General features: G+C 40.4%; 1 protein-coding gene across 1 annotated transcript; it reads left to right on the forward strand.

Annotated features, from left to right (window-relative positions):
- Window positions 1-569: 569 nt before the first annotated feature.
- On the forward strand, window positions 570-115448 carry LOC134537259 (homeobox protein unc-4 homolog). Its single transcript, XM_063377529.1, has 3 exons — window positions 570-1212; window positions 86728-86909; window positions 111318-115448. Exons 1-3 carry the CDS (start codon window positions 570-572, stop codon window positions 111885-111887), a joined length of 1395 nt encoding a protein of 464 aa, XP_063233599.1. The 3' UTR covers window positions 111888-115448.
- Window positions 115449-144179: the final 28731 nt, after the last annotated feature.

Raw genomic sequence — 144179 nt, forward strand, 5'->3', positions numbered from 1 at the left:
AATCAATAAAATATAATGTATTTCGAATGGTTCACTAAAATTAAAACAGCGTGTTTCAAATGGCAGTTTTTTTAAACTGTCATTAGCCTACCTAAGTTGAGAAAATATACGCTTTGGTAACATAAGGTAGGCTAATTCGTGCATCATGAAAGCCTCTTGCACCATAACCAAAGAAATTATGCATGAAATATTTTCCCTGAGTGTATTAAAAAAAAAAAAAAAGATTGTTTGAAAGAGGTCGGGGGATCAGGTAGAAGGGAGGAGGGAGGAGGGAGGAGGGGAAAGGGAGAGAAGGGGGAGGGGAGACCGCGATCATTATGCGACCCGTGTCGCTCACCCGTTTGCGACGGCACCTCGGCAACTTGTCGCGACAGCCGCCGCTTGCGGGCTCTCGGAACTACCCACTTGGTTCTCGTTAGCAAATGAAGTAATCACCTCCCCTCCCGCGCCATTACACCTCCTCCGACACTCATCCCCCCTCCACACCTTCCCGGCGCTGTCATCGTTTTAATTTCCCTCCCCCTCGCCGTGCGTCGGTCACTTCCCTGGCCCGCCGTCCGCCTAATTGAATGAGCGTTTCGAAACAACAAAAACCTCAAGCGCGAACACTGCAGGAGGGGCGGGTGGTGGGGGAAGGAGTAGGGGAAGAGAGGCCGACAAATCGCGGCGCGCGGTGGGCGGGGCCTGCGGCGGCCGCGGTGGGCGTGGCCTCAGGGGGAGGAAGAGGGGAGAGGGGCGGGCCAATCCCTGCGTGGAGGGGGGAACGGAAGGGAGGTGGAGAGGTAACTTCCCCTCCTCTCCCGGGGCGCGCGCGGGAGAGCAGCTCCAAGTCTGGCGGCGGCCGCACGCGCGACGAAGCCGCTCGCTGCCGCCCCCGAGGACAGCTCCTCGCCGCCGCCGCGCGCCGCGTGTCGCGTCCCCCACCGCCCCCGGCCCGGCAGGTGCACAGTGCGCGAGAGGGAGGGGGATGGTGCCGGAGAGCCGCCCCCGGCGGGAGGCGGCGCCCGCGCCGCGCTGAGGGCATGGTGCTGGAGGCGGGAGCGCTGCCGCCCCCGCTGCAGCTGTACGCCGCCGCCTTCTCGCGGCCGCCGGTGCTGCCCGCCTTCTTCCCGCTGGGGTTCGCGCCGCCCCCAGCCTTCTACCAGCCGGCGCCGCCGCCCCCTGCCAGGCGGGACGACGCCGAGTCCGGAGGCGGCGCATCGCCTGGTGGAGGTGAGCCGCTGAGGGGGCAGGGATTTTTCGCGAGAAACAAAAACTCTCAATAACCATTAGATGCAATCTGGTATGCCCGTGCTACCTGTTTCTTCCTTGTGACTGGCGGCCGTCTGCAAGAGAAGCCATTGCCTTATTTGACCGGGCCATTCATGACGCGTTTACTTCCGCACTGAACTATAGCGATTGGTGTGCCGACAGTATACATTTACCTGAAATAAACTCGACTAATTACGAAACACAGATGATGTTACAGTGTTTTAACTTTCAACTAGTCTCGCAATATTTTTGCGAAATTACATGCCCCTACTAATGAGCACACGTGGGTTGCATACAGAATGAGTGGTAATAGATCAAAAAAATTCACCACAAAATAAGTTGAAAACAGTTATCCAACTAATGGTATAAAGTGCTTCTTAAAACTGGTGTACGTTGGAGTTGGAGTTGAGCCATTTTTTTAATAATAAATAATAGATAAAGTGTCTAAGATAGCTGTATTTTTAACATTTTTATGACTATCTACTATCTCCAATTATTTCAATAGAACTAATTGTGTTGCAGCTCAAAGAAATAAATGTATTTTTGCATGAGTCTTGACCAGTTTCTGAATATTTTTTTTTCTTTCTTATATAGGTACCAAGATTATTCTTGAGGATTCATTTTCAAAGTAGGTAAGCAGTGGTGGATCCAGGATTTTGGTTTGGGGGGGGGGGGGGGCCTTGACCCAGCTGAGGCTAGGCTTTATCAAGGCAAACACTAAATAGTGGACCCAGATGCTTTTGGAGGGGGCTTGAGCCCCTTAGCCCCCCCTCTGGATCCGCTACTGTAGGTAAGTAAACTTCGTATCCGCAAATTTAAGTTCTTCGTAAATTTAAGGTAAAAATTTTTAACATAACAATGTAGCCGCATACCAGCCTTGGGAAACACATTAGACCATAAGTCGCGAAGAACCTGCGATCACAGTTGGTCCTTAAAATTCAGACTCGCCTTTATAACTTGTATTCGCAAATAACTTATTACTAACTCATTCCATACGTAATCAAGACGATAGTGTGTATTCATCGGCTGCTGTGACACTAAGTTCCTCTCCAGGATCGTTTGTGATTCTGTCCGATGTTTTCCCTGGGTGTTTACATTGGCTTCTAATATTTATGGGTGTGACAAACAACGCCGTCATCAAATGACCAAGGATGCTATAGGGTACAGATATTTTGTATTCTAACAGTCATTAATAAAACCACTAATTTTTTCTGATCCGTGCGGTTTTAAATGCCTCTTAACCATGCAGTTTACTGCAACGTTGAATAATTTTGTAACATCATAATTAATTTCTTAAAAATTTGTGCTCTCGACAATTATGACATTTGACAAATCAGAGTTAGAAAATTTATTTTATAGGTATAGGCTACCTATGCTTCTCAACAACGCATTAGAAAATGTACAAGATTTTAATTGTAACGTTACAAAAACAGTTTAGGACCTACTTTGGCCTAGCCTATATTCTGACCACTGGGTTTTCCAAAGAGTTTCATTGTAAAATTTGGAAAAAAAAAAATGTTGTAACTAAGTTATAGGCATAATCTTTGATATTCTTGCCACAGTAAGAAAACCGCGTATTTTTACTAATTCAGGATATTTCTAATGATTACCACCTTACAATCCGATAATTTTTACAACAAATACAAATGACAGTGTGAATGAAGTGTTACCAGTTTAATCGTATACATTCCCACGAATTTAGCCAAAACATTTTAAGGTGTAGTAAACTATGTTAAGTTTACTGGTTTTGACGCGATATTATTGCAGTCAGTAACTTTTTTTTTTAAAAGCCAAATGAAATGACTTGTGAGAGGGTTAAACCTAACACGAAATTAGTCGTGGAAGAGATCTACTTGTGAAATATGTTTTGTTAATAATAAAGTTTGTGTTGTGGATCTATAATAATTATAACGTCAATTCACGTAATATAAATCATACCATACCACTTAATATAAGCGAAATAAGGCCATCAACATAGTATATATATTTTAAAAGTAGATTACAGACTTTAAATTTTTCGAGGGAAAAATTTTTTTAAACGGACTTGAGTAAATCTTTCTATGATCGAAAGTAGCTTCATTTCTACTACAGCGGCCTGAAAACCTCGCGTTATAATTTGGCAGTAGTATTGGTACTTAAATTACTTTTTTCGTTCGATGAAAAAGGACTAGAAGCCCTAAAAACAGACGATCGATCATTTGCAACTGGAAGAGAAGGTAAATGTGATAGAAGCCACGTGGAATCGTGACATCTACTTGATTATGCAAACTTTTGTGGAGTCTAAACTGAAACCAGAAATTAATGTGAATTTCACGACTATCTTTAAGTATAGGGCCTACATAAGGTTAAGTTGATCATTAATTGTTTTTCGGGGTCAAAACGAACTTAAGACTTGGCAGAATGTTGCAAATTGAAACATGTTTTCAATTGACCAGTAACATATACTCTTACTCTCACATAACCTGTCCTAGACATGCCTATTTATAAGCCCTGGGTGTGTTTATATACCTATAGGTATATATAGGTATATTCTAAATCTGCTCAAACTAGAATTATGTTGAAAAAAGGTCATGTGACTCACTATTACATACAAAATGATGACACAGCCTGTGTTTGGCAATATATATATATATATTTTTTTTTTCATATTAAGTAAGACATTTATCGCTATACCTACATACACAATCAAAACGTATGCGTCGGATTGACTCAGTTTTGTGTTATTTGTCACAAAAAATTTATGAATAAAATAAAAATAAAATATTATTTTATAAAAAATATTAAAAGTAAATTTAGGGCACCTAGTTTGTAAAATTATATAGAACAATTTTTTTAGAGTAACTTAGATTTTAACAGTAAATATTTTTTGAAAGTAAACGTGGAGAGTTAAGTAGCCTACCTAGGCCTAGTCTATAGCTACCTATATAGTTTCTGATTTATAGCATACAAGAATTTAATAGTCAAAGTCCTAAACCCACTGATTATATTATATGATGTAAATCAGAAACGATGCATTAATTGATAATTGACTTTATACTCATTGTAAAAAAACATAGTTGCGTTTTTACAAGCATAGTCCTTGGAAACTCAGTTGCCAGTATTATCGTATTTAAAATTGGAAGGCATAGCTTTGTGCCATTTGCAATTTTACAAATATAAAACTTGCAGAGTTACAAGTACCTAATATCGTTGGCAACTGAGTTTCCATGGAAATTCCAAAGGAAAAAGTACGAAAAATGTGCATTGTACACTGAAAATACAGTTTACTACATATATTTTACAAACGGCATACTTACAAAGCATGAACATGCTCTATATACAATTCATTCTCAATATAAACATGTGCTATTATTTGTTTTTCATAATCTGCGAGTACAGTCAGTGTGTGAGTGCAGTGTACACGTTTGTGGCATGATGTTGGTCCTCGTAGAGTAGATGTGTGCATGGTTTGTCCTCGTAGAGTAGTTGTGTGCATGGTGTTTTCTATTTACTGAAATCGGGAGGGGGTGTGGGCGATATTTTGACTCTTATTACATCCTTTATTAGCGGTAGGTATAGCTACTAGAATTTATTTTGTCAATGATCCTTACCACAAAACAGAAATTATTAACCTAGAATTTATATAATACGTACACAATACTGTACATTTCCTATTAATTAAACTTTTTCCCAAACACATAGGGTGTGTTTTCTAGTTATATTTATATTTTAGTGTGTTACATTGTCGAATAACTTCTTACAGTTTATAGTGCCATGTTAATTATTTTTATTTTTATGACGTTTCTTATTTAAATGGTTGTTTATGTAAATTTTTCACTATTTGCTATTTGGTCGCAAATTCGACACAAAAAAATAGTAAATGATATTTGCGATATGTAAAATATCAAACAGTGATCGTAATTTTGAACTTTTGCGTGATTTTTACCATTAGGTATATTTGATAACACTTAACAAGTTCCCTAACATCTGGTTATCAAATTTTATATCGAAACATAAATTGCAAGAGCGCTATCAGAGACCGGAAAAATTCGTGTATTAATTTCGCGACAGGCTAGAAGCCAAATACGTTTACCTTTTTCCTGCTTCTATGATTGCACCACAGTTGACTAGGACTCTGAGCCAATGAAAAAAAAAAACTTCAGCGTCAGCTTTATTGAATCAAAAGTAACACAGACAACTGGTCTCACAGTTTAGTAGCCAATGATCAGGCGATATTTTCCTGCGCATGCTACGTAGAGGAGTGTGGAGTCTATCCTAGATGTCAATGAAACCGCGAAACTGTCCAGTTCCTAGTAATAACCCCTGCATAATGGAAACAAGAAAATAACATAACCAAGACGAAAAAAAAATCAACATGGCGTGTGATACGGGGTCATAAAATAAATGTATGCCTAATTTTCTTTACTTTACAATCATAGAGATGGCGCAAGAATTCCAGTAGCGATCTGCAATATTTTTACAGTGTTTCGTGATGTGTACAAAAACTCAGAACACTTGGCCTGTAACTAAAAATATTATTATATTTTTTTTTTAACACGGCGCAAGACTACGAAGTGTTTAAGGGAGTATCCTAAATTATTTTACTTCCTTAATTTCGTGGTTTTGCTCATTATTTTAAAATAATTCGAACTATGGATGAATATCGTTGATTAGGCTACCTACCTAATGCAATATTTAATTAATATTTAAAAGTTAATTAAATGTTTTTTGTGAACTTTAAGGTCTATTCTGGTTTCAACTTCAACAACAAATAATTATGTGGACATACAGTTTTGAATTTACCACCCGTATGTGACCTAAGTTGTAAAACTCTTCATTTTTAGGATATCGTTAATAAATCAGTAAAATTTTGTTTTACTGAAATCCCCTTTCTCCCCAAATCTAAGTGTTTCAGTTTTTATTTTGAAAAAAAAAAAGCTTAAATAATATTGATTTATAATTTATTTTCTGAAAATTAATTGTTTCATTACAAAATGTTACATACGAACGGCTACTTCAAAACCTTACAGGCCTAGATATCACACGATGAAATGTTCTCAATTCATGCTAGGGTTAAAAAAATAACTGGGCATTTAAAGGTTCCCAAAAGCACTTACTGAATCGATAAAACTTTTATTAACATTCAAAAAAGCTTTTCAAATAATTAATTTTAAATAATGAGAGAAATAAATCAAATCAAAGAAGTAACATAATAATTTAAGCTACTACCACACCCTTAGCAACGCATAGGCTGAGTAGCCTAAGTAAAGATTAATTAAACCACGAGATAACTTGATAGGTACAGACTACAGGCCTTACAAATAAAACCTCCGCTTGAATAATTGTAGTTGTAAGTTAATTTTCAGAAACAGTGAATATGAGCAAGTCTAAATAGTTACCTATAGCCTATCATCAGCGTAGCCTACCTCGGGCCTTGTTATTTCCTTACAAACTGCAATCGCCAATGCAAACTTGCTGAACTTATTAAATTTAAAGCACATAGCTACTAGCCTACATGCTAAATAAACTTCCATAATTATTACAAAACAAAATATTTAATCTGTAGACTAGTAGGCCTGTCTATGCATATCAAGGTGTCTAAATTCTGGAAAGTCAGGGTAAGTATTTGGAATTGGTCAGGGAAAATCAGAGAATTTAGTTGAAATCCTGGAAAAGTCATGGAAATTCCCGTGTAGCAGTAATTGGCGTGAGGGGGGGGGGGGGGGGGGGTAAAAATACATTATCCATTCTGCCATCACCCATACAGTGAAATAATTTTTTTTTTCAGTAAATGTTTTAATGCATAGTCCATACACTGTATAAAATTGCATAGCTTATGCAAGTTTCTGTTTGAATTTTTATTTTATTACCAATTAAATTCCAGCTATGGGAATGTTGGAAACTGAATTTTTCGTTATTTCTTTCAGAAAATCACAAAATAAGCAAATTATTTTTAGAAATACTCAAGGGAACTTGAACATTTGATCATGGAAAACCAGGAGAAAGTCAGAGAAATTGTATTGCAAATTTGTGTGAATAAAGGCCTAAGAGAAGAGTTTATGAATATAATTTTCTCCTTGAAAATTAACTACATATAAATAAAACGTTACTTTCAGGGAACACAATAAACTCTCAATAAAATAACGAATAGGCCTAGGTAATTTAGTTAGAATTTAGACTGTTGCAAGGGCGTTTCCAACGTTTATTAATACGAAAATAATTTTAATTAGAATTGAGTAGGTCATAAAACTGTATATTATTTTGTGAAAAAGAAAATATTTTTAATACACCTCAGTTAAAAAAATTATTAGAATCAAATTAAAAAATATATATGCTTTAATGAATTTAAATATTTAATCTGATTCCAAATAGTCCATTTAAATATTTCAAATAAAATAAATTAATGTGTCTACTAAACCAAACATTAAATCCTTTCCCAAAATTATGACTGTTACAATCGCCCAGTAAACATCCACAGAGTCTACAGAGATATTTGAGTCATAAAATCAAAATTTTAAAATATAAATATAGAACTATAGGATGGCCAAAACGTTAAGGCACTGATTATGCGAGATGATTACACATGAGAAATTGTTTAATAAATAAATAAAATTAGTCAGACAAATACCAATGGTTTTTCCCTAAAAAATAAAACTAGAATCCCAATTTAATTGTATACACCTATTGGTATACGCATGCATAAATATATACGTACACATATGCATACGTTCAGATATGCATACATACACATTTGAGACTGAGAAAAAATATTTATTCGTGTTTTAAAAATATTTAAAATTTGAATTAATGTGATTTATTTTTGTGCACTGAAAGTTGTATTACCTAGTTTCTTATTATTTTAACCAAACAAACATGTTTACATACATACATACATACATACATACATACATACATACATACATACATACATACATACATACATACACTCGATGTGTGATAAAAAAAATAAGGTGAATGAATTTTGATAGCAGCAACTGCTGACGCTACTCTATTTGAAGTAATAAGCCTGATAGCCTGATCCATTGAGAGAGTCCGTGTCAAGTTCGAACAAGTTGTGACCTGTCAGTCGGCTTCCAGAGCCGGAAGAGTGAGGTCTTGTTTACCGTGTCTGTCGCGCATCATGGGTAGACACCCGGGAATTATGTGGATTCGTCCGGCCTCAGATGTGCTCAACCCACGTTTGCCTTCACGTTGGTTGATTTCCTAGAGAGAACCATTTTTATCCTTGTTAATTGGCACTAACTGATTAGCTTACTTCTCTCCTAGCTGGGAATCATTGGCTCAGGGTCGTAGAGGGGCGTGTCCAGACAACTACGGTCCAATCATGGACACAGTGTGAGAGTGTGAAGGTTTTTGCATTCTAGTCTGCGACTTCAGGGATGCGCGATATTAAGGGGCAGGCATTTTTTCGCGAATAAATTCGAACGCCTATTAGACTGCAACAAGATATACCCTCAGCAGCGGTTTCTTCCTTGTGATTGGCGGCCGTCTGCGAGAGAAGTCGTTGCCTTGTCTGACCGAGCCACTCAGGACGCGTTTGCTTCCGCAATTAATTACTGTGATTGGTGTTGTAACAGTCTACATGTAGGCCTACCTGAAAGAAATTTACCAAATCACAAAACACAGGTGATTCTACAGTGTTTTAACTCATAACTATTCTCGGAATCTTTTCGCGAAATATGCATGGCCCTAGCCAATATTTCCTAAACCTCTAATCATGGATTTCGAAAAACGCGTTAACGCTAAGTTTTGCTTGCAAAACGGAGACCGAAAAAAATGGGTCGTGATAAAAGGAAAACCTTTTTGTCACCATTCCCGAAATTTAGAGGACCAAGTTGGAGCAGCTGAAGGTCCCCGTCTAGGAATGCTTCCAGTCATGAAATCAACTTGGAAGGGGAAGGGGGGGTTTGTGAGTACACATCGATAGCCAATGAGAGTATCAGATTTGATGTAGGTACTTAAGCTTATTACATTGTTCGTATTACAATTATTTACGGAATTTTTATCACACCTCGTACATACATGCATGCATTGGAAAATGGCTTACCTGCTGACCTTCTGAGCGAGTTCTAACACAACCATTCTTGTTAAATTCCACACTGTAGTTCTTTTTGAAAATGGAAGACAATTCTTTTTTTGTTAAATTACAGATAAGTATTTGTAAATTGCAGTAATACTAAGTTCGTATTATTACCCGGTCATTATGCTTCGTCTTGTTCCAGTACTAACTGGGAACATTAGGTAATAAAACAAAGTGAAGTCAAATTACTAAAAATTCGATTATATTTTTCATGTTTTAAAAAAAGAATTATGCTTGAATGAAACCACAATTAATATATAAAATTATGCGCCAATTTTCGTAAGAAATTGTCTGTATCATCTCAAAAAAAGGTAGGCCTACTTCATGTATGCAAAAAAAAAAAACCATAACCATGTGTTTTACAAAGATAATTTTTTTTAAATATATTCACAAACTATATCTTGGCAACTGGTTTCCAAAGGAATATTTTGTAAAAGTGCAGACAGTTTTACAAAGTTGAAACAAATTATTGATTACAGCACAGTTTTTGAAGTGAAACGTCTTTACAGCCGGTACGGTGTAACTAAAAGTACGACGCTCAGGAGCGGGGAGATCGATAGCGGAGAGGAGGAAGGGAAACATCTAGCTCCCCACTCCTCACTCTCGGATAAACGAAGGTGAAGAAACGCTTCGGTGCTGCATTTTACGTTATGCTGGAAACGACAAAGAGTCTTCTGTTGAAATATTCGATTTAATTCCTTTGGAATTTGTAAACACATTTCTAATACTTAGTGTGCGTGGTTTTTTTATAAGTATTATATATTTTTTTCCTTTTTGAATTAAAATACGTGTCACATAAGTATAGATGGATAAACACAATTATAAATGATAATTAACTATTGGGACAGCTTCATTATCATCATAGACAGGACAAATTAGCGGATTCATTTCGCGGTAAGCTAGAATCCGTTGTCACGAATCTGTAGCCAATGAGTAGAGACCCGGAAAATTCGCGGGTTCATTTTGTGTTATGCTAAAATTCAAATAATTATACCTTAGTGCTGCTTCTGTCATTGGTTCACTGTTAATCTGGAGGACTGAGGGCCAATTAGAGACCCTCACTCATAGAAGTGCCGAATCACAGGCCACCCAGTCGAGACGACTCACAAGTCAGCAGTCAATGAACAGTTGGCATTTGCCCGAGTGTGTAGAGGATATTGGAGTCTATCCTGGAGGTCATTGAACCCGCGAATTTTCCGGGTCTCTACCAATGAGTAGGTACAATCTTTTTTCGCAAAAAAAATAATAAATACATTTCTGAGCGCCTATTAGGTTATACCCGCACCAACGGTTTCTTCCTTGTTATTGGCGGCCGTTGGCGAGAAGTCGTTGCCTTGTTTTGACCGAGCCACGCAGGACGCGTTTGCTTCCGCACTGGATTAGACTACTGTGATGGGCGTTGTGACAGTCGACACGTACCTGAGAGGAACTCACCCGAACACGAAGCACAGACGATGGTACAGTGTTTTAACTTCCAGTTAGTCCAGGCATTTTTTTTCTCTCTCACGAAATACGCACAACCCTACCAATGAGCAGGTGACATTTGGCCGAGTAGGTACATATTTGATCGTGGAGTCTATCCTGGAGGTCACTGAACCTGCAGATTTCTCCAGTCCCTAAGTTATCTCATGTCAGGCTTAAGCGACAATACGTGTAGCCTATGCTTGTAAAACTCGTGGGCATAGCCCGCTGTAGGCTAGACACAGCGACAACCCAGAAGAGCAACCGGTGATCTACATCAAAACACAAAAAAATTGGTTGTCTGTAAAGTCGGTTTACGGACGATAGTTTAACGTGACAACGTCATAACAAAACATTGATGAATTGGTTGCATACTGTTATGAATAAAATTGAATCATTTTTATTGAATTATCACTATTTTGTATGGATACAAAGAAGGAGTGAAATGAAATCTACAATTTAATTTATAAATTTACTTTTATGTGCACTCATTAATTCAAATATGTTTATTACTTTAACGAACAGATTATTTTAACTATAAATTTTATACATGTTTGCTATTTAACTTCTTCCAATCTGTGTTATTCTGTTAAGGATAGGACGATGATAGGAAAAGTAGGAAACGAATGGGAGTGTTTCAAGTTTAATGTGCCTCGAAAAAGTCAAATCGATGGTTGTTCCAATCGAGTGGAAGAGAGATAGATGAGGCGCAAGCGTACAATGAACGTAACGGGACAATGATAGTAACGGTACAATGATTCATCCTTTTTTTGTGCGTGCAGTCGGCGTTCATCGATTTATTAGACGTTGTCACGTCAAAAAAAATTTTTTTTTGCTGTACTTACATACAAGACAGAACTTGAACCGAAGACTCTAGGTTCATTAGGATGACGGACTTCCCACGAATCACACCGGTGACCGGTAGCTCGACGTGCAAATCACCCGAGAACTGTAACAAAAATGATTACATGCTTCAGCGAACACTGAAAATACTTCTCTGAATTTTAATACTAATTTAGCAGTCAGGCTGTTATGATAAATAAGTACAGAAACATCGAAATCACGAGTGTAAACGAATGAACGAGTAATGGTATAACAATGTCGGCTGCAAGATCCGAGACTATTCGACACAGCGTTTTGTGGACCTTTATTCAGATCTACTCGAATCGCGAATTTGTGGACCGTATTTCAGCTATCACGAACACATTTATTTATTTCTTACATTCCACTGAACACGTGGACAACAATGAACAAAGTTCTATTTACAACGTTCATGAACAGAGAAAAAGGTTCGTTTGATACAAACAAATATTTTTGTTTGAAATGGCGAAGTAAATATTTGCTTGCTTAAACAAAATATTTTGAGCCTGAAAATTTTTTACGTCCAATAGAATTGATTATGAAGAACTAACAAAAAATGTAGTTAAGTTGACGGAACCATTTTGTTGGGTCGACAATTTTTTTTTTTTTGCTTAAATCAACTTTATATATTTGCTTTGCCATATACAAACAAATATATTATTCAGGTAAACAAACCTTTCTCTCTGTGTGTGTTTAAAATATCCTGACAAATTTTCTATACCTCTAACAGTGAAGTTAATAAAAGGCATCATCTTCAATTTAAGTCCTGTGCAGTGAAGAAGGAATGACATTAGTAACCAAAAATTCACAGAATAATATTCATTCTTTCTAAACAATACTTCTTTTAAATTTTTTAACTATTATACTAGTAATAGCTTACACCACCCATAGTACTTACTTGAAAAATTATAAATACCTATATTATATATTTCACGTGTCCTGCCTAGCATGGTTGTAGACCCACGTACAGTTTATACTTAAATAGGCTATTTAGGCATAAATGAATACGAAATGACTTAAATTGATCTGAATAATAAAATAAAATTATGCTGTTATTGCCACTTACATATATTTAGTAAAGAGCTAACAGACCATTTAGCCGACATAGTTATCCGTTCTTTCTAGCTCTGCTGCAGGGCTCTCTGGAAGATAAACTTTAATTTTTTTTCAAGAATTTTACACGGTTATCATTATTTAAAAAGTGTGGATGTATGACCCCGAATTTAATATCATAATTCAGCTTATGATTTTGAATTTCTGATTGTAACATCTTAGCTCTCGTTGTACGGCATTTGGTAGCAGTAATTTCGTGAATGGACTCAGAAGTTGCACGGAACGGAAATGTGTAACCACCACGGTGCTGCCATCTGTGACGGATGGCGCGAACCAAAGTTCACATAAACAAAGGGACACTTTATAGTATTAACTTTTTAATGTATTTTAACAAGATAGGCGGTATTTTAATAAAACACATTGTCGAAAATCAGGGCCAAAGTCAGGATTTCTATTTTTAAAAGTTTTTTTTTTTTTTTTGCTTTTATCGGAGCCTTTTCATTATGTAGTTTAACCTTTAGTTTTGCAAATTGAATGACTCGATAGTACGTAGCTGCTCCGGCAGCGAATTATAGCGGTCGGTGAGGAAACTACGTGTGATTCGCGTCACGAAATTTAGTTGAAAGCACCAATTATCACGCTCGGCATTATTTAAAAAAAAATTTTTTCGTTAAATTTTTATGTCCAAGTTTCGTATTATAAGTGTATTTGCAACATGAGAACACATTAATTTGCCCATTACTATTGCGAGTACTGAAAGAGTAGCTCACATTTTTTTAAAAAGTAAGTTTGTAAAGTTTTAAATACAGTAGGCCTACAGTGCATCGTGAAATTGATCCGAAATTTTTTCCCATGTTTTTTTTTTTATCTTGCTAGGTCATAATATCAAAATTCTGTATGTGTTAACATGGGGAAGCCGACGAAACATTAGGAATTTTGTGGTCAAATTTCTGAATACGCAATCTCCCAAGACTGTTGTTAGGTTGTGTATATAAATCTTTTAGACTGTAAGTAATCATTCAGTGGTTACTGCAAGTAGTATAGCCGCAATGAATCACAGAGTGCATTGACATTGCTACCGAAAATATATAGTTATTATTTCTTTTTTTATGTTAACACACACTCATACACACCCAGTAGCCAATAATTGTTGCAAGTTGCAAGCGCAAGGAAAACTAGAGAACATGCTATTACTATTTGTATGTACGTATGCGCTAAATAAAAAAAAGTCGAAATAAAGTGTACAGATATAAATATTTTTTAAAATTATATATTATTAACACTTTGCAGGTAAATCATTTACTCTCATTTACTTCTAGTTTCTCCTAAGTAGAGAGTTGTGGTATTTGAAACTCACTGGAAGTAATTTAATCACTGTTGATGAAATGAGCCACAGTAGGGATCGCATGAGTGCAGACCTGTTGCGTATAAACAAAATTGATATTGTCACAAACCACTGAGAAGGTCCTTCCAAAACACATAATCATTAAAGTTCTTCCACTGCAGCATCTGTTCCTGATCTCAGTTATACTGTAAGGAATGAAATACTGCCTTGTCGAAAAGTCTGTAGCTCATGTGACATATTGAATGGGAGATTAATTGAGGTAATTGCCACATTGTTGAACAGTGTTCATTATTTCATAGTTCATGTAGATTTTTGTGGCCATAGAAAATAAGAAAAGAACCTTCAGGTCTGTGGAGTCCGAAATGGCGCAGTCGCCGAAAAAAAAGTTTGAGTTGACATGGAAACTTTTGTGATCATGCTTTAATATGACCCTTAAGGTAAATCATTGTTTTATTTGAGGAAATCGTCCAAACCTGTCACACTAGCTAAGATGATAATCACCACAATCTCTCCATTATTGTGGCCAATGAGGTGTAATCTACATCTACCTAGTTTTGGAATCACTTTTGGTTATTTTTTTGGTCATATTGAACACCATGCGCAAGCTACCTACCCACTTCACTAACGTGCGGGAATATACTATGTTCTGCATTTGCATGAAATTATTCAAGAACCCTGAAACTATGTATCAAGTTTACTTGACAGCAACATCATCAAATTTCGAATTAAAATTGAGGGACATGCAGTCTTGTTCAATTAACGCAAGTGATGGTGTCACCATTATTCAGATGTATGGTATTAATATCAAGAACTGGTCATTAGACCGTATTGGTTCGTAGGCCATATAGATAATACATACTCTTACCATATTTTAAAAAACTATGGAGAATGTTTTTAGTATTTAATATGTTTTTTTTTGTTTTTTCCGTAAAGAATGAAAAGTTTTAAACTGTTGTAATGCACGAATTTTTTAAATTAATAATTTTAAGGATTTGATAACATATTTTCAGAATTGTGTAAATGGATAAAATACTAGATGAAAAACTTCTAAGTAACTACGTAATCACTTAAAAGTTAATTTTGTATAAGACTGGAAATATAGAGGTTTTGGTTGCAAAACGTTTTTGGATGTGATAGCTAGGTATATTTTGGGAGATTTTGCATAGGTATCATGTAATGTGAGGGACTAAGTAAAGTGATAGTGTTTGTAAATCATCTTACACCTAAATTATTCTATCATAAACGTATTTTAAAACGACTCAATATAAAATGTCATTAAAATTGATTAGGAAAACAAATTATAATGAAAATAAAATTAAAAAAAAAAACTGCTAAGTGCTCGCAGAATTGTTAAAGGTTTTTGATAAAAAATCGGGATTACAAACGTTTTTGCGTATTAACGTTTTTACAGTATGCATATTTTAAACAACTATCGAAACAGGGACTAATGAGCTGGTAGTGCTTGGAAGCCAATTTATACTCAAAAACGTAGGCGGGCATTCATAACGACAAGTACAGTAAGTCATTTTCTGTCTCTAAAAATATTTACTGAAGTAAATTTTTAACAAAAAAATTGCGAAGGGCCAAAAAAATTAATAACATAATGAAACAATGTTAGATGCCACAGATATTAACAATTGTAGGGAATTAAATCAGCAGCAAACGTGTACAGGTTGAAATAAAAGCTACTAACGAACAGGTAGGTATAGACCAAAAATTTGCTTACATAGTAAGAAGAATTTTAAAAAAAATGGAGAAAAGTTTTAAATTACCTTAAAATAATTCATGGACGTAAAAACATTAAAAAAAATCTTTGAAAACTTGTACCTTTAACAAAATAGACGTAGTCCAGAACGCAACAGATATCATAAAAGCTTTTTATTCAGATTATGTAGTCTTCGTTTAAATTATTACGAGATTGCAAACCATAACAACTTATAAAAAAATACCAAAAGAAAGGTGTTGCATGCTATGTAAATCACTGCAGATATAATCTAAAAAAAATGAAAACTCTGAATTATTCGTAGCGCAAGAAAACACGCTAACCTGTAGTTTTAAAACTTCCGTGAACCCAACAGCGTCATATCCTGCCATAATTGACCAATTTTTAACTATGGATAAACCATACTGAAATATCTTGACGTTTACGTCAAGGCATTCTTGGAGACAGTATTTTGATCCTTGTTCTCACGCTGTATATTACTTTCAGACAAGAAACGAGGTAATTATTTAAAATTGAAATTAAAACATTTTGCGAAGCGATATCCACTGGATGCTTACGAGAACAGAGTGGAATACTTTTTTTTCCAGCTAATTTTGACACTTATTATACAGTCTGTTCACAAACTAATGTCCCAGGTACAAATTTCAATAGTATCAACTGATAAGAGTGTTGGCTCAAGTTTATAATTAAAGAGTAACTCAACCATGCATGCGCGAGTACTGCTTTGTTGTTTTATCGCTTGCAGCGCCACCTCTGTTGAAAGAATGGCTCTTTACCCATTTAGTAGAGAGTGAACCTGTAAACTTCCCCTTGGAATCTTTTTGTACGAGAGTGGTTGAACGTCTGAGACCCTGACCGTTGGATTGGTCGTAACAGTCGAGACGACAGAGCCCTTTTTCACTGGCCTCCGCGTTCTCCTGACATAACGCCACACGATTTTTTTTTCCTTTGGGCCTTTATAAATGATTGTGTCTACGTTCCGTCGCTGCCTAATGATTTGCTTGAGTTGAGACAAAGAATTGAAGAGGCTATTGCTTCTATTACTCTGGACTTAAACAAATTTGGAGAATAATTTGACTTAATGTTGGATGTTTGCCGTCTAACTAAAGGTGCACATATTGAACATTTGTAAGAAAAACTAGGTTAGTTTATCTTCAATTCGATGTATGATTTGTTGTAAATAGTCTAAATTAAACTGTTATAATATAGGCCTACCATTGAAACTGTGACATTCTTTTATGGACATTCTATGACGTTTGAAAATATTATTATATATCCTGTACATCATTGTTCAATTATACAGCTGAGACAAAAAAACTTTTTAAACATTTGATATGCAAAATATTTTTATTTAAATAGCCTTTACCTTATTGTTTATTGCTATACTTTCTGAATGTACACTTGTGATAAGTTCTTGTAAAGTCTGTGAAAAGCACAGAAAATGTTTTTAACGTCGCAACTGTTTTGTTTTAGGAATCTATACGCATATTAGCGCACAGGGCTTGCCTTTGTATTATTATTATTATTGATTTTATTTTTGGGTGAAGTTATTTATTTAAAAATATTTATCTGTGAAGAAATATGTTTCCTCTTTGGTACATAGTTAATCTGGTCGAGACTAAGGTTGGCAACAGTTGTTTGTTAGGTTCATAGTTCTCCTAATTTTTTTATGTTTGTTTGAAAACATTGTTAATATGGAAATTTTTTGGTGTGACTGATAAAAAATTTTTTTTAAAGGTTGGTGTGTTTCTTTTAGGCCGTGTATTCATTGATGTTTTCATTGCAGGCTTTGGATGTGATTTATGTAGCCCGCCATTTTCAAACATATTGAATTGTGAAAATGTAATTATTAAACATAACTATATAAAATTGGAAATTTTAAGGAAATTCCTGTTTTAACAAAAATTGGGACTGTTACTGGGCTGACGGAAGGCCAATGGGTTTTGTTTTTTATGCTGTTGAAGATTCAGTAATTAACTTTAGCTACAGTCTGGGTTATATCACTTGGCTATACGTTTAGTATAGTTGGGATATAGACAGTATCCCACGATACTTGGACATTACGGTTTATTTCAAGCTCAGAAGCAGTGTTAAAACGCTTGATTTTTGTGTGAGTAGGCCATGTTGGAATTTGGTAAGTAAAACTGCAGTTGTCTAAAGCGAAGCCATCGCAATTTTGTTAAGTTCCACCGTGATTTCTGTGTCAAAAATATTTTCAAAAGAAGGCAATAAAATTAAGCTAAATGTTGAAACTGATTTTACATTGCCAAATATTGTTACTGAGAGTCCATTTGTGCATTGCCTCGAAACTCAGTGGTCTTAGTGAAAGGTTTGGTTTTAACCCTGTCATTCAAGCATAATTTGTATAAAACATTTAAATAAACATAACTCTGAGAGTTTTATTTAGCTTTTATTGAGAAAACGATTTTTAAGAAGTAATAACAATCGGTAACCGTGCTCAATCTCAAATTTAGATTCGGTATTATTTTACATTATTTTTGAACGTTATTGGAGGTGGTTCTGCTCTTATAAAAAAATTAATCAGAGTGTTGTATGTTACATATCTAAAGGTTTGTGTGTATGGTGTATGTACTCATGAAATTTTAAATTGTATGTATTTTGTTTATTGTCATGTGTGTTTGTTGTTTTTGCATAATTTTAATAATTGTTTTCCTTCTTTATACCTACTATTATTTGTTTTCTCTATTAACACCCAAAGGTGTTATCATAACACTGAAATATCTACCTATCACAACCGAACAAAAATAAAAAATAAATATTTTTCAGAAATTTCAACATAAAATATAAATAACCTCCTATAGGTATTTTCAGACTAGCGTCCAAAGTGGGACGTACTGCGTTCATCTGTGCCGTTTTGTCGTTGTGGTGTCCAAAACATCTGTTTAGTATCAAATTGAGTTCGTCTGTTTGTCGCTATATTGTCCTAGGTCGGTTTTGTGTCTTAATGTAGCCTACTGTTATTTTTGCACCTGTCTTTCCGCGGAATTCTCTGCGCGATGTAGCTTTTATCTTTTGACATCGACTGATTTTGGGTTGTTTACTGTTTGTTTGCGTATCCATGTCTTTTTTTTGTCCGTTAATGGGGTTTATCTATGACATAAAGAGTATGTAAAAAAAATTTGTGAACGAGTCTTTCAGTACTCGCTTAACGATGTGCAAAATATTACCTCAGTAACGAGAAAAATTCCTGTGTTCTCATGTTTTAAATACCTACACTTATAATACGAAACTAGTATACGAAATTCTTAAAAACAAAGTCGAGCGTGATGAACATACGCCGATTGTTTTTTCGACTACATTTCTTGACGCGAATCACACGCAGTGTCGATTTTGCAGAGCGAAAATTTAATAAATACATATAGAAACGAAAAATGCGGAAAAAAAAAGAAAAAAAAAAGACTTGGTGTTTGGACCTGATTTTCGACAAGGAATTTTTTTACTAAAACACTTCCCATCTTGCTAAAAACCCATTAAACGGTTAATACAAAAAAAATCCCTTTGTCTCTGTGAACTTTGGTTCGTGCCATCATCCACAGATGGCAGCACTGTCCGTTCCATGCTACTTCCGTGACATGAAACTACTTCTACCGTACACCGAGAGCTGAGATGTAACACACCTAAAAAAGAAAATAATATTAGGTCCCACTGCTGCGTGGATAATTTTACAAGTAATGCTCCGGCTGCATCTGGCTTGTAACGGGAAAACTGCATAAAGAAGGAGGGCCGCTGTCGCATTGCACGCTACTGCAGCTCGGCGGACGAACACGCGAGATCTCAGCTCGCTGTACAAGTCACAGCATGTACCTGCTTCGTCACGGAAGACAACCTCGAGTGTTGTCGCTCTCCTGACACACATACGCTATTGGAAATAGCCACTGTTACAATCTAAACCCCCCCCCCCCACATCACCATCTTCATAAACGCCTCGCCGTCCAGTAGCGTAGGTAAGAATTATGTACCCACACAAGTACCTACTCCGCAATTATGTACCCACACAAGTACCTACTCTGCAATTATGTACCCACACAAGTACCTACTCTGCAATTATTATTATTATTATTATAAATTGAACAGAAATATTCATGTAAAATTACAGATGTGTGTAAATTTGTACATTAACACGAAAACAACTGTTATCACTACGAAATAGTGTTCGCAGTAGAACTGGGTTCGGATTCTTACACGGGTGCAGTGGTTTCTGATACACGAGAAACCTCAGTTAACTCTCCAGAATGCTAAATGGTCCCGTGCATGTGATAAAGAGAAAAAGAAGCGGAGAGAGAGGGGAGAAGATCGATAGAGAGAGAGATAGTGTGTGTGTGTGTGTTCGGCCTTAACCACCATGTTTAGATGTTGCAAACATCCAGCTATAGAAGCTTAGTTATATAATTATCCAGCTGTGGAAATGCTGAAAATTTAACCTCTTGTAAGTTTCCATCGAGCATCTGATCGGTCAAAAATACTTTGCCTAATTATATAAAGGCTACAAGCCTGTCTTCTTACAAACAGGTAGGTATAATATAACGTGCAAAATATGTCTGGATACAATATATTTTTCAACAAAACATGCGTAATGTACGATGCATGTAGGATAAAAGGTTATCTATAAATAGCCATAAGACCAACATAATTTCATGAAAAAAGTAAAATCTCTACATGGACGATGCAGCCTTGCCTAAAGCCCAGCATTTTCCATAAACACAGTGGGTCTCGCGTCCTTATCAAAGCGGCGTAGAGCACAATACAGGTTGTCAGGAGATTACCATTCAATGATAGGAACGGCGCCTCAAGCATTCTGTAAGAAAATGAAAGACAGGAAAAAAAAATGAAAGTTAAAATTTTTTTTTTACCTCCATTAGAGTTTGAGGAAAAGTTACTCCAAATTCGTGTTAGGCGTACTGCTGTGCATTTACTTGGGACTGTGTGCTATCGTTTAACATATAGGGGAAAGGCACCTAAGAGTGCGCATCCCCTAAGAGTACGCAGTGCTATTTTCTTACTGTTGGCAACATTGAAAATAAAAGTGTATAGACTCAGTTGGTTCGTTACTGTGTGACAAACGTGTGTGGCGTGAAACTTGCAGCTGCGCAAGAATATTTGTAGATTTGAAAGGGGCCTTAAGTTACGCGATTAGAATATTACATGAAAACAACAAAAAAAAAAGAAGGGGCCCGCCTACCTGGTCACACATACGGTGTGCAGAGCTTCAGGAAAAACAACGCGATTTCAAAACTACTCAAGACATCCGAGTGGGGTATGTTTACGAAAAGCATTTAACAGTTCGCTGAGGCCCGAAAAGTACTTTTAATTTTGGATCATGTTTTTAAACTGTATTTCTAGAAGAGTTAAAATGGCTGAAACGCATGTTTTCAGAGTAATTTTTAGGTGTAAAAGAAGTGGTACAGATTCTGGAAAGCACTTAAGGGACTTGCATTACACCTTTATCTTCATTTCCCCGTAATATAAAAATACGGTCACCGCTCAAATTTCACAGTTATCCATTGACGAGAAGGCTGCGCGCCAGTTCAGACCCTTGTGCTTAGAGGCGATACCGCGCTAGAAATACCATCGAGCGTCGCGCTTATCATCCCGCCTCACTCACACACATACACACCTGACGAGGCGGGCCCCTTAAGGGGCCCGCCTACCTGGGCACACATACGGTGTGCAGAGCTTCAGGAAAAACAACGCGATTTCAAAACTACTCAAGATATCCGAGTGGGGCCTATTTACGAATAGCATTTAAGAGTTCGCTGAGGACCGAAAAGTACTTTTAATTTCGGATTAAGTTTTTAAACTGTATTTTTAGAAGCGTTAAAATGCCTAAAACGCGTGTTTTCAGAGTAATTTTTAGGCATAAAACAATCAGTACAGATTCTTGAAAGCACTTAAGGGGCTTGCATAACACCTTTATCTTCATTTCTCCGCCATATAATGTTACGGTCACCGCTCAAATTTCACAGTTATCCTGTGACGACGAGACGAATGCGCGCCAGTTCAGAGACTTGCGCTTAGAGGCTATACCGCGCTGGAAGCACCAGCGAGCGTCGCGCTTATCATCCCGCCTCACTAACACACATAAACCCCAGACGAGGCGGGCCCCTTAAGCTCTAGCAAGTAGGAAAACAGAGACGCATTCATTATCTGTATACTACGTAACATACTAAGTTGAATTACCACTATTGCAATGTTAAACCACTTTCCTTTATTCAAATAAATCAATCTAAACCAATTTTTTTCTTTAATTAAAAAAATAAATATTATGTATTTAACCTTTGATAATAGTAAAATATGATATTTTATTTATTAATTTTTTTCTTTTTTAAGTTTGCTTAAATGATTTATAGGGACATTAAAAGTTAGTTGAGGTTACAACAATTTAGATTGTTACACAAACTTTTCTTTGCAGCATTAGTAGCTAATTTAGTCATTAACTAAAATTTCATTTTTTTTTTTATGTCAATGCAAGCTTGCTTCGAGTGTAAGTACGTATACTTACATGTAAGATTCTCTGCAGATTGGTTGTTGCAAAGAAAGTTGTTTTATAGTGTAACTACACTTTCCTTTCCATAGGCTTGTTTTGACACAGGCGTCTTGAATGAATGAATTGATTAGGGTTTAAATTCCAGTACTCGTCAATATCATTAAATACCTACGCACGTGAAATTATGATATGTAGCAGTGAGGGAATGTGACCGTGGGGGAAAATTCGCCGGCTAAAGGCAACGTCCGACACATTTCCCTCTAGCAATTATTTCGGGGTTCAGATATTTCTGTTCTTTTGAAAACATCACGTGATGTAGTGCGTTTGTTTTGTAGGGCGAAGTGAAAACCGGTTGCTCGGGTACATTTTAGAGCAAATAGCTACTTTTATTTACGGTTTTTTATTTGTAAGCCTGCTATCATTCAGGTTTTCGTGAGCAACCAAAAAAAAATTAATTATTTAAAGAAACCTGTAACAAAATAATTAACCCGTGTAGACGCAAAAAAAAACTTTATTCGACGCAGGTAGCGTGCAGTCATAAAAGAAAACGGTCAAAAATTTATGAACCTAGAAAGCTTGAGCATTTACGACATAGCTGATTAGAACCACTTAACAAGAATTCAGCAAATTTTAATCAAGACGGCAACTGTCAAAGAGGTAATTTTGGTATTCAAGTGAATTTATTGCACAACACCTGTTTAAGTCAGAAGGAAAATAAAATCGCGTATAGTATGAAAACACACTGCTTTTCTTTTTGCTAATCAGGTTTATAACCAAAGCAGATCATTTTCAAGGGAAAATAGCCCTTGTAACATAAATTTAAAATAAGTGGCGTTTATCGCTTGTGCGACCACCGTAACAGCAGTCATTTGACTTTTCGAACAGGGATAAAATACATAAGAATGCATGTTAGTAAAGAAAATTTTTAAAGTGTTTTCTGATGATAAAATATTGTTACAATAAATAACTAACAAAATAAAATAAAATCATATTTTTTAGTTCACCGTAGCCCTAGATAATGATTTTTTTTATACTCCTGAAACCACGTAATAAAGGTCGTGTTCGAATAGCAAGTGTACAAGATATCCGGAAGAATGAGAGGAGATTAAAATTTTTAATTTAGTTTTATTTAGTTCGTGCAATACTTTATATGCGATAGCCTAAATGAGATAATGTTCCATGAGCATTATTGCGTTACTGAGAAGTCCAAATGTAGGTGCGTTCTCAGCACCATGCGCCATATTAATTTCTTTTTTTCGAATACTTCTGATTTTTTTTAAGAAATAATTTAAAATGAGACTACGGAAGCTTTTTGTTTGTGCAAATTTTTTTTACAGAACTCTGGATTCATCTACTGTAATAGCGACGACGAGAAAGAAAAAGGAAAACAAAAGCATGGTGTGTGAGGTGCGCCACGTTAAGGGGTATTAGGCCCTGCCATCGTGGATATTCCATCTTGCTGCTATAATTCTAATTTGGAACTATTTATCCCAATTTTCAGGACATCAAGGCATAAATCATACCTCCCAGATCTTCTATACCTTGTTGCAATCACGTATTTACCAAGAGGCTCTAGTCTGTAAGCGCCGCGAGGAAACAACTTGCTATTTCATGAAGGCGACCACAACTGTCATGATAATCGCACCAGTTCACAAGTGTTGACTTCAACAAGTAGCCAAAGCTATGTCATATGCCATGTCAAACCACAAAAAAAAAAAAATAGCACGGAAGCTTTATTGGAACCGGTATCTAAATATTTGAAATCACAAGATGGAGAGGCCTGATCCCCCTTAATCGGCCGAAACGACGGGGCGACGACTTTCGTGCTGCACGGTGCGCGTTGACGGCGGTTAACGGAACACGCGCCCTCTCGCGCACGTCGGCGCCTCGCGCCGCGACCCGTTCCTGGTGCGTGGTCACGTGACGGCAGGCGCTCCTTCCCCCGTCTGGCCGTACTGAGCAGTCGGAAGCGCTGACGTAAATGCTCGACAGGTGGAATGGGGGAATTAGCCCCCCCCCCCCCCCCTTTTTTTCCCCCTCTTTTTCCTCTCGGCGATGACAGACGCGCGACTCGGGAACAAAGACTCGGTGACAGTTCCCCGACGGGGTTAACTTCTGGCAACTGACGGGGACGTTAAACATCTCGTGAGCGAGTATTTCATTACTCACCGCAGAGATGTGTAACATCTAACCTCGGTAACGAGCAAATTCGCGTGTTTTCATTTTGTGGGAATTCATGTACAAAACGAAACTAGGGCACGAAATTTAACGTAAAATTCTTCGGAAAAAAAAAAACACTATGGAATTACTAAAATATTGACCTGAAACGTCCTGTAACACTAAGTTTGTGTTCGTGTCCTATTTGTTTTCGTTTAAACGACTCAAAAAAGTCTGTAAATACTTCCCACAAATCAAACTCCAACCTTCTCGAGCTGATTCAAAATCTAAGATTTAACAGTAAAAGTTTCGTTACAATATTTTATTATTTTTAATGGCGTCGAAAAATACCTAATAAGTGGAATTTCACTGATTAGCAGTAGCTTTCGCGCTTTCATATTTCGATTAGACGATTTGTTATATTTTTTTCTGTAGGTGATTGTTAAAAAAAAAATGTAAGGTACAGCCAGCCGACGATTTACAATAATCAAAAAAGGTTTTTTTTTTAATCATCCTGTGCTTATGAAAAAAATAATGGAAACATCCTGTACGATCGTACGAATGAATATTTTATTCCCCCTTCAAAATCTATGATAATGCCTACTGATTACAATTAATAAGCTACAAACCTGGAAGTAGCCCTACAAGTTTGTAAAATCAAGACTCGAATATTTGTTTTTTTACTTTTCATGTATGTTACCGTAATTCATCGCCTGTTTTAACGGTGTGAAAGAATATACTTAACTTTAACTGGTTTCGCAATATCCCATATAGATCACAACCCTTTATACACGTCCGTAAATATGACAGTGTTAGCCTACGTGTAATAAACCGTGTAATAAATATTCGAGATGTTATCACATAACTTATAAATTTTTTAGTCACTCGTTTCGGTTGGTTTTTTAATCGAAGCAGCAGGAATACAAAATCAAGTTATTAATTTTTCGTTGATTAATTTTGTATTTTTTTAACTTAACTACTTTACAATTCGAATCAGCATCCAGTGTTCGGTAAGAACAAAAAAAAAGTTTTTATTAGACTACGTAGTTGCCGGTTTCGCGTGAAATGCCATAATCAACAACAAAAAAAGTTGTAAAAACGCATTTTTTTTTCAAAATTACCATATAAAGCTGATAGTCACGAGAACACGTACCTGATCCGGTGTTATTACCGTCAGGCCAGAATCAATTACTCGCTTGTCCGGAATTTTTCGCGCGATTAAGCTGTTGGAGAACCGAAGTAATGTCGGGGCGACGACTCGTGCATAATGGAGTACGCTGTAATTTTTTTTTTTTTTAGATTGGGCAGAAATAATCATTACAAAATTTCAAATTAATTGGTTAGTTTGTACAATTACAAGAAAGCAACTCTATCGCCTCAGAATAAAATTTCGTGCACAATGCTCTGTGGTGCTCCATTACCTAAATTATTTAAAGTTATTTGTAACTCGTTCCCTGGATAGTTTTCCAGTATTAACTGTGCACGTTAATAAGCATAATTAAAATAAATTCAATTCAATTGTTGAATATAGCATATGTGATTTAAAAATTTTGCGCCAATTTCCGTAGCTCTACAGAAATATGCAATATTTTTTTTTTTCGAAAACTTATTTCATATGTGAAAGAAAAGTAGAAATTTGTTGTAAATGTTTACAATGTATTTTTCTTCTAGTATTAAAATATTTATTGGCATCTGTTTTCCAAAATAATCTTTTGTAATATATAGTTTTTTTTGCTGTGTAGGGGTAGTATTTTTTTAAGTATTTATTCATCGAAATTATTTTATGTAGCAAAGTTAAGGCGTGCCACTTTGTCTAACACTTAACCACAGACATTTTATACAATTAAATGTAAAGGTACAACAAAAAAAATACATAACTATGCAAACATTAATAAAAGACAATAAACAAGAACACGATAAAAACTTACAAAATACAATACAAACTAAATAAATAAACCAATTACTAGCAAATAATAAAACATGATTCACGCATATTAAGCCTAATGTTACTGATATCACAATTCATATATTTTTTTAAAATAGTTATACAGGACCGAAATATATTTAACACAAATATTTTTAAGAAAAACTCATGGCAAAAACATTGGAAGTTAAAAAAAAAAAAAACTAACCATCGTTAAACGGACAGGAGAAGGAAACATTGGTGCTCATGGTATCCTATAGCTAACTTAGGTCGATATTCCAAGAGACAAAAATAAGGGTTTAGGTGTTGAATATGCTACACCTGTACCCCAACCGTATTCCTAGAGCACGATAGGACACGGCCAGGCCCTTAATTGTAGGCAACCGGTTTTGGTGTCCTATCTGTTGCCGATCTGTTGCCCGAATTCCGCGCATGCACAGAGCTCAAGTTTCCGTTGATCTCATCCAGATGGCGGACCCGCGTATGGCGCCATTAACTCGTATATAGTCACATTTATTATCATTGGAAGACGTACCAAGCGTGTCGGTGTGCCAAATGAAACTTTGTGACAGCGAAACTATTCTGGATACTTTAATGATGGTCATAACAAGAAATAATCTCAACTTTAAATGTACTCGAGAAAATGAAAACTACGCAATTTAATTCGTGCGATAGTGCTGCTACCTGTAGGATATTTTGGCGCGGCGAATGTATCGATGGTGGCCAAACTTCCGATAGATTGCATTGAAATCAGTTTCTAGCCTCGCGCAGGGCACAGTTTATTGAAACGGTTGCTTTTTCGTTACCTATAGCATGGGATTGGGTTTGGACACGTTCTGGAATACGGTCTGCGAGTTAGGTTACAGTTGTATCCCAACAAGGTTGTGCTTATTCATAGGGACCGGAAAACTTCGCGTTTTCAATGACCTCTAGGATAGACTCCATGATCCTCTAAGTACTTGTGCAGATTACACCTACTGATTGGCTACTAACTCGTGACACGTGTTAACTGGGAAGCTTGTGATTCGATACTTCTTCTGTCGAACGTTTTTCAATGGTCCAGAGTCCTTCAGTTAAACTGTGGCCCAATCACTGAATCAGCAAGAAAGGAAAATGTATTTGGATTCTAGCCTATCGCGAAATGAACCCGCGAATTTTTCAGGTCTCTACTTATTCACCCCCTCGCCCTAATGTCTTAACAGCATCATCGCTGGACGGCTCAGGGCTACAGGGGGGAGGGGGAAGGTTGGTTGTCGAGTCTCGGAACGCACGTGTCGGCACAGTGGGTCAGGAGGGGGGGGGGAGTCCAATCAATTGGCGCGGTACTGGACTATTGATCGGCTCTCCAGCTTTGGCTATAGATAGGAGAGGTGTAATGGCGTCGACGTGCCATTGTGCCAGCTTCCATTTACCTCCCCCACCCCACCCCTTTTTTTTACACCACCCCCTTAATCATTTCGCGCAGGCGCAAATTGCGAATCAATTGCGTTCGTCGCGCGTGTTGCGATACAACCACGCTTTCCCAAACACGAACGAGAACACCGCTCCAGACAATAAGCGTAATAACATTTTTTTTGTAAGGATCGGAGTGTTTTTTTCTCGCGGAAATTGCGCCATGTTGATAATTTTTTTTTTTTCGTTTTTCCGTCATTATTTTCATTTAAGGTCTAATTATAAAATTTTTCAAATCAATACCTCCCTAAAATCTGTGGTTCTACCACAAATTTATTCGACAGATAATCACTTAGCATAAAATCTTGGGCATAAAAATGCTTCGCAATTATCGAAGTGATATTACAGTTGGTGAAAATATATTGCGATGGTGGTGTATCGAGTTAAAATTTTCGAAATAGCCCTTAAATAAAAAGTAATGACAAAAAAAGCGAAAAAAAAAATATATAACATGGTGTGTGAGACCATGCCTTAAGAAGGAAGGGTTTCACCAACGCTTCGTTCGACATTGCAGTCACCATATTCATAGGTTAGCAATTCTCATACTCTGAAGATGGTGACTGTGATGCCGACCGAAACGTCGGTGAACCACATCGCTCTTCGATGCGGTGCAGGGCCTTTAATTGCATCGACCTTGTATACAAACGGTTAAATTTTTTCGGCCTTCGAAAAATACTTTTTATGTCCAGAATACACAACCAATATGTATTCCTGCTATAGTAAACTGGCAACAATATAAAAGTTTTATATAAAATAAATATCTTTTTCTAACTTTTTTATTAATAGTTTTTAGAGCATTGATATTAGATTATCATCGCGATTAAGATACAACTAGCAGTCGTTCTGGCAGTCTTGACCTTCCAAGTTAACTTAAAATTCCTTAAATCTAATTAGAATTTCCCAATTTCGAAGGATCAATTTTCGTTTTGTCATAAAATTTTACATCAAAAGATAATCCAAACTCATAACACTGGTGTTTATTAATAGGAATCACCAACTAGAGGTAGAACGATACGTGAGACCTTTGGACTGCAACCTTTAGTTTGACAAATGAAGAAATAGCTCAGTTTTCCTTATTATTTTTAGAGAAACTACAAAAATAGTAAATGCCATCGACGCTCTACAGGTATACCAATTTACTAACACATTTTTCTTGGCTAGTAAAATAGAAGTAGGCCTGAAGAAACCATGTTTCAGAAACGGTGCGCGCTTGTTTCAGCACAAAAGAAAATTTCTGAGTTTACCTGTTTGTTTATTTGTTTGATACATTAATTATTTTTCATTCGTTTGTAAACAGACCACTTTCTACGTCGTATGTATTAAGTTTGAACACAACTGGAAGAAACTCGAATGCGAATTCGACTTCATTCTGTTAAATTTGCATTGCAAGTAGAGCGTATATTTCATCAATTACTTAGCATTTCAACCTGAACGCGCCTGAACAAGAATAACTTTACACCGTTAAAAATGTTCACCTTAATTTTACGAAGTACGCTGGTTACAAAATATCGAGGGATCTTCGTAAAATTTATCGTTACCTCCGTAGATTCACTGATACCAAGTCCACTTACTTCGAAAACTTATCCACAAGAATTTTCTTAGTATACAAGCAACACACTCAAAAACTGGTTAAAACTACTGCAAAAATCCAATTATTCAACGTTTGCGTTTACCCTGACTATACCGACAAACAGAACTTGGAATTCGAAGTACGGAACAGTTCCTAAGGAAGACCCAAGTTTTCTGAAATTACGAAGAACTTCTTTATTTCAGGTGATTTCTTCGTCGGAAAGTCCGTAAATTTACTGTAATCTATAGCTAGAGACCTGTAAAATTCGCGATTTCAAATCCCTAGAGGATAGACTCCACGATCCTCTATGCACTCGTGCAAATTACATCTGTTGATTGGTTACCGACTCGTAACACCTGTTGACTGCGGAATGATTGTGATTCGCTAATTCTTCTGTTTAAAGATTTTTTAATTGGCCCATAGAATCCTTCAGATAAACTGCTGTGGCCCAATCACTGAAGCAAAATAATGTCAAAAGTAGCTATTTGGACTCTGTCCTATCGCGAAATGAATCCGCGAATTTTACAGGTCTCTATCTATAAAGCAATGTAAAACTTGTAAACATCTATGGCTGTCGTACGCGCGGTGTGTGTTCAAAGTAAGAAACTACGCGTAAAAACACCGCCGTGTTCACAGTCGCACGGGTCGCGAAAGTGCCCCACGCAGGCCGCACGGCCGGTGGAAACCTCCCCGTGCCCATGTGTGGCTGCGCCCGATCACATCGGGGCCGCCGGAGTTAATTGTTTGACACATCGTTTAAGTCCGACCGAGCCCCAAGCCGCACCGCTCGCCCGCCCGCCCGCCTTCCAAAAGAACCTCCGGGGAAAAAAAAAACACAACCTCAATCCACGATAATAACGTTTGACAAGCTTCAATTTTACCTTTCGGCCGGGGAAACGCGAAACTAACTCTCCACCCCCCCACTGCTATTGACTCTTCCATCGGAGCGGGTAATAACGATGATCGGGGATGAAGAGCGACCACCTCCCAGTAATAACAAAGCAACTCCACTTGGTCTTTAAAGCACCCTCCCCCCTCCCTTTCCCCCTTCTCCAATCCCACGAAACTGGACTCTCTCCCGGCATGCTTCACGGCAACGATCTCTCTCTTTGGGTAAATAATAATTTGGTAACCACACGATGCGCGGGTCGGTTGCGCATTAGGGCTTGGCGGGTTGTGTGCGAGGGGGGAGGGAGGGGGGGCGCGGTCCGGGACAATGCGCCCCGGAAGACTCACGGAGGTAATGACTGTCATCGTCGGAGCTCGGCCCTCCCCCCCCCCCCAACTCGCGGGGGAGTAGCGGGGGCAGCGGGGGTTGTCGGACTGTCGGCCCCGCGCGGCACGAACCAGGGCGCCCCTCGCCCGTCGACGCTTCCATCCGCGAGTTATAGCGGGCCAAAATAAAAAAAAGCTTTCAGCGAAGGTTAAACCTCCCATTGAGACCCCTGCCCTACGGGAGGGAACTTCATTACGACGATACATCTCTACAGAATGTCCAGCATTAAAAAAAAAAAAAAAAAAAAAACCACGTAAACCTAGTCTTTCAGTACTCTCCAGAAATGTGTAACATCTAACCTCGGTAACGAACAAATTCACGTGTTCTCGTGTTGCAAATACACTTACAATACAAAACTTGGACACGAAATTTAACGCAGAATTCTTTTAAAAAAATAGGGGGGGGGGGATAGTGTGTACCTATATTTAGTAACACACTTCAATGGAATTACTAAAAAAAATTAATCTGAAACAGTTTTAAACACTATTATAACACTAAGTACATGTTTGTATATTTGTTTTTGCTGTAGCGACTTGAAATCAGCCTGTAAATACCTTACTGAGCTGATTCAACATTTAAGATTAACAGTAAAATTTTCATCACTAAATTAATTTTTTTTTCGTGGCTTCGAAATTAAGTTTTGTCTCTACAGTATGATGAACACTGCGCTATCTCTTCATTTTAATTTTAACTAAGGGTTGTCAAAATTGTAATTCCAGGATTTGAACTAATTTTTTCAAGTTGTCTTTATTCCTATTTATGACTATAAATTAGGTATAACCAAAAGTAGTAAAGGATAGTTGTACTAATATAGGTTTTATTTTGTAATACCTTTATGCTGTGTAAATTCGGCGATGTTCACGAAAGCAATATATAAGGATGAATCATTTGGGTCCGCCATCTTTTCGAAATTTCGGAGACTTCCAACAGATGGCTGCACCGTGTTTACACAGTTCCGTTCCAATCGACCTCCGTCCCATTCACGAAATTACTCCCACCAAATGCTGTACACCGAGAGCTAAGATGTTACGCGTCAAAAACTGAACTTCTCAGGCAATTTCCAACATCTGTAAAAAAAAAAAAAAAAATAGAGCTAGGGAACAGTTATAGTAGAGAATTAGCTCGTCCTGTACCGCCAACCCATCTACTGTGCCACATGTGGTGTAGTCAGTTAGGATTCAGACTTTGTTCGTTGAAATGCTGACGTGCCAAATATTTTTGAGCGGAGTTGTATTGTTTGGCGCGTAAGGCTGGATTCAGTCTGAAATTTTGCCTCGGAGTGTGATAATCGAACGTCACTTTGTGCGTATTTCCAAGCTTTTTGTTACTATGGAAACAGTTTTGTTTCGACATGGAAGAATGTGTTTAGTATGTCGTGACTACGGCAGCGTTAGAAAAAAAATCGCGCAAAAATTTCATTAGGTTGTTTTCTGTAAAACAACAAGCTGAAGTACCCAGGTTTTACGCTTCGTAAGAGGCTTCTTTTAGTGCGGTTGGGATAGTTTTTTTTTTACGAAATCTCACGTAGACTGCAGATTTTTATTTAGACTTGAAACAAACTAACAAACATTCTTTTTTATTCAATATGGAACCTTTTATTGCAAAGCTTGAGGGTACGCAGTGCTTTCGTTTGTCCATCCGGAGTGCAAACAGCGAACAATCTGGCGTGCGGACTCTTGAGTAAGCCACGCATAGCTGCCTAACGCGAAAGAAAAAAATGGCGTTTCTAAGTTAATACCTGCCACACAAAGTGTCCGCTCCCGTGCCTTGATGGTAGGCCTACTCACAGCGAATAAAGTGCACCAGCTTTGGCATCGTAGGACGTATTTCTAACCTCTGGGTATCAACGGGATACGAGCATTAACAATGTAATAGCCGTTGCCAAAAAGATTAAGAAAGTATAAATAGGTAATGCAATAGCAAAATAGCCATCTATAACTATCGAAATTATGTTTTTAAAAAAAGGGGGGAGGGGTGAAGTAAAAGGTGGTTTCCCTAAATCTCATGTGGAGAGTGATCATCTCTCTTGTTTTCGAAGTTTAAGTGTGCAAAATGTCATTAAGATTGAAGTAAAATTGTGTAAGAAGCAAGTAAACAAACAAGCAAGCGGCAACTCCTGGCACTGGCTATTGCATTGTTAACGCTTTATTCACTTTCAGATCTTAATCCAGTATTCCTGAAGTTATTATATTTACCATTACATTGACACGGTATTTATGTTGGTTGAATAAATGCGAATTTGAAGACGCTTCGAAAACTGTTGAAGCCAAGATGGCGTCTGTGGTATATATTACTTCCCGGTCATAATAGTTGAAACTATTATTTCTTGTTTCATGAGTAGATTTTAAAAATTCAATTGAGTTTATTTTTTGTTCTATTCGCTGCAGTGGCGTACGCACGATGAAGGGCCTGTAGACCGCCGTAGCGAAGCGAGGGTGCGCCAATTAGTTTTTTTTAATAATTTAAGTTATGCCTTTTTAGGTGCGTTTTGAAAAAAAAATAAGAGTGAAATTCTAATATACGCGCGCATCATGCAACGAAATTTTCACAGGATAAAAAAAAAGCCTACATACAGTATGAATAAAAATTATATGTGCTTTTAAATCGTATACTTAAGTGATTGATATTGAATGCGTGTCCATATAATTAAAAAAAACATTAAGTTATTTGGATATTAATGAAATAAATTGTGTATATGAAATTATTCACGTGTATTTTCAAGAGTATTTATGAAAGTGAGGTTATGTTCCCGTATGCGTAATTTATTTGCATTATAAATGATACATTATAATATTATAATTTAATTAAAATAATCAAAATTAATAAATCACAATGAACATTCAACAAATTTATTGATTTTCATTATTAATTAAAATCAAGCTTGATTAATTCACCAAATTAAATAATTAATTTTATACACGTGTTAATTTTAAATTTTAATATTTAGTTCTTATTTTAATTTTAAAATTTTAGTCAATTTACATTTTAACAAACCGAATTTATAATAGGCTATCACAGCAATTTTTTAATGATGATATTTATATTTAATTATTGGCATGCAAAAATTAAAGTTGATTACGCCACGTAAGCATTACTTCTAACGCGCGTACGAAAAGTACACGCACCCATGTTGTTTTGTTTTCGATGAATAAATATATGTATGTTACGCGGGCTCCTGGCATGCACCACGCATCAATGACATCACGTGCGCGCATCTCGCGGGGGCCGGACGGGGCCGGACGGGGACAGAAGGGTCGCTGGTTCGGGGCCGGCGCGTGTCCCTCGGGGCCGAGGCGTCACACTTACTGCACGATAACGAGCGGAGGGACAGACCAGGGCGAGAGCGGTGGTCGGAGGGACGAAGGGGGTCACGGGCGTAGCAGCGTATAAGGTGGCTTTAGAGTTTATTTTTATTTTAGTAACGAACGCTCCTAGAGACCATGATTAAAACACAGGCTGTACCTAAACAGAATCCGGAAGGGAGGTGGGTCATAGATACATTCCCCCCCCCCCCCTCAACCCCCTGAACACTGAATAAATTTCATTCAGGTTTTCTTACCAAACAACCTAAAGTATTATTTTACCACAGTGCTACAAAGCCACATAAAACGTACTAAATATTTTAAGTTCTAAATATACTGAAATTGTATTAGCAAAATTTTACTTTGGCCCTTCCCTGACCGTTAGGTATTCGGACCCGCTCTTGAGTCGAAAATGTGACGTGTAGAGGCGGGAATGTCAGTGAACGTATTGTTAAGAGTAGGGAGAAAACAGGTTCGAAACGGATAGCCCAATTAACTAAATACGGTCTTTATTTATTTTTTTGGTTTATTTACAGTTGTATCCTGCTCACCTACGGCAAGATGCCATGGATGTTAGGCAAGCTTTTTATTAGATTATATTTACAACTATCAAAACAATTTTCAACTATTTCAATGTCTGATCAAAAATTAATCACTCAAAAAATATTACTCTCCTCCATTGGAGCTCGGGTCGACAGTGCTTGTCTCTGTCCCTGCACACTGCCTCGTCCGCCGCACACACAACACAACACCGTCCCGGAATGCCTCGGTCCCCGACGGCCGCCGCTCGTCGCCCGCTATCGCTCGCCAAGGGGTCGCTCGCCCTCGCCGGCCGAGCCTCCACTCCACCCTTCTGCGGCCCACCAGCATCCCGTCACTCACCGCTGGCAAGTCCCGCCCTGGGACCGGCGACAAATCTGCTTGTTTGTACGTCTTCGGACTTACTGTCGTTGGAAAAAAAAAAAAAAAAAAGTAAACGGGAGGTCAGGTTGTACGTGTTAAACGAATACAATTCTCGTTAGTGATTTCTTCTACACTTATAAAGTAGGTTTAGCTCGACTAGGTTTTCGTAACTGAAATAAAAAAGGGTGGTTACGTTAGGTCATCGGCGTTAAAAAATGTCTGAAATCTCGAAGAAGGTTGTTCTCTTCGCTCTAGCTTGAAGTGGCAGGTTTGGTGGAGGGCGGACCTCGGGTGTGTTTCGGGGACTGATCGCAAGGAGAGGGAGCTACTGACGCCGCGCCGGTGACGTCATAGTCACCTTCTCGAGGGGGGAGACCCTCATTGCAGCCCTCGGTCCTCACATGCGAGGGGGGGGACCGCTCTCCCCATTGCCCGCCGTCACCCAGGAGGGTCGCTCATCGCTCACCTCGCGCCGAGCCGGAAGGCCACGCCCACCGCGAGCCTTTCCCGGCGCCTCGCACGCACGCGCACACACACACACACACACACACACACACACACCAGGAACTATACAGAGCGAGTCTGAATCAGGCCGGCAAACTCTGGCTGCAAGGGGTTCATCACGGCGAGTAAGTTGAAAACGGAACACCACTGACTAGGGGCAGGCATTTTTCGCGAAAAGATCTGTACACTTATTAGTAGAGACATGCAAAATTCGCGGATTCATTTCGCGATAGGCTAGCATCAAAACAACTACACCTTCGTACCGCTTCTGCGATTGGCCCACATTGTATCCGGGGAACTGAGCCAATGGTAAACACTAAACCAAGAAAGTGCCGAATTACGAACAGCCTAGTTGAGACGTCTCACGCGTCAGTAGCCAATGAACAGGTGTCATTTCCGCGAGTATTTAAAGGACTGTGGAGTCTATCCTAGAGGTCAATGAATCCGCGAATTTTGCAGGTCTCTACTTATTAGATTGCAACTAGGTAAACACGCACCTTTGGTTTCTTCTTTGTGATTGGCGGCCTTATTTGAACGAGCAACTCAGGACGCTTTTAATTCCGCACTGAATTACTGTGATTGGTGTTGTTACAATCGATATGTACCTGGGTAGAAAACTCACCCGATCACGAAACACAGACGGCGCTGGAGTGTTTTAACTTTCATCTAGTCTCGGAATCTTTTCGCGAAATCTTCATGCCCCTACCACTGACGGTCTAAATGTGCTCCCCAAGGCTGGCGTAGGTACGTCTTTGAAGTTGGGAGCTGAACCACATTTTTACTGTGGACTAGCTGAAGGAACCTGGCGTTGCCCGGGCTGAACACATGACGATATAAGGGGTTTTCAAGTCTGTAGGACATACCTACACTTGAAAATCGGGAAATTTTGATTTTGGAAGTCCCGTTGATTGCGCAATCTCGGTGCGCCAGGGCTACGCATCAGCAAAACCGGGACGCCAATCTTCAGCTTCATTTTTTGTGGGATGGTGGCAAGTTAACTCAAGGTCAAGACGTGACGGACGCACCGAGCGATAGCGCGTCACAAATTAAAGGCAACGCCATCTATTGACGAAGTTCTGAACTAAAACTGTTATCAGCGCCTTGAGTTCGCTAGCAGCCGCGAGCTTCACTAAGCTGATGGGTTTCGCCAAGGAGAAGGATAGGAAGTTGCCAGACCTTACCATATGACCGCGTGGCGGTTATACAGAAATGACACAAACTCACTGTTTGTGCGTCTATGACCTACCTCACATAATTTTCTATTATCAAATTGAACTTACTCATTTTTCAATCCCTTAGGAATGGAATCTCATAATTTTATGTAGTCTATGTCACTCTCCAGCTCATAACTTATCTAGATGCAAGAAGTCATGTCGATCCATTTCTCCGTTGCTGCGTGAAAGATCCCGATTATTTCAATGAAATAATTATTTTGCGACAGTGACAAAATTCGCGGTGGTTTTAGAACTGCATTCAGTTAAACATAATCCAGACGATCAGCGTTATATCTTAAATCCTTTCTTTACTATTTACAATAAAAATTATGTCCAGCAACAACTTAAAAAGGTGTACACCAGCCTTGGGAAACACTTTTCACCATAAGACTTATAGTTGTTTTCAACTTGCGAGTATTTGGTCGTGATGAACCTGCAAATGAAGCTTGCCGGTCGAAGTTAGAGGCGATGCCGCGCTGGAAGCACCAGCGAGAGTCGCTCTTAAGGGGGTGCCTCCCATTTAGGGACAAGATTTTATATTTACTGTAATTACTGATAAACTTTTAGACTTTTCCAATTGTATATTTTTAACGAAATGAAAAAATATATATACAGCGCATACTTTTTGCATAATTAGCTGCCAAAGTTACATTTTCTAACGTTTTTGGGTTGTACAAATAAAGAGAATTTAATTTATTGCAGACCTGAAACCTTTTAGGTTTAACTGCAAAGCCACTCGCTACTTCAAGAAAAGGTTTGAATTTCTTTCAGAAAATATTAATTAACTTTACCTGGAATTTCAAAATTCTCAAATTTTGTTACGATTTTGACAGCCGAGAAACATGGAATGAGTTTTTGTGATGTAAATACAAACCATATCATGGAGTAGCCAGTGGCATTGCAGTTAAACCTAAAAAGTTTCAGGTGTGCAATAAATTAAATTCTTCTTATTTGTACAACCCAAAAAAAAAACGTAAAAAAAATTGTAACTTTGGTAGCTAATTATGCAAAAGGTATGCGCTGTATATATATTTTTTTTCATTTCGAGAAAGTTAAACAATTGGAAAAAAAATCTAAAAGTTGATCAGTGATTAATAGGGGCAGGCATTTTTCGCGAATAAATTCGAACGCCTATTACACTGCAACAAGGTATACCCTCAGCAGCGGTTTCTTCCTTGTGACTGGCGGTCGTCTGCGAGAGAAGTCGTTGCCTTGTTTGACCGAGCCACCCAGGACGTTTTTGCTTCCGTAATTAATTACTGTGATTGGTGTTGTAACAGTCGACATGTACCTGGAAGAAATTCACCGAATCACGAAACACAGACGATGCTACAGTGTTTTAACTTATAACTAGAGACCCGGAAAATTCGCGGGTTCATTTAGTGTTATGCTAAAATTCAAATAAATATACCTTAGTGCTGCTTCTGTCATTGGTTCACTGTTAATCTGGAGGACTGAGGGCCAATTAGAGACCCTCACTCATAGAAGTGTCGAATCACAGGCCACGCAGTCGAGACGACTCACAAGTCAGCAGCCAATGAACAGTTGGCATTTGCCCGAGTGTGTGTAGAGGATATTGGAGTCTATCCTGGAGGTCATTGAACCCGCGAATTTCCCGGGTCTCTACTTATAACTATTCTCGGAATCTTTTTTACGCGAAATATGCACGGCCCTACTGATTAATACAAGTATAAGATCATGACCTTGAAATGGGAGGCACCCCTCGCCTCGCCAGCGCAAGCACACCCCTTGAACAGGTCCCGAGGCAGCTGGCGCTGGGGTCGCCGGGTTGTCCGGCTCTTGTCCTCGCGGCTGACCCCAGGGGCAGGGGGCAGGAGGGGGGAGGCACTCCCGGCCACCGCGCTCCAGTGACGGCGAACAGAACCCGGCTCCTCGAATCACGCGCTCCGCTGACCCCCGCCGGCCAATTCCGCTCGGACGGTCGCACCCGGTCGAACAGTCCACCCACCACCCTCAATTACAATTCCACCAAGTGTTAACCTCTGGTTGCGAATCACCCAGCGGGATGTATACGCGACGCTCGCCGGTTCCTCTGAGCGCATAGCCGTAGGGCCATCATGCATATTTCGCGGAAAAAGAGTCCGAGAAAGCTATGGTAAATATTAAATTATAAGACCTTGTGGTTCGGAGATGCTTGGTCAATATGCTTTACATTGGTTTTTTTACTTGTGTTTAATGGATACTTTAGTGTCGGAAAAGAAACCTCGTGATTCGGTGACTCTTGGTGTCTATACATGTCATTGTTTTTAACCTTGACGTAATTGCATACTTATTATTGTGAATCGCATACTTATTATTTGGTGAATTTCTTCCAGGTACCTAGGTTACATGTCGACTGTTACAACACAAATCACAGTAATTAATAGGGACATGCAAAATTCGCGGATTCATTTCACGATATGATAGCATCAAAACAACTATACCTTCGTACCGCTTCTTCGATTGGCCCACATTTTATTCGGGGAACTGTGAGCCAATGGGAAACACTAAACCAAGAAAGTGCCGAATTACGCACAGCCTAGTTGAGACGTCTCACGCGTCAGTAGCCAATGAACAGGTGTCATTTCCGCGAGTATTTAAAGGACTGTGGAGTCTATCCTAGAGGTCAATGAATCCGCGAATTTTGCAGGTCTCTAGTAATTAATTACGGAAGCAAAATACGTCCTGAGTATGGCTCGGTCAGACAAGGCAACGACTTCTCTCGCAGACGGCGGCCAATCACAAGAAAGAAACCGCTTCTGAGAGGGCATACCTTGTTGCAGTCTAATAGGCGTTCGAATTTATTCGCGAAAAATGCCTGCCCCTGCGGCATAGGGCAACTAGGCCTATTTGAGATCTGATCGGATAAAGGTGCTGGAGTGCTTTCTAGAATCTGTACCAGGCATTTCGTGTCCAAATATTATTCTAAAAAAAACACGCGTTTTTTTGCCATTAAAAAACGTAACACGGTGTTGTGGTCGTGTTGTCCACAATGTCTGTTTGTCTTCATCGTTGTGTTCGTGCATTTGCTGTGTTGTCCAGTTTTCGTTGTCTGTCTGCATTTCGCTGTTAATTTTGAAAGTGTCTCGTCCTAGTTGGCCCACTGTGTTCGTCTTTGCTGTTATTATTATTTTTTGATGATAAGATTCCTTCCACGGAATTCTCGTGCTGTCTGACATTTAAATTTGAATGTGTTCGTCTGTTCTGTCGTCGTTGTATTGTCAATAATACTTGCTTAGGTTCATCGTGTGTCCATTTGTTTGACATAAGCTGATTTAGGCTTGTTTTTCTGTGGGTTTGTTTTTTTCCTCGCATTTTTTAATCTCTTATGTTGCATTTATGAGAATTTTTTGGGGACGCACCACAACGCCGAAATACCACAACGCCGAACGTACAATAACGCCGAAAACCATAACGCCGAATGCCAAATTGACTACAACGCCGACAGCTAGAAAACTGCTGTGTACCACAACGCCGAAAAACATTAACGCCGAAAAATGTCATTGCAGGACTGCCACAAAGGTTAGGTAAGGTAAGGTTAGCACACAAATTCATTCAGTTGTTTTTTCATTTTGCTCCTGTGGCCCCCCCCTCCCCGCAGCAACATTTTTCGGCGTTACTGTATTTCGGCGTTGTGGTACACAGCAGTTTTCTAGCTGTTGGCGTTGCGGTCAATTTGGCATTCGGCGATATGGTATTCGGCGTTATTGTACGTTCAGCGTTGTGGTATTTCGGCGTTGTGGTAACGACCCGAATTTTTTCATGACAAACAGTGCAAAACTGCAATGGTGTACATCCAAGAAATTGTATTAGGTAAAACATTATTAAACGCTTATTGAAAACAGACACCACGCGGATATCTTGAGTAGGTTTCGGATCGCGTGATATCTTAAGCTTTGACCTCCGTATGTGTATTCAGGTAGGTGGAGTCAAAAAAACAAACTTCAAGGGCATATGCTATTGTTGTCCATTCTCGAGGGGTTTTCCATGACATCGAGTGTATACCAGCAATAGCGAGCGACAGTGAATTCTGGTTTTTAATCACTTATCCAGGGATCACATTTGTGAATTTACTGTCGTGTTCTCAAATGTACGGTCACTGATTTAACTTGATTTGATCACGTTACTACGAAAATCACCTCGAAGTAAAAGTAAACACTAAAAAAAAAACCTCGTTTAAAGTTTTCCAGCAGGAAAAATTCGTTTTTCTTCCACGCGTGTATTTACCTCGTTTGTAACGGGACAGAGAATTCTGAAAATAGAATCAGTGTAGTTTCTACAACAGGTCCAGTTACCTGTGGCTACGAATAGTAGGCCTACTTCGTTTATTCGATTGCTCTTTTACGTAATTTTTTTTTTATAATTTCCCATATACGATAATTAGGGGCATGCTGATTTCGCGAAAAGATTTCGGGACTAGATGAAAGTAAAAACACTGTAGCATCGTCTGTGTTTTGTGATTGGGTGAGTTTCTTCCAGGTAAATATCGATTGTAACAACACCAATCACAGTGATTCAGTGCGGAAGTAAACGCGTCCTGAGTGGCTCGGTCAAATAAGGCAACTACTTCTCTCACAGACGGCCGCCAATCACAAGGAAGAAACCAGATTTGCGGGTATACCTTGTTGCAGTCTAATAAGTGTTCAGATCTTTTCGCGAAATCTGCATGCCCCTAATGATGTAGAGACTGCATTCTTGTAATGTATATTTTAATGATTTAATAATAAATGTTTATTTTGATAAAAAATAAATGTATGTCTTTTTCAAGGAATACCAAAAAATTAGTCCGCAAACCACCAACAGAATCCTGCAGAGGACTATAAACTTAATGCTGCCAAGCAGATGTTTAGGTATGTTGTCCTCTTAGCAGGCAACACCAAGCCAAGATCTACCTGTAAAGTTAAAGTCCCATGGATAGAGACCGGAAAATTCCGCTGGTTCATTTCGTGATATGCTAAAATTCAAATATTTATACCGTTGTGTTGTTTCTGCTATTGGTTCACTGTTAATATGTAGGACTCTTGGCCAATTAGAGACAATCAATAAAAAAAAAAGTATCCAATCACAAGTTACCCACTTGAGACGCCTCAAAATTCAGCACCCAATGAACAGGCTCCGTTTGTCCAAGTAGGCAGAGGATCATGGAGTCTATCCTGGAGGTCATTAAACTCGCGAATTTTTCCAGTCTCTACCCATGGATGAGTTTTTAATGAGTTACGCAACGCGCCAAATGATAATGAGCAGGGGTGTTTATATTTCGCGAAAAAAAAAATTCTGAGAGCTGATTAGACTGCAATAAAGCATGCCTGCGCTAGCGACTGTTCCCTTGTAATTGGCGGTCGTCTGCGAGAGAAGCCATTGGTAGAGACCTGCAAAATTCGCGGGTTCAATGACCTCCAGGATAGACTCTACTACACTCTACACACTCGGGCAAATGCCACCTGTTCATTGGCTGCTGACTTGTGAGTCGTCTCGACTGAGTGTCTGTGATTCGGCACTTCTATGAGTGAGGGTCTCTAATTGGCCCTCATTACTCCAGATTAACAGTGAACCAATTGCAGAAGCAGCGCTAAGGTATAATTATTTGAATTGTAGCATATCACGAAATGAATCCGCGAATTTTGCAGGTCTCTAGCCATTGGGCTATCGCCCTATTTGGCCGGGCCATTCAGAACGCGTTTGCTATGATTGGTGTGCTGACAGTTGAAGTGTACCTGAAATAAAAAACCAGACAACCACGAAACACAGTTTTAACGCACATTTCGTCTGAAAATCTTTACGCGAAAAGTGCATGAACCTAATAACGAGGTACTGTTAGAAGCGGATTAATTTTTTTTTATTTTCGTTTCCAACCTCCCTTAGTGTAATTTTAGTGAAATTTTTTACTTTGTGTATATAAACATGTAGTTTGGACAGACGATAGCCTGCCCCGTCATGATTGGATATTGTATCTTCATTTGTTGGTTTTTGGGGCCAGCTTCCACATATGTTCCACCATAAAAGCATCGCATATTATGTTAAAGGTTAATCTGGCTTGGGGTTTTTTTTCACTGTTAAAAAAGTTCACCCTAACATTACGAAGAACGCTAGTAACAAATTATCCAGGGGTTTTCATAAATTTACAATTATCTTCGTAAATTTACTGGTAGCTACTACATAAGTTTATTGACTTTGAATATAAATACATGAAACTAATTTGGTATACCAGAAAAAAACATTCAATAACTTGTTAAGAATCCTGCAAAAAAATACATTTATTTCTTCTACGAGTGTGTTTACGTACAAAAACAGACCTCAGAGGTCGAAATACGGCGTAGTTTTCTACTAAGATTCATTTATTAAAAAAAAATTACGATGTTTGTTTATTTGAGGTGAAATCTTCGTTGAAAAGACCGTAAATTTTGCTGCAGTTCCTAAGAGTGCAGCCACGTCAAAAGTGAGAAGCTAACCAACTTTACGCTCGACAATGCAGCCGTCAGGGCAACAGTCTGCTGTGGTAAATTACCGTTGTTGACTCCACTTTCGACGCGTTTCAAACCCCCGAGCCAAGAAACGTCAGACAATACCTGAGAAATTCCGAAATGCTTATAGAACGCCGAGTTTCCGATTGCTAGGGCCATGCATATTTCGCAAAAAAGGTCTCGAGACTAGTTATAAGTTAAAATACTGTATAATCGTCTATGTTTCGTGACTGGGTGAATTTCTATCGGGTACATGTTGACTGTTACAACACCAATCACAGTAATTAATTGCGGAAGCAAACGCGTCCTGAGTGGCTCGGTCAAACAAGGCAACGACTTCTCTCGCAGACGGCCGCCAATCACAAGGAAGAAATCGCTGCTGAGGGTATAGGTACTTGTTGCAGTCTAATAGTCGTTCAGATTTACTCGCGAAAAATGCCTACCCCTACCGATTGCGTCGTCAGCGACGTGTTTTTTTCATTGCGTATGCGAAAATCACGATACGTAGCGCGTTAACGCGTTGCGTCGCAAGCCAGCGTTACGAGTTCCACACCCCATGAAAAATCAAACCTCTAGCGTGTGCTCGATTTGCAGACACGATTTCAAGACATCGTCAAGTCACTTAACTTGACATGAACCAATGGTCAAGTTCGTATCTCCTCAAAGTGAAATAATAAAACCGCCAAATATGAGCGAGGACATTTTTTTTTAAGCCTGTCACGTTTAATAAAGCAATTTGCAATGTTTTATCTGATGTTCGAAGTAGTTTGTCTTTCTCCTCCAGAAGGTGTTTGATTACAACGCACAAAAAAAAAGACATGCAAAAAAAACCTGCATCACGCAAGGTGTAAATGTAGCCCTTTATCTATCCCCAGTCAATTTCTGCTTTATTCGTCTTTTTAAATCAAGTCGATACTACATTATTGCAGACTTTAGCGTAATTCTATAACACCTGGGTCGCAAGTACCAAAATAAAATAATAGACACGATATTAGACTTCTGATACCGAAATTATACTTCTCTCGCTACCTTATGAACATTTTACGATAGACTTTTGTTAAATTTTTCTGCTCATTTTTTTTCTCTCTGTGCACTGTCGATTTCCGTTGCTAGCTGCATTAAACATATTTACAAACAGAAACTGTAACCGGTTTAAATAAGTATATCATAACTATCCTACACTGCAAAGACATAAAATTAATTTTCCTGTTCCTCTACTTCATATAGGCTATCTACTTCAGTGATCTTTAGAATTTTCGCCTCCAAAAATTGTAGCTATTCTTCCTGGAATTTTTTTAAAAATAATTTGGAAGTAAAAGAAATATGTAGGTATCAAGCTTTGACAGGATAATTAAAATGATGAGATATTTATAACATTTATGTAGGTTTTTCTTTTCTAGGACAGCATGTATACATTTATTTTAATCATTTAATCAAGTTTTTAAATTTAATATATTTATAAATAAAGTAGTTAATTGAAAATAGTTGAAAAGATTGGTTTTAAGTTTTTTCAAATATTTTGTAATTTTGTCATTATTTGTAATGCTTGTAAATATTATACGGAAAAAATAGTTAAAATATTGAACGTAGCATAGCACCCATAGACAAGCTGGCGTTTACGAGTTTTAAATTTCCTGGGGGGAAAAAAATACTTAGTGTGGTTGTGTAAATATGTACAAAGAAGGTAAGAAATAAGAAAAAAATGATAATATTTACAGATTGAAAGAAGGGGGGGGGGGGGGGGGTGGCGGCGATAGCGTGTGGCGCAGCATGTTCTTGGTAATTTTCGAGATGGAAACAAGTCCCGATGTGTGCTCAGCGGTCCCGTGAGGCAAAGCTGCCTTTCACCGCCCGCTTTTAACCGCAGTGACGGGAAAATAGCCTAGCCGGTGCTTTGGCGATGGCCTTTGGCGAAGCAGCGGATTCTCGGATCGTCAAGAGCGACGGTCCCGTTTAGGAAACTTGCTCCCCCCCCCCCCCCCAAGAGTCCGTGTTTATTTCTGCGGCGGGTAATCGCGGTCATTATCTTGCGAGTCGTCGTGATTTTCCTAAATTAAATTAGACTTCCGCAGCACATGTTGTTGACGTTCCCCTGCAGGCGCCGTCGTATTACGACAACCTCAGGAGTCGGCTCAGAACGACATCCTCTTGATTTTGCTTTCAAGACGTCCAGTGTATATAACGTCGGAGATCACTCTTCAATTTTCTCGAAGTACGACGATCGGAGATAAACGATACTCTCGCCCATTATCTTCAAGATCCTGATGTGAAACAAAAGGCGAGCACTTAGCTAATCTTCGTGATCTCTTTATGTTCCTCTGAACTGCAATCTTGGATAATATCTTAAGTAAACGTAATATATTTTTTGTTGCAAAAAGGGTAGGTACTTAAATCAACTGCAGAAGTTAAACGTAGGTTGAAATTTTATTTTCATCAGAAATCCATCAGATAACCTATTTTATAAATGTGTTCAAATGAACGCTATTGGATGTTAATTCTTACGTGTGTTGATGCATTCTGAAAATGACGCTGTTTCGAGTTAGTTACAATCATTTCGGAATTCCGAGAATTAAGAATATGTATTACAGCGTAGTTTAACTTTCATAGTGCCTAAAAAAACTGTAGACTGTGAATATTATTTTTCAGAGGGATCTGTCTTTACTTTACGTGTTATAAAACATGTGTGCAAGAGGGAACAGCAGACTATGAATTTTCAGAATAACTGTACTGTGTGGAATGTTTTCTTTATAATCATTTTTCCTTTTCGGCATTGCTCTACTCCAATTTTAAGACAAACGTGACTCATAAATATTAATGATAGTTTTATAAATATATCATTTTAAAAGCAAAAACTAGCTTGGATGACCTGTTGTCTCCTTTCCTCGATCAATTGTTTCAATAGTTATAGCGTGTAAGCGTATAGGTATATAGCCTTTATGAAAAATCCTACTTAAACTACGTAGTCCGTTGCTCCTGTGTTGATATTTGCATGAAAGAAGTGTTCGAAATTTAATACAAACAATAAAGTTCATGAGATTTATGTTATAAATAAAATCCAGTCACATAATTTAAGTCCGAATAGTTTCATTTTCGTGATTCGTTCAGTTCTTCTTGTGAACTGATCTCCAAAATGATAAAATCTGGACTTTGGCAAATATTAAATAATGCACCGGGTGTTATTTCATCAAGTTTCACGATTACTACGTCACTTTAAATGTCCTTCATATCTTTACTTGCTGATGTTACGACGATAGAATGCGAGTGTGTTAGTTCGTCAGGAGAAAACTCGAAAAATACTGGACCGATTAAAATATTTCTTCACTGTTATAAAGCTACATTATTTAATAATGAACATAGACTATGTTCTATTAAAAAAAGATTCCGTAATACATGTAAACATTTGTAACTAAAACCGGAATGTAACTAACCAAACTGATAAGTTTTCCTGGCTTGCGTTGAGTAAACCGTTACAGATACAGTATATAACCAACTATGCTTTTATGTCGTGACTAGAGCCACAACAGCGATATTATTTTTAAAATTTTCTTAAACATTTCTATTGCACAATTATCTAGCCGAAATTTTATAATGAAAAATAAATAAATCTAGTATAGTTTAATTTTTTTCTCTACTTAAACGCATAAGGTGATGAGATTGTCGATATCGGTTATTTTCTTCGCGATATAAAGGTAGCAAATACGGAGCGAAACGGAATTCGACGGGTATCGCTGGTATTAAACAATGAACTGTTAGATGCCAATAACCCTGAAGTGCTTCTGCACGTTAACTTTGCTATGCAGAACTGCCTCCTTTCTTTCTCTCTCTAGATCTCTGTCTACGCAGAAAAAAAAATATTTCTGTACTTCTGCAAAGATTCCGTTGGAAACTAGTTGCCAAGAAATAGTTTGTAATACGACGTTGCACAACACATGGCTATGGTATTTTTTCATATACAAAACACTTTTTCGATATAACACGATAGTTTGTTACGTAATTTTGTTACGAAAATTTGTGCATTGTTTTATATTCTTATTTCTGTTTCAGTCAAGCCTATTTTTTTTTTTTAACCATGAGAAACATATTCAAATATTCAATAATAGGACTTCAATTTGTTTTACCGTGCTTATTAGAGTGAACAGTTTATACTGGAAAGCTATTCTGGGAACGGTTAACACATAAATTTAACTACTGGAGGTACAGGGACAACACAAGGTATATAAACGCTCGGGTAAGAATCAGAACCCAGTATTACTGTGAAAACTGCGATATAGTAGTTTTCACGAGAATTCAAAAATTTAGGAAGATCTTTAATTTATAATGAATATTCCTGTTTCATTTCCAAGTTTGCGTGATCTCTTCGCCCAGATAGTTCAGATGCGAGTGTCGTGCCCGTAAGAGATACGCTACAATTACTGACACTACGCTAATCACTCGTAAGCAGCCCTTAAGAAAATCATTACAGCTGGATTAAGCGAAGTAAGAGGTTGAGCGGGAGATAGATGGGATGGTGTTTGAGTGTTAATTAGCTGCTCTTGGCTGCCGCCATGCGATGGGTGATTGGGGGCAGGGAGGGAGTGAGTAGGGTATAAGGCTGATTGTCGCGTGCCGTCCACTGCTTATCTGAGAGCCAGAGAGGGCGTGTCTCTCCCGTGATGTGCCGTATCAACACCGCGAACTCAAGCGCGCTGCACCGAGCAGTGTTTTTTTTTTTTTTTTTTTTAATTTTTTTAGCTACACCCTGTTTCAAGCGAGGTTGCATTAAAGGCTACAGTTCTGTTCACGCGAGTTTTATTTTTATTTATAACGCCTTTTTCATGGTCTTAAGTAGTGAAACACTGTTGACTGTGAAAATTGAGATAGACCCTTTACCATCGTTTATTTATTTATTTATTTATTTATTAAGTTATATTTCTTTAGGGGGTTGTTGGAAGTGAAATTTAAGCTTTCTGCTTCTCACGCGCATGCGCGAATGGAAGTTCTTGCGAACGGAATTTATACTTCCGTAAGAGCAGAAATCTCTTAAAAAGATGGTGGAGTAGCGTGATTCATCAGTTCGTGAACATCACAGGAATACACAACCTATGGGTAGGGGCATGCATATTTCGCGAAAAAGTTCCTAGACTAACTGAAAGTTAAAACACTGTACCAACGTCTGTGTTTCGTGATTGGGTGAGTTTCCTTCATGTGCGTGTCGACTGTTACAACACCAATCACAGTAATCCAGAGAGGAAGTATACAATAACAAGTAGTCTCCCAAAATAATTCCAGGAAAATAAATACCGAGTTGGTTTTTAACTGAACACAGGCCGATTACTTTCCTTACTATTTATCTTAAATGAGTTGTAAGAGTTTTTTTTTTTTACTTTTATGATGAGAAATAACACCAAACATGTATCAAATTCCTAGAAATATCGTCAAAACTTCGCAGGTGAGTCGTAACACACTTATTTTGCTACAGTAATTTAAAAACAAAAAATATGTTTCAAGCCTGCCAACACAATAGCGTACACACGTCCTAACATTTCATAAAACTTACCTCGCCAGCGAGTTTTCAACCGGGTCGTATGTATAGGTACACAAAAGGGGGGGGGGGGGGGAACACGATAATTTATTTTATTTAAACTTTTATACAAAGCTTTTTGGTCCACTAATTTTCTCTTAATCGCCAGGATTATTGAAATACACAACAAGAGCAGGAACCTGTTTTTTTTTAAATTATTATTAGCGGGTACGAACCTGTTTTGTATATTTATTTGATTATTTCTTTCTCTTCCGGGAGCTTCAAATATTTCCCCAGAAACCCTCCCCCCCCCCCCCCCCCCCGGCTAAACCCAGTACGCGCCATTGATGAAGATACCGGCTCTGTTGTTGTCGACGAGGTCGCCGGACGGGACATGGGTCGTTGTTGCGCGCGCGCGCAGTTAATAACATAATACGTTGTGGCCCCCGGAGATCAGCTCCGGAGGGGCAAGGGAGGGAGGGGGGGTGGAGGTTAGGAACGGAACCTCGAAACTTGCCTCGCGCATGCACGCATTCTCACACGGTGGGGTGGAGGGAGGTTCCTCCCCCGCAACTAGAACCCCTCCTCCTCCCCCCCTCCTCTTCCCCAACACACACACATTTCCCCCCGCCCCCACCCCCCCCCGGCCAACCCTCCCGCTCCACAACGTCTCAGTTACCTGTAATTATCAGTAAATCAAAATAATGGGGCACCGTCGGGTCGCGACACTGCCTTTTGGACCTGGCCGCGTCCCTCGACGTCCCCTTACGGTCGCGACGACGTTCACTTGGTTTAAGCCCCGTTCCGCAATGAAGCGGGGGAAGTAAAAAACCGTGTTAGCACTCGCCTGGGATGTGTAACATCTAACCTTGGTGCTACAAATACACTTCTAATAGGAAACTTGGACACGAAATTTTAAGTAGAATTCTTGAATGTAGGTACGTAAATTGTGTTTCAAAATACATTTACGGACCCGAATCACGCGTCGTTTCCGCACCCGCCGCTAAGTTAACGTCGCCTGCCGATTTATTTGATTAGCGGGCCGAAAATGTATGCTAGGTATATAATGAAACGGTCTTGAAAAGTCTTGGAAAAAAAAGTCCCAGTTTTGGAGCTGATTTTTGACAAGTAGACTAATTTTATTAAAATATCGCTCGTCTCGTTAAAATCCATAAAACAGTTAATACCTTAACGTTTCCCTTTGGCTTTGTTAACTTTGGTTGGCGCCATCCACCACAGATGGCGTAGTTGTTTAATATTACCATTTCTTGACTTGTGTCGCACTCACGAAATTACTCCCATAAAATGCCGTATACCAGGAGCTAAGATGTTACACATGAAAAAAACAGAAACGCCTCACGGACCTGCAAACATATTACTTTTCAGATCCACACATAGCTTAGAAACATACAACTCTTATAATTAGACACTATGTTTATGCCGGAGGACGGGAACACATCTCAGATCCTGAAACGTTGCAACTCCTTTCTTAGGTAGCCTTATGTGTTTGTCTGTGCTGTCGTCGTTGTGGTATCCACAGAATATATTTGTTTTTGTTTCATGGTTGGATTTGCCTGTGTCTTTGTTTCGTCGTTCTGTTGACAGTTTTATCTGTTTAGTATCATCGTCGAGTTGTTCTGTTTGTCGCTGAGCTGTCCAAGGTCGTATTTGTCTTTATTTACTGTTGCTTCTGTCTCGTCGTTGTAAGCCAACTGTTTCCATCTGTGCAGTAATCATTTTTGACTAATTTCTTCCATGGAATTTTCTAAACTGTCTATGTTTTTTTTTAAATTTATTTGACGTCGCTACAATTTTATTACTGCTGTGTTGTAGTGATACAACTGTATCATTACAAAATAGTGTTCGCAGTAATATACTGTGTTTGGATTCTCACCCAGGGATTTATGTTTTGTGTTGTACCAGTACCTCCAGTAATTAAAATTATACGTAAACCGTTTCCTGAATATATTTCCAGTATTAACTGCGCACATTAATTAGTACAGTAAAATAAAATAAAGCGTAAAATTGTAATATTATATTATCTTTTACAAGGTTTAAAATAAATTATGCTTAAATGAAACGTCAATTAAAGTATGAATGAAATTTGCGCCGATATTCGAAAGAAATACTAGTATTATCTTGAAAAACGTATTTCATGTACACAAAAATAACCATAGCCACGTGTTGCACAAAGTTACAATATTTTTCTTGTAGTTTTAGGAAAAATTTTTTGGCAACTTTTTTCCAAAGGGATCTTTTGTAAAAGTTTAGCAACTAGAAAAATTCATGGGTTCCGTGATCTGAAGGGAAGAACTCTACGATCCTCTACAATTGCACATAGGCTACTCGGGCAAATGTCATCTTTTCATTGGGTGCTGACTTGTGAGGCGTTTCAAAAGGGTGACTTGAGATTCGTCACTTCTCTGGTTGAGGGTGTCCACCTTACTGACCCACGGTCTTTCAAATCAACCGTGATCCGAATACAGAAAGCCGCGCAAAGGTATACGTAAGCACAGGCAGGGGCAGTGATTTGTCGCGAAACAAAATCTGTTCCCAAACTAGAACTAACTGCTTTACCATTCCTGCTTTGTGATTGTCGGCCGTCTGCAAGCGGAGAGGAGGCCACTGCCTCACCCAGCCAGTCCGTTCATAATGCGTTTTAATCGCGCGCACAATCGCCGACACGCAAGTGTCGAGACAGTGGGGGCGCATGGACCTGAAAGAAAACTCGGTCCGATCACGAAACAATGCTACAAAGTTTTAACGCACAGTTAGCTTGGTCTCGGAATATTTTCGCATGCCAATTTTTTCTCGGTCCCTACACAAAAAAAATTTGATTTATTGACAGTAACTTCTTTCTTAAAGATCTTTTTTTTTTCCGTTGTGGGCGTGTTTTTTTTTCCCTTTACTCTCCAGAGTGAGGGACATATATTTTTAAAAGAGTCCTAAGGCGTCGCCAATAGACACGAATGACATAGGAGTGTAGGTTGGTCACGTGTACCGGGTGTACCTCCCGCCCCTCCCCTTCCCAGAAGAACAAGCTTGCAGTCGAGCGAATGAACTCGCCACAACCCCTACTGTTGTAGGTAACTCCCGCGCGCGAGGGGTTGTTACGACGGCGCTCGAGTTTATATCACCGCCGCCGTCGCGGGAGAGGGCGCGCTAATGTCCCCGCGCGATTACCGCGGCCCGAGACACGTCTTTGATTCACCGCCGGAACCGCGGATTATTCCCCTCGAGCACAGCGCATTAGACTCCAAGCAAGTGCGATTGTGCTCCGCTCTCTCGGCGAGCCCTTGAGCCGGTAGCAAGCCAAGTAGAATAAACGGTCACCGGGGAAGAAAAAAAAATCCCGGATTAATTTCGCGATGGGATGAAATTCATACGTGTTACACCTCCAAGCTTCTTCCGCTCAGATTGTTAAGGAATGCTCTCGGCCAGCGAGAAACTGTCAACTAAGGAATTATTACCGAATCACAGGATTCAAAGTTGAGACTACTCACCATTTGGTGGCCTAAGGATGGTGTAGGGGGCGGGCATTTTTCGCGAATAAATTCGAACGCCTATTAGACTGCAACAAGGTATACCCTCAGCAGCGGTTTCTCCTTTGTGATTGGCGGCCGTCAGCCACTCAGTACGCATTTGCTTCCGAAATGAATTACTGTGATTGTTGTTGTAACAGTCAACATGTACCTGGAAGAAATTCTCCTAATCACGAAACACAGACGTTTCTACAATGTTTTAACTTATAACTATTCTCGGAATCTTTTCGCGAAATATGCATGGTCCTAGATAGGTGACATTTGCCCGAGTGTACAGAGGACTATGGAGTCTATCATGGAGGAAATTAGAAACGCGGTTTTTTTTCGCTCCATAGCAATCCCGTGTAATTCGTCAAAGCACGTGTCCTTCCACACTGTCTGACCAATCGCCATGAAAATTGGCATATTGAAGTGTTTTTTTTTCATGGAAAAGGTTTTTATGCTATCCATTTTTTTGTAACTCGCCACAAGATGGCGCTGCAGTTCATCAACTTCTATACAGTTCAACCGATCGCAATGAAAATTGGTATACATAGATATTTGAACACGGAGAATATTTTCGCAATATTAATTTCGTTATAATTATTCAATAAATGGGGCTGCAGCGCATCCAATTTCATTCCGTTCAGCCGATTGTGATAAAAATTGGTATATTGTGATTTTTACTGTCCTTAATCCTAAATTATAACAAATAGTGATTGTGGCTGTGATTATTAATTGGTGAGCGAGTTTAAAATGGAATACCATTTCAAAAACTATATAAATTGTATATTACATACAAACCATCCATTAGGCAGTAGCCTACTGCTAGTAAGACCTATTTGAAGTTAACTGGACATTTGCTTACACATGTGCCCATCCTATAGCTTAATCGAGCTAGTATTTAGTTTGTTGATTTTATCCTGATTAATTGGAATATTATCAGAATCAATTAAGGCAGAATTCATTTTTATCTGTAATGATTAATGTAATGTTGTATATTATGTGTATGTTTATTGTTTTATACGGTACAATTTCTTAGAATCGTATATTAAAAGGTCAAATTAAATGTCTAAAGTAAATTTTTCATATTTTGTTTGTGGTAACATCAATGATAATAATATTTTAATTAATAATCACTCAATATTATACGCAGAATAACGACACTGTAGAAGCAAGTTCTAGAACCGATCTACCTAGCTATTGAATACACATAGATTGGCATATACTGACGAAAAATCATTTATTACTAATACACGCTCATCACAATAAGTAGTAACACAAAATGATTATTAGAGATCTGCAAAATTCACGTTAATTCCTAGTATTAAGCTATAGGCTCCACAAACCTGTGGGCAATCAGGTTAATGTCTGTTGTCAAACTGGCTGTTGCATCGTTTCACTTCCTATACGGGTTGTACGTGATTGGATCAGATGTCTTCTTGCGTTTTTGGTTGATTTTTGTCATTAGGGGCATGTAAAATAACCTGTTATCTAATGACATTAGTCATTCAAGTGTACAACCATTTGAAGCCTAGGCTGTGGTCACATAATTACGCGAATTTTGCTTGTCCTTGTGAACAATGTCATCGAAAACTTTTATGCGCCGAGACAATTTGTGAAACGAGGTAACGTCTACTCACACTTACAGAAGGAACATATATTTTTATGGTGTCGTGTCGTCTTCAAAATATCACACAAAAATGCGGGCCTTCTCTGTATTTCACCATAAATACGCTGTATACTTTACAGAATTTTATTTTACTTTTACAAAAAACGTTTCTTGGGAACTTGTATCCAAAAATAATATATTTTTTATAACTTAACAATTATTTTTACTGTGTAAGCTAGCTAGTTCCTTGCAAGCAGCGAACCAGCTGTTAAGGTAAAATAAAATGATTGGTCAGTTACGTACCTTTTCCCCGCGATTGATGTGGAATGATACTTAGAACTATAAGTATGTTTGACAAACAACTTTATCTTCTTTATTGAAGCTTGAATATAGGTACATTTTTTCGAGTTAAATTAAGTAATATTCCAAATGAAAAACTGTAAAACAGTTTGGAACGTAGCCTATTAAGGTGTGTCCATTAGAAGAAAATTATCATTATTTTTTAAGTTTGTGAATGTGAGCAAAATTGACGGTATGCATGAATACAGTTTGGGATTTCCTTCGTAATTGTCATCCAGGTCCCATGATTTAGGCTCTGCTTCAACCGCATTATGGGTATTACGCGAAGGCCCATTTCCTCGGAACACTGCGCCTCTCAGACCACACAGATAGAACGTTAATTTGTGTGCCGGCGCGGCTTAATTGCCGGACTTTAAGCAAGTAAATTAAGGCGGGGAGTAGTCGGCGAGAAGAGTGAGCCGTGCAGCGGGAGAAGCGACGAAGGAGGGCAGGAAGGAAGAGAAGATTGGAAGAAATTAATAAGCCGTAAAACAGCGGGTAATGACGGTGGTGCGTGGAGCGACTCCTGGCTGCAGTACCGGTACATTCGCGGGAATTTGAACACTCTGAACACCGTGTTTAGGAAATAATAACGGCGCGTTTTTTTTTTGTTTTTTTTTTTTTTGGTCACGTTCATCTGCGAGATAAGTAAAAAAAAAATGTTCCACGTCTTATCGTCGTATTAAAATGGAAATGTTTAAATTGGTAGCCACCGAAGTTTGTGGCTTTTTCCGTGAAGATACGGTAAACACAGCCTCAAAAAAAAAACGGCCGTATGCGTACGAACACACACGATGCACCGCCTATAGTCCGTCTCATTTAACTTGTCTCTGAATTTGACAGCTCTCAAAAGTCGAACCAAAGGTCTACGTTCTTCCACAGAGATATTCATGCTGTAAACTTGTACATTTACATGAAATCAACGGTATCGCTACAAAATATTTTTCGCAGTCATACTGGATTCAGATTATTACCCGGGCATTTATGCTTTGTGTTTGTCCCAGTACGTACCTCCAATAGTTAAAGGTATTTGGAAACTGTTTCCTGAATAGCTTTCCAGTATTAACTGCGCGCATTAATAAGCACGATGAAACAAAACAAAGTCAATTTGTAGAATACTTAGTTATATTTCCCATAGTTTAAAAATAGTTATGCTTGAATGAAAAATTAATTCAAATATAAAATTACGCGGCAAATTGCACCCGCTCATTGGCTACCGACTCGTGACACGTGTTAACCGGGATGCGTGTGACTAGATACTTCTTTTGTTGAGGTTTTTTTTATTGGCTCGGAGTGCTTCAGGTAAACTACAGTCCAATCACTGAAGCAGCATGAAGGTGAAATGAATCCGCGAATTTTTCCGAGCTCTACAGACTACACCAACGACCTTTCGCCATTCATCGACCTATCATGGTACCCCAGACTTGATTCAAAATTGATTCCACTTGCATTAGATTCACCTGTCCATTCAAATCACATAAACACTCACAGTAAAATTTGTGAGAAGTCTTTTTGGTGAAATTAAAATGATGTTTCTCTAACATAACCTTTTACACAGCAACGCGCAAGAACAGAAATCTACCAGTTAATTTAAACTTTCCACAATCCAGCTGTTCAATATTAAACTATCGACAAAGATAATTATTTAACTAAAAATATATAATTGCAAAAAAAGGCTCATTAAACTATTATGTATGACAAAAAAAAAAGAAATACTAAACACGCAAGTTGAAACAGACCAACAACACATAATTATTCACTTTGCAGTCATTGCTACGTCATATAACCTGTTATTTAATGACATGAGTCATTAAAGTGAGCAAACTATTTGAAGTTTACCGGATCAAACGTCAGCTGGTATCGAGACTGCTCATCTCAACCGTCGTCCAATGAGTGTGTTGCGGACCCTATCTACTTGAGCATGTGTGTACCTCTGTTAGAGAATCACCGCCAGCATCAATTTAACAACAATAAAGTATTTACCCGTTGATAATTTTGTTGCAGTACGTAAAACATTACACGAACTTGTGCCAGGGACATTTTCCATCTTGCATTTTTTTTTTGCGAAGAACTGGTTTCTACTCTCAATATTAAACAGCCAATCAGAGGCTCGTGTAGGAGAGATGTCGTTCTGAACTACTTAGCCTATACATACCTGTTTAGGGTCGAACGAAACGTGTCCAGACCTTCGCGTGAACGCACGCAAAAGTTGAAGGGGGACGCACCACAACGCCGAAATACCACAACGCCGAACGTACAATAACGCCGAAAACCATAACGCCGAATGCCAAACTGACTACAACGCCGACAGCTAGAAAACTGCTGTGTACCACAACGCCGAAATACATTAACGCCGAAAAATGTCATTGCAGGACTGCCACAAAGTTTAGGTTAGGTTAGGTAAGGTAAGGTAAGGTTAGGTTAGGTTAGGTTAGGTAAGGTTAGGTTAGGTTAGGCTAGGTTAGGCTACCCTAGGTTAGGTTAGGTTGTGGTATTTCGGCGTTAAGATACATTTAAGAAACACACACATTCATTTAATTGTTTTTTCATTTTGCTCCTGTGCCCCCCCCCCCCCCCTTCGCAGCAACATTTTTCGGCGTAACTGTATTTCGGCGTTGTGGTACACTGCAGTTTTCTAGCTGTCGGCGTTGCGGTCAATTTGGCATTCGGCGTTATTGTACGTTCGGCGTTGTGGTAACGCACGCAGAAGTTGAAGTGGTTCAAGTACAGGGTGTCACAGCGTCTCGTCGGAGGAGCGCCGTTGCAAGCGGACCTGGGAAGGAAAGAAGGGGGGAGGTTGCCTCCGGTGACGTCGCGCGGATCGATGACGCAGAGAGACGCCCGCCCCTCCTCCGCACTTGCGCGTCGCGGCGAGGATTCAGGCGCCGGGACGCCGTGGAGGAAGAAGTGTGCGCCCGCGCGCCTGGAAGGACCGATGGACGTCTCTGACCGACTCTATTGTCTCTCGCTCGTGGGCCCATTGCAACCGCCGGCGTCCTAAATGATTTTTCACACTCAGAATACACACAAAATAATGTACCAGATATAAATTTTTAATAGTTTCATCTGTAAGCATTGCAGAGTGGCACGATTGAAGAGTAACTCAAAAAAAAGTGTTTTGGATAGGCGCATACGCGAGTACTGATGCTTTTGTTGTTATCACGCTTCCAGCGCCAACCTACGCAAAATGGCGACTCCTGAGAGTAAAGCATTTTGAGCTCTGCAATTTTCTAAGAGCGAATCTGTAATTTCAACCCCCTCCCCTTTGGAATCTCTATTTTTTTTACGAGAGTGGTTGTACGTCGAAGTCCCTGGCCGTTTGGGGTTTGGTCGTAATGGTCGAGTCGACAGAGCTCTTTCCTTCGCTGGCCTTCGCGTTCACCTGACATAACGCCAATGCAATTTTTTTTTCCTTTGGGGCTTTATGAAAGATCGTGTCTACGTTCCGCTGCTGCCGAATGATTTGTCAGAGCTGGAAAACAGAATTTAAGAGGCCATTGCCTCTATTACTCCGGACTTGTTAACCACAGTGTTGGAATAACTGGACTATATGTTGGATGTTTGCCGTATAACTAAAGGTGCACATATTGAACATTCTTAAGAAAAACTAGGTTAGTTAACCTTCAATTTTATGTAGGAATTGTTGTGAATAGTCTAAATTAAACCGTTATAATGTACCATTGTTACTGGGACATTCTTTTATGGACAATGTGAATTATAAAACTGTAGTTTGTCTGTTTGTTTGATTGTTAGAGGTTGACGCAAAAACTACTGGACCGATTTTGATCAAACTATTTGTGTTTAAAAGCTCATAATTAGACATAAAAACTGGTGATGGGAGCCGGAGATATATAAAAATAAAACCACATTTTTTTTTACAACAAATCGCAACAAATATAAGGTGAGGTCACGTTTCAAGTTCATTAATATTAAAAAGGGGGGGGGGGCAGTTTTGAGTGGACCTTGCACTGGATGCCGCGTGGTTGGAGCTGTAATGTACCATAAGAGATTAGCAAGATTTGATTAAATTTCACCATTTCATTGATGAGGCTTTCTTCGTTTCCATGGCTAAGGGCTTTTGCATTGTTGATGCATTCTGAATATCTATGACAACTGTCGATTAAATTTTTTTATCGCAGTGATGAAATTTTTGGAATGAAAAAAAAATTGAGTACGATTTTCAGTTAAATGGGAAATAAATATTATAAATATTTGGATATAAAAGCACGACAGATTAAACTATATTTCGTAAACAAAACCATGACCAAAACGGGTATTGTTAGGGTTTGAAAAAAAAAATCGTAGATCCAGTGACGTTTAGGAAACATTCCTCTATCCATTATGTACTTGGGCAAATTGGCTACTAACTGGTGACACATCTTAACTGGAATTATTGGTGTACTGTATTTATTTTGTTGATGGTTTTCCAATGGCTCAGAGTCCTTCAGGTAAACTGTAGCTCAGTCTCTAGAAAAGCTTGAAAGTAAAGGAGTTTGGATTCTAGCCTATCGCGAAATGAATCTGCCAATTTTCCCGGTCTCTATAGAGTACCTACGGTTACAGCATTTAATTTTTTTTTAATTGTTACAGATATATTAATGAGGATTTTCGTGGCAATTTTCTGAACATCTTCGGCTTTTGGGTTGTAGCCGCGTCGAAGGCGAAGATTCCACCGACGTTTCGGTCGGACTTGCAGTTGCCATCTTCAGGTTCTTTTAAATTTTCCCCGCCTTTAAATACCGTCTTCTGAGAGAGGAGCGATTCCTGATCGCCCTGAAGACGGCGACTGCGAGCTCGACCGAAACGTCGAGTGAAATGTTCGCCTTCGAGAGGCGGCTGGAGGAACGTCGTCCGCGCTCGCTCGGTGCTCGAGACCTCCCGACCTTGAACCGGCGCGCACGAAGCGCGCTGCTCACGCCGACCGACGTCTTCCTAGCCGCGTCGCCCATTGCGACCGGGCACTTCCCCATCGCGTTAGCCTCGTGATTAATTAGCGCGGCCGCCTCGTCCGGCCACGCCCCTTCCAATTAGAGGCGCCGCCGCAGGGCGTCTTCGTGGCCGTCGACGAGTTGGGGCTCGGACACTGCTGCTCACCGGCAGTGTGTCCCATGTGAGACCACTTCCGCAGGAGGTCTCCAAATAATAATTATTAAAAAAATTATTAATTTACCAGTTAGTTGAAAACCACCTAAAGGCGTCCGTCTAAATATAATGAATATAACCAGGGGCGTAGGAACCTGGGGGGGACAGGGGGAACGTGACCCCTGAACTTTTTGGGTGGAGGGGACTGTCCCCCCCCCCAACTTTCTAGACCACGATATTTTTATTCTATAATATTATTCTGCCCAACTTTATTTGTAATTTCTTCACTCATCAAATTTTATCTTAAGGAAACAAAAAAAATTTAACATCGATGTATCCAATGGTCAAATACAAAAAAACTGCTTGAAAAGCGCTATTTGGCACTTTTAAAATCAAAATCTTCCGGTGGAGGACCCCCCCCCCCCCCCCCGGACCGCCCGTCTTAGTAAGAGGGTAATGGGTTTACATGACATCAAAATCATTATTTGTCCCCCCCAACTTTATGAACACAGTTACGCCAATGATATATAACCAAACTTTAATTTAATATACAAAGAATATTTATTAAAAATGCAATTTCTTTTAATATTGTGGAAACGAAAATTATTTCTGGTTATATATATGAAATTAAAAAAATATATTTGACAAAAAAATTGTTTTTAATGAAAAACATCTTCAAAACCTACACTGCGCGTGAATTGCGCGACCGCTCCGTTGTGCAAGAACCACCCACGTGGCTTGGCAGTGGGGGAGGGGAGGTGGTTTAGGTTTGGGAGAGAGGGAGGGAGGGAGGGATGCGCAAGATGGCGGACCTCCGGGCGATCTGCAATTGAAATGGTTGTCGTCGTCGTCAGGGGAGATACCTAGGGGGCCCCGGACCGCCGCATGAATATGGTGATGGCGCGCCCCGTGTTTACTCCCGCCAACAACGGTCGAAGGCACCGGGAGATTGGCCCCTTGCGATAAAGCCCTCTTCGGCCCCTTTGGGCAGCGTGGAAAAGGAAAAAAAAGGAGGGGGGGTTTACCAGTGCACAAGCGACCCCCTTTGGGCAAGGTCACAATAACCCCCACCCCCTTCCCATCACCTCACGCTTACCTATACAGCGGAGAGCCCATCTTCTCGGTATAATGTTCCTGAACATTAATTCACGTCATTATTTGTGCATACAATCGAATCGCGTATTCATAGATATTGGAAAAATAAAACTTCCGGATTAATTTCGTGATATGCTACAATTCAAATAGTTATACTTACCTTTTTGCTTCTTCTGCTATTTGTAGGGCCATGCATATTTCGCGAAAAGATTCCGAGAATAGTTATAAGTTAAAACACTGTAGAATCGTCTGTGTTTCGCGATTCGGTGAATTTCTTCCAGGTACATGTCGACTGTTACAACACCAGTCACAGTAATCTAGTGAAGAAGCAAACGCGTCCTGAGTGGCTCGGTCAGACAAGGCAACGACTTCTCTCGCAGACGGCCGCCAATCACAAGGAAGAAACCGCTGCTGAGAGGGTATATACCTTGTTGCAGTCCAATGGGCGTTCAAATTATTAATACATTATTTTTCTTTACTTTCCAACTTGTTAAACAGCTGAGTGGTTAAAGGTGTATGGTATCAAACCTCGATATATTTATGTATTCTGGTTCGGGGTTCGGTTGCTTAATTCAGATTTTTGTACAAACAAGTTAATCTGTAGAGACCTGCGAAATTCGCGGATTCATTCGGTGATAGGCTAGAATTCAAACACACATACCTCTTAGATAATTTTGCTATTGGCTTACTGTTCATCTGGACGAATCTCAACCAGTTATAAACCCTCAACCAAAGAAGGATCGAATCACAGACAAACCAGCTGAGACGACTTACAAGTCGGCAGCCAATGAACTTGCGTTATTTGCCCGAGTGTACAGGGGCATGTGCAGTCTATCCTGAAGGCCATCGAAACCGCGAATTTTGCAGGTCTCTATTAACCTGCAACACTAGCAACACCAGCCTCCAAGCTACGGAACCAAGATGGCCACCGCCAGCGGCACACTGCAGAGGACGCCTGGGGAGAAGTGATTCTGACTGCATCAAATTATGTGGGATGCCTAGGAGCAGTGCAGGGGTTAATTCATCCATTTGTTTCGTTTCTTAATTGATCCAGAACCCTTGCGCTCGCTATATTTTTAAAATGATAAAAAAATTCATTGCATTTTCATTAAATTTAAACTCCAAATAATTTTTAATCAAATATTTTTAAGGATAACTTTACTTTTTAGACTATTTATTTTAAATATGTATAAATCCTCTTCAATAATTTTAAATATAATTATAACGCTAAGTACCGAAACATATGCATTCAAATAAATTTTATTTCTAAAATGTGTTCATAGCAAAGTTATATTCACACAAAATAAAAATAAATGTATTGAAGACACAACAAATATATTATTGTAAGAAAACACTCAGCGAAATGGTTTATTGAAACAACATAATAATTTGCAAACTTGTGATTTCACTAACATACATTCTTACGGCCGCGTGCGACTACAGAAACATTTGGGTGGGAGTGAACTCCAACAGAATTTTTTTTTTGTTATCTTCAAACTGTTTTGTTCGTTGCACGCGTGTAGAAGTTGGGGAAGGAGGGTTGGGGGAAGGAACAAAGAGTTAACGAGACCGCGGCGAAGTTGAAGGTTTTGTGCGGCGAACATCCGTAACACTTAAGCTGTCGAATGAGGGGTACACACGGGTTTGGGGGGGAAGATTACAGGGGATGGGAGGCGGCCATTAAGGTGTCCTACCTCCATCACGACCGCGGCTGTAGGAAACGTTCTTATTAAGTTATTTCATCTCCGAGGAGGGCGACTCCCTGGTCGAAGGAGCCGTATCTCACCTCCGAACACACACCGGGACTCACCCTGAATGTTCGCTGGTTCGGAGAACTATTTCTCCTTCTGTGGGGCCCCTGCTTCGAGCGGACTTCGCGATGAGTAGAGACTGGAAAAATTCCCGATTTTAATGACCAATAGGTACTAGGTAGGGACACCTGTATTTCGCGAATACATTTCGTGTCAAGGTATTTCACAAAATACTATAGCTTTTCTCCTGTGGTTATTGGCTGAGGTCGGTGAGAGGTGTCGTCCCGCTCTTGACGGGGCCAATGAGAATGTGGTCACCGTACTGCTGCACCCTCACAATTTTCCATGACTAGAGACCTGCAAAATTCGCGGATTCATTTCGTGATATGCTACAATTAAAATAATTATACCTTAGCGCTGCTTCTGCAATTGGTTCACTGTTAATCTGGAGTAATGAGGGCCAATTAGAGACCCTCACTCATAGAAGTGTCGAATCACAGGCCACCCAGTCGAGACGACTCACAAGTCAGCAGCCAATGAACAGGTGGCATTTGCCCGAGTGTGTAGAATGTAGTAGAGTCTATCCTGGAGGTCATTGAATCCGAAAATTTTGCAGGTCTCTAACCATGACTCTTAGAAAAAGCTACAGTGTTTTGTGAAATACCTTGACATGAAATGAATTCGCGAAATACAGGTGTCCCTACCAATACTACTAATGTCCCTACTCAATGATTCTCTATGCACGCGGGAAAATAGCATTTGCTCATTGGCTACTGACTCGTGACACCTGTTAACTGGGACGCTAATAATTCGATACTTCTTTTGTTAAAGGTTTTTTATTGGCCGAGTGTCATTCAGAAAAAAACTGTGGCCCAATAACTTATGCAGTAAAAAGGCAAACGTTTTTTTTTTGGATTCTAGGCTATCACGAAATGAATCCGCGAATTTTTCAGGTCTCTAGTGACGAGTCACAACTGGGACTGGGGAAATTCGCGGTTTCAATGACCTCCAGGATAGACTCCACCCGGGGGGTGGAACTGAACAGACGGAATGTGGCCACTTAAAGAACCGTGCGGTTGATAAATGCCAACATCAAAAATTAAGTTTTAAATATAAGGAAAACATAGAAATATTCTTAAACATGATGACTTAAGTAAAAAAAAAGTAATTTTAACATTCTTAGTCCAGAATTTATGGAATGGTATATAAACGGAGTGACATATTGAGTAAAATAGAAAAGAAAAAAAAACACTATTCTTTGGGAGATTTTTTGACAATGTTGAATTATTTTGGTGGCAATGAAATAAACATGGCTGCCATGTGCATATCTGCAGACGTGTTCACATGTTACGATTTGAACACTCATAGGTACTTTGTGGCTATGTAGTGTTTAAGTTTTGAAATAAAATATAAAGCCCTTTAACATAGTGTTTTAGGAAAAAAATGTAGATAATATAAAACATTTAAGGTGAATATTGCCAACAATGAAAGACAAAAAAATTAAGGGAACCAATATTTTCTTTCGAAAAGTTAAGACTTTTAGGTTGGTTAGCTTGCCTATAAATACCGCACAGTTCGCTGATTTCCAAAGAAAAAGAAGATAGCATTGGATTGAAACTCTCTATCTTCCTTGCTTTGTAGACTCCGCGATTCTGTATGTACTCGGGAAAATGACACCTGCTCATTGGCTAGTGACTCGTGTTAACTGGGATACTTGTGATTAGATACTCCCTATTGTTAGAGACATGCAAAATTCACGGATTCGTTTCGCGATCCGGGGAACTGTGAGCCAATGGGAAACACTAAACCAAGAAAGTGCCGAATTACGGACAGCCTAGTTGAGACGTCTCACGCGTCAGTAGCCAATGAACAAGTGTCATTTCCGCGAGTATTTAAAGGACTGTGGAGTCTATCCTAGAGGTCAATGAATCCGCGAATTTTGCAGGTCTCTACATTGTTGATGGTTTTACATTGACTCAGAGTCATTCAGATAAACTGTGGTCCAACAGAAGCAACATGAAGGTAAATGAGTTTGGATTCTAGCCTATCGCCAAATGAATCCGCGAATTTTTCACTGGTTTAATTTCACTCCCCATGCCTTCTTCATATCATGTGCTGATGTTTTCATCTTTGCGTAACTTCTGTGTAAAAAAAATTGCCAATGTCCAAACGTGTACTGAGATCGTGTACTTATGCATTGTGTGGGAAATTTATCAACCAAACTTCGTAAACTTTCAATGAATTTAACCCGTTCCACTAAATAAAAACTCTACACCGTGGAATAATGGAAAATATCAATTTATAAACTATTTATTACAATTTATCTGTATCCTTTGTCTTGTTATAACCTGATCCATAAATACTTTCCTCTGTGCATTTCTCAAATCCTATCTTCTAATTTACTTTCTATTATCTACTGATTTCACCAAAAACATTGACATCTTAACATACGGTTAAGTATTCTACTTTATTTACATCATCCATTTGCGTTTGTATCACCACTGCATCACCATACAAAAGAAAACAATAGCTGTAACTTAAAAAAATATATATTTTTAAATATTAATTAAGACACTCTGTAACTAAACACGTATATTTAATAACACAAATAAAATTCATGTACCGTTCTTGTCGTGATGAAGTAGGTTGTTTATACGTTATACCTAGTATTTACGTAGCCTCGAGACGTAATTATTTAGGAACAGTTTTAAAAGTAATTTGCGGGCGAATCGTTGCGGTTGTAATAACTCGTACACCCGTTACCAGGATCCTGTCTTCACGGCGTTATGCAAACGATGGTAGCAGGTGGTCGCTGTTTGGTTCTACAAGTTTTGTCCCGTGTTCTTGTGTGCAGGTGGACAGGACAAACAACCACCGTGTTCACCGTGTCACCAACGATAAATTCTGAAGGGAAAAAAATAATAAAAACAATTTCAATTTTAAGCTGTCTTGTAATCCGTAAATTGGTTGTTAAACAAACTTGTTAGACGCTGGACGTAAGGCGAGAGATGAAAGGAACAGTTATGAATACCAATGATTTTTGACTAATGTATTAAAATTTTACAAAATATTGTGGGCTTCAAAAATCTCGGCAAATTTTTTTTTATCCATTCATTCTGTTTGTTACATTTTTTATTTGGGATTTTTACTCGCAATAATCATCAATTGCAATATTGCTAGATGTTGGGCAGCAAATGACATGTCGTTATGGATAATGAGTTAGCGCATATATATATATATATATATATATATATATATATATATATATATATATATATATATATATACTAGCTAAACCCGTCCACGCTTCGCTGTGGATCAGTATTAAATGAAATGGATAGAAAATTAAAGTGGGTAAGTATTGTAATAAAATTTAATTGAAAAAAAAAGTTAAAAAAATTAAATCATTACAATAACCATAAATAATTTTTCATAAATGTATTGATTATCAATAAATTAACAAATCAAATTTATAAAAAAATGTTTAATAAACTTTAGAAAATAATTAACGGATGTTTTTAAATTTAATTAAGAATCTAGTAATTACTATTAAATGGAGATGTAATTAATATTTAAATTATTACTTCATAAGTTGAATTATTTAAAATTATGGTGATAAATTACATGGGGAATATAGTATAGTATATTAGAGTTGTTTACGTTTAATCGGAAAAACCAATTACATAAAAACTCACCAAAACTTCAAGAATATTAATAATAACTTCTTATTGATTGAGTTCACTAAGTTTGATTTCACTCACTTTAAATATCAATAAAATCACTTCTGAATTGAGTTACAATTAACTAAATTATCATCAACTACACATTAACTAACATTCTACTCAAATAAAAAAATCATCAAATCGAAGAAAATTATAAGAACAATTATACATTAATAATTAATCTCACTTAATTAAGCTCACTTAAATCAGGTCTACTTGATTTGATTAAATCAATCTGATCAGTTTTTTGAAAATATTTATCCTGACAGCTGTCTGGTTAAATTTTTATTTTGACACAATAAAAAAATGTTTCAAAATGAATATCATTTGTTTTTAAGATAGCTTCAATTCTCTGAACATAAACAAGTTATATAATACAAATTACAATAAAATCTTATTTAAATTATTTACAAATAAATAACCGTTTTCAATTTAATAACTGAAATAAAAATTAATATATTTAAAAATTACAAAATTAACTAATTTAAATAAAAATAAAATTTAATGTTAAATAAAATAACCAAATATAAACCAAATAATTGAAACAAAATTTGGTCAATATTTTATAAATAATTGAATTTAGAACAATTAATAATAAATGGAGACAATACATTATGACCTCTATAAATTAAATTAAATACAATTTATTAAATTAATTCTAATTAATTGAGAAAATTTGTTCTTTTTCTTCTGATTTTAATCTTTTAACTGGAGATTTGCAAATTCAGATGTTAAATAATAGTAAAAGAACGTAATAAATCGAAAATCGAGAATTGAAAAGGAGAGAAAATAAATGTCATCGTCATCTACGTGCGAAAACTGAACTCCATGATCAATTGTTGTATTCTCAGCAATGAAAAGCTATGATTGCTATGAATAAGGAAAAAATATTAGATAAGATATAATTTTTAATTTATAATGTAGTGACAATTATAAAAATTAATACTTGGTTAGCTAAAATCTTCTTCATTTTTTTCAAATACTTAAGACGCTGATTGAAATCAAATTCTGATGAGTTTATTGACAAACAAAGAATTGTGGTTATGTTTTTTACAACGCTTATTCAATTTCTACTTATAACAAAAGAATATTTCTGTTAACATCAGCAATCTAAATTGAACCCGTATAGAATCCTACATATTAATTTTATTATTCATTATAGCCCGAACAGTAATTAATATATATATTTTTTTTACTTTCATTTAACGTCCCCGCAATCCCCTTCGTGGATGGAATTTCGTAAAATTCGTTTTCAGTTGAACTCAAGATGACAAAAATAATAATTTCGCCAAATTTAAAATCTGTAGGAGCTATAGATTGAAAGTTAATTTTTTTTGAACGCCTCCACACGGCCCTTTGTGGGTGGAATTTCATAAAATTCGTTCTTGGTAAATTTTAACATGCCAAAAAGAATATTCTGGCCAAGTTTTATACCTATAAGAGCTAAAGTTTGAAAACGTGGATTTTTTTTTTAATTAACGCCCCCGCAACCCCTCTTGCGGGTGGAATTTCGTAAAATCCGTTCTTAGCTGAATATTCCTGCCAAATTTCAAGTCTCTAGGCCTTATGGTTCCAGAGATATCGATCGTGATGAGTCAGTACATAGGTGGAAATCTCTTTTATATATATACACACACACACACATAGGATACACACACACCAAGATCGAATGTAAAACAAAGCACGAGATGTAAATTCTGTCCACTCTTATTGTTGTAATAAATATTTCTAACGTGACGTGTAGCGGTCTTAACACGTATCAGGGACGTTCTAAGGCACATAAACCTCGTTCTCATCGGCCCAGCCAAGAGCCAGTCAGCGAGGAGGGAAGTGTTGCGAACGTGGACAAAATGGTTTGAAGCCTATGTACAAAACAGTAGAATTTTCGCAATAATAAGCTACCAAAAGTTAATTTTGGCTTAAGTGTTTATGTATCTGCAAAACTAGCTTATCAATATATTTTTAGCGAGTTCCCTTTGCTACCGGTCATTTTGATCTATGTCGTCAAATAACAAAACTCTGGCAACAACGCGCGCCATTTAACGTAGGTATGTACAGCAATCTATAGAGACCTGAAAAATTCGCGGATTCACTGACCTCTAGGATAGCTTCCATTATCCTCTGCATTTCTCAAGCAAACACGCGTGTTCATTGGGTAGCCTACTAACTTGTGAGGCGTCTCCACTGGGTAGCTTGTGATTCGAGGCTTCTTTGGGCAATAGTCTATCATTTGCCCAGAGATATCCAGTTAAACTGCGAGCCAATAGCAGAACCAGCAGAATTGTTCACATGTTTGAATTTTAGCCTATCACGAAATGAATCCGCAAATTTTTCCGGTCTCTAGCAATCTAAGAGAGAGACGCGGTACGACCAGTGTCAAGAACAGGGTTGCCAAGTCGTCTCTCCGGACGACCCCTTCAGGGACGGCCGACGGGAGAGAGAGAGAGAGAGAGAGAGAGAGAGAGAGAGAGAGGAGAAATAAGAATATCATCGCGTAATTGGGGATACGACCTGAGCGTAATGCCACGTTATAAATATGTAATTAATAACAAGTGGATGGTAAAAAAGGAAAAGGAGGAGAGGGGTGTTGTTTAGAAATAAAAAGACACCGGTACACAACCCGTCCTGCACGATAGCATAATAATTTTAAAATAATTACTTTATTCGTGTAAACCCGTTCGGAGACGTGTCTCCTGCCCCCCCCCCCCCCCCCTTCATCCCTCACCCAGGGCTCGCTGCCGCCGGCCTCCTAGTTATGTATTTATACAGCGCGATTGGCTGGCGTGCATGAAATGAGCTGAAAGTGATTTTCACCGGGTTCGAGGGAAAATAATCAGAGGGCGAAGCGTAGGAAAGAAGGGCACAAGCGACGCAGTGGGCACTCATTGCACTGGTGGTGGGTACCAACTCAGACTGCAATCAGCAAAAGGTATGTTTGCCTCAGCAACATATTTGTTGATTCAAACAAACTATCTTATTAGTAGTAAAGATTTAATTGGCCAAACAAAATGATTATGTATATTCCGTTAGGTATTACAAATCAATTTTGTTTCTCACCAAATTTGGTTATGCTAGCAAAATATTTCGTTATAGCAAGTAAATATTTTTTTTTCGCCGTATGTAAACAAATATTTGTTTGATTCAAACAAACCTTTACTCTGTGTGATTGCAGGGTGTACTGTAAAATAAATTGTGCCATTTTACACTAATCATATTTCTCCACTGACATAAGTGTAATTTTACTACATGTCTTGATGTATTTTTCTCTTGTGTTTAAGGGAAAAATGCTATCAAAAATTGTAAAAGTATAAGAGTTGCTATGGTTTGGTGAACATGCCGTAGTTGTTTGTGTGTTTTTTACTCTGTGCCCACGAAGGGAGATATGATTTTTTTGTCCTCCAGCCCTTGTTTATTCAACCCTTTGGTCTTATCAAAAACTTATTCAGATCAAATATTTTGGTATTACTCCTACGAGTTATAATAGGTACGTTCAAACGGAAGTAATATTTTCCATACTATGGGAGTTACAGTGATTTTTCTGTTTTTCAAAAACCTTCCCCAATTCTACCTGTTTGGTCGGATACTGCCCACTAACGAACTCGGCCGAGATTTTTCACTATTAGATTTTATGCGTCAGTTTGGAAGTGATTTTTTTAAAAATTGCAACAGTTATCGTGTCCACAAATATATATATATTGAGTTGACGATGGTTTTGGGTTCTATGGATCACTAAACGAAAAACTATATTAAAAATTTTCCGAAAGCCGTACCAAGGTAACGGCTACAAAAGCAGTATTTCTTTTAAATCTACCTAATATATATTTATGGCCACCAGGATATTTATTTCGGGACTACTCGCCCTAACAAAAATATTTTACTACTTAGTAACAAAAAAATTCAATTTACTAGTGTCCACAACGAAATATGTGGACACCACAGAATTATTTATTTAACGTCACCACTGGGGATTCGGTAGGGCGAATAGAAGATACGAAATATTTCGCGGTAAAAAAAGTTTTTTTTTAGTTTTTACGTTTTAGATTTCGTTATACACCATTTGGTGGAAGTAATTTTGTCACTGGAACTGAAGTCGCATGGAACAGACATGTGCAACCGTGGTTCTGCCATTTGTGGCAAAGCCAAAGGTAAACTTTTACATTATTAACTGTTTAATGAATTTTAACAAGATGTGCAGTGTTTTAATAAAATTCCTTGTCGAAAATCAGATCCAAAGACGGGCTTCAGCAATTTTTTTTTCCAAGTCTTTTTCCGCTTTTATCCGAGCCGTTTCATTATTTGGTTTAACTTTTCGAAGTGCGATTCAAAATTGGGCGTATATTTACCACGATAGGAATTAGTTCAAAGAATTCTATGTTAAATTTCGTGTGCGGTGTTTTTAACGCGAGAACACGTAAATTTGCTCGTTACCGAGGTTAGATGTTAACGCATCTCTGTGGCGAGTACTGAAATCCTCGCTCATATATATGTATATATATTTTTTTCCCCCATCACCGCACAGCGTCTAACATTCTGCTTTCCTGTTTCGGAGATGGGACGAGTGAGCTTCGAGGATCTCCGCTAACCTCCGGATACGACACGATCCAACCCCTACCCCTTAACCCCCCCCCCCTTCCCCATCAATGACCTTGCGCGATCGCCCGCCTTGTCCCGGTGAATGTTGAAGTTCCCCGTGTTGAACAGCCGCGGGGGGAGTGGGGGGGGGGGGGGGGGGGGGCTGTTCGAAGCGCAAGGGAGGAAGGAGGGTGCGAGGCGCAGCTCCGCGGAAAATGGGGTTTTCCGGGGAACGAAAATTGAGTCATATTTTTCTCCCAATTTCAATTTCCATAACGGGGAACGGCGGTCATAACTCGACGCGGCGGTGGGATACCAGAGGGAGAGAGTACGCCTGGCGTTTGTTTTAATTTCACGCTTTGCGGGGAGTGGTTTGGCGGGGGGCAAGGGGGTTAGATCCGGGGAGGGTTAGAGTGCCCCCCCTTTTTTTTATTTTTATACTTCGAGGGGTTGGAAGGATTGCCATACGCGTACTAACCACCCCTCCCACCACCCCAACTTCCCGGGCCGGTATCCCGTCCCTCGTACGAGGGCGTCGTAAAAAAACATAAGTGACGTGATTGAATCGGCGAGAGAGACGCGTTGCCAGCCGGCTAGGTGTCGTGTGTTCCGTCGTCTTCCGTCGTCTTCCGTCGTCTTCTAGTCATCAACGGGTTTGCATCTAAAATTAATTTTTTTTCTTTCATAAATTCCATGTTTTCACTCATTATTAGTTTTGAGAAACCAAAAGGCCAATTTTTATGTCAACTAAGGGCATATGATCGTGTAGTATGTGTACTGTTTTAAATAATCGTTTCTAGGTTGCGTTTGGCATTTATTGCTTAAGTAGCCTATTTTTATATGATTCATACATCTAGAAAAAAACTGGTTTTCGCACAAGGTGGGTTTCGGTGAACCCAAATTTTTATTTATGTATGAATTTCATAAAAGAAATAAAGTAATATACGTCAATCGCTACAACACAAATACTGAATACAATACGATTACTTATATGCTATTAGTTAATTCTAGGGTTGACAAAAAATTCGCCTTTAAGTTTCTAAAAAATATAAAATAAATACGCATTGAATATATAAAACACTTAATAACAATTTACTATAGTTATATTATGAAATTGTTTAAAATTATAAGAAAAAATACGAAATTATGGACACAAAATAATTTAGGACACTCTTCCCTAAGATCCACCCTATATTTTTTCTCCTGTGGAATATAGCTTCGTGGGTGCTATCCAGGTTGTGGCGTCGTGTCTAGGGTCTGTTGATATTCACACGATCAACAACTCCATGTTATACAGACTACCCAGTCAATCGTACGCACTCCGAGACGAAAATTCTAATTTCTTTTCCGGTCTCGAGTTATCTCTCTTGGTCGATGGAAGCAAGTTTGTGTCGACCTCGCTAGCTAATAGCTCTGTCCAGGAGAGTTGCGCGGGCGAAGAAGGGCGTATCTACACAGAATTGATTCTATGGCGAATGCGCACGCAAGTACTTGTCAGTTTATCCACGTCTACACCCGAAAATAACTAAATATTCGAAATTAAAAATTTAGTTTTAACTCAGTATGGGTGTATTTGGATCGAAATATGACTAAGAAACATAAACTAAAAATATTCCGCCAACCAAATGCAGGCAAGTTTTACTTAAATTTTTCTCGTTGGGACAAAAAAAAGTCATTGAAAATATTATGGACATATGCCATTGCAAGTTTACAATGTATGTCATAGAAAAAACCTGTAGAACGGGCAAAGAAAGATGAATAGACAAACAAACAGAAAAACCAGCCATAATAAGTGTATTTGTTTATTCAGCTTTCTCTGTCCGTTCTTCAGATTTTCTCAATGACATACAGTGTAAACTAGATATGGCGTTATGTCCAAAAATAATGTTTTAAATTAAGCAATTATCAATCAAAGATCGTACAAAAAATTATCTTTACAAACTGAATATTAGATTCGAATCATTATTTTAAAATAATGGTGCCTCTTGTTTAACACTTAACATTTTTTTTATATTAAGACACATAAAATTTTATCCCACTGTAAGGGTATGTTCAGTTTGTTGCAAAGTATACCTCTGTCCGGATTACAACTGGACATTATTTCATTAAACGCGATGGTTGTTCTTGGAATAATTGCTCTCACAAACCATTGGCATGTTTCCCTCACACCAGCTTTATCCGCGAATGATATCGTACGACAATTGTAAGGTGAAACTATTGCTCGTACTGCCAATGAATTGTGCCTTCAGTAAGCGGTTGTGAATTTCTTCGCTAGCCCGGACGGGTAACTACGCGTACAATGTAATTTTTTTGTTGTTGTTAATGGAACATACATATACATGTAAAACTACAGATATTGGTAAATTTGTGCATTTACATGAAAACAACTCTAGCACTTCAAAACAGCGTCCGCAGTAATACTGGATTCATATTCTTACCCGGAAATTTATGCTTTGTGTTGTCCCAGTTGTTTTTTTTTTTTTTTTGTAAACCGTCCCTGAATAGCTTTCCGTATTTACTGCGCACATCATTAAGCATAATACTTAAATCAAAATAAAGTGGAATATTCGATTATCTTTTCCATGGTTGAAATAAATCATTCTTGAATGAAACATCAATTAAAATATAAAATTATGCTACAATTTTTGTAATAAATACTCTGTATTATCTCGAGAGAAAAAAAGTATTTCTTATAAGCAAAAATAACCATTACCCGTATGTTTTACAAAGTTACAATATCTTTTCTGTGGTATTACAAAGCATTTCTTGGCAACTGGTTCCCAAAGAAATCTTTCGCAGAAGCTCAGGAAACTCTTTTCTGTGTGTAGCTTAATCTCGCTCGGATCTACAAATAATTACGAGGCGCGAATGCACAGAGAACTCGACAGCGGTCGTAAACCAGTTACGTGGCGAAAAAGAACGTCCTGTCTGCACGCTAGCAGCGGGATCCTGATAAGACACACTAGTTCCAGAAAGTTGAGTGCGAAAAAAATAAACAGCTACAAAAAAAACACGGAGAAAAGTTAACTTTTTAGATAGCACGTAATGTGATCCTTATTTATGTTATTCTTAAGCTATTTCACTTCCATGCATTACGCTATACTTATTATTTTTACTGTTTATAAAATACGCGTGCATAGTAAACATCCATTTCAATTTATAATTACGAACTTAATGTAATTTATATGTATAATACACACACACACGGAAACCGAGTCTACGTTATTTGAACATGAATTCACAAGGATCATTTCGGATATATCAACAAAACTTTCAAAGACTTATTTAAACCGCAAACACATTTTTCTTCCTACGTGCATGTTTTACCTAGGAAACAATAAAGACTAAGTATTAAAGACCTCCATCTTTGGTTTCGTGCGAGAAGGACCACCAACTCCCAGCCAGCGCAGCCGAATACGCTTTGGTGAAATAAACTCTTCGCTGTGAAGTAACCAACAAACCAAACTCCAAAAAAATTTTAAGGTTCTATTCCTTAAGTTACATAGCCTCCAATATGTTTTTTTTACCACTGTAATCGCTATAAGGCGACAAAAAAAAATACTACATCACAAATCATTATTGAGGTTATTAAAGTGATTTGTTCAACTTTCTTTAGTTGTTTTGTTTCTCCAATTCGCTATGTAAGATAATGAAAACGTACGAAGTACACAGTAGGTGAGGGTCAAATATAAAATAAACGTTTACCAAACCTTGAATTGTGTAGTCGTGTCCTCACATCGATCGTGTATGTTTTTATGTTGGGCTGATCATTTAAAATCCTAAGATAAAATAATAGTTAATAAATGCACAAAATTACTAAGCATTTTCAAGATTTTTTTAAAATTCAATACAGACTAATATTTAAAAGCTTGAGTTAGCTAAATCCAATAATAATTTTACATAGCGTGAAATGCTTTAAAGTGTGATTGAGGTTATAAGTCCAAACTTTTGTTATGGACAAAATTGGGAGCCATAGGCTATTTATTCCAATATTACTCGCTGGTCAAATGACAGAGGAAAATTCGACAGTGCGACTTCGACGAGAAACTGAAATATTTATGTTCGTTTAAGGGAGGTAAAACTTCTGTGATGCGATTCGTGTTCTGATCCTTTTTCAATAAACTACGCCAGCTCGTGAATTAAGCTTCCTCCACGGGCGTCAGCTTGATAGCAGACGACGGGGTTTTCGCTGCCGGGACGAAACGGCGTTATTGGCGGCTGGAAACTCCCCCCCCCCCCTCCCCCGATCCAGTGATGCTTCTAGCCCTGATCGTCACGACGCCCCGGTAAAAGTTTCCCGATTTATGGCGGCCATTACGGTCTTTGTGGAGGAGGGACGAGACGGGGGAAAGGAGTCGCGGTGCTTGATGGGAGCGATAAAAAAAAAACTCCCTCCACCGAACGAGGGGTTGAGGATCCTCCATTTTGTCCGGCCATGGTTATCTGTATAAACACGCGGCTTTTTTAACGGCAGGGAGGGGCACCCCCGTTAAGTATCTACTGTTCGGGCGAGATACCGCGAGAGGGAGATTTTCTCCGACTGCTTCTCTCTCCCCCCCTTCCTCTCCAGTTCTTCACCCAGACGTGCAGCCAACGCTGGTGGTTGGAACTTGCGGCTATTAGACCGGAACTTCACCCCTTCCTCAAACCCCATCTTTTTTTTTTTTCTCTCACAACAACTTCGACAATACGACCGTCGAAGTGAGTTTTAACATACTACGGCCGGGCGAACACCAGATTAAAAAAAAATACTCTACCGGCCTTAAGGACTATTGATTTTACCACAAAAAAAGGGGGTGTGGAAGGCGGGTGGTGTTCATATGTTTGTGCAACTCGAACATCTTCCAAATCATCATAGGAATCGTAACAACAGTTTATTGTTGTTCCATAGCTTGTGCTGAGTTGTACGGGTCAAAGTTTCGGGACATTAAGTCACACGGAACCACTTGGGCGATACAGAAATCTCCAGATTAAAAGTTGGCTTGCTAAAATGGTCGTAATAAGAAATTGGAAAACTTTTTCCGGACTATTTCAGTTATCAGCTCGTCCCTGTAGCTATTTTGTTTTGGACCATCAGATTATTCAGAAAAACATTTTAGTCAACAATAAACCAGCAACAAAAGACAGAAAAAAAAATCATGAACAACCCACTCATGAGAACAATGACCTTTGTCAAAGTCTACATTTTATAAACACGTCTATTAAATCCCAGGCGCGATTTGGTTTATTATATATTTTTTTTCTGGGTATTATCTATTTTTCGCCAATCAGACCGATGAAAACAGGTGTTTGTGTGGGTGTAATTAATATTTAATTTTCATCTGAGTGTGAGGATGGCTATAGTTATGATAACCGGTTGAAAGATTTCGCAAACACCAAACTAAAATACAGGCGTCCAATCAGGTGTATGTAAGCTACATAATAGGCGATATATAGGCTTACTAACAGATCGTGTATGCAGGCGACGTTTATGATGTACAGCAAATAGGACAAGTGTTTATACGTGCAAAGTGCATGTCCGAATACGCTTTGGGCCAAAAGATTTTTTATAACGTAAGACATGCTGGTTTAGTATATTTGCACTTCGTTTTGTGTTCATATTTCCCATAGCTCAGCTAGGCTTCGGGTAGTCCTCCAAGGACGGTGGACTCATCAGTCCATCAAATCAGACTGTGGACTCGAGAGCACCCAGTCCGAACTGCCGTGTGCGGGAACAGCGTCTCGCTGGTCCAAACTGTCGGTCCAAACCGTCAGTCCAAAAATTCAGTCCATCAGTCCATTAGGTGAGTGTTGCGGCAGACATATTTGTTCGCTTTACTATTTTTCTTCCCTTTTCTTACTGAAAGTGCAACTGCAATTGCAACATCCAAAGTTTCTTCAATATTCTACGATGAAAAGATAAATCCAACAGCAAAAGCAACCACAAGACTGATCGTGTGTGGTGAAGACTTCAGTTCAGTCCAAACTGTCAGTTTGGACTGTCCGTTCTGAACTTAGCCCTTGGACTGATTGCCTTACTTCAGCCCAAACTGTTAGTTCACACTGAGCTGGACTGATCGGCCTTAAGATTACGCGACAATTTATTACCAAAGGTCCGAGATGGTAAAAGACTAATGAAATACGACCATATCACTTCTATAAGGTTCTTGGATGGGTCACTTTAGAAAAAGGATCCACAATTTTTTTATCTCAGCATCTATTTATCTGATTCCATTATTTATGCACAGAAAACAGTTCAAGGAACGCGAAAATTGACTTAGTTGTGCGACAATTTATTTCCAATGGTCCGGGAAGGTAAAAGACTAAAGAATTTCGATCATATCACCCCTATAAGGTTCTTGGGTGTGCCATTTTGGAAAACGAACCGAAATTTTTCATCTCGCCATCTATTCGTACAATTCCAAGATTTTTTCTCAGAAAATGGTCCCAGGAACGCGAAAATAGACTTCGTTTAATCTACAAGTTATTTCCAAGGGTCCCGAAGGGTTAAAAACAAAATAATTTTGACCTTATCACACCTATGAGGTTCTTCGATGGGACACTTTAGAAAACGGAACTACAATGTTTTATATCTGCATCTATTCGATCAATTACTTGATTCAAGCATAGAAAACAGTTCAAAGAACGCGAAAATTGTCTTAGTCTTGCGACAATTTATTTCCAAGATTCTGGGAAGGTAAAAGACTAAAGAATTTCGACCGTATCAACCCAATAAAGTTCTTGGATGTGTAAGTTTGGAAAACGAACCGCACTTTTTCATCTCTTCATCTATTCGTTCAATGAATTTTGCACAGAAAACAGTTCCAGGAACGCAAACTTGCTGCGATTCTTTTCCAAGGGTCCGGGGAGGTAAAAGACTAAAGAATTTTAACCATATCAACCATATTACTTCTATGATGTTCTTGGATGGGTCACTTAGTAAAGAGAAACGGCATTTTTTTATATCTGCATCTATTCGTTCAAATCCATGATTTTTTCACAGAATAAAAGTTCCATGAACGCGAAAATTGACTTACTTTTTCTCGGCAACTTATTTCCAAGGAGCCGGGAGGGTAAAAGACAGGAGAATTTTGATAATATCACCCCTATGAGGTTCAGTATGAAAAAAGGAACCACATTTTTTCATCTCTGTATCTATTTGTTCAATTCCATGATTTTTGCAAAGAAAACAGTTCCAGGAACGTGAAAATTGACTTAGTTTACGCGGTAACTTATAATCATAAAAACATTATATGTGAGTGATTTATTACAAAAGATAAAGTTACTAAAAATGGTCACGCGATATATCATATGCAGAGCCACGGAAATATCGCGGATTCATTTAGTCGCAAGCTAGAATGCAAACCTCCACACTGTCGCACTGTGTTCATGATTGGACCGCAGTTATCTGGACACGCCCCTCTACGACCGTGAGCCAACGATGTCCAGCTAGGAGAGAAGTAAGCGAATCAGGTAGTGCCAAATAACCAGGATAAAAATGTTCTCGCTAAGAAATCAACCAATGGGAAAGTAAACATGGGTCGAGCACACCTATAACTGTGAATTCTATCCTGAGGCCAGAGGAATCCGCGAAATTTCCGGGACTCTAATCATATGTAGGATCTACAACGAATTCTCATAGTAACGATTGTTTGCACGACTGTACTGGCACACTTGGAGACGCAGTCAGATGGGCACGAACAGTGCGTAGTACTGGGCGCAGCAATTTAATGGAACGCTGATCACAACAAATGTCCTGAATAAAATCATGCCTGAACAAATTCACGTAGTCCGGCATTCCATACTACGGCTTTCAAAAAAATACGTGATTCAAACTTACAAAATACAGTGCATTCGTGAAAGTTGTCGTTTTTTACTGTATCTTTTACTGGGACTGACTGGTAAATATAGTAAACACTCGCTATGTAACTGAACATCAAACTAGCGTAAAAGTTACGTGCATTAAACATTGCAACAAAATGTAAAAAAAAAAAAAAATGCGCAACTGTCACCGCAGTTCGTAGGCGTGGTAAAGTTAAGATGACGCAATCTGCACGGGGCTTGTTAAAAGCCTAGTCTACAATTGCAATGTCATAACCTGTGTCCGAAGGACACTCGTCGGTGATTGGTCCACGTGACCCTCTGATGTCATGCGTCAAGTGGGCGAAGGTCCGAACCTGCCTGGTCCGAAGACATTCGTCAATTTGAACTTTTTGTCCCAACCTGTGTCCTTTGTTAGCATTAAACAGCAACAGAACACTAATGATATTCGAGTTTCCTGTTCCCGTTTGCAAAACATGCACGAAAACAATAAATAAAATAAAAAACAACCGAGAGACATTTACTGCGCTCTGGTGACAACTTTAGAAATCAATAGTTTCTTACATAGGACACTACAATTGTAGACAAAGCTGTTTTCCGTGCGTCAATGTGACGTCATTCACATTCGGATAAGGACGCGGACCACGCACAGGTTAGGACAATTGTAGACGGGCCTTTAAGGTTACCGGCACCTCGGATGTCACGGTTACATGAATTTATGAAGATCGCAGGCTTGGCTTCTGGGTTGTAGCCGCGCGTCCAAGGCGAACATATCACCAACGTTTCGGTCAACATCGTAGCCGCCATCATCAGGGTAGAGTTACCCCACTGAGGTTATCACAAGTTATTCGTGCCTTTAATACTCTTGCCTGAGAGAGGAGTGTTTCCCGATTGGCTGCAGTGGTTTTTTTTTTCGGTGATTGGCCCACAGCTGCAATGTCGACAAAAACGTCAGAGATACGTTCGCTTTGGTTCACGGATACAACCCGTAAGTAGAGACCTGTAAAATTCGCGGATTCATTTCGCGATAGGAAAGAGTCCAAATAAATTTGACATTATTTTGCTTCAGTGATTGGGCCACAGTTTATCTGAAGGACTCTGGGCCAATGAAGAATCTTTTACAGAAGAATTAGCGAATCACGATCATTCCAGTCAACAGGTGTTACGAGTCGGTAACCAATCAGCAGATGTAATTTGCACGAGTGCATAGAGGATCATGGAGTCTATCCTTTAGGGATTTGAAATCGCGAATTTTACAGGTCTCTACCCATAAGCCATAAGCCAAGCTACTGTGGGACATCATGTCGCCCCTCGTTACCTTGCGCTGCGCAGTCGGTGCCGTCGAAGCAACGGAACAGCACGAACGGCTCGCAGCAGACGCGGCGCGTCACCCCTCGACACTAGTTCGCCATGCGAGCCGCCGGACGGAGCGCTGTCTGCATGACGTCATCCAGCCTCGCCGCTCGCGCTCCCAAGCGGCGGTCCCGTGCAACACGCGCCTGGAGACGTAACTAAACAAAACACAAATGCTTACACTGCAATCAAATAATTGAATAATGAATTTAAATCCTAAAAAAAAATGGAATACAAATAAGTATAATAAAAGTCCGTTAAAGTAATATTTAAAAAAAGAAAATAAACGTCTGCAAAAGGTAATTTGTACACAAAAATGGCCGCGTGGACACAATGTGCATAGCCTACAATAGTTGACACTGATAGGTGCACGAGGTTGGATAAAATTCAACTTAATTACAGATACAATGAGCACAGGTGCCAAACAAATTATGCCGGGTATATTTAGAGTTTCTGGGCGAAAGGAAGGGGGAGGGTTTTTTTTATAATCATTTTTTTTTGTGCTTCGGGCGAAAGAAAGCCTATTTCCGTTCCCTACGAAGAAACATTCAAAAAATGTTTTTGTTCTTTTACAAAAGAATTCCTTTGAAACCAGTTGTCAAGATGTAGTTTGTAATACTACAATACATATTTTGCTCATTTTTGCAACACATTGCTATGGTTGTTTTTGCGTGTACGCGGCGAGAGTTTGGCGACAGTGTTCCGCGGTGAGTTCGGCGACAGAGTTCCGCGGGGTGTGATACGTGAGTTCCGCGACGAGTTCTGATCGGATTCCGAGCGAAGGGAAGTGCGACATCGGCGAAGAGGGCGAGAGATCCCCCCCCCCCCCCCTTTCTTTATCACCCTCCAGAGTGACGCGGAGTGACGAAATCTAGAGAATGTGACCTGTTGGCGCGAGACCGTGTGTGTGGACAGGCGCGTGGTAAGAGGCAAGGGGCGAACCACTGTCGAGCCTAGCTCCAGTGAGGAGTGCGAACTGCGGGAACTTGACAGACATAGAGTGACTTGCGAATAAACATTTTTTAAGTGCCAGTGATTTGTGCTCGGACATTAGGTATTTTTAAATACAGTATTATAACCATTGTAATGACAGTTTTCGTAACTATTTTAAAACTTGTGATTCCTTTTTAAGACTATTTTAGTTTGTCTGATATATTACTTGATAGTTTCGCTATCATCAAGATTCATTTGGCATACCATTACGTTTGGTATGGCCCGTAACGTGTTTTTAAAGTAATCATATACGGGTTTATGTTGCCACACGTTAGGTCCGCCACTTTGTGCCACATTTAGTTCACGGATTTCCGTTCCATTATTTTCACTGAAGTGCTCCTACCAAATGCCGTGTGTGGAGAGCTAGGATGTTTACACATCAAAACTTTTTTGTCGTGAATAAAGTGTTTAAAATTGCTTCCATAGTGGGAGGCAATTAAAAACACGAATGATAACAAAATCAGGGGATACAGTTTGGTGTTGCAGCTACGTATCTATCATCTCCATCCAAAATTTAATTACACCACTGGATAGCTAAAGGATCAAAGAATTCTTCACGCTAAGTGAAGACTGTGACGCATCGCGCGCGGTGGAGGGGGAAGCGCCGCCATTTGGAGGTCATTTTGCTGCGTCTCGAGATTTCCATTTAGTAAAACGTTTGACTCGGAGAAGCTACGACGTTCGTTTGGGTTTCAATCGTCAGCTCTCGTCAAAATCTATCGATTGCACACATAAAACATTAGTGTAAAATAGTTAAAGTATATATATATGGTGTTAAAATAAAAAATAGCGTATTTTATGTTTTGTATAGAAAATATTACCTGTTACGTGCACATATTCACGTACAACACACGGCCGTGTCCATGACACAGCCACACCCCATACATATACAATTTTTTTTTGACGTGACAACGTCTAATAAATCGATGAACGCCGGCTGCACGCACTAAAAATTGTCCCGTTACACACATTATTTCGTTACGCTATGTCCCGTTACGCTCATTGTACGCTTGCGCCGCATCTATCTCTCTTCCACTCGATTGGCCTATGCGTCCGAGGAGAAGAAAGACAGCGGCAGCACACAACTTACATCTACACGTGAACTGTTTCGTCGACTGTTTATAAAGTGAAGTGAAAAGTTAATGTGGTTTTCATTGCTTATTTAAACAACAATTTCGGCAATAAAGGTTAATTATTCTTACATTTTAAAAATCTGATTACTAGTATAATTTCAAGTATTTATTCTTTTATTATTAAAATAAAAATGATTCAATTTTATTCACAAAAGTATACAATCATTTCATCAATGTTTTGTTATGACGTTGTCACGTTATGCTATCGTCCGTAAACCGACTTTACAGACAACCAATTTTTTTTTTACATTGTGGGTCGAGCGCGCAACAAATACGTCTCGGACCTCCCAAACGTGGCGGGTGTTCGCTTAGCCGCAGTGTGCGCTCAGCCCGCGGGAGCGAAATTCCTCCGCCGGTGAATTATTCATGTGCGGCGCCGCGCTGCAGGTAGCGGGCACACGATCAACAATTGAAATAGTTCCTTTGGCAATGTTAAGGGACGGTTAAAGGGAGGGGGAGGGGAAGGGGGAACTCGTGATCCCCCAGACGCAGTTCGACCAGAAACAGGAGACTCGACTCGGGGTAGAGATGTCAGCTCTGCGGGAAAGTAGTTCCATGAAAAAATTTTCCTGATGATTTAGAGAAACATTTCCCGCTAAACCGGAATTTTTTTTTCTCTCTAAACAGAAACACACAAATAAGTTTTATTAACAATTTTATAAATGTAAAATATAACCAAACCCCAAACCTACCCTTTTTTTTTACTTCAAAGTTTGTTACATGTATGTATTCTAATACCATAGTAACGTAAATTAATTGCAAGGAATTAAAACTTTTACAAAAAGTAAACATATATAACATCATGACTACAGGGTCATGGAAGCCGGCTGTCGAGAAACACACAGGCCACAGCGACGTCCGCCACGTTTCCCACTCGCCGGGGACCGAACCCAGATCGTCTTGTTGGGAGGCGGATCCTTACGACCACTCAGCCACAGTGGCTCCGAAATCATTAGCTTAGCACGTATACTTATATTAAGTTATGTAAATTTACGTTGGTGTATTTTTCCAGGAAATTTTCCTTCGAGGGTATTTCCCATTCACTTCTCCAACTCGATGATGTCAGTTCTTCCTGTGCTTCCTCGATCTGCGAACGAGAACACATCCCGCTCAAAACGGGAAGTGAAAAATGTTCGGGGGAAGGGGGCAAATTGATCTAGATTCAACTTATTTAATGGGGCAGATGGATACACAGTGCCGTATAATAACAAACAATGACAAAAGGGGGAAAAAAATCATTACATTTTCTGATGCGGAAGTCGCATAGAACGGAAATATGTAGCCTCGGTGGTGCTGCCATCTGTGGCGGATGGCGTAAACCAAGGTTCACAAAGACAAAGGAGAAACTATAGTACTTAATTTTTAATTAATTTTAACAAGATGGGCAGTATTTTAATAAAATTAGCTGTCAAAAATCACGTCCAAACCCAGTTTTTAAATTATTTTCTCAAGTACTCATCGATTTTATCGGAGCCGTTTCATTATATAGTTTATTTAACCTTTCGCTCCTGCAGCGAATTCTAGTGGCGTGCGAGGAAACTACGTGTGATTCTCGTCAAGAAATGTAGCTGAAAACACAATTTTGGTTTATTTATCACGATTGGCATTATTTAAAAAATATTCTACTTTATGTTTCGTATCCGAGTTTCATGTTGTAAGTTAATTTTCAGCATGAGAACACAAATTTGCTCGTTACCGAGGTTAGATTTTTATACATCACTGGCGAGTACGGAAAGACGCGCTCGCATTTTTTTTAAACTCTAGTTTTTGAGGATTAGTTACATATTTTATAATTACCATTCCTTGCTCCTTTTTTTTAAATTTATTTTAATTTTCCACTTCACAAGCGGTCAGATTCCACCCCCCTTTCCCCTTTCCACCGGATTCGCCGTTGACTCCAACACTGTCATTAATTACAGTTAATTTACAGACTTTCCAAAGGAGAACAAACTTAAAATGCACGAAAGATTCTTCATAGTTCCAAATAACTGGATATTATTATTATAAACTACGACGGACCCACATTTCCGAGTTCCGTGTTCCGCTGTGAACAAGGTTAAACATGTTCCGTGTTCCGCTGTTAAAAAGGTTAAACATGTTCCGTGCTCAGCTGTGAACAATGTAAAACATTTTTCGTGTTCCGCTGTGAACAAGGTTAAACATGTTCGTGGAATTGTTTGAGGTTTTGTTAACACTTCAATATGTTTCTTGTGAATTCATGTTCATAGTAACTCAGTACCCGTATTTGTTTTACCCAAATAATTAATGTAGATTTTTTTTAACACTGTACGCGGTAAGAAAGGGTTGGTTAAAATTATTTCGATTTACTATATCTGTACCTCTGAGACAAAAGTCGCCGAGTCCACTTTTGGGCAAAATACACTTTTAACCACAAACCTGACCACCATTTGACGTGTGGTTTGAAGTGTGGCAACACTAAGACCTACGATATGTCAAATATTAACTTTTTTTTGGTAGAAAATAGTTGAGTAAATAAATGAGGTACTATTTAAAATTCTTTAAACTGCTTTCATGATAAATAATGGTTTGTGTGACAGAGTGTCTTACGCCTCCGAGTTACCGATGTACTGATTAAATTGCACGAATAAGTGCAAACTAAATCTCAGTAAGTGGCTTTAAATCAGCGGAACGATATCAACGTAATGTTCTGTCAGCTTGCTATTGCCGACTGTTTTAATTCAGTGGAATATACCTGGAAACTAGCTGCGAAATAAGCGTTAATCACCGATAAAATTAATAAATTCCATACGTAGCGAGCGTGGGCTTAAAGGGGTGAATGTCCTTAGAGGTACTTCCTTCCCCTTAAACAACCCCCTCCCTCCCCCCTCGGATTTAGTAACACACCCATTCATTCCACCAAAAAATGATACATGAATGTTCTTCGCAAACTCAAATGTCACATAAATGTAACGCATGTGCTTAGCAGGTGTTGAAACGCTGTCTTTTCCCCCTCCTTCGCACGTGACGGTATAACTTAATGCTGGAATCACATGCATCATGCGACAGACGCGATGCGACAGTAAAAATGATATTATTGTGAACTTTTAATTTTTTTCTACAAACAGAAAACAAACAACCAGATATAAAATAATTATTGCCATTAAATACACGACCATTTTACGACACCCACCAATATTTATAAGTTTGTTTAAAATGACCTGATAGAAAAATACTTCATCTAAATGTTACATTCATTCCGATAAGCCTTTGTACGTGAACGTATTTAACATAATTGTTAGTAAACAGAAAAAAAGCATAAATATTTGAACAATAATATTATCATTGCAACAGCTTAACCAGCATTCGAAAATCATTTCTCGATGTCATTCGAAAAACATCGCAATGAAATCGCAGATGTGTCGAACTTTATCGTTTCGAAAAAATATCTTAATCGCGTAATACGTGGATTTGTCGTAGTAGTAAATATTTTTTTTCCGCATCGCGTCCATCGCGAGTTAATTTCCCTCGTCCAGTCGGTCGTAAACCAGTTGCGTACTTGGACGACGGGTTCATTTTATTTTATTTTCTAACCACTCGAGGTGGTTGGTAAGTTCATAAACGTGAATTAAATTGTAACGAATGCGCTGCAACGGGTAACAAGAAGTTGTTTATATTATCATGTAATTGACATTGGTTTTTTTTTTATCTGTCCGTACGATCACAACTGCGAGCAACAAAGTTTTACGAACTCCTTAAAGATTCGTTCCAGTGAGCGTACACGTAAAGAGGCACGGGTCTCACTGGTAAAATGCTCCTGGGTGAAATGGTTAGGACAGCTTGTTTCTCCATATAGAACTCCCGAAGTTCTTGTTAGCTGGATTCAAAAAGGGCACATCACCATTGTAAGTTACGATCCGAGAATTATATTAGGCTGAGCTTGATACGTACCGGGAGAAGAAGAAAAATCTAATTCAACAAATTAAAACAAAAATATCGCAATAAATGTTCGTTTTAAATACATTGATTTATACTTACGCTTTAACAAAAACTAATAAAAAAAAGATTGTAAAACGTTTAAAGTTACAAAACGTTTAAAAGAGTGGAAGTACAAATCCTACAAAATTTTGTTGGCCAAAAGACATTATTCTTTCTTTACGTCCTCGTTATCAACATGGATATTGTCCTAGCAATTCAAAAGTTTAAACATTTCCTGTCCATGAATGTGAAAAATATTCTGTCGACACTTTTGAAGTTCCTAACAGTTTTTAGCAATCATTTTATCTTCTGTTCCTCTCAAACAATCAGATCTATATTTAAAAAAAAAATGCCTAGGCCTAAACTATTAAACCATACGATATTGACAAATTTACTCATAACAGACTGAAATTTAGTATGTAGTATGATTTCTTAATCAAAAATTTTTACTTCTCTGAATAGTCTGTTACCTATAGGTAAAGGCAATTACTTACTTGAAAAGTTATATTTATGAATTTATCATCATTTGTAACGAGTTTTTCTGTTGCTTCCAAGAACAAACTAAAAAAAAAAAAATCCAATTGTAGAGAATAAACATATCAGTGAAGTGAATACAATTTAAATACTAGTATTACATAAAGATTATTACATTGAACCATAGAAAAATAATTTGGAATAAACCACACAATATTTCGCTGAACAAAGAAACTATTACAGTCAGGTGACAGTAGGAAAATACTTTCCACAGACGGCTTCCCCGACACGGTCGGGTTTACTTAGCATTGTGCAGCAGTCTTGACTGTGGTTATTTCTTGTACGGTGACCGTTCCTGATAATGGTGAAACAAGAAATTCCCGATATTTCTTGTCATTTACCTATCTTCTCTGTTGATGTTAGTGTTTTTTTTATTTATATGTCTTCTCTGACAAAGACTGTAGTTGGAAATATGTACAATGTGTTGGGCTTGGTCAAAGTTTCATTTCAAAGCTGTACTATGGCTAAAGGATTTATGTTATGTGTGATATACGCTAAATGTGCTTTTAGACGTGTGGAGATCCCTTTGCGGTTTGTTATACATATGACTTGTTGTAGGATCGTGGAAATTAAATAAAGCACCTGGAAGGATTTTGGGCAGTTCTTTTTTTTCTTCTAGAGTGCCTACGAATGACTTCAGTTTATCGATTGTCTCCTTGTTGCATGGTAGTATAGTACTGCGAAATGAAAGAGATGAAGTCCCTCGCACAATTGTACGTTTTGTTTTTTTCTCCGTTGCCAGACGCTGACGGCGATGACGTGGGCGGAGCGAACGGCAGCAGCAAGCGGCGGCGGTCGCGCACCAACTTCAACAGCTGGCAGCTGGAGGAGCTGGAGAGGGCGTTCCTGGCCAGCCACTACCCCGACGTCTTCATGAGGGAGGCGCTCGCCATGAGGCTCGACCTCAAGGAGTCCCGCGTCGCGGTCAGTACAACCTCGACAACCTCACTCACGCTCCTCACGCGTGGTCTCCACAACACTGTGCTTCCTTCCCGTCACCTTAACCTTCGATACTCTACTCAAACAAAGGTTCTGCGTCATCCTGATGTCGTATGATCATGCCCGATGTGTACGTGCGTGGTGTCTTGACCGGGACACATTGCAGCCGAAAATATCGCCTCCTGCCCGCTGAGAGTCGATTGTGACCTGCGGTCCCGGTGTACCCCCAGAAAAGCGCGCCACATTATATAACTAATAAAGGCATTAAGCAGTGAATGTGCATTGCTTGTTACTCTGTGACAGGACGGGTTGACCGTGCAGCAATTTCCTGTTGGGTCGGTGTACACCACAGCGACGACTTTAGAACATGTCGGAATCATCGTGTTACACAAGATGACGAAGAATTTCCCCACTGTGCTCACTCACGATCAACAACACCGTCTGATGATAGCTACAAACGAATTATAGCTCGTAGGAACCGAGGGAGGAACACCACAGTACTTCACAATTCCTTTCTGGAAGCAACTGTGTCACCAATATTGTAAGAATTCGCCACCAAAGGTAAAACTTAGCCGCCAGACGTCTAACACGAAGGAAACAGTTTCCACAGAGCCTCCAGATGTCCAAAACGATTCTCTCCACTAACAGCCAGGTCCGAGGCACCAGGAGAATATGTGTAAGGCAACACTTGCAATGGATCCTGGAGCAGTGTCTTAAGATCCTCTTTTCTGACGAGTGGCAATCATCGGGTGAGCCCTTGGAGATAGCCTAGTACCAATCAAAGACTCAGACACACGTTATGGTCCAGTAGGGAGGTGTACTGATCATGTTTTGGGCAGACACCATGTATGGATGTCGGATGCCACTTATCGTCGTAGAAGGCAGTTTGAGGACTGCATAGTAAGTATATGGACAGAATCCTCCAGTCCATTGTTCTGCCCTCTCGCCAACATATAGGCAATGGAGTTTACCTTTAAAGATTACAATATACGAGTGCATTGATCCCAGATATTGAATCCTTCTTCCAGGAAGCTGACATCATCAGAATGAAACTGTCTGTCATGTCTTCAAACATGAACCCAGCTGAGCATGCTTGGGGAATTTTTTCATGTGCAGTGGTGGCCTCGGAAAACCACCCCGGAACATACTCGACCTCAGAAGAGCCGCTGTAGAAGAATGCGACAGGATGCACAAGTAATGACTCGACCACATTGTAGACAGCGTGCAGAAGAGGGTTCAATCATGCTGTAACACAAGGGGTACTAACAGTTCTCAGAAGGTTTCGACCTGGTAGATTCAAAGAATGATGCAATTTCCAAATTTATTTCTTTGTTTTGGTTGGTTCAATGAAGTAAAATATGTGTTATGATGTCATAAAGTGTGTACGTTTATCTACTGTTCGCAGTAAACTATTCATCACACACTTTCACGAACTCCAGGTGGTGCCAAAAAATTTTTCGAGTAGCATAAATGTACTTAAAAGTGTGACAATAAACCTTACCCTTAGTACTTTTATAGCAGACCCTTTGGCTAGTGGTTTCGACAGTTCTATACGCAAAAAAAAACTATGATAGACTCAAATTGTGGCTAATCTGAATGTTTGGCAATCTATTCCTGACAGTTAAAACTGACAAAACATTATAGCAAGTAGAACTATATTTTTTTACACATACCAGACTAAAAAAAAAGGTTCACTTCACAAGAACTGAGCAGTGCTCGGATTATCTGGGATGCACGTATTGGCACCCGCCCACAACAGTATGTTTCCTCCACCGCCCAGCCCTGGGAGAACGCCCTCTGAACCAGGCCCGGAAATCCCCAGGGGACCAGCGCCCTCCTGCTTATAATCGCCTGCTCGCACTTGACCCATCACCAGATGCGCTGCATCTCGGAGGAGCAGGGAGGGGGAAGGGGGAGTACACCCCCCCTCACCCTGTGATGGTTCCCCCGGGGAACCAAGGAGTCTCCCTCCCTCCGCCGCATCAGGAACATCTTTGCCGGGGTTAACCGCGCCATTCCGACATCCTCCCAGAGGGCCGGCCTCCAGGCAAGTTTCACAATAAAAAGAGGGCGCATCTCCACGACCTCTTGAGGGATGGCGCACGACCGCGCCCTCCCGCGCGCTATCAAAGGCCCTTGGAAACAAAGCACTTGTCTTCAGCATGAGAAACACCACCCCAGGAGAAGTGAACTCCCCCATGTGGTTTGGCGCGTATTGGGTCCTTATACGCGTCCTTCCTCGTGGGCCCTCGTGAGCACAACTCGAGAAGCGAGAGAAAGCAAACGATTGCGATTCTATTCAGGGGTTGGTAAGCCAAATATTCCGTCAAATACCATCATCGGGTTAGTAAAACCTAAATAAAATGTACTTGCAGTTATACTGACACTTTCTATGTACTTATTTTTCTTGATAGAGACAGATTCACAAAATTACAAATAATGCATAAACATGGTGTATTTTTTTTGAAGTGAAACTTCTTTTCTGATGGGGCTACAATTTTCGAACGTTACGAAAATTCCGATAACACGAGGGGAGCCGGTAGATAAGGGGATAGATAGTGAATCAGCGGCGACGCCACTCCAGCGCATGCGCTAACGGTCGAATGGGAAGACGGCAAGGGGAGTGGTAGGTGCGTAGTGGAGCATGCTATATGCTAGTTGTAACGGCCGGAAGGGGAGACGGCAGAGGAGAGGTAGAAATGGCACAGCAGTGATGCTACAGAATTCTCGTAACGCTGCTTGTGTTTGTCTACTTCTCAGTTTTCTTAACGGCTAAGGATTAACGTAACCATATTTCTTTTATTTAATTAAAAGTATCTATAAGTTATTTTTTCGTGTGGAAAAATGGTTATTGATTTTTGCAATTAATTCTATAAGTTTCATTCATTTTTATGTGAATAGTTTGATTGAAAATGTAATAATGACGTATAGACTTAAGAGATTGGCTTTTTAAGTGTAATTTATTTTTGGTATGTGAACACTGTGATTTCAAATGTCATCGGACTTACTGACTTTATAAGTGTAATTTATGTTCGATTGGAGTGTTTTTTTATTCTTTCATTTTATTTAGTTGGAGATCGTGGTTTAACATCATGCCTAATAATAATATAGAAGCAGATAAGAGGTAGGTATTACCAAAGACAACTGGGGAGTATACCGCCAAATGAGGCGTCAAAAAGGGCCAGTGAACGGTTGCGATAGTACAGGAAAAATACATTATTTTCATTTTAGTTAACATCCACTTTCTTACTGTTCTCAATTATTATCTCTTGTCCTATAAAAATAATAATCATTTATCTCTATCTATACCCAATAAATAAGAAGTTTAATTTATGTCATGCGTGGACTCCACGCACGCATATATATATTTTTTTGACGTGACAACGTCTAATAAATCGATGAACGCCGGCTGCACGCACGAAAAAGGATGACTCATTGCCCCGTTACGCTCTTTGTCGCGTTACGCTCATTATACGCTCTCTTCCACTCGATTGGAACAACCATCGATTTGACTTTTTCGAGGCACATTAAACTTGAAACACTTCCATTCGTTTCCTACTTTTCCTATCATCGTACTAGCCTTAAAAGAATAACACAGATTGGAAGAAGTTAAATAGCAAACATGTATAAAAGTTTTAGTTAAAATAATCTCTTCGTTAAAGTAATAAACATATTTGAATTAATGAGTGCAAATAAAAGTAAATTTATCGATTAAATTGTAGATTTCATTTCACTTCTTCTTTGTATCCATACAAAATAGTGATAATTCAATAAAAATGATTCAATTTTATTCATAAAAGTATGCAATCATTTCATCAATGTTTTGTTATGACGTCACGTTTAACTATCGTCCGTAAACCGACTTTACAGACAACCAATTTTTTTTTGTAATTACAACCACATCCAACAAGGTATGCACCATATATGAAGTATTTGGAAGGCTCTTTATTTTTTAGTTTAATGCATCAATGCATCAATAAAATTATTTGTTGCGTCAGGATTACTTTCTATATTAAGTAGAGGAAGCATATGTTTTCAGTTGTTATTAAAAATCAGTAAATACGAGCCAGCGGGCCGTGTGAGCTGCTATTTTGCGGCAACCGCATAAACCATTTGCTCGCCGCGTCACAGTTGACTAAAGTGACTTCATATAGTTCCAGCCCACCAACAAAAATATACCCAACATTACTTTTGACGCCGGTGACCGCATACTAAAAAAAAGTATAAACTTAAGTTTACGCGAGCGAAGATCGCGTACAATGTAGTCTATACCTATATATATTTTTTGTAAATGGAAAATAATTATTCATGTAAAGTTACAGACATTTGTACATTTTGCACATTTACATGAAAATAACCGTATCACTAATAAAAAAAGTTCGCAGTAATACTGTGTTCAGATTCTTACCCATGCAAATCTACTTTGTGTCATCCCAGTATCTCCAATAGTTAAAGTTATTTCTAATTCGTTCCATGGATAGCTTTACAGTATTATCTACGCATATAATTAGCATGATACAACAAAATAAAGTAAAATAGAGACATATTAGATCATCTTTTCTATTATTAAATAAATATATACTTTAACGAAACACAAATTAAAATTGTATTTAATACATGCAAAAATAACCATAGCCATGTGTCACATAAATTCACAATATCTTTCTTGTAGCATTACAAACTATATCTAGGCAACTGGTTTCCAAGGGGGATCTTTTGTAAAAGTAGAGTACTTATATTTTGTTTTTCTGTGCAGTCCCAGCATGCGTTTGCTGAAACACCTTTTAAGAGGAATTATCGGGGGGAAAAAAAAAATAAATTCTTGGGATGAGATTATTGGACCGGTGATCGAAGAGCAAAAAATGGTGCCGTTTAAAGGGGGGTGTCGCAGAATGGGCAAGTCCCGTAGCGTCGCACCGCGTGTGGCGTGGAGTCTAATGGTCGCTAATTGCCCCTCCCCGAAAGAGAACCGAATCACTCTTCCGGGGCCTACCGCGTCGCGTGACGCGTGGTCGGACCCCTCTTCCCCCCCCCCCCCAATCCACCTACCGGGGGGGCTGTCCTGCCCCGAGATGGTGCGTGATGGCCGTGAAATCTATAAGCGACCGCGCAGTCGGGTCCAGTGTTTACAGCGAGGCAAGGGGACCACCCGGGTCGGGGCGCACCTGGGCGCGCGTGAAGGAATGCGGCGGCGACGACGACGACGACGACGGCGGCGGCGGTGACGAAGTCCTGCAGGACCTGAAAGGGCGGTGCTCGTCCAGGTGCCTCTCCGGTATCCTGTGCCACGACCATAGGACCGCCGAGACACGCTTGAGGCCGGTTCTGTGTGTGTTCCCCAGTTGCACGGCCGGACGCAGCCAGTCCCAATTTTTTTTTTGACGTGACAACGTCTATTATAAATCGACGAACGCCGGCTGCACGCACGAAAAAAGTGTCCCGTAGCGCACATTGTCCCGTTACGCACACTGTCCCGTTACGCTCATTGCACGCTTGCGCCGCATTTATCTCTCTTCCACTCGATTGGAACAACCATCGATTTGACTTCTTCGAGGCACGTTAAACTTAGAACACTCCCATTCGTTTCCTACTTTTCCTATCATCGTCCTACCCTTAACATAATAACACGGATTGGAAGAAGTTAAATAGCAAACACGTATAAAAGTTATAGTTAAAATAATCTGTTCGTTAAAGTAATAAACATATTTGAATTAATGAGTGCAAATAAAAGTAAATTTATCAATTAAATTGTAGATTTCATTTCACTCCTTTGTATCCATACAAAATAGTGATTATTCAATAAAAATGATTCAATTTTATTCATAAAAGTATGCAATCATTTCATGAATGTTTTGTTATGACGTTGCCACGTTAAACTATCGTCCGTAAACCGACTTTACAGACAACCAATTTTTTGTGTGTGTGTGTGTGTGTGAGGAGGGGGAAGGGGGGGGGGGGGGCGGAATGTTGTGTTCTTTTCATTACCGATCCGGTTCCCCCAAATTCCGAACATGCGCAGAGCTCACTTTCCCGTTTATCTCGTCCAGCCTGCGGACCCGCGTCTGGCGCCGTTAACTCGGGTATCGTCATGTTTGTATTCATCGGGGGACGTACCAAGCTTGTTGCTGCGCCTAATGAAACTTCATGACAGCGAAACTTCGTACACTTTAATAGTCGCTATAGCAATATGTACCACTTAAACAGAAAAATAAAACAATCAAATTGACAATTTTCTTGACTTATACGTTGCGTATAACGTTACAGATTTAATGCCATAACAATGCACGGCAACACGGGGCCACAACATCGATAAGAATAGGGATTAGCCTACTGCCTATGTTAAAATATTCAATAAATATTGCGATTATTATTCTTAAAATAATCTACATAGACGAATGCAGATATGGTAGTTAATTAGAACACTTTTCGAAGAAGCAGAAATATACTTCGTCACCGATGGGTACCACAGTAATTAAGATCATAAAATAAAATCTAATTAATTGCACAGTTGTGCCTAATGTATTACAAGGTTAATCGTCTATTCGTTTAGTGAGGTGGACAATTTATATCTCAGTGATACATGGAGTTTATAGAACCTTGAATGTGTGGATTAACGTGTACCTACATTCTAGTGGACATCATATTTTATGGCTAAAAAATAAATAAACTTTATTTACTTTTGTTAATTATTGTCAAATTATTATACACGAATATTAAAACTATAGCGTAAGATTATCACTGCACAAAAATAATCCAAATTATAGTTTAGTTACTATTAAAAATATTTACATTAAGTATATCTTAGGAATTGAAAAAAGTGTGCCTGGGAAGGTTAAGTGAGTTTATTCCCTTATTTTTTTATTTTTATTTTTTTTTAATGTTACGACAAAGACGCATACGCAACCGGCATGATGAATGTCTCGGCTACTTCACCGAGACCATCTGCCCGACCGTCGGACCGAGACTCGCAGGTGGGTTCCGGGCGGAGTGAGACATCAAGGGAAAGAGTTCCCGCCAGATGGATGTCCGGCGAGCCTCCTCTGCAGGGATGCTGCCGCGATGATGCCGGCCGCACGTCATCCCGAAATGCATTGTGCCCGGGGGAGTTATGATGAGGATGGGTGGGACGACGACGAAGAGGGCACTAAGAGTACCTCGCCTCGAGACCCCGCGAGGGTGGGTCAGTCCTGACGGACAGCCCACCCCACACACCCCCCCCCCCCTCCAACCAATTCGGGGCGCCGGGGTAAGAAAGCTGAAAATAACAACCAGGGCCCTGTGTAATTACTGGCTTCTAATTCAATATGAAAATTCCCCCCCCCCTCCACCAACCCCCTCCCGGACGGGCGCCGTGGGACGCTCATTAGCTTAATGGCCGGCGGGCGGGCAGCAGGGGCATCCGTCACCGGCAAGACTGCCACCAACACTATCATTATGTGTTATTTGGCGGGAATTATCAGGGGGGGATAGAGCTGTAACAGGGAAACCCCTGCCCCCTTCCCCACTCCTTTTTACCCTTCTCGACCGTCGAGCAACAGCAGCGCATCTCGCCCCGCTGGCGCTGGAGCCGAGGGACCCATAGAGCGGACATCTGGTAGAACGACGTTCCGTCTTACCAGCATTAATGGTGTTCATTGGACCAAGAATCCATAGAGTGGAGATCAGGTAGACTTACGTTCCGTCTTACCGGCAGGGAGGTGTTCATTGGGCCGAGTACCCATAGAGTGGGGATCAGGTAGACTGACGTTCCGTCTTACCGGCAGGGAGTTGTTCATTGTACCAAGCACACATAGAGCGGACATCTGGTAGACACGTACCGTCTTACCAGCACGAAGGTGTTCATTGGACCAAGAATCCATAGAGTGGAGATCAGGTAGACTGACGTTCCGTCTTACCGGCAGGGAGGTGTTCATTGGGCCGAGTACCCATAGAGTGGGGATCAGGTAGACTGACGTTCCGTCTTACCGGCAGGGAGTTGTTCATTGTACCAAGCACACATAGAGCGGACATCTGGTAGACACGTACCGTCTTACCAGCATGAAGGTGTTCATTGGACCAAGAATCCATAGAGTGGAGATCAGGTAGACTGACGTTCCGTCTTACCGGCAGGGAGGTGTTCATTGGGCCGAGAACCCATAGAGTGGAGATCAGGTAGACTGACGTTCCGTCTTACCGGCAGGGAGTTGTTCATTGTACCAAGCACACATAGAGCGGATATCTGGTAGACTGACGTACCGTCTTACCAGCATGAAGGTGTTCATTGGACCGAGAATCCTTAGAGTGGAGATCAGGTAGACTGACGTTCCGTCTTACCGGCAGGGAGGTGCTCATTGGGCCGATAACCCATAGAGTGGAGATCAGGTAGACTGACGTTCCGTCTTACCGGCAGGGAGTTGTTCATTGTACCAAGCACACATAGAGCGGACATCTGGTAGACTGACGTACCGTCTTACCAGCATGAAGGTGTTCATTGGACCGAGAATCCTTAGAGTGGAGATCAGGTAGACTGACGTTCCGTCTTACCGGCAGGGAGGTGCTCATTGGGCCGAGAACCCATAGAGTGGAGATCAGGTAGACTGACGTTCCGTCTTACCGGCAGGGAGTTGTTCATTGTACCAAGCACACATAGAGCGGACATCTGGTAGACTGACGTACCGTCTTACCAGCATGAAGGTGTTCATTGGACCGAGAACCCATATAGTGGAGATCAGGTAGACTGACGTTCCGTCTTACCGGCAGGGAGGTGTTCATTGTGCCAAGCACACATAGAGTGGAGATCAGGTAGACTGACGTTCCGTCTTACCGGCAGGGAGGTGTTCATTGTTCCAAGCACACATAGAGCGGACATCTGGTAGACTGACGTTCCGTCTTACCGGCAGGGAGGTGTTCATTGTGCCAAGCACACATAGAGTGGAGATCAGGTAGACTGACGTTCCGTCTTACCGGCGGGGAGGTGTTCATTGGGCCGAGAACTCATAGAGTGGAGATCAGGTAGACTGACGATCCGTCTTCCAGGCCAGGATATATTCAGTGAGCCGAGCAACGATAGAGTGAGGATCAGGTAGCCTGCCTGACACTCCATCTTCCATGTCAAGGTGTAGGTACTCTTTGTGCCAAAACACTTAGCCCAGACATCAAGTTGACTGACGTTCCGTTTTTCAGGTCGGAAATTATTCACTCGGACGATTGATTGGTATTTTTTTACGTATAATAAATTCCCAAATTAATGTCAACATCCGTAATAGTTAATTTACAGATTTAGACACAGGAGCTCATGCCAAGCTGTTGATTAAATGGCTACTGACGCAATTTCAGAGAAAATAAATTTGGCCATTAGTTCTACAAACGTCTCTTACAACATAACTATGCTCGAGTAAATAATCATAATAAAAATAAATATATTTATATTGCTACAAGTAAAACATAGTTTTAAGTACAACTAACATAAATATAAGAAAAATGAAGAAGTTTTGTATTTTTGAACGGCATAGCGGTGAAACTGTGTTACATTTACCAATATAAAAAATAAAGTGAAATTAAGTGTTGAGAATAGTAATAGAACGAGATTTTTTTGGAGAAAATTTCAAATAAGATTACAAAACTCGTGATGCCGTCAATTTATAACAGCAGAGGATCGGGAGAGGTTTAAAACAACACAAACATGCGCTAGTTAAAAATAAAATGTTTAAACTTTCCTAATTTAGAATGTGGGGTAGAGAAAGTGGTTGAAGCGCGTTATACAGAAGGTAAGTGCTGTGGTTCAAATAAGGGTTTTCATTTCAGAAGGCAGGAGTTGTGTCTAGAAGCAAATACCGACGCACACACAAAATAATTGTATAGTTTTTTTTAATGCAATTCCGCAAGACCCCCAAGTGGAATCAACACACACACACATATATATATATTACAGAAGACAGAATTTTGCTCAAACCGTAATTCTTTTGCGGCAGAACCAATGGATCTTTAAGTAACGGCAGTGTGAGCAAGCTTCTGAAATAATAGCTTTAAAAAACTTGGATTTTCTTGTTACTGCTCTCCTAGATTGTTTACACGTTAACGACTAGAAAATCGACGTTATAAAACGAGAATTTCTACGTTCACGCCTGCAATCTTTGAATAAAACAAAGTCATCCCCTCCACTAAATTTATTTATTTAGTGACTAGAATACCTACAGTTTAACTGGTTCCACTACATACATTTTTATAGTTTGCAATTTAAAAAAAAATGTTACTTGGATCCGTAACTTATTAAGTATTTTTAAGTGTGTTAAATTGTATTAGTTTGCATTTCCAGTTCGGTAATTCTACAGTGGCGTTGGACAGACGTTCAAGTCTACTTTTACAGACTTTGTTGTATCCCTTTATTCTTTGTTTTTCTTCATTCTCTTTTTACTCCAGCCATAATTCTTCTAGGAGTAACTACGTGGGTACTCTCGTCATCAATCATAAATGCAAATGTTGTGCTGGTAGGCTGTAACGTCGGATGTAGTTAAATGTAACATTACTCCTCAAGATAAGGAGTAACACTACAATTAAGTCATATTTCTGAATACGAAGTAGATGCATGCCATTTATTGTACACTTATGGTGAACCGTTATAAACGTAACGAACACTTTCACCTGGAAAAAAGAACGGTCTAAAGCGATGTATTGTGAACGCTGCAAGCGCACGAGCGGTGCATAAAAATGGAATGCCTTCTCGGCGCACGTGACGCGACCCTTTTTGGCCCAGGGTGCGCAACTTTATAGGCCGAATGTGGCCACTAAAATAACTGTGCGGTTGAGAAATGCCAACATAAAAAATTAAGTTCTAAATACTAGGAAAAACTTAGCCATTTCATTAACATAGTATAAATAGCTAAATAAATTAATATTTACGAACATTCTTAGTTCAGAATTTTCGAATGATTTAACGGAGTGGCGTATTGACCATAATGGCAAAATAATATACTCTGGAATATTTTTTGTTCAATGTTAAATACCTTTTATAGTAATGAATTAAGCATGGCTGCAAAACCAAATTCTTGTGATCGTTTGTATTTTTATTTTTTTTGCAATAGAAACTATGGTTACGATTTCCAACACTAGAAAGCTTTGCGGCTATGCAGTTTTCAATATCTGACACAAAATACACAGCATTTTAACATTATGTTTTGGTTTTTTCCGTGTTGAAAAATAAATAATCTTAAACGTAATAAGTTTATATTTCCAGCAACGAACGACCACCACAAAAAAAATGTTTGCCAACAGTCACTTTCGAAAAGTTAACACCTTTCATATTGTTATGTTGCCGGATTACCAACTAAAAAAAAATAAGAGCGTTAGTTATAGAACTGGGTTGCAACTCTTCATCTTCCTTGCTCTGCGGTGTCGACTAGCGCCCCTGTTGCACGCGATACCTCCACGGCGGTGCTGGAGCTGTCGATAGAAAGAGAGAGAAAGAGAGAGAGAGAGAGAGAGAGACAGAGAGAGAGAGAGAGAGAGAGAGAGAGAGCACAGAGCTTGGCGCTGACGCCGCTTGGGGGCAGTGCTGGGCGGGGCATCACGTGATTCAATTGTTACACGGCTGTTCCCCCTGCCGCGTGCCACAGGGGCGATACCTCAACATCGCCCAGCTTCCACTGCGCTCTCCAGTATGTCTTACAGTGTCCTACACAGCATTTTCACTGCTAATTTTTTTTTTCCTGTTGAACTAATCGTTTATGAAAGATTCTTAAAAAAATATATACAACCTTTTTGACGTGACTACGTCTAATAAATCGATGAACGCCTGCTGCACGCACGAAAAAAGATCACTCATTGTCCCGTTACTATCATTGTCCCGTTACGCTCATTGTACGCTTGCGCCGCATCTCTCTTCGACTCGATTGGAACAACCATCGATTTGACTTTTTCGAGGCACATTAAACTTGAAACACTCCCATTCGTTTCCTACTTTTCCTATCCTTAACAGAATAACACAGACTGGAAGAAGTTAAATAGCAAACATGCATAATAGTTACAGTTAAAATAAGCTGTTCGTTAAAGTAATAAAAATATTTGAATTAATGAGTGCAAATAAAAGTAAATTTGTCAATTAAATTGTAGATGTCATTTCACTCCTTCTTTGTATCCATACAAAATAGTGATAATTCAATAAAAATGGTCCAATTTTATTCATAAAAGTATGCAATCATTTCATCAATGTTTTTTATGACGTTGTCACGTTAAACTATCGTCCGTAAACCGACTTTACAGACAAACATTTTTTTTATTTTATTTTAAATGTGTAAACAACTTATATCTCGGTGTACCTACAGAATTTGAAAGGAGAGTGATTTCGTGAAAATGAAACGGAAGTCGACAAACGGAAACGCGACACAAAGTTGGCGAACCCACGTTCAGCTACATAAACCCGTATGTAGTCACTTTCGTAAACATTGGGGTAAGTACCAAACGTATTGGAGTGCCAAATTTAACTTCATGATAGTGAAACTACCACGGAATATATTTGGTACACTAAAATAGTTATAGTAAAATGGTAATATCAGGTTTTAAAATACATACGATAACTGGCATTAGAATGATTATAATACATATTCTCCTTGCAACTTGTCGACGGGTTCGGTAGTATAGTGGTATGTAGGGTGTTTGTTAACCTCAAAGAACGTGGTTCAAGTCTCATTACAGGATTTTTTTAACTTCAAAATAACATTTTTTTATATAAAATAACCTTTTTTATAAAAAATATTTTTTAATAATAATATTGAATCAGTTCAAACAGGTTAAGGTTTGTTTTTAGTAATTATTACCAGACGGATTTCAGTCGTTTAAGTAAAAATAAATTTACAAACATATACTTAGTGTTAAAACAAGTGTTTTAAAATCTTAGTAATGCCATATTATAACTTCTAAGACGTGCGTAAACTATATAGTACTAACTGTTTAGTGAATTTTAAATAGATGGGCATTATTTTAATAAAATTCCTTGTCTAAAATCATTTCCAAAGCCGGGGTAAGGATTTTTTCAAGACTTTTTCGCTTTTATCGGAGCAGTTCCTGATAGTTCATGATTTTCATTTGTGTCGTGCTGTCTGCGGGCGATGGTGGCAAGCAACGTTTACGATTCAGGCAGAAAATAATATTGGCGGGCGCAGAAATTAAGTTTGTGTGATTCGCGTCTAGAAATTTTGGCTAGTACCAACTTGAAAAGCGAATATTTTATTAATCCGCATATTCAGCACACTCGGCATTATTAAAAAAAATTGTGCTTTAAATTTAGTGTCCGAGTTTTCTTTTATAAGTTTATATTCAACATGAATTACATGAGAACAAATTCATTTGTTCGTTGCCGAGGTTAGATGTTCACACATCACTGGCGAGAATTGAGAGACTTGTTCACATTTTTTTTTTTCGCATACGTATTTTCTTAAATCTTGACTAGATCTATTCACTCATATCAATACATTTTTTTTATTCCTTTCAGCGAAATTATGACGGTCGTATGTAGCCTTGATTACACTTATTTGAACAGGTACTAGGGTTCCGTTCTGATCCAAGATAACACTTGGTTTTTACGAGCTCAAAGACAGCCCCCTGTGTTTGAAGGGACACATCTGTGACCTTCAACTCTTCTTTATATTTTCATCCCCTTCTCAAGCCATTTTCCTGCACAACAAATTTTTAGCATAAATGTGGATAATATTATTTTTAATGAAATAATTCGTAACTTAATTTTTAAAAGACTTGTTATTCTAAATATCTTATTTTATCCAATAAAAAATGAAAAAAAAGGATCATTTGAGATCTCTGAAACCATATAATCATAGTGGTTATGTTCCAGAATAACAGGAAGGTATAATTTAAGGATTATATGTACAAGACTCAATAACAATTGAAAAAATTCGTTGTCTGTCAAAGTGTGTTTTTAGGACAGGAGAATGTAGCACACGGATATGCCATGAAGTGTATTTGCGTAACAAAACATAAGTTATAGATGCTTGTGTTTGCAGTTACGAAACATACTGCACCATACTTTATTCTACCGAAATATGCAGTGCATTACACAATTATCAACCTGCGTGCAGTTGTAGTTCTAAGGTTGGAGAGTGCAAGACTTCACGATGATGAAATATGAAAGATTTCCAAATGTATGCACTATGGTTGCTGGCGTAACTCCAAGATAGTAGGCAGTGTCAAACATTATACTAATGTAAGCTTAAGTGTATTGTCCTATGTTAGTCACGTGCTTGCAGACGTGGTTTCAGGATAGGTGGGAACGAACAATGCCAGATCTCAAACTAATGAAAGTTGCAGTGCATTGTCCAATTCTAGTCACATGCATTCTGGTGTAGTTCCAAGATAGGAGGAAGCGAACAGTGCCAGATCTCCTGCTAATGAATGTTACAGTGTATTACCCAATGTTATTTAATATATTTTCAGATGTAGTTTCACGAGACCACGAGACGAGACAGTGAACATGATAATTAAATTTGCAGTGTATTGCCTAATGTTAGCCACATGCTTGTAGATATAGTTTCAAGATGTGAGACAGTGAAGATAATGAAATTGTCAATGTATTGCCTAATGTTAGCCACATGTTTGCAGATGTGGTTCAAGGATAGTAAAACGTGAACTGTGCCAGAAATGATGGTAATAGAAGATGTAGTGTATTGTCCAACATGTAAGAGCCGGATGGTGGGACTATAGAATAGATAACATTGTGATGGTGTGTGTGTGTGTGTGGTTGCAGGTGTGGTTTCTGAACAGGAGGGCATGACATGTGGTTCTAGAATTGGTGATGGCGAGGGATACAGTAGACTGTACGAGGACGTGCGTGTATTAGCAGGTGTGGTTCAAGAACAGGAGGGCACGGCTCGAGAGTCTAGCAGTGGCGAGGTACGAGGACCGTGTGTGGTTGCAGAGCAGGAGGGTAATGGCTCGAGAGCGAGTTACGAGGACCGTGTGTGGTTGCAGAGCAGGAGTGTAGTGGCTCGAGAGCGAGGTACGAGGACCGTGTGTGGTTGCAGAGCAGGAGGGTAATGGCTCGAGAGCGAGTTACGAGGACCGTGTGTGGTTGCAGAGCAGGAGTGTAGTGGCTCGAGAGCGAGGTACGAGGACCGTGTGTGGTTGCAGAGCAGGAGTGTAGTGGCTCGAGAGCGAGGTACGAGGACCGTATGTGGTTGCAGAGCAGGAGGGTAATGGCTCGAGAGCGAGGTACGAGGACCGTGTGTGGTTGCAGAGCAGGAGTGTAGTGGCTCGAGAGCGAGGTACGAGGACCGTATGTGGTTGCAGAGCAGGAGTGTAGTGGCTCGAGAGCGAGGTACGAGGACCGTGTGTGGTTGCAGAGCAGGAGTGTAGTGGCTCGAGAGCGAGGTACGAGGACCGTATGTGGTTGCAGAGCAGGAGTGTAGTGGCTCGAGAGCGAGGTACGAGGACCGTGTGTGGTTGCAGAGCAGGAGTGTAGTGGCTCGAGAGCGAGGTACGAGGACCGTGTGTGGTTGCAGAGCAGGAGTGTAGTGGCTCGAGAGCGAGTTACGAGGACCGTGTGTGGTTGCAGAGCAGGAGTGTAGTGGCTCGAGAGCGAGGTACGAGGACCGTGTGTGGTTGCAGAGCAGGAGTGTAGTGGCTCGAGAGCGAGGTACGAGGACCGTATGTGGTTGCAGAGCAGGAGGGTAATGGCTCGAGAGCGAGGTACGAGGACCGTGTGTGGTTGCAGAGCAGGAGTGTAGTGGCTCGAGAGCGAGGTACGAGGACCGTATGTGGTTGCAGAGCAGGAGTGTAGTGGCTCGAGAGCGAGGTACGAGGACCGTGTGTGGTTGCAGAGCAGGAGTGTAGTGGCTCGAGAGCGAGGTACGAGGACCGTGTGTGGTTGCAGAGCAGGAGTGTAGTGGCTCGAGAGCGAGGTACGAGGACCGTGTGTGGTTGCAGAGCAGGAGTGTAGTGGCTCGAGAGCGAGGTACGAGGACCGTGTGTGGTTGCAGAGCAGGAGTGTAGTGGCTCGAGAGCGAGGTACGAGGACCGTGTGTGGTTGCAGAGCAGGAGTGTAGTGGCTCGAGAGCGAGGTACGAGGACCGTGTGTGGTTGCAGAGCAGGAGGGTAATGGCTCGAGAGCGAGTTACGAGGACCGTGTGTGGTTGCAGAGCAGGAGTGTAGTGGCTCGAGAGCGAGGTACGAGGACCGTGTGTGGTTGCAGAGCAGGAGTGTAGTGGCTCGAGAGCGAGGTACGAGGACCGTGTGTGGTTGCAGAGCAGGAGTGTAGTGGCTCGAGAGCGAGGTACGAGGACCGTGTGTGGTTGCAGAGCAGGAGGGTAATGGCTCGAGAGCGAGTTACGAGGACCGTGTGTGGTTGCAGAGCAGGAGTGTAGTGGCTCGAGAGCGAGGTACGAGGACCGTGTGTGGTTGCAGAGCAGGAGTGTAGTGGCTCGAGAGCGAGGTACGAGGACCGTGTGTGGTTGCAGAGCAGGAGTGTAGTGGCTCGAGAGCGAGGTACGAGGACCGTGTGTGGTTGCAGAGCAGGAGGGTAATGGCTCGAGAGCGAGTTACGAGGACCGTGTGTGGTTGCAGAGCAGGAGTGTAGTGGCTCGAGAGCGAGGTACGAGGACCGTGTGTGGTTGCAGAGCAGGAGTGTAGTGGCTCGAGAGCGAGGTACGAGGACCGTGTGTGGTTGCAGAGCAGGAGTGTAGTGGCTCGAGAGCGAGGTACGAGGACCGTGTGTGGTTGCAGAGCAGGAGTGTAGTGGCTCGAGAGCGAGGTACGAGGACCGTGTGTGGTTGCAGAGCAGGAGGGTAATGGCTCGAGAGCGAGTTACGAGGACCGTGTGTGGTTGCAGAGCAGGAGTGTAGTGGCTCGAGAGCGAGGTACGAGGACCGTGTGTGGTTGCAGAGCAGGAGGGTAATGGCTCGAGAGCGAGTTACGAGGACCGTGTGTGGTTGCAGAGCAGGAGTGTAGTGGCTCGAGAGCGAGGTACGAGGACCGTGTGTGGTTGCAGAGCAGGAGTGTAGTGGCTCGAGAGCGAGGTACGAGGACCGTGTGTGGTTGCAGAGCAGGAGTGTAGTGGCTCGAGAGCGAGGTACGAGGACCGTGTGTGGTTGCAGAGCAGGAGTGTAGTGGCTCGAGAGCGAGGTACGAGGACCGTGTGTGGTTGCAGAGCAGGAGGGTAATGGCTCGAGAGCGAGTTACGAGGACCGTGTGTGGTTGCAGAGCAGGAGTGTAGTGGCTCGAGAGCGAGTTACGAGGACCGTGTGTGGTTGCAGAGCAGGAGTGTAGTGGCTCGAGAGCGAGGTACGAGGACCGTGTGTGGTTGCAGAGCAGGAGTGTAGTGGCTCGAGAGCGAGGTACGAGGACCGTGTGTGGTTGCAGAGCAGGAGTGTAGTGGCTCGAGAGCGAGTTACGAGGACCGTGTGTGGTTGCAGAGCAGGAGTGTAGTGGCTCGAGAGCGAGGTACGAGGACCGTGTGTGGTTGCAGAGCAGGAGTGTAGTGGCTCGAGAGCGAGTTACGAGGACCGTGTGTGGTTGCAGAGCAGGAGTGTAGTGGCTCGAGAGCGAGGTACGAGGACCGTGTGTGGTTGCAGAGCAGGAGTGTAGTGGCTCGAGAGCGAGGTACGAGGACCGTGTGTGGTTGCAGAGCAGGAGTGTAGTGGCTCGAGAGCGAGGTACGAGGACCGTGTGTGGTTGCAGAGCAGGAGTGTAGTGGCTCGAGAGCGAGGTACGAGGACCGTATGTGGTTGCAGAGCAGGAGGGTAATGGCTCGAGAGCGAGTTACGAGGACCGTGTGTGGTTGCAGAGCAGGAGTGTAGTGGCTCGAGAGCGAGGTACGAGGACCGTGTGTGGTTGCAGAGCAGGAGTGTAGTGGCTCGAGAGCGAGGTACGAGGACCGTGTGTGGTTGCAGAGCAGGAGGGTAATGGCTCGAGAGCGAGTTACGAGGACCGTGTGTGGTTGCAGAGCAGGAGTGTAGTGGCTCGAGAGCGAGGTACGAGGACCGTGTGTGGTTGCAGAGCAGGAGTGTAGTGGCTCGAGAGCGAGGTACGAGGACCGTGTGTGGTTGCAGAGCAGGAGTGTAGTGGCTCGAGAGCGAGGTACGAGGACCGTGTGTGGTTGCAGAGCAGGAGTGTAGTGGCTCGAGAGCGAGGTACGAGGACCGTGTGTGGTTGCAGAGCAGGAGTGTAGTGGCTCGAGAGCGAGGTACGAGGACCGTGTGTGGTTGCAGAGCAGGAGGGTAATGGCTCGAGAGCGAGTTACGAGGACCGTGTGTGGTTGCAGAGCAGGAGTGTAGTGGCTCGAGAGCGAGGTACGAGGACCGTGTGTGGTTGCAGAGCAGGAGTGTAGTGGCTCGAGAGCGAGGTACGAGGACCGTGTGTGGTTGCAGAGCAGGAGTGTAGTGGCTCGAGAGCGAGGTACGAGGACCGTGTGTGGTTGCAGAGCAGGAGGGTAATGGCTCGAGAGCGAGTTACGAGGACCGTGTGTGGTTGCAGAGCAGGAGTGTAGTGGCTCGAGAGCGAGGTACGAGGACCGTGTGTGGTTGCAGAGCAGGAGTGTAGTGGCTCGAGAGCGAGGTACGAGGACCGTGTGTGGTTGCAGAGCAGGAGTGTAGTGGCTCGAGAGCGAGGTACGAGGACCGTGTGTGGTTGCAGAGCAGGAGTGTAGTGGCTCGAGAGCGAGGTACGAGGACCGTGTGTGGTTGCAGAGCAGGAGGGTAATGGCTCGAGAGCGAGTTACGAGGACCGTGTGTGGTTGCAGAGCAGGAGTGTAGTGGCTCGAGAGCGAGGTACGAGGACCGTGTGTGGTTGCAGAGCAGGAGGGTAATGGCTCGAGAGCGAGTTACGAGGACCGTGTGTGGTTGCAGAGCAGGAGTGTAGTGGCTCGAGAGCGAGGTACGAGGACCGTGTGTGGTTGCAGAGCAGGAGTGTAGTGGCTCGAGAGCGAGGTACGAGGACCGTGTGTGGTTGCAGAGCAGGAGTGTAGTGGCTCGAGAGCGAGGTACGAGGACCGTGTGTGGTTGCAGAGCAGGAGTGTAGTGGCTCGAGAGCGAGGTACGAGGACCGTGTGTGGTTGCAGAGCAGGAGGGTAATGGCTCGAGAGCGAGTTACGAGGACCGTGTGTGGTTGCAGAGCAGGAGTGTAGTGGCTCGAGAGCGAGGTACGAGGACCGTGTGTGGTTGCAGAGCAGGAGGGTAATGGCTCGAGAGCGAGTTACGAGGACCGTGTGTGGTTGCAGAGCAGGAGTGTAGTGGCTCGAGAGCGAGGTACGAGGACCGTGTGTGGTTGCAGAGCAGGAGTGTAGTGGCTCGAGAGCGAGGTACGAGGACCGTGTGTGGTTGCAGAGCAGGAGTGTAGTGGCTCGAGAGCGAGGTACGAGGACCGTGTGTGGTTGCAGAGCAGGAGTGTAGTGGCTCGAGAGCGAGGTACGAGGACCGTGTGTGGTTGCAGAGCAGGAGGGTAATGGCTCGAGAGCGAGTTACGAGGACCGTGTGTGGTTGCAGAGCAGGAGTGTAGTGGCTCGAGAGCGAGTTACGAGGACCGTGTGTGGTTGCAGAGCAGGAGTGTAGTGGCTCGAGAGCGAGGTACGAGGACCGTGTGTGGTTGCAGAGCAGGAGTGTAGTGGCTCGAGAGCGAGGTACGAGGACCGTGTGTGGTTGCAGAGCAGGAGGGTAATGGCTCGAGAGTGAGGTGCGAGGACCGTGTGTGGTTGCAGAGCAGGAGGGTAATGGCTCGAGAGCGAGTTACGAGGACCGTGTGTGGTTGCAGAGCAGGAGTGTAGTGGCTCGAGAGCGAGGTACGAGGACCGTGTGTGGTTGCAGAGCAGGAGTGTAGTGGCTCGAGAGCGAGGTACGAGGACCGTGTGTGGTTGCAGAGCAGGAGTGTAGTGGCTCGAGAGCGAGTTACGAGGACCGTGTGTGGTTGCAGAGCAGGAGTGTAGTGGCTCGAGAGCGAGGTACGAGGACCGTGTGTGGTTGCAGAGCAGGAGTGTAGTGGCTCGAGAGCGAGGTACGAGGACCGTGTGTGGTTGCAGAGCAGGAGTGTAGTGGCTCGAGAGCGAGTTACGAGGACCGTGTGTGGTTGCAGAGCAGGAGTGTAGTGGCTCGAGAGCGAGGTACGAGGACCGTGTGTGGTTGCAGAGCAGGAGTGTAGTGGCTCGAGAGCGAGTTACGAGGACCGTGTGTGGTTGCAGAGCAGGAGTGTAGTGGCTCGAGAGCGAGGTACGAGGACCGTGTGTGGTTGCAGAGCAGGAGTGTAGTGGCTCGAGAGCGAGGTACGAGGACCGTATGTGGTTGCAGAGCAGGAGTGTAGTGGCTCGAGAGCGAGGTACGAGGACCGTGTGTGGTTGCAGAGCAGGAGTGTAGTGGCTCGAGAGCGAGGTACGAGGACCGTGTGTGGTTGCAGAGCAGGAGTGTAGTGGCTCGAGAGCGAGGTACGAGGACCGTGTGTGGTTGCAGAGCAGGAGTGTAGTGGCTCGAGAGCGAGGTACGAGGACCGTGTGTGGTTGCAGAGCAGGAGTGTAGTGGCTCGAGAGCGAGGTACGAGGACCGTGTGTGGTTGCAGAGCAGGAGTGTAGTGGCTCGAGAGCGAGGTACGAGGACCGTGTGTGGTTGCAGAGCAGGAGTGTAGTGGCTCGAGAGCGAGGTACGAGGACCGTGTGTGGTTGCAGAGCAGGAGTGTAGTGGCTCGAGAGCGAGGTACGAGGACCGTGTGTGGTTGCAGAGCAGGAGTGTAGTGGCTCGAGAGCGAGGTACGAGGACCGTGTGTGGTTGCAGAGCAGGAGTGTAGTGGCTCGAGAGCGAGGTACGAGGACCGTATGTGGTTGCAGAGCAGGAGGGTAATGGCTCGAGAGCGAGTTACGAGGACCGTGTGTGGTTGCAGAGCAGGAGTGTAGTGGCTCGAGAGCGAGGTACGAGGACCGTGTGTGGTTGCAGAGCAGGAGTGTAGTGGCTCGAGAGCGAGGTACGAGGACCGTGTGTGGTTGCAGAGCAGGAGGGTAATGGCTCGAGAGCGAGTTACGAGGACCGTGTGTGGTTGCAGAGCAGGAGTGTAGTGGCTCGAGAGCGAGGTACGAGGACCGTGTGTGGTTGCAGAGCAGGAGTGTAGTGGCTCGAGAGCGAGGTACGAGGACCGTGTGTGGTTGCAGAGCAGGAGTGTAGTGGCTCGAGAGCGAGGTACGAGGACCGTGTGTGGTTGCAGAGCAGGAGTGTAGTGGCTCGAGAGCGAGGTACGAGGACCGTGTGTGGTTGCAGAGCAGGAGTGTAGTGGCTCGAGAGCGAGGTACGAGGACCGTGTGTGGTTGCAGAGCAGGAGGGTAATGGCTCGAGAGCGAGTTACGAGGACCGTGTGTGGTTGCAGAGCAGGAGTGTAGTGGCTCGAGAGCGAGGTACGAGGACCGTGTGTGGTTGCAGAGCAGGAGTGTAGTGGCTCGAGAGCGAGGTACGAGGACCGTGTGTGGTTGCAGAGCAGGAGTGTAGTGGCTCGAGAGCGAGGTACGAGGACCGTGTGTGGTTGCAGAGCAGGAGGGTAATGGCTCGAGAGCGAGTTACGAGGACCGTGTGTGGTTGCAGAGCAGGAGTGTAGTGGCTCGAGAGCGAGGTACGAGGACCGTGTGTGGTTGCAGAGCAGGAGTGTAGTGGCTCGAGAGCGAGGTACGAGGACCGTGTGTGGTTGCAGAGCAGGAGTGTAGTGGCTCGAGAGCGAGGTACGAGGACCGTGTGTGGTTGCAGAGCAGGAGTGTAGTGGCTCGAGAGCGAGGTACGAGGACCGTGTGTGGTTGCAGAGCAGGAGGGTAATGGCTCGAGAGCGAGTTACGAGGACCGTGTGTGGTTGCAGAGCAGGAGTGTAGTGGCTCGAGAGCGAGGTACGAGGACCGTGTGTGGTTGCAGAGCAGGAGGGTAATGGCTCGAGAGCGAGTTACGAGGACCGTGTGTGGTTGCAGAGCAGGAGTGTAGTGGCTCGAGAGCGAGGTACGAGGACCGTGTGTGGTTGCAGAGCAGGAGTGTAGTGGCTCGAGAGCGAGGTACGAGGACCGTGTGTGGTTGCAGAGCAGGAGTGTAGCGGCTCGAGAGCGAGGTACGAGGACCGTGTGTGGTTGCAGAGCAGGAGTGTAGTGGCTCGAGAGCGAGGTACGAGGACCGTGTGTGGTTGCAGAGCAGGAGGGTAATGGCTCGAGAGCGAGTTACGAGGACCGTGTGTGGTTGCAGAGCAGGAGTGTAGTGGCTCGAGAGCGAGTTACGAGGACCGTGTGTGGTTGCAGAGCAGGAGTGTAGTGGCTCGAGAGCGAGGTACGAGGACCGTGTGTGGTTGCAGAGCAGGAGTGTAGTGGCTCGAGAGCGAGGTACGAGGACCGTGTGTGGTTGCAGAGCAGGAGTGTAGTGGCTCGAGAGCGAGTTACGAGGACCGTGTGTGGTTGCAGAGCAGGAGTGTAGTGGCTCGAGAGCGAGGTACGAGGACCGTGTGTGGTTGCAGAGCAGGAGTGTAGTGGCTCGAGAGCGAGTTACGAGGACCGTGTGTGGTTGCAGAGCAGGAGTGTAGTGGCTCGAGAGCGAGGTACGAGGACCGTGTGTGGTTGCAGAGCAGGAGTGTAGTGGCTCGAGAGCGAGGTACGAGGACCGTGTGTGGTTGCAGAGCAGGAGTGTAGTGGCTCGAGAGCGAGGTACGAGGACCGTGTGTGGTTGCAGAGCAGGAGTGTAGTGGCTCGAGAGCGAGGTACGAGGACCGTATGTGGTTGCAGAGCAGGAGGGTAATGGCTCGAGAGCGAGTTACGAGGACCGTGTGTGGTTGCAGAGCAGGAGTGTAGTGGCTCGAGAGCGAGGTACGAGGACCGTGTGTGGTTGCAGAGCAGGAGTGTAGTGGCTCGAGAGCGAGGTACGAGGACCGTGTGTGGTTGCAGAGCAGGAGTGTAGTGGCTCGAGAGCGAGGTACGAGGACCGTATGTGGTTGCAGAGCAGGAGGGTAATGGCTCGAGAGCGAGTTACGAGGACCGTGTGTGGTTGCAGAGCAGGAGTGTAGTGGCTCGAGAGCGAGGTACGAGGACCGTGTGTGGTTGCAGAGCAGGAGGGTAATGGCTCGAGAGCGAGTTACGAGGACCGTGTGTGGTTGCAGAGCAGGAGTGTAGTGGCTCGAGAGCGAGGTACGAGGACCGTGTGTGGTTGCAGAGCAGGAGTGTAGTGGCTCGAGAGCGAGGTACGAGGACCGTGTGTGGTTGCAGAGCAGGAGTGTAGTGGCTCGAGAGCGAGGTACGAGGACCGTGTGTGGTTGCAGAGCAGGAGTGTAGTGGCTCGAGAGCGAGGTACGAGGACCGTATGTGGTTGCAGAGCAGGAGGGTAATGGCTCGAGAGCGAGTTACGAGGACCGTGTGTGGTTGCAGAGCAGGAGTGTAGTGGCTCGAGAGCGAGGTACGAGGACCGTGTGTGGTTGCAGAGCAGGAGTGTAGTGGCTCGAGAGCGAGGTACGAGGACCGTGTGTGGTTGCAGAGCAGGAGTGTAGTGGCTCGAGAGCGAGGTACGAGGACCGTGTGTGGTTGCAGAGCAGGAGTGTAGTGGCTCGAGAGCGAGGTACGAGGACCGTATGTGGTTGCAGAGCAGGAGTGTAGTGGCTCGAGAGCGAGGTACGAGGACCGTGTGTGGTTGCAGAGCAGGAGTGTAGTGGCTCGAGAGCGAGGTACGAGGACCGTGTGTGGTTGCAGAGCAGGAGTGTAGTGGCTCGAGAGCGAGGTACGAGGACCGTATGTGGTTGCAGAGCAGGAGTGTAGTGGCTCGAGAGCGAGGTACGAGGACCGTGTGTGGTTGCAGAGCAGGAGTGTAGTGGCTCGAGAGCGAGGTACGAGGACCGTGTGTGGTTGCAGAGCAGGAGTGTAGTGGCTCGAGAGCGAGGTACGAGGACCGTATGTGGTTGCAGAGCAGGAGTGTAGTGGCTCGAGAGCGAGGTACGAGGACCGTATGTGGTTGCAGAGCAGGAGTGTAGTGGCTCGAGAGCGAGGTACGAGGACCGTATGTGGTTGCAGAGCAGGAGTGTAGTGGCTCGAGAGCGAGGTACGAGGACCGTGTGTGGTTGCAGAGCAGGAGTGTAGTGGCTCGAGAGCGAGGTACGAGGACCGTGTGTGGTTGCAGAGCAGGAGTGTAGTGGCTCGAGAGCGAGGTACGAGGACCGTGTGTGGTTGCAGAGCAGGAGTGTAGTGGCTCGAGAGCGAGGTACGAGGACCGTGTGTGGTTGCAGAGCAGGAGTGTAGTGGCTCGAGAGCGAGGTACGAGGACCGTGTGTGGTTGCAGAGCAGGAGTGTAGTGGCTCGAGAGCGAGGTACGAGGACCGTATGTGGTTGCAGAGCAGGAGTGTAGTGGCTCGAGAGCGAGTTACGAGGACCGTGTGTGGTTGCAGAGCAGGAGTGTAGTGGCTCGAGAGCGAGGTACGAGGACGGCGCGTGGCTGGTTGCAGGTGTGGTTCCAGAACCGGCGCGCCAAGTGGCGCAAGAAGGAGCACACGAAGAAGGGCCCCGGCCGGCCGGCGCACAACGCGCACCCGCAGACGTGCAGCGGCGAGCCCATCCCCGAGGAGGAGCTGCGGCGCAAGGAGCGCGAGCGGCGCGACAAGAAGCTGCTCAAGGCGCTGGAGCGGCAGCAGAGGAAGCTGGCGGCCAAGGGCGTCGCCGTCGACCTGGCCACGCTGCGGCGCGAGTGGGAGGCGCAGCAGCAGGGCAAGAAGTCCTCCTCGGCGACCTCCCACCAGCAGAACCTCAACGACTCCTCGAGCTGCTGCAGCGGCAGCACGGCCACCCGCGGCGACGAGGAGATAGACGTGGTCGGCGGCGACGACGACGACGACGACGACGGAGGCTGTGGCTACAGGTTCGCGCAGTTCCGCGCGCCGCCGGCGTCCCCGCCCCCGTCTCGCCCCGCCCCACAGACCGCGGTCCCCGACAAGCCGCGGCGGCTCAACCCCTTCAGCATCGAGTCGCTGCTGTCGCGAGACGACAAGTGCAGGCCGGCGCGAGGCCCGGTGCTGTGACTGCCGGAGGGGCCCCCGCCCCCCGGCCGCGAGTTTTGTGATAGCTAGAGACCCGCCGGCTTGGACACACATCACGTGAACTTCCCCGTAGCAGTGTGCCGACCTGTGCAGCAGGTCTCCTCAGGGTTGAGAATCTTCTGCGTGCTGGCAGGTGGTAGGTATATTTGCATAAGCCTGAGAGGATCCTTCATTTTTTTGGTCAGTCAGAGGGATGGCTATCCTGGCATTCGCTTCTGTATAATGCTTCGTCTCACTGGCTGTCGTTGGACACTCGGTAGGGGCGTACAATCTTTCGCACAAAGATGTTAAGTTTCTTTCAGACGCGTTCTCGCTGTCCTCACGCGAATGGTCCGGACAAACAAGGCGTTCGCTTCTCTTGCACTGCACGCGATTGCCAAGGAAGAAACTTCTGGCGAGGTAGTATCTCATTACAGTCTAATGAGCGTTCGGATTATTTCACGAAAAATACATGCCCCTACTAATCGTACTTAGATGCTATATGGCTTCTTTCTTCTCGCTTTCTCCAATTTTTCATTTTTTCAATAGGGGAAAAGCTAAACAGGGTCTATCATATCAGCCATTTGCCAACAACAACCAATGAGACGATTCCATACATGATTGGCATGGAAACTCTCGTGATTGGCTACTTGAAGAAGTTAGAAAAGTATTTGATCCTCATTTTTAATGAATTACGAAAAACGCTGATACAAATGTTTTTAAAAACAGAAGCCTTTAACACCAGTCTCCATAACTCTAGCTTCCATACAAAATTTCATCCCCTTTTTATTCCCCTTCGGGGAAGAATTTTCAAAAATCCTTTCTTAGTGCTCATCTACATTATATAAGGAACTCCTGTGCAGAATTTGATGCTTTTAGACCCACCGGTTTAAGTTGTGCTATGTTTGACAGTCAATCAGTCAGTCAGTGTTAGAGTTTTATTAAATATATATACCCCTTAAACCTTCCAGCTCTCAATTGATTCTTAACCCTGAAGATACGTGCTGCAAAACAGAGCGAAACGTTTGAAATCACTACCACTGCGACGCTACACAACCTTGAAGGCCAAGCTAATTTATCAGGCAATGGCGCCGCCGAGGACTGCAGTCTAGTTTGTGGTTGTACCAGTTGACACTCCTCGACCCAGTGGTAACAAGTGGGCTGCACAGTATTAAAAATCAGTAGATTATGGAGTAATTCTTTGGAAACTTCTCAAAATATTTCTTGTTACATTAAAAACACAACGTAAATTTTACAGCTCTTCGATATGAATTCTGCGGGTACTAACTACAGTTCCCTCGTTTTTCATCGACAAGGGAAGTACAGGATCCATTTCGTAAAAATTTAACATTACACAGCATGTTTTTAAAACGTACGCAAAAGTTGTGGTTATTGAAAAACTAGTGTCCGAAATATTGTTTGTTAAAAGTATTTTTTTATTAACTGAATCGAGTTTTAGGACCAAGATGGTTTTTTTTATTCGTGAAGAAACCAGCCAGTAAAAAAAAAAAAGGCAGAGAACAGAGGAATGTAAATTTTCAGCCTCGTGCTACATGATTCCGCAAAATCGTTGGCCCTCTAACGATTGTGCTTCAGAAAATAAAACAGTTTATCACCTGCAGACGTCCTGCCAAACGAAGGATCTCACTTGATGACTTAACATAGCAACATTGCTTCTTTCTCTTCCAATCTACAGTTCAGTAGTCTAGTTCGTATCTAGAAACTTTTAAAAACACACACACATAAATTTATACGAATGTGAAAATGTAATTTATATAGTATTACAGAATAGTAAGACAGTATTATTTAAAGCTGAAGGAATATAATATTAATTACGAATTCAAACATAGTTTATTTAATTTCTCCGTCTATAAGGTCATTTATTTAAATAGTTTTATTGAAATTTAATTTCATGTTAGAAGTTGGATTTGGCTTTTCAAAAATACTTTTAGAATATTCTTTGATATATCATTAACTTTTTCAATTATTTTTTTGCAATACTTACAGCACTATTAATAACTTTTAAATATATTTGCTTTGCAGTTACTTCGTCGTTAGATTCTGGTAGAATGTTGATAAACATTACTCACGCACACGTCACCTACAGTAATTTGGTAGATTACTTTTTCTAAGTCGAAAGTAAATTTGCATTAAGTCATTATTATGTTAGTGCTATGTCCGAATAGACAACGTGTACTTTTCAAGCAAAAGCTTGAAACGAAACACTAGTGTACATACATGATTAAACAATGTAACATGTTACTTTTTTTTTAACAAACAAAACCAAATTGAAAATATTTTCATCAGTCAGTTTTTGTATTTCGTTGTTTAATAACAAAAATGTTGTAACGGATACACAAGCAAGAGACTTATTTTTTTGCTTGTTGAGGTTAGAACCCTTGAGGGCTTTAGTGGGAATTATGACAGCCCTAGTACACACTAAGTGACGTCAAAATCAAGCGAGGCAATTGTACAATTAGATATTGTTGACAATGTGACACAGAATAAGCTGTTAGTTTTTATTATAAATTACTGCAATATTTTGTAAAAAGAAGAATGTTATTTATCATAATTTTCACTGTTAAGTTCAAGTACAAGAAAATGGTACGTAATCAAAAAATATTTATTATGAGCATAGAATACTTGTTTTAGAAAAATATTTATTTCAAAGTATGATTTTAAATTCTGAACTGGATGGTATTTGATTAGAGAAAAATATATTTCTTCAAAGTGGATATATTCAACTACGAACACGTAATCCACAAACCTGCACTGATTAAATATAACACGTTACATATCGTAGGTTAAACGTAGACCTAAGAAAGTATTGAAAAAAAAACCACTGGTGGGAGAGTAATTGATAGTATGTATTATGAGAATTTTAATACTTAGCGTAAGCATGTCTATTCATTGTTTTGGATAATTTTTTAATCTCTCATAGATACTGCCGAGTGGAGTTGTGTTGTGTAAAGCACAAATATGTTAAAAACATAGCAACATGGCAAATAAACCAAAAGTTGTTTCCACAGTAAGAAAATGACTAACTGTTTAAAAACTGTGCTATGTAATTAAGTCATAAAGCTAATTTTCTATCTGATGTTTTATGTTTTATTTCATTTTTCAAACTAAGTTATTACAATTACAGAAACTATTATTGTATTCAAATTGTATTATCTCTGAGAGAAAGTTTTGACTAAAAAAGGAAAATTTATTTTTCGTGCATTTCAGATAGCTCTACTTATTTTTATCGAGAAATTATGTTTGTTAATAAAACTTAAACTACGAAAAACTGATTTATAAAATGTTTGTTTGGTTTGTTGAAGTAGTTTTATTGTGAATATACCATCAACAATTTTTTTCCCAACCAACTTCATTTATTTTGACTAGCCTTTTAAGAACTTTTTGTACAGAAAACCTTTCTCTGTGTCCACACAGTGTATTGGAAATATAGAAATAAGGCATTAAAAGTAGGTGTAAATATTGTACGGCAAACTAACTTTGTATGTGAATTGTAAAAATAGAAACGAGGACAATGTGGCAATAAATATATTTATTTCAACCTTTTTTTTCCCCTAGAGGAGAGTTTTTTTTAAATATTTCCTTCCAAGGAGTTAGGAATTGCAGGAGACGGCATACTGTGCCGTAGGTGAAGTCACTTTTTAACCTCGCTACTGTCATGCTGTTCTTCCCAAAAAAATTTGTGGAAATGGTGTTTGATATCTTCTGATAATGGTTATTAAGTATTTATTAGAAACCCCGTCGTTAAAAACCGTCACTTTCACAAAAAAAAAAAGTCATTTAGAACTGATTCTATAATGTAAACACAACAATTCAACCAATAAATAAATTTATCTTCAATCGGAATTTTGGGAACTCTATACAAATTTTTATTCCCCTCCGTGCGAGAATATTGCGCGCGGAACAATTTTACGTGAGCGTCGGTACTAATGTGGAACACTTGTGATTAAAACTGGCCAGCGAATATAATATTGATTAGAGTAGATTTGTAAAGACAAACTACACCAGTTTACTATTGTACATTCATACGCCCTAGGTAATGTAAAAGTGTTGTACAAATATTGGCTGTAAAATTATTTGTTTTGAGTAAGCTCGTTAAATATTTTTTTTTTTTTAAATTTCGTCTAGAATCCTTATTGTTCATAGCACTGCTAAACGAGGTATCTTGATTATGTGTAATACGTATTTAAATGGCCAATTTAATTTTTAAGTCACCAGGGAGACATGCGTAGATAGCATGAATTTTAAATACAATAGATTACATGACAACTTAAAGTTAAAAATATTAATATATTTTTATTCTTTTACACTATGTTTACACGCCACTTACTGTAGTTTCACTGTAAAATATTTGGTACATATGCAAGTTTTGTGGATTTGATTAAATGCAGTGGTATTCAATTTTTTTAATTTTCTTGTACACACCCACGGTCACTATCACGATCCTTAAAATTTATTTGGCCTCTTTTTTCTTCTGTGAAACAATATTAAACTACGGCCGGCACCCTTACGGTGATAGAGCAGAACTGATAAAGATTGCGGTGTTTGAATTTATTGCAATTTAAAGATGTTAACCCCTTTATACCAGACACCCTGTCCGGGCAGGAGGTGGTGACGGTAGTCACTTTCGGAGTAAGTTTTAACATGTGCAATAGAATCAGTTAGAAAAATTACAATTATTCTATTGTAATAAAACGTAAGTGGTTTACCAAAAAAAAAAAGTTTATACCCACACAGTTGCAACTGCAAATAGATTTCGTTGCATGCCACACAGAGGCGCAACAACAAGGGGGGGGGGCCAAGGGTATTTTACCCCCCCCCCCCCCCCCTCTGAAACCTTGAAGTGGGGGCAAACGGGGGCAAAGAAAGCGCTGTGTCATCAATTTTTAGATAATAAAACTGCTTAAATAGCACCATTTTCCACCTTGAAATACAAATTTTCCTGGGCGCTTCAATAGGGGGGGATCGATGATTCTTTATAAAAAGGTATATTTCCCCCCTTTGGAAATTTAGTTGTTGCGCCCCTGATGCCACACGTTAGCTTTGGTTGAAAGAATAATTTGCATTGTTACACGTTAACAACTGGGTACATTTTAACATTCAAGCGAATGTTCGTTAAATTAATTACTTAGCATTAGCAGTTTCCAAATCACCTTGGAGGTCTATCACGGGTGGCAAACGTCCGGAGGTGCGGCACTAGACTCTTACTCTTTATTTGCCATGGCGAGTTCGTCTGGAGGCCTGTTACCATGTCACTGCGAGGGAAACAATGCAGTATCTTCAAAACTAACAGCGTCTGCTTCTCGAGTATCTTCAAATTCAACAGCTTGCTTCTCCGATAACCACTTCCCGAGCTGGCGCTGCCTGCTCATTGGCCAGGGGCTGTTCTTCAGCCCGCCAATCCTTGTTCGCCACTCATTCTCAAGTCTGTGCTCAGCCTGTTGCTTGGCGGGACTGCACACGCGCGTATAACTGCTTCTCGCATCTCCGCATCTCGCCGTTTACGGCTGGATGTTATCCAGGAACACTGCTCTCGGATCCTCCACTACCAGCAAGTTGCCAGTACTGGGTCCATCGCAACTGGCACCGTGGCGTTACAGTGTCCACTGAAGCTACAGCTTTAGTCATAACAGTCATGTCACAGTTCACAGCATCATCCACGCAGTGAAACACACAACCCGATTCTCCAGTCCCCATACGCTAAATTGTGTCAAGAGCGAAAACCTTCTTCTGTTTTTTTTTTTCCACTATCCCAGAATTCTTTTTCCAGCTGGGCACTGTTGGACTACAAGTTAAATTAATTTCACGTGGAAGAGTTTCCATGCAGTGGAAATTATAATTTAAGAGTGGATTATTTAAAAAAAATCCATGTTAAAACGTAACAAAGTCAATTTTTTTTCAAAATTCAATATATATTGTTATAATTGATATTGTAATAATTGTAATTATTCATATTACCCAGATTACTGAAATGAAAACAAACGTACTTTGGTGACTGGATGTTAATTGAATATACATTCTATCCGGACTCAGGCCCAAGAAAAATATAATTCACTAATTTGCTGTAAATCACTCGAATTTCACACAAGTAATCATCAGTCTGTATCAAAGATTTGTTATGATACGAATGTCTTGTTAAATAATCAAACTGCTTGACACTTCAGTACAAGGAAGGTAAGTCGTGTTTTCCCTATTGGCTGACAACCATGACGTTCCCGTGACGTCACTGATGTACGGATAGTTGTGGACACTTTGGCTTTTCCTAAAAACAACAATAATGGCGTTGAAAAATGTTCTTACTAAAGCAAAGCGCGAGCTGGCCTTTTAACGACACTGAAACTAATTTAAGAAAAGTAGCTGGCTGTCCTTCTGGAGAAAATAAGAGGGAGATCTCTGGATATGGCTGTCTGTCTCTCTTCACCTACTGTGTGCTCCAGATTTGTAGGTATGTTGTATCTGAATGGCAGTATGTACTGCCTATGTAAACTGTGATGGGTCAGACTCAGCAAACCCTAAACAATAACTAAAACTTTGGCTAAAACAATTCTTCGATGACGAACTATTACAGAGGAGGGTTATTGTAATTAATAAAACTTCATACGTCCTTACTATCAAAAAATATTTTTTTTTCTTTCAAATATATTTTAACCATCATAGTATTATCCCAGGCTTGTTCCAAAGCATATATATATATATATATATATATATATATATATACATACCCACGTATTAATGCAAGTGATAAAAAATAGTGTTTGATAAAAAATCGTTCTAAGCTATTCAATGCTACGTGCATTCAGTTACATTCAAATCATTTTCGCTGTATGGAATATGAGAAAATATTTTATCAATCATTTTGGAATATTGAATATATGAGAACATACAGGATGTTATGTACATTCAGTTTTTAAAATCTTCCAGATTTTTATTCAATAAGTTTGAAATCTACCTACGTCTGTAGGCTTTGCCGAAAGGGATTTTTTTTTAAAATAAATGTTGTTAACTAGGCGTCAAAAGCCAGCAAATAGTAGTTTTTAAAAGATTCATTGTGGTTAGAAAGCAATTTCTAACATAATTTTTTTTAATGAAATTTTTGATTGTCTTAAACTTTCTATGAGACCTGTAGACAACCAGTTTTGTAAAAATTTTGGTTATTACTCCTAGATTGTTCTTGTGTGACTATGTTTAAATGAATTTAACTAGCTACCAAATGTACGGGAAATACCACGTAAATGTATGAATATCGCCGGGTGACGTTTTTATGAGTGTTCTGAGTAAATGGGGGGTAGGAGGAAGGGGGAAATTTTTTAGAAGTGTGTTTGAGGAGAAGGAAGGAAATGTGGGTAAGTACAGTGCGAGCTGAATCACCCTCTGCGCCGCTAGTTCAGCCTACGCCGACGTGATGATAGTGTTTCCGACCTGGCCCAGTGCAAAACAATAATGTGGAATACGAAGATTTATTTCACCATCGCTAATTTAGTTATTAACCAAGCATTCCGGGTGTTCACGTCTTCGCCGTTTGAGGCCGCCGGCTCGTAAACTACTCCTGCGTTCAAGAATGGAGTATCTCCAACTCGCGCGGGCTGTCTGTGGCTGCGGTTAAGAGACCTCTTGCGCTTGCGCGGCGAGTTATTTTATTTTTCTTTCTCTTTTTTTTTTTGTAAAATAGGAAAAAAAATTGTTTCTCTTATTTTCTTTTGACAGTTTACGGACCACGAAATTATCATTCCTGAAACCCATAACAGCATCCAGCGGTAGCCAATTATGAACGAACTAACTTTACACTGAAACACGAGACCGCAAAAGGAATCCGTCGTACACATAAACACGATCGATTCCCGCTAATAGTACTATTCTGAATACTATTTTTTTGAAATCAATGGTTTAAAAAATAAAAACCGCCCTGCCCGTATGAAGGGGCGAGGAATTTAGAAGGATAATATGTATTATAATTATTTTTATACCATTATTTTTAAGTGTTTTTAAACTTGCGATTACATTTTATTATGAATATCAAAATTTAAAAAAAAATGTATAAAATAACGATGGTATTATAAATAAGATTTTTAATGTTAACAATCTGGGTAGTATTAACCGGCAAAAGTGGGCATCATTTATTATGTTCTGCAAACTAAGCGTGGACACTCTACACATTAGGTTCTTTCATATTTTAACCCTTTAATTTGTGAAAGAAAGAAGAATATATTTTTTTTAATTTTTCAGTCGAGCTGTAATTAACAACGAATAAATTTCTTTAAACGCGATGTGGTAATGTCACTTTCAAACAAGAACCAAACTTCATTTAATATGTATATATACGTATATATATGATTGACACATGATAATTGTTAAAATACAATTCACAAAATATCTTTTATGTATATTCCATAAGTTTACAGGTATCTTAATAAATTTAGGGATTCTAAGATAACTGCTTAGAACATTAAATAAAACAAGGATTATCTTAAAGAATATTAAATACAACTCCATAAACCATCTCATTCCTTCCAAGAGCAAATTTACATAAATCGCCCAGGTTATTTGGGTCTACGAATACCCTTAGAATTTTTTAGGCGTACCTATTTATAGTTGAAAACCCCCTACATTTACTGCTGTTCTAACACCCACTTTATAAGTATGCTAAAACAATTTATTACACACAAAATAAAATATGAATATATACTAGCCTATTTTTCGATTTTCATTTGTAGGTTGTAAAAAAAAAAAGATAAGACACGCAAACATGTAGTAGCTCTTGATTGAGCTAATCAGCGCAGTGATTAAGGTGTATCTGTGTTATTGAGGCGGGGTGATAAGTACGACGCTCGCTGGTGCTTCTGGCGCGATATCTCCTTTAAGCCCAAGACTCTGAACTGGCGCGCAGTCCTATCGTCATGAACAGGGCAACTGCGAATTTTGAGTGGTGACCATAACATTAGATGGCGGAGAAATGAAGATAAAGGTGTGATGCAAGGCTCTTGGGTGCTTTCAAGGTTATTAACCGGGAGTTCCATGCCTAAAAATTATTCTGAAAACTCATGAGTTAGGTCCTTTTGCGCTCTCCTAAAAATACAGTTTAAAAACGAAGTAGGTAACTACTGTAACAGAACAACCCATCCAACCTCAACCTTAAATTCTTTTCATAAACGTAAATCACTGGGATATGTTGAGCAGTTTTCAAATGACGTGGTTTTTCCTGAAGCTCTGCACACCGTGTGTGTGTCCGGGTAGACGGTGGGGAGTTAAAGACACTGGACTCGCGTTCGAATCCCAATATGGTCACCGGCAATCCGGTGTTCCATGTTCTTTTTTATACGTAAACATCTTTGCTCTCGGCATACGAAATTCGGTTGGAGTAATTTCTTGAATGGAACGGAAGTCACATATTAAAAAAAAAATTAGACTGTAAACGTTACCGTGGTCGTAACAGTAAGTGTGATTTACACGTAGGGTAAGGTGGGGCTATTTGAATCATTTCAAGTTTAAAGCTTAATAATAATTCAACATTGTATCCGATCAAATACGAAAAATTACGTACATCAATGTTACAATTTTTGCATCATATGGAATCAACTTCAAAATTTTTAGTCAAGTCATTTCCTGGTAAAAAATTATTAACTACAGCACTACTCCAACATGACCATCCAAAAATTGTGGGGCTATTTGGACTGCACAAAGGGCTATTTGTATCACGTAATTTATTGCCTAATAGTGCACGTATTAACACAATAATAAAGTCTAAAACAGTTCCCAAAATCATCAAACACATTTACCACAAAGAAATTGTTTTTTTTTTTCTTCCCATAAGCACCAACACAAATTTCATGGAACCATATGCAGCACTTTTGGCAACTTACCCAGCCACCTTTACTCTGTGACTTTTCTTCCAAATATCTAACACCACAGAAGCCACATGGTGTATTTTCTTAATCTGATGTTTCTGAAAAAATTTCTTCGGAGCTCGTAGAGCTCTCACTTTGTTTCCTCATTCTGCGCTGTCACTTCTGTTTTCTATGAAACTGTTCTATAGAACTTGGCTTGTTTCTTGCCTGTGCTGATTTATTAAAAAATAATTTCTTTTTCGTTCTTGTTTTTCCAATGTGTTCCGGAGATGTTATATGACACGCTGATCCCTTTGCTGTGGTCAATATTTTCTTCTTTTTTCCTTTTTCTGGTGTTGGCATTACTACAGAAAAGGATATGGTTGCAATTGAAGATTTTTGGTTTTCATAATTTTGTTGCGCAGATAAATTGGCTGACGAAGTTGGCATTTCTGATGATTACTCATTTTGTAATTCAGTTCCATTGTCATGGTTTTTTTTAAATTCTTTTAAAGTTATTTACCTTAAATCTAAAAACCATTAAGGCAATATAAACGTAAACGAAGGAAAAATTCAGTGTGATTCAAATAGCCCCGCCAGAAATGGTTCAAATAGCCCCACGGGATACAAAGTTCAAAACTTTAAATAGTTCGGAAACCAAGCAAAAGATGTCGCTAGTTGTCATATAGAACGACGAAGTGGTCTTTGCAGACCGCTATAAAAACACAACATGCACAGAGTTTCAATTATTTTTCCCGTAAGATCTTAAATAACGAACATCGGAAACTACATCAATGCCATTTCTTCACAGGAAATACTTACCTCACAAATTTTGAACTGATATCACATGAGATACATTACAGATATTTAGTTAAACCTTCTAGCACTTTAATTTACAACTGCACTCACAAGCTCTCACGCGGTAAATGGCGTCTTAACTAAAAAAAAGTGGTGTTTTTTTCTTTTTCTTATTTCGATCCAAATAGCTCCGTGGCCCAAATAGCCCCACCCTACCTTATCACGTGGGCTAACTTGTGAAGTCACCGATACATTCTAATGGACTATAGTAATGATTTCGTAATTTTCTATAGGCCTATTATCAATATCTCTAATCTTAATCGGGCCTGGGGGATTTTGACCATCCCTCTTGAGAAACCTCCCCCCTTTTCTTCTTTTTTTCTTCTCGAAACCTCGCGACTTTTCAGCATCGGACATTCCAGCAGCAACGCGGATTCGCGTCCCGAAAATGTGAGATTCCCCGAACGCGCGCCGTACGACAGCAGGCGACAACGTTTACGAGCGCTAGGACCACCGTAAAAACGTCACGTTTGCCGCCCTGGCCTGTGCCGACTGCCGCGGACTTGGCGAGGGGAGGGGAAACCCTACCATTCATCGACCCGGAGTCAGACGTCCGTAAAAGGATTTAATCATGCATTTACATACTGTACATGAATTGTCCAATGACTTCGTACGATTGTACACAGAAAATATATGATGGGCAAACACATCATCCAGCTCGAGTGCCAGGCCTATTAGTCCTCCAAAAACTATAATTAAATAACTATATTATAACCTAGTGGAGTCGACATGCAGAAAACTAAAACTAAAAAAAAATATCTGCGCTTCCGTGTTCCACGTTGGTTTTTCATGCGTAACATCTTAGCTCTCGGTAAACGGCAATTGGTGGGAGTAATTTTGTGAATGGAACGGGAGTCGCGTGGAACGGAAATGTGTAACCACCACGGTGCTGCCATCTGTGGCGGATGACGCGAACCAAAGTTCGCAAGTACAAATGGAAACTTTATAGTAGGCCTATTAACTGCTTAGTGAATTTTAATATGATGGGCGGTATTGTAATAAAATTTCTTAACGAAAATCATTTCAAATAGGCTACCTAGTATTTTTTAAGTCTTTTTTTTTCTGTTATCGGAATCGTTTCATTATGTAGTTTAACCTTTCGCTCTGCAAATCGAGTGATTCAATAGTCAACGTAGCTGCTCCGGCAGCGAATTCTAGCGTTGGGTGCTGAAACTAAATGTGATTCGCGTCGAGGAATGTAGTTGAAAACACAATTACGCTCGTGCATTATTTTAAAGAATTCTACGTTAAATTTCGTGTCCGAATTTCGTCTGGCAAGTACTGAAGGACTGGTTTTTTTTTTTTTTTTTTTTTTTTACGTTTCCGCGTCATTAAAAAAAAGAGCAACATTAAAAGTAAAGTCTCTCTCTCTGGTCGGCGGGAGATAAATATTGTTGTCTGCAGCAGGACTCTGATGCGTCCTTGGAACGCCCGGAAACAGCATTTTTCGGGTGGCGTCCAACAACGCTGTTGTGTCGTACGTAAGGTCGTTAGCCGCGGGGTAACAGCGCTCACCCGGGACCTTGGGGGAGGAAAAACAACTTAATTTTGGATGTGCGTGATCTCCAACCCCCCAGGTATGTCTTTTTTCTCTCTCTCTCTCATCCTCCCTCATTCCCTCTTCCTTTTTTTTTATTTTCACCCTACGTTGTCGTTGCCGTAATTAGCGTAATGGCTGGACGTGTCGCAACTGTAGCCCCTGGCCTTACAAAAAAATATAAAATAAAAATTACGTTTATGCTACTTCAACTGAAATTATTATTTTTTTTTATCTCGTTTCTCTCGCATCCGTCTGCGAGTTCTCTCCGACAATGGGACCAGCGCTAATTAGCTTCTTGCTGAGGGGTTCGTCTCCCCCCCTCTTCAATAAAGGTGGTGAAGAATATTCATGGCAACTCGTGCGCGGAATGCACGAACGTGTCCGTACAATGTGTGCTGGCGCGTCTTCGGTTTCGTGACGCAGCGACGCGGTGTGTGAAGAAGGGCGCGCATAGGTAATCCGCTGAGCGTGTTAATAAACACTCGTTAACAACCGGGGGAAACCGTCAATTACATACTTACATTTGAATTGCGTTTGTAACGACGTATTATTTCCATCATTTCCCCGCTAAGTAGTCACACGAACGTACATCACATTTACGTACACGCGTTAGAAATTAAACTTTTTTTTTTTACTTCAAAGAAATATTTTGAAATTAACTAAAAAACTACGGTCAGCAAACCTTATATTTTAAAATAAATTAAAATATGTCCCGACGTTTGTAATACTAAAGAAAACCAACAAATATTTCATATTTTCGACACCATGTTTTGGTCTTACAAAATTACAAAAATGCTTGTAAGTATTTTTCAAGTAGCAATGATTTCTTGTTACGAATTTTTTAAGTTTAAAAAGTGTATTCCAGGATATTATCACTATCATACGGTTTCATAGCACAAAAATCCGCGGTACAGTACGTCCTCCGATGTTCATGAAAGCGAATATAGGTATTATAAAGGTCCGCCATCTTGACGAAATCGACTCTTGGGTATGGCATAAATGCGCAAACCTGTTAAGTACCCGTTGCATGATGAGTCTTGAGAAAAATAACTTCAAAATATTTTTTTGCATTATTTGTATTTTTGTGCGAGCAGTGAACTAACGTACACATGTCATGTCAGTAATTCCCGTAACCAAAACAAAATCAGAAATCTGTTAGTCGCACATATATCATGCTTGATGGATAACCGAGTCATGCAAGTGCCCCCCCTCCCCCATTTTATTTTAGTAAATTACGTTTTTAAAATCAATATTTATCCAGGGGATTTACATTTTCAAGCTCGCGTCACAACCTTGGGAACCTTTCAAAATCTAATCCTCAATTTTTGATACCCATGCATTAAACCAAAACAATGTCGAAATCCTTTTACAGCCAGTGCATCTCGTCCGTGGAACAGCCTAGACCAGTATACTGGACACCAACAGTCTACCAAGATATTTGAAAAAAAAATTCTTACCAAACAAAATGGTTCTCTAAAGTCATAGACACGTAACCAAATGAATATGTACTGGATGTATTCAAATGTTAAGTGTGTGAAAGAAGGACTTCACCATAGTGAGATTTTAATAATTATATAATAATATACTTATTTGCGTTTAATACAATATTTTATATGGTTTATGTTAGTACTAAACTTGGAGGTTAAATTGATCGATGACTCACCAGTAATTTCTGTAATTTGTTAGTATGTAATCTTATGTTTTATTCCTAGATATAACTCATTATGCGTTGTTTATGTCTCATGGTTCAATTTAATAGAAGGCCTTATCGCGACGAACAGAGATCGAATAAATAAATAAATAAATAAACTATAGTTCACGAATTTTAATGTTTTTTTTTCCACGCGGGTCACCTTTTGTTTGAAAATCTTACTATATCTTAAGTTTTTTTCTACATCGACTAGATACTATTTACGCCACGTATTAAATGTTCGTTTCGATTTATTTATTTCGGGAATTTGCTTCTACGAAAACGTGTGTAAATAAGTCACTTGTAGCAGTTCCAAAAAAAAAAAATATATATATTTTTTTTTTTTTGGAAATCACACGCAACAAAATTTTATCAGAATAGCCGAACTTTATTGGCTTTAGCTGTAATCATAAATAAAAAAGCTCGTTAATATGTACGCGTGTAAGGCTCGTGTAGATTTTAATACTTAATATTTCGGTGACACTTTAATTAAGTTTTAAAGAAGTACCGTAATTACGTGGTAAATGTCTTGAAATTGTGTTTCTTTTAACTAAGATTTATCCATGATTTAAAATTATAGGCTATATACTCGGTAACATTTTTAAGTCCAAATATTCTATATCAAATTTGATACTTCTCGTACTTCTCGAAATAGTACTGATAGTCTGAGTATCCTTCTGCCACCTGTTTGTAAACAGTGGCTAAACTGTAATATTTTTGTAAACGGAAAGGAAGTATTGTAAATTATATAATTATGTAGTTGATATAAAATTACAGATATTTGCAAATTTTAACATTCACGTGAAAACAACTGTATCACTACAAAATATTTTTCGCAGTAGTACTAGCTTCGAATTCATTACCCGGGCATTTATGCTATGTGTTTTCCCAGTACCTCCAACAGTTAAAGTCATTTGTAAACCGTTCCCTGAATAGCTTTCCAGCATCAACTGCACACGTTAAGAAACATAAAAAAATGTTTGATTATTTTAAATTTGATTATCTTTTCCATGGTTAAAAAAAATTATGCGTGAATGAAACATCAATTAAAAATTTTCGTAAGAAATACTCGGTATTTTCTCGAAGGACGCATTTCATGGGTGCAAAAATAATAAACCATAAACGAGTGCTGTACGAAGTTAAAGATTTTTTCTTGTAGTATTACCGGGACAATTTATTGGCCAGTGGTCTCCAAAAGGAATTGTTTTGTGAAAGTACAGGGAGTTGTTTTCGGTGTGGAGTTGCGCTTGTACTCGGGGAAGCAAAAAAAAACCCGCGGTTTCCGTTGACGCGTTGGTTCCACCTCCCATAGACGCCGGCCGAGTCTTTCCCCCGACGGCTCCAAGTGTCGCATCAAACCCGTTCCTCCTGCGCCGAGCTGCCGAGATAACCTCTTAATTGGTCGTCCGCCGCACCGCAATTAAGTCGTTAGCGTTTTTTCCACCGGGGGAAGAAAACCCGCAGCAATTATTCCCGTTAATTTGTGGAGGCGGCCGGCGCATTGCTTGCAGTTCGCGACGAAACAAGAATGCGTGCCCGTTTCTAATCTGCGAAGTTTTCCGCCTGGGATCATCGGGCATTTGACTTGTTTCATCAGTTACATCAGTTAGACTGTTTTGTTTAAAACCAAATATTTCAACAACGCGATGTCACACCAACTGTTTCTTTTCAAAGCATGATTCGTTTAGAATAACTTTCGTAACCCAAATTAATCGAGTATCAAATAAAATATGTGATTCGTAAAAAAAATTAATGTTCGTGTTACAAGGATCAGTGTTTTATGTCAGACTGGCTGCAGTACCCGGGGTTGCCCGGGTTGAACCCGAGTATGAAGGGGGATTTTTTTTTTTCGAACTCAGATGTGAACTGTAATTGTGTTCTTAATTTGAAGTTCAAGTGTGAAAAATAATTACTATCACTGGTAGTACCCAGTGTATATTTATTTACTTTATGGGTGGTCGGTATGTAAACCAGAATCTATAAAGCGTTGTAGAAAAATGAAATATTTTTGATAGTGAAAAGATTCAATTATGTAGCTAATGCCCGGCATACGTTGAAATGCCTCATTATTATTTTTTAAATTTTTTGAAGTCGGTACACATATACAAAGCATCTCTTTATCTCTTTATAATTCTCTCTATCTAATTTTATATCTATACATAGATTCTATCTATACATCTGGTCCAGTTCGTTCTATGTAGTAGGTACCTTCGAGAACATTCTGGTATATCCTCAATTCACTGTAGTATACAGTCAATGACGGGTGTTGGGTGGTCGGTTTATTCTGGAACGTTCTAGAACATTCTAGTACATTCTCACTCATTGCAGTACACTCAATGAGGGGTGGTCGGTGGCGGATGTTCGGTGGCCGGTGGTCAACACGCGAGCCCTCACACACACCGAACTGGAGAAATCCCGAACATTATAGGAGAACCCGAACATTTTTGTAGAACTCTCTATTAGAAATGTGTGCACATTCCTGAGGTCGACCACTTCCAAACACCATATCTCCCACACCACCACAACTTCCGACACGCGACCACAATCGTGCACGATGGGAGACTCGAGGTCACTGCACTGTTAGAAATCACAGTAAATTTTACGGACTTTTTAACGAAGAATTGAACAGAAATAAAAGAAGAGATCTTCGTAATCTCTAATTACTGAATCTTCGTAGAACCTACGCCGTAGTTAGACTTTTCGAATTGTACGTTTCGTTCTAAACAAAGGTAAACACACCCATGGACAAAAAAAAAAGAGTGTTCTTTCTGTAGACTAAACAAGAATTTGAAATTCGTTAATTTGCCAAGAATATTCTTTTTGGAGTCATGTTCAAAGTAAGCGAACTCAGTGTCCGTAAATTTACGCAGAAAGCCGTAAAATTACGACGATACTTGGATATTTTTTTAATCAGCGTTCTTTGTAAATTAAAGGTGAAAATCTTTAACAGTGTGCCACATACAAACACCAATGCTGAACTAAATACTGTTCATTATTATTTTACATCACAAAGTTATTAAGTAAGCCTACCTATCATAAATTGGCAAAATATTAATTGCCATATACTATGCTCAGGACGTAATTATTAATTTTAGGAAAGGGGGCGCTATTTTACAAAACAGTTTATTTACAGAAATAGAAGAAAATATTCACCCCGAAAGTAATTTAAATAGCCTGCATGCATTTATTTCTTTGTCGTAAGATAATTGTTACTGCGCTCATGATAAAAAAGTGATGTGTTAAATATATGTAACAGTTTTTTTATGAGAAATAGTGTTATAGCTTTTGGTACTGTGATAGTATGTTAAAGGTAAATTTAATTATGAGAATTCCCAATCCTTTCTTCCCAAAGTGGTGGGGTTCGCGTCCTGTCTTGACGAACGAGCCAGGTAATTGCTCTGGTTCCCTTGAACAGACTCCCTCCAGTTATTATTTATAGACTGATGTCTTGTTTGAACGACTATTTTTCTAGGAAAAGAAGGATTTTTCTTCATTTTTTAAAAATATAATTAACATGTTTGTTCGCAGTTATGGTTCTATCAACCAATCAGTAAGTATGTAATTATACGCTGTAAATATTTATGGGGAAAAAAATAATATTTTGTAAATATTGCTTCAACTCATCAAACTCTTGCTCTACCATAACTCAAAACAATTCGGCCAGCACAAGTGGCATTTAAATATTAAAAAAAAAACCTTGTTAATAGTGTTATAAATCATAATTTATTTATTCTATATTTACATATTTTTGAAAGCGTGGTGTTAAGAAACGAGATTTTCGGGACGGAATTTTTCATGCCTTTGGCGTGGAACACTTCACTTCACTTCACGTCTTTTTTGCTTGAGGGGGATTCGTTCAGTCATACAATAAGTAAATTTGGACTTGTGATGTTTTCATTTGATGCAAAAAAAAACCTCCGGAACTAATGTGTTGGCTAAACTGACGGATGCGGCTCGCTTCACGTGCGCTGCTTCACGTGTTGCCTTGCGCTCTGTCGTGCGTGCCTCTTCGATATCGTGTACGTCAGTCCGGGAGGTTGGTGGCGTTCAAACGAGCAATCGTGCCTCACGTCTTTTCCTTAGACTCCCGAAACGTAGCTGCAGAATCTTCGACCCTCGTCTATGTCATTTCGGCGATATTTAAATCTTATTGGATGTATGACACATGCCCCTGAGTGTTAGCGGCAGCCAGCGAAGACGCGGCGGCAACGTTGCGCGGATTTTTTTTTTAAAAAGCCCCCGCGTTGGGCGCCATATTTCAAGAACCCCCGCCGCGATCGTACGACGAAGCTATCGCGGTGCAGCCTCGCAGCCTCCACAGAATAACCTAATGACTCCGGCGCTCAGGTGGAATCTTGCGGGGCAACTTCTGAAAGGGGGGGGGAGGGGAAGTGACGGGTGAAGAGTGGGGAGGGGGCGTGTCCACGACCTTTATTACCGCGCGCGTCTGCAGGAAAACACAAGACATCAAATACGGCGAGCAGCTTTCCGCAGAATGCCCTTCACGCCGCCATAGTGTGATGGGAGAACATAAACCTAACAGCATTAACATGCCGTAAACATATTTGAACGTGGGTTTGGGGGGGGGGGGGAACTCGCCCGTGTTCGCAATTCACCTAGCATGCTTACGGCCACGGCGGGGTCGAACCTCCATGCGGTTTAACAGCTTCGTAATGGACCGTAGACCACAGAACGTTTTATTGGTCGTAAGTAAATTAAGACGTAAAGGGTAAAATGACGGAACATTATCTTAGTGCCGTGTTTGGTTATAAATTTGCGTCCCTCAACTATTTTGACGACATAATTTTTTAAAATTCGAATAAAGTTTCTTCACGTAGTATATAATTTTCAGGGAACCAAATGCACCGTTGAGTTTTTTCCCCTTCAAATAATATCTAAAGGTGTTCAAATAAAATCGTTTAGTGTTATTTTTCATCCCAATTAAAAAGATTTTGTTTCTATTTATAATATAGTAAGCAAGACACATGAGTAGTAGGCTAACTTAAAATTCGCAGCCAAGGGTGAAGTCGTGAAATTTCCCTCTGAAGGCAACTTCACACCCGGCGTGGTTTACGCCCGACGTTACGTAGCTCTGAACTGCACAAGATAATGCTCCTGAAACGTAAACAAATAATAATGGATTCTCAAACAATTATTTTATTGCCTATTTTTATTCATTTTTGATGTGTAACATCTGAGCTCTCGGTATACGGCATTTGGAGGGTGTCATTTCGTGAATGCGACGGAAGTCAGGATGACGGAAATGTGTAACAACCACGGTGCTGCTATTTGTGGCGGATGGCGCCAAATAAAGTTCACAAAGCCAAAGGGATACTTTATAGTATTAAATGTTTAATGCATTCTAACAAGATCGGCATTTAATTGCAATGGGTACTCGTGTGCCCGGGAGTGTTAGTTCTCTGCGCCTAATGTACGCGGTGATACTGCCCGCAACACACCGGGCGGCGCGCGCTGTTCAATTGTGTGTGCCGGTGGTTCGGCAGCCTTCGGACACATTTAATTATAATTTTTGCTAATGACTCATAAGTAGAGACCCGTAAAATTCATGGGTTCAATGACCTCCAGGATAGACTCCAATATCCTCTACACACTCGGGAAAATGCCAACTGTTCATTGGCTGCTGACTTGTGAGTCGTCTCGACTGGGTGGCCTGTGATTCGACACTTCTATGAGTGAGGGTCTCTAATTGGCCTTATTCCTCCAGATTAACAGCGAACCAATGACAGAAGCAGCACTAAGGTATAATTATTTGAATTTTAGCATAACACGAAATGAACCCGCGAATTTTCCGGGTCTCTACTCATAAGTAACAGAAGTATTTACTTTTTAAAGCAGGAATTGCACCTGAGCATTGTAATATCTCAACAACTTCTCGCCACAAAATAATTGATAAATTAATATAAACAGTTCTCTAGTCCCGCCAGAATGGCTTCCTGCTCTGCTCTCTTCGGTTGTGGTGCCACGCGTCCGTTACATAAATAAATTGTATTAATTTCCCTTCTATGCGCACGACCTTAAGGATCTCCCATGCACACGACCGTCTTGTGCGCTATCGTGAATCAGTGGGTTGTCAGAACACGGCGGTCAAATCTTGTGCGCGCGACCTACTGATATTGTTTCTGTTATTTAAAGGAGGATGGTCTTGAATGCAGCCACCCTGGCGCGTTCTCCAGGAACAGCCGGGGGAGGAAATGACGTTTCGCCGGGCAAAATGCGGAAGTGTGGGGTGGTTGGAAAAGTGGGAGAGGGGGGAGGGGGAGTTCTGACGGTCGGTGGCGAGCGCGCCAACGTAATCGACGCCGGTCATGCAGCGCCCAAAAAAAAAAAAAAAAAAAAAAAAAAAAAAACCTCCCTCCCGCCGACCCCAAAAGTCTGGAGAAATAATAACACGATCGTGTTTCGGCCCTCCCGACCCGACGCGCGCACGCCAACCGTGCACTATCCAGCCAGAAAACATTCTCCCCTGCTGCGTACAGCACGTAGATTCCCGTCGCAAACTGTTTCGGACGCGGGCAAGGGATTTCACTATTTTGTTCGCAGTGAAATCGTTAGTGGAAGCGCTGATAGAAACCGAAGCCGAGAATGATAACAAAGGAGCTATAGCTACATAGTGGCTTCACTGGGTATCAGTCGTCACCGTACTTCAGTAATAAAAGCAGGATTATTTATGCAAAAAAAAAAAAACATTCTAAGCAATAGTTTATTACATATATATAAGTGCTGCACGTGCAGTTGTATGGTACCAGCAAACGCACCAAAAAAAAAATTATATTTACGCTCATCACTGATGACTCACTTGCTGACTCTGCAACGCTGTATGAATTCTGCTTTCATGCGCTTACAGTGTAACATTTTCATTCCTCTTTGCTAACCTGTTCCTCCTAGCATTGCTGTCAAGTGATTTACCAGAACTGAGACACAGAACTGAAATGGCTATTGCTTTAATGACTCCGGACTTGTTAACCAACGTGTGGGAAAAATTGGACTTCAGGTTGGATGTGTGCACATATTGGGGGTGCTGTCATAACTTAGAAACACATAACTTAGAATTTTCTAAGTTATGACAGTTCTAAGTAATGACTTTCTACGTTATGACGTTTCTAAGTTGCGTGGTTCTGCGTTGCGTGTTTCTAAGTTACGTGTTTCTAAGTTATTACAGTTATAAGTTGTGTGTTTCTAAGTTGTGATAGTTCTAAGTTTTGACTTCCTGCGTTATGACGTTTCTAAGTTGTGTGGTTCTGCGTTGCGTGTTTCTAAGTTATGACAGTTCTAAGTTGTGACTTTCTAAGTTATGTGGTGTTCCCCACATATTGAACTCTTGTAAGAAAAACTACGATGTATGATTTGTTGTAAATAGTTTAAATTAAACTGTTATAATATACCATTGTAACTGGGACATTCTCTATGGACACCCTGTGATATGTCTGCGCGAATGTCTGCGGGACATGCAAGTATGGGCCAGATACCCATGCATGAGTCTCAAGGGTTTCGCTGGAGCGGCTAGCGAAGATTTACGCCCCACGCCACACCCGAGGTTAATTGGGACACTTGTTTACACCACATTTACAAGCCTATAACAGCTCAGGCGGCTGATCTGACTTGTGGGGGAGAACTCTTTCCTATCTCTCTCTCTCTCTCTCTCTCTCTCTCTCTCTCTCTCTCTCTCTCTCTCTCCTCCGGTAACAAACTACGTAATCCTATGTATACATCATGAAGCACAAATATCTCAGCCTGCTTAAAATAGAAAATTGAAGTGTAACAATGGAGTGACATTTTAAATACAGATACATAATTGGAACAATCATTAACAATTATTAAAGTGTTTAGTTATAATTTATCGTTTGTCAATGTGCGTCTTAGGGTGTAACCACAAAAAACCAAATCTGCCAAAACAGTTTGAATTTTAGGTAGATTTCGTAGAAATACTACCTACCTATTGTAGCTGTTAATATGGTGCGACTTTCCGGTAAATTTTTATATAGTTTTTCGTTTCATGGTCCATAGACCCCAAAACCATCATCAACTTAAAAGTTTATGTATGTATGTGTGTGTGTATATATATAAATTTTGTGGTCACGATAACTGCCCTAATTTTTCACAAATCACTTCCAAACTCATACATAAAATCTAACAGCGGAAAATATCGGTCAAGATCGTTAATGGGTAATATCCGACCAAAAGGGTAGAAATGGGGAAGGATTTTGAAAAACAAAAAAATTGCTGTAACTCCAATAATCCGTTTAGAAGTATTATAACTCGTAGGAGTAATACTAAAATCTTTTGTCTGAATACGTTTTTTATACGACCAACCATAACTGCAAGGGGTTGTAAACAACCATAAAACTTTTGTACAAATATACAATATTTTTTTCTTGAAATATTAAAAAAACTATTTCTTGACATGGGGGTTTCCATAGGAATATTTTGTAAAAATACTTTTTTTTTTTTTTGGTGTGTATTTGTATGTCCCATAACTTAACATCAAACCGAGACCAGTTGACAGGATAATTAAACATGGTTCTGAACAAAAAAAAATCTAAATCAGTCTTAGTTTTCTAGTTATGTGCATTATTTAAAACGTTTTTATTTCCCACCTTGAACAAAAAATTTTCTATACAGTCATAAATAACCCTAGTATTGATAACAATTCAAATTCAAATAAAAAATGCTATAATTTTGTGGAAAAGAATTATTTGCACAAATTATGCTGCGAAAATATTTAATCGGGTTACTTTGACTATTCACAATGTAAAAAAAAAAAAATAACTTTGCCTAAGCCAGTTATTTGTTTTCATTATCTACGTTTGCGAATAGCAAAGTTTTTGTTTTACAGTACGATCAGTCGATTTACCCGATTACAAATTTTTTACTGCTTAAAACTCCCAAATATTTTTTTCCCCTTAGAAGAATAACATGTTTGATTTTATTTTGAACTAGCTAATGCCCGACATGCGTTTCAATGCCTCAATAAATTTTTTTGTACTTTGTTTGTAGTAGGTAAACGTATACAAAGCATCTCTATCTCTAATTCTCTATCTCTCTATCTATACATCTATGTATATATGGCTCTATCTATAAATATATACCTCTCTCTATATCTATTAATCACTCTATTTCTTTATGTATACATCTATCTATATCTATATATTTTTATCTCCCTTTATATCTGTCTATTTCGCTCCTCTATATACATATATCTCTATATCTCTATATCTATACATCTATTATATTTTCCCGCTATATATCTCTATCTCTCTCATCAGTATACCTTTATATATATATATATATCAATAGCAATGAAAATTTAAAACTCTATATATTTACTTATCTACATACTATCTTTTTACCTGTCACAGGTGTGACATAGGTATATAAAACACGCGCGTATTCGAATGCAACGTTGCTTCAAAATTTCAAAGAAATCAGTGGAGTAGGTACTTTCGGGGATTTAAGATTTTGAACGAACGAACATTTACATTTTTAATTGTATGGATATTTTTTTCTTCAGTGCTATGATTAATTATTATTGCGTCACAGTATCTAATAATTTGGTGAAGGGCAGGGGTATGAAAAATTTTTAAATGAAGACTATAACTAGAAAACTATGACACTTGTTTTGGATTTTTTTAAATTCAGAATATAGGTTTTTTTTTTTTTCGTTTTGACGTTGTATTAGGCTATGTGACGCACTGTTTTGATTTATCGTCGCAGAACGCGGGCGAATGTTTTCCGGACGGGCGGTAGGTGGGAGCGGCAGCTGATTGAGTCATCCACGAACTGTCGGTGGCAGATCTTTCCCGAGGGACGCCCACGGGAACCCGCCGAAGATACCATCAGGACGCCGGTCGCGCGGGTATATTGCTCCTTGACATGCGATTAATTGCCCTCTCCGCGTCGGCATAAATTAATTATCGAGTCCGTGTGGGCGCACAAGAAACATTTTGGTTTTCTTCCCCTCCCCTCACCCCCCCCCCCCCCCGACGGTCGTAACGACCAGTGTCGTGTTTTAATTGATTGTTCTCGGCCGCTAAGTATATGCTTCCAGAATACTTCGCTTTTTTTTTTAATTTTTTTATTCAGGGTACACCGCGTAATTTTACTGTCGCTGCGACGCACGATGAATTATTCATGAAGAAGGCGTAATGCACGCTTAAAAGTTAGTAAACATACACCTATGGTGTAGAACCAGCCCATTTTTTTTTTCATATCATAAAGACATTATCTATTGCGAGCCCGAGAGAGAAGGCGCGGGGTAAAAAAAAACAAACTATAATTCGACTCGTGGAGCAGCTGCTGCCCTGATGATGTGCGACTGCAAGATCGACCGAAACGTCGGTGAAAATTTCGCCTTCGACGCGGCTACAACCCGGAAGACAAACAACTCTCGCGTTCAGAAGGTTTCCAGTTATAATCCTGCAACAGCCCTTTTGAATTCCGATTTTTCACGGATTTTCCTGAAATCTTCTCGCATTTTCGAGCATAGCTAATGAATTCATTCCGTTTGCCAGTGTGTTCGTCGTACATAATTGCTGATCTTAAAACAAAGCTATTAGAATCATATTCGAGGAATAAAGTTGTCAGACCAGATTCTCATCGGGGGTCGCACCAGGATTTTTTTTTTTTTTTTTTTTGCAAGTTGAGAAACGTGTCTGAAGTTGCCACCAGCTGTGGGGTTTTTCTCGAGTTTAAGGTTTGTATTCTAACTTGCCGCTAAATAAATGCGCGAAATTTCCGGATTCCTACATATGGCATGTCGAATCATATTGTCTTGGAATCTCCAATTTTTTTCAAACAAATACTGTATGTTCTCGTCTTGTCATTTAAAAAAAAAACTGCATTGTTGACATCTATGTTAACTCTGATAAAGTCATTTCAAATTAAGTGTGTGAATCCCACTTCTTATCCCAAACTCTCCTATTGTTTTTTTTTTTTTTTTTTTTTTTTTTTTTTTTTTTTTTCGTGAACTCGCGGTTGTTCGCCTAAAGCAAGATCAACTGCAGATGCAACTGAATTCCGTAAACCCCTTGTTTATGTAACTTGTTTATGTTCTAAATAAGTTTAAAATTGTTTCAAGTACAAGAATATGTAGTGTTCTATTATAACGTCGTTTATTTTTATTATTTACTAGAAAATGCCCGGAATGCGTTGCTATACCACTATCAATTATTTTGTAATTTGTTTGTAGTAGGTAGGCCTACACATATACAAATCATTCCTCTATATCTCTATCTCTCTATATATCTCTATCCATGCCTCTTCATACCACTTTATATCTCTCTATATTTATGAATCTATGTTTATATCTATATCTCAATATATTTCCTTATATATATTTCCCCCCATTTTTTTTTTAAATTATATTTCTGAAGTATACGAGCAGAGTTCGGAGTGCATGCTCGTATGGTGTGTGACGGAAACAAAGAGAACCCAGGCGTGGCTCACGAGCCGAGAGCTCGCCGAGCCCGACTCGTGATTGCACGGGCCTGCCCGAGTGGCCGACCCGCACACAGCTGCCGTTCAACCCACGCGAATTTCGAAACCGCTCAAGATACACACGAATCATGCATGTCTCCGGAAAAGAAAACTATGCGTACGTCGAGATCGGAATTATAGAACTGTTCCACTGATTTCCTTTCTTAAATATTGTTTTTTTCGGAGAGTGTAAATGACTAAAAATAAAAAAATTAAAAAAAATAAAAAAAGCGTTTACGGAATGACCAAATGACCATTAGGTATGAAACTCCCGGTAAAGAAATCATGTAACCAATCAAGTACCACGTACTACATAGCCTACACCTTCATTTGCATTTCTCCGCCATATAATATTTTGGTTACAGCAAAAATCTCATAGTTGTTCTATCCACGACGCTTTGATTGATGCCGAAATTTATATCGGGAGGGGATTTAAAAAAAAAAAATTACTGCCTGTGAGTTTCTGTGTTCCCAGGTCTTTTATCAGATCAACTGTCATCACTCAAATTATCTTACAGCCTTTCACCGAGTTCTCGCATGTTACCTCGTAAATTCGGAAAGGTGTGCACGTCGAGAATACTGCGCACAAGTCCACAGCCTTGCACTTAGAGGCGACGCCGCATTAAAAGCACAAGCGAGCGTCACATTTACCACCCTGCCTCACCGACACGAATACACGCCCCTGACTTGGGAGCGGTATTCCAAGACGTTCGGGTGAAGTAGCGAATAAGCACTGCCTTGTTTTGGATCCAACCGTAACCTGCGTCGCGAGACCGTATTCCGGAACGCAACCGAACCGAATCCCACTAAGGAAACAAATCGGCCACAATTTTAATAAGCGGTACCCGGCGCGAGGCTAGAAACCGGTTTCAACGCATCCTAGCGGACTTTTCGCGTCCATCGATACAATCGTTACGGCAAAAAAAAATTACCAGAGATAGCAGCACGATCGCACAAGAAAGAGAAGCGCCTTTCTAATTTTCTCAAGTATTTTTTTTAAGTTGCAATAGTTTATTTACTATACATTCAAAGTTTACAGAATGTATTCCAGGATAGTTTCACTATAATAAAGTTTAATCTGGCACATCAACATGCCTGAAACGTCCCCCGATGATCACAAAAGTGACTACATAGGAGTTAACGTCGCCAGACGCGGGTCCGCCATCTGGACGACAACAACCAAACAGCGAGCTCTGCGCATGCGCGGAATTTGGGCAACAGATCGGCAACGGACCGGACAAGGGACTGGGCATATGCTTATATCGCGCGCTGGGGATACGGTGCGGCTGAACCCTTATTGCCGTGTCCTGGAGGGCCTAGGTTCCGTGCCAGCGAGGCGTGTGTCACTCCCAGAGTGCTTATCGCGTTCTGACGGCTCGCTCGCTCGCTCCGTCGCGCCCCGACGCACGGGACTCGCAACTCGTTAACCGAGTCGTCCAGCGTGTCTCTAGATGACGTGTCACCCCCGCGCGCGCTGAAATATTACGTCCAGATAAATCCGCCTTATCGCGACCTCTTTATTACACACGGACTTAACTCCTCGAAACAAAAAAAAAACAATAAAAAAAATGTAGCCAAGCTCGTTAGCTGAGTCTGCAAAGGCCTGCCCTCGCGCTGACGACATTTTCCTGTCTCGATCGAGCGTTGATACGGAGAAATGCCCACCGAGCGAGCGTGACAACTTTAAATCCGTCTGAATAAATTAAAATAATCCGCAGATGAAAGCGAAGATCAAAATAATTTAGGGCTATTTAGAAAATATATATTTTTTTTTACGTACGCTATTGCTGGTTTACATCGTAGGCCTGTGCCACAGACAAAACTCAATAACGGACGAAAAGAGAACACACAAACACACAGAAAATAAAAGCCAAAAACCCGCCGATATCCAAAGTTAAATGCGTGGACAGCACCAGAGAATATCGTGGAAGGAATATCACAGCACAGACGAACACAGTATAGGCTCACAAAGACGAGACGTTTGCAACAAAGAACATCAGTCTGTTTGTGCCTGATAAGGGAACACAAGTCAGTACCCTAAATATTTTGTGTTAGTAAACTTTATGTGTTCGTCTGTGCTGTCGTCGTAGTGTTGTCTAGAATACATATATTTAGTACCATCGCTGGGTCGTCTGTTTGTCGCTGTGTTGTTTTTTTGTTCGAGAAAGTACAGTGTCTGTATGTACTGTCCCATCGTTATTAGCTCGAACAGTTCGTATGTGCTGTGATACTTGTCTGAGTCTTTCCACGGAATTCTCTGTGCTTTATATGCATTTACATAACATTTGACATCGGCCGTTTTTAACTTCATTTCTGTGTGTTTGTGTGTTCATCTTTTTGTCCATTATTGAGGTATCTTTATGGCATACAGTTTAACCAGCAATAGCATATGATTAAAAAAAAATAGTTTAAATCAATCTTACGCATTGTAAGAATCATTCAAAGAACGTATAATTGAAGTATTCGTCAATACATTTCTCCGACACAAGCTTTAAGGCATCATGTAGCTCTGCATAAAATGTCTACATAACATCGACATTTTGCTACACCCGAAATTTTGCAAAAATTATACTTGGGCACACACTAATGATGGTTTATACGTACTAATCAAGATTTCGGTCGTTTCAATAAAATAAATTAATTTGAAACTGTTTCCCAATGGAAATGGCTCAAAATATGACCCAAAACCTATAATTTCCCTTTTTTGGAAAAAATGACCAATTAAGTGCTGTATCTCGGAAACAATAGGACATAGAGCTTCAGCTAAGCACAAATTTGGGCAAATTTAGTTTTCTTTTAAAAAAAGGGACAACAATTGTTTCGATGCCACACATTTTTTGTAAATTATAAGCGAAAAAGAAAGTGCTAACTTTTCTCTAGTTTTTGCGAATGTCACAAAACGCCCTAGGAAATTTTGTTGGTTAATTCCAGATTCGGATTCAGCACCGAAAAAAAAACGTAGGGAACGAAAATAAAACTGACTACTTGTTTTTTTTTTTTTTAACTAGAGGCCGTTTTTTGACTCTGTTTGCTTGGGTTAAAATTGCAAACAACACTTAACATTCTCGCAAACATGGCGTAGTCCATCAGCTGGACATAAAGTTATCCTTTGTGTGTATGTGTAAGTAACAATGTGCATGTCACGAAGTATGAAATATGAGGTAGTATTGTTCTGAGGCCGTTTTACTGGTTTAAGATGAGCTGCAAACAGTACACTAAAATATACACGGTGTAGCACGATCTTTACCTTTTCTTGAAGCATTTGCTTTTCTTCCACACATAAATTAAGATGAATAATTTCCCTCTGCAACGACACATAAATCTATCCATATGACTGTTAGCAAAAAAACACACTACTATAGAATAAACTAAAGAAATCTTGACGCCTTTTAAATTATGTGGCGTTGTAATTAACGACTCAGAAATAACAGCGAGCCGTTAATGATACTAGAAAGTTCTACGTACGTATAATAATTACTTGCTTACATGATGAAATTACTTGTAATGGGTCGACATAAAAATCTTAACCTTACTGCCCCCATAACTGCGCAGACTACTCTCAAATTCAAAAACGGAATCCTTCTTCCTCCCCCCCCCTCAACCCCCCCCCTTCCCCCACCAACAACAAATACACACAATGAAAAAATCTGGAAAAATCGACTTAGCCTAGTGTGGAACAAATTACAGCTTCACATTTCCATCGTATGTTATATTTCAAACAAATATTGTAGGACAGAATTTCTTACGAGGTCATCCTAAATATTATAGGAGTTACACTGTTAGAAATAATAGTTTATTTACTTACTTTCCAACGAAATGTTCTTCGCATTTCCAGGCACTGTCATCACACTAGTATTCACACAGTCATACTATTCATACATACTTCCGAGTCCTTCGTTCCGCTGTAAACAAATTACAAGACTATATACCTCGCAGGATCTTTTAACACGCGCGTAAAAATAATAGTGTTTTTGACAAGTTTTTTGGGGGTTTCGTTAATATACTCCAAGAGGTTCCTTGTTGAGTTCATGTCAAACTGAAGTCACCCCCCGTACCCTTCAATTACCGAAGGTATTCTTAATTTTACGCATATCCCTGGCAGAAAAAAATTGCCATTGTTTTTCGTATGATAAAATTTTTAACAGTGTAGTTAAAATTTGTCCATTAAAACAGAATTCTACAAAACTTAAGTTATTTGTAAATTAACTAATGTTTTTTTTTTAAGATACAGGTATTGAATGCTAAGCACTCGTGAATTTCTTTTTAGCTTTTTTTTTTCCTTCTTTTCAACTGTTATTCTAATCACGCAATGAGCGAAGATGAATTCCAACATTGCCAGTGTATCAGACCGGACCCTTTTAACTGCCACTGACGACAAGTGTAATTCCCTCAAGTGAACGTTGTTTTTTTTTATTATTATTTGCCCATTCTCCCTCCTTTTTGCCGTCACGGTCGCTAATCACATTTCCTCCCCCCCCCCCCTCCTTCACGGGCGTGTATATACCCTTCCCTTCCCCCCCTCATCACACGGGCCGAAACAAGAGCTGCAACACGCGTTTTATGAGTTCCCTGACATTTCTATTGGCCTCCGTCCACTATCGGTTCTCGTTACCTGCAAAGTAGCAGCGGCACGCCAGCCGCCACGAGGGTGGGGCAAGACGCAAAGGGAAATTTGAAAAAAGGAGCGAAAGAAGAAGGGGGAGGGGGGGGGGGGGAGATTTACGTGTTCCCACAAATTGAGAGATTATGGCGGCCACAAAAAGGACGGCGCGCCGTGGCGTGACGCGCGGCCGAAGGTTGGCACGACTGTGCGCCGGACACCTCGCGCGACACAGTGTTGCCAAGTGGACGCCGTGCCGGGAAAGAGAGAGAAAATCAAACGAAGTATAGACACTACTTTCCTATTGAATTTCTGGTGATCCACACGAAGAACCGGACATTTTGCACAAGGTATATTGAAAACGCGTGTATAGTTTTGCATTGTCATCAATTGTACCAAAGACGGAAAAGAAGAGGGGAGCAATTATTTATTTTATAGAATTCAACCTCTTTCAAGGCGAGGAGGGTTCTTGATGCCATACAATAATAAGTAAAAACCACTAGGAAGAAAAACGTAAAGTTTTTGAACAACCGCAACCCCTTTGCTACTTGTTTGAGAACATACTTTGAAGGTGAACACTTAGCAAGGCTAACACATTTATTAACCTATATTCACAAAAGTGCTTCTTAGCCATGTTTCAATACACAATAACAAAAGCTGTTTTGATTTTTTCACGAATTTGTTGCGATATGTTGCCAAACCGCCCCGGCTCCTCCCAAAGGATATGCCATTTAACTGGATCACAATAATTTTGACACGCCTCAAAGGTGGTCTAAACCAATGACAGCAGCAAAATTCAATTTTTTCAAGGTTTTAATTACGGGTACATATTTTTCGCGAGAAAAAAAAATCTGAATTGTCATTAGACTGCAAAAAAGGTACGCCCGCACCAGCGGTTTCTTCCCTGTGATTGACGGACGTTTGCAAGAGATGCCGCAGCCGTATTTGGCCGGGCAATTCAGGACGCGTTTGCTTCCGCGCTGTATGACTGTGATTGGTGTGCTGAGACCGAACCTGTATATACTTGAAATAAGCCCAGCCAACCACGAATCACAGACAATGCTACAATTTTCTTTTAAACACAGGGAAAAAAACATACCACTAACTATAACTCATCGCAAAATGAATCCGCAAATTCTTCCGGTTTGACCGTGCAGATTTACCGCAGAAAAAAAAAACACGGAACTGTTCTTTGCATTGGTTTCCACTGTATTTGCATGAACTTTAACCCAGCATACCGCACAGAAAACTATTTTCTACACTTTTACAAAAGATTCATATAGAAACCAGCCGCCAAGATTTTTTTGTAGATAATACTAAAAGAACGATATTGTAACTTTGTGCAACACGTGGCTATGGTAATATTTTTTTTTCATTTGTGAAATACGTTTTTCCATTTGATACTGAGTATTTCTTAAAAAATTTGGCACATAATTATATATATTTTAATTGAAATTTCATCCAAGCAATTTTTTTTTTTAAATCTTCGAAAAAAAATAACATAATATTAAACAAGTGAACTTTATTTTGTTTTATGACGGTTAACAAATAACTTTTAATTATTGGAGGTAGGGCCTACTGGGACAATACAAAGCATAAATGTCCGGGTAAGAATACGAACCCAGGATTACTGCGGGCAGTAGTTTTTATGTAAATGTGCAAATGTACAAATTTCTGTATTTTACGTTAATGTTTCGAGATGTGGTAAGTCTGGCAACACCGCCTCACCCTCCTCTTCTGTCGCGCGCACGTAGCGCGTGCCCGACTGCGTAGGGAAATTGCGTGGAGAAGGAAAAGAGAATAAGGGGAGGGGGGGGTAGATTGTGAGATCGAAGAGAGAGAGGGGGCCCACACTGAACTAACGAATTCTTTACGAGGTTTTGGCATGCGAGCAAGCACTCCCGCCTTTCTGCTCACGGCCTCCCTCCCCCAGTAACAACCCCTGCCCAACGCCACTGCCCCTTCGCGCGATCGCACCGATAGATACCCCGTCGTGTTCTCGGAGGTCGACTTTACGGCCTGCGAAAAGCGCAGCGGTTTTTCACTTAGTCTCTCCTCTTGTCACACCCTCCCCCCCTCTCCAACCCACCCGACCCTTCCGTGTATATTTCCCCGTAATTACTTAAAAAATATACTCTTTTTTTCTTAGTCTTGTGAGTGCAAAACTAGAGGAACAACTTCTTAGCCCTATGCACTGTAAAGTTTCCCTTGTGAATCGAACATTAATATTCATGTCAAAATACATATTTTTTTTGTAAATTTATGCTGGGTTTGT

The sequence above is a fragment of the Bacillus rossius genome, chromosome 12, assembly GCF_032445375.1.
Source record: "Bacillus rossius redtenbacheri isolate Brsri chromosome 12, Brsri_v3, whole genome shotgun sequence".
NCBI lineage: Eukaryota > Metazoa > Arthropoda > Insecta > Phasmatodea > Bacillidae > Bacillus > Bacillus rossius.

Bases quoted from the DNA above. Each gene is read 5' to 3' on its own strand.
- LOC134537259 (XM_063377529.1), top strand. From the start codon at position 570: ATGAGCGTTTCGAAACAACAAAAACCTCAAGCGCGAACACTGCAGGAG. The intron at 1,213-86,727 runs GTGAGCCGCTGA...CTCCGTTGCCAG, and splicing joins CGGCGCATCGCCTGGTGGAG to ACGCTGACGGCGATGACGTG. The intron at 86,910-111,317 runs GTCAGTACAACC...GGCTGGTTGCAG, and splicing joins TCAAGGAGTCCCGCGTCGCG to GTGTGGTTCCAGAACCGGCG.